Source organism: Coloeus monedula (genome assembly GCF_965178545.1).
Source record: "Coloeus monedula genome assembly, chromosome: Z".
Lineage (NCBI taxonomy): Eukaryota > Metazoa > Chordata > Aves > Passeriformes > Corvidae > Coloeus > Coloeus monedula.
In genome coordinates, this window is record NC_138822.1 from 61,968,396 (window position 1) to 62,112,574 (window position 144,179).

The 144,179-nt window shown below is 38.5% G+C and overlaps 2 protein-coding genes across 2 annotated transcripts in view; one reads left to right on the forward strand and one right to left on the reverse strand.

Moving 5' to 3' along the window:
* Nucleotides 1-19,756: 19,756 nt before the first annotated feature.
* JMY (junction mediating and regulatory protein, p53 cofactor) lies at nt 19,757-87,320 on the forward strand. Its single transcript, XM_082301025.1, has 11 exons — nt 19,757-20,680; nt 40,715-40,888; nt 55,258-55,408; nt 57,248-57,417; nt 62,735-62,900; nt 66,190-66,377; nt 73,558-73,644; nt 76,169-76,264; nt 77,525-78,077; nt 79,664-79,974; nt 83,198-87,320. The coding sequence occupies exons 1-10, from the start codon at nt 19,841-19,843 to the stop codon at nt 79,969-79,971; spliced, it is 2,733 nt and encodes a 910-aa protein (XP_082157151.1). The 5' UTR covers nt 19,757-19,840; the 3' UTR covers nt 79,972-79,974; nt 83,198-87,320.
* Nucleotides 87,321-99,894: 12,574 nt separating this feature from the next.
* Nucleotides 99,895-144,179, reverse strand: part of HOMER1 (homer scaffold protein 1) — a gene marked incomplete at both ends in the record, with an annotated part of 81,595 nt that continues 37,310 nt past the window's right edge. The window contains 4 exons of the mRNA XM_082301689.1: nt 99,895-100,083; nt 105,619-105,699; nt 107,345-107,455; nt 120,544-120,700. Of these exons, the coding sequence (XP_082157815.1) occupies nt 99,895-100,083; nt 105,619-105,699; nt 107,345-107,455; nt 120,544-120,700 (538 nt within the window). The remainder of the gene's footprint in view (nt 100,084-105,618; nt 105,700-107,344; nt 107,456-120,543; nt 120,701-144,179) is intronic.

The window sequence follows — 144,179 nt, forward strand, 5'->3', positions numbered from 1 at the left end:
CAATGCTTGACAGCCCTGTCAATGAAGAAACTTCTTCTTAATATCCATCTAAATTTCGTATCATCATGTTGTCACATCAACAATGACAACACAGAACTGTGACACAGGGCATAAAATAAATCCCTCACTGCCTCAGAGGTTTCTGGCTTTGATAAAAATAAACAAAACTCTAGAATACATTTTTCAGTGGCACTCAAAGACAGAACCTAGAAAGAAACAAGATAAAAGAATATATATTACCTAGGAATATCTGACCTAAAATTTAAAAACTGCCTGCTCACTACCTTGCAGAAAGCTAAAACATAAATTCTAAAAAAAAAATAGTGAATAAATATATAAAATAAAAGGTCCTTACCCATGGTAGATAATATCATTACATGGAAAGTATAACTTTGCCTGTTCCATGGTAAGTAACATCACAAGCGAACAGATTATTTTACTGGTATGGCTTAAATGGAGCTCATCAACAAAAAGAAGACTTGCTCCAAGGATTAGTAAGCATTTTATATTTACTGCTAAATCTCTGGAAATAAAATAGTTAAATGACTGCTTGTCTAAGCAGTTTCAAGCTAGCTTATAAGATGCAGTGACAAAAATACTTCTTCATATGAGAGCCAGAGGAAAACATAAATCCAGCCATAAGGAGTGTTCTGTGCTAAGGAGGGAAACCTCCCTATACACAATTCAAATGTGTGTCATAAATAAAGGCTGGCAGGTAAGAGATCCAGACGAGAAGAACCTACAAAACAGCCTTTTAAAATTTAAAATTCCAGCAGAAAACAAAATTGAAAAACAAACAAAGTAGATTTTGACTATCGAAACCTTAAACAATGGGGAGAGTTTACCAAAGGAGAACCACCTGCAGCAAACTTCAAGGTAATCCTGCACTTTGTGTCAACACACTGTAACCATCTATATATCTCTGTAAACTAGTAGCACACTGGCAGTCTGGGTCCTAATTCTATCCCTAAGCATTATCTGCCTGTAGTTCAATAAAACTTCAGAATTAAATAATGAAAATAATTATCAAATGCACTAGACACCTAATGGGAAAAATTAGAAAAGGTGACCTGAAATTTCTACTATAAAACATCATTCAAATATGTAGCATTTATTTAGACAATCCAGTGCTCACTGAAGAGCAATACTAGCAGTAGAATTAAACCCCTGTGTTTTACTTGATTTCCTAACATAGGAAAGAACATTCTGTAGTTCTCCATCATCTAAGCTGCCAATGAATGAGACTTTGGTCTGTGGGCAATTGCAGCATTTTGATGAAGTTGCTGGCACAACAATTATATTCCATCCAGCCTATTTCAAGAAACAATTTGGAGGGACCCTGTCATTCAGCAATGACTAAAATAGCAGCAAATCTGTCACACAAGGACTAAGCCACCAAGGGTGGGGCAACTGCTGAACTGTAGGGTCCCATGAGATCTCCCCAAGTGTGGGAAATGGATGAGATGTATGGGATTGATTTGAATGCAGAACAGTGTATATGAGTGTGTGTAGGCATTCACACACAAGTGCACGAACATGTTTTTAATAAACATAGCAGTGAAGGGAATCTCTGCAGACGCAGACAAACAAGTCAGCAAAAAAAAAAGCAAGGCACAGCCAGCAGAAGAGTGGCAGGAACAGGACCATGAACAAAATCAAAGCAGATTTTGGGCTGTCTGTGCTGCAAAAGGCTTGGAACTGAGAAAAGAGAAATTTGCTTCTGTTACTTGAGTTCAAATATACCCGCAGAAATATGCTCAGCCTCTCTAAAGTCCCTGAACTGCATCATAAAATACCTTGCTACATCTTCATTTTCTTCTATTAGTGGAAATACCCTGAAATACTTTCCAAACTGATGAAATACTCATGCCAAAATGGTGAAACAATATTTAGGCAGAAAATTTGGGAAGCTGTACAGGAAGTGGAACTAAAATCAGAAGATTAACTGGAATGTATCAGCAACTAGTTTAATTTCTGGGGTTTGGGTGTATGGTTTTGAAATTGAAATAAGGAATGTTTTCAACTACTTGATTTATGAAAGTCGCACAATGCTGTCTGTAGTTTATGTTTATATAAAACCATTGAATAAAAATTAGGTTGTAATTCAGTTTTGATTCAAACAGATCTTGCTGCCCGCTGTAGCAGCCAAATTGCTACCTCCAGCATGACGTTTTAGTCTCGCTTGCTCCTCCCTCACCTTGCCTACCAGAAAGCAAACTGAATCCTGACAGTGTTAATGAGAACAGTAGAAGGTGTTGCTGGCTGAAATAACTATATTGGAAAAGAAACAATACCACATATATACTACAAATGAATTGCAAAATTTTCTTTATTTCCTTTAAAAGGAAAGAAACAAACCAATCAAACCAACCAAACCAACCACAATTTAAAAAGAAGAAAGTAATTCAGTGATTTAACAGATGTATTACACTGTATTTCAGAGTATCTGTGCTGCTCCAAACACCACTTTGATGGAGTCCCAAAGTTACGTACATGCTGAATACTGGAATATACGCAAAATACTACTCTCCTCCCTGACGTAATTACAGGAGTATTGGGGTAGCTCAGCCCACTCTTGGGCCGGGGCCATGGAATGCCACTCAAACCAAGACCATCCACTCGGCAGATTTCCCCGCCCAAGACAGTGGGTCGGAGGGCGGATCAAGGGATGGCACTGAAGTCTAGGCCACCTCCCCCTGGGTGGTTCCTGGGCTCAAGTTACCGCCCTCGTTCTATAAAGTTCTTCGCTGTTTGGTTGTTCATTGGTTCCCTGTTGTGACTCCCACCTCCCTGTTCTCTCCATTGGTTCTGGTCAAATTGTATCCTCCCCTTTGACTGTACCGCATTGGTTGCTTCCCTTTTCCCCGCCTTGTTCCATCCCCCCTCCCAAAGGCTGTGCATAACTGCCCTCAGGGCTCTTCTGGTCCCTGGACCCTCCTGCTAATAGACTCGCTGGAACCCGTACCAGAGGCTCTTCTCGCCTTCTTTGCTTCCGGGCTGATGCAAGCCAATCCAACGGCCACCTGACGTGCTTCCTCCGAAGAGGAGCCAGCACGCGCGTCCACCTTGTGCCCTTTCCCGCTCTGAAGTTGTCCAGCAAGGACGCTGTGGAAGTTTACGCTGCATCCCCTCCGTCCGAGGGCTTGCCGAGGCTCGTGTCAACGAGCCCCAGGTTGCATTACAAGAGCTTAGAGAAGTCTTAAAACGATGCCCCTTTCACAGAGATGACTTCACATTGGCATCAAAATGTCTCATGGGAACTGAGAATTGTAACTAGAAATCAAAAACAACCCCTGTAATGAGCGGTGCCAGTTGCAAAGTGGAAGAAAATGGAAGTAAAAAGCATGCAGAAAAGAGCTGATGAAAGATGAAGATACACAACTATTGCTTTGATTTAAACAGTGATTTTTGAAGGAAGAAGATGAGAAAATAAAACACTTTCACCTATATGATGTATATACTCAGAAGCAAGTGGGAAGACAACTTGGAACTATTAATACATGATTGGGTCAACATTTCAATTCAATTTTGTCATACACCAAAAACATTTTAAGACAGATTACACTGCCTAAGGAAAATGTAGTAGGGAAAATCATTTTTTTTTAATCCGAAAGTGTAGTTAGATTTTAATTGGGGCACAAAGGAGGCCAAATGGCAAATGATGGAGATAGACTGCAAAGAAGAAAACAGTAACCAAATTAGGAAGAGAAGAAAAGCAGGGAAATAAGAACAGGAGGAAGGAGCGAAACAAATGATTTACCTCTTGCTCTAGCCTTTGAAAGCTTTTGTGTTCCATGTCTCTTTCACATTTACTGTGACCTCCCCAAGGATCTCTTATGTTTCACAACTGTAGAGATGAAGCATCATGAAAACATATATGCACCACAGAGTATTCATTTTTCAACCTTCATTTTTCTTAACTTGCTTCACACCTCCATCATTGACTACAGTCTGCTAAAATTATTTAGAGTGCTTTTCTGAGCCACCAATCTGTCTCCAACAAACCCATCATCACTCCCACCCAGCAGTCTCCTGCTCCTCTACAACTTCACCTTCCATTTCCTTCCAGGCTGCAGCTGCTCTTGTTGGTAGAGTTCAGAGGTGGTAAAATGTATTCAGGTGTCTGAATTGGAGAAACTGCTTCTTTCATGGCAGTGGAAAATCTAATTACAAAACAGTCCCTAGCTCACGCACCAATTAATTCCTCTTGGGCACCAAAACCCTTTTGTCTACTACATCAAAGGCATAATAGCTCCCATTGTTTCTTTACACTTTACAAGTCATAGTATTCCAGCAAAGTAAGTTTGAAGCTGCTCAGTATTTTACAAATAACATGTTTATATTATTTAAAAGATTCCAAAATTTTCATTTTCAAAATGAAATAAAAATATTTTCCTCTGACCTCTGAGAAAGAAAAGAAAAACAAAAATACAAAACCTGTTTTCATTGCATTTCTATGTAATGTCACTGAAACATCTTCTATTTCCAGCAGAAAGAAAAAAATTTAACAAAATTGAAAAAAGTCTTTGGGGTTTTTTTCAAATATTTTTATACCAAATCATCTGGCTTTTCCTACAAACCCAGTGGAGTGAAGAGGCTGGGCCTCCCACCAAGGCCCTGGCCTCAGGAGCAGATAAATGTCTCAAGCTGTTCAAAGTACAAAAGTCCAGCTCAGCTGGTATGAAGAAGATATGCAATCAATTTGATGGGAACTACTTAGTAGACTGTAGGATTGGAAATGAAATATAATTAAATGTAGGTGAAGAGCACATTTGCTACTGGCTTAAGAGAAACACAGGGATTGGTATCCTGTGTAGAAGTCCAGCCAGTGCTACTGTTTTGAACAGTGGGGGGAAAAAGGAAGGTAGAGATGTCATTTGTTCCTAAAAAGATACAGCAAAAGAAAACTGAATAAACTTTTATGATTTTCCTTTTTTTTTTTTTCCCCACAGCCAGATTAGTGAGGCACTGGAACAGGTTTCCCAGAGAAGATGTAGATTCCCCATCCCTTTAAATGTTTAAGCCAAGGTTGGACAGGACTTCAAGCAACCTGGTCTAGACGAAGGTGTCCTTGTCCACAGCAGAGGGAGGTTGGAACTAGATGGTCTTGAAGGTCCCTTCCAACACAAACCATTCTACAGTTGTGTTATAAACTAATGTTTCCTCCCAAGGTAAGGAAGACAATGGTTAATAAGGACTAGTTGATGTTTACCCTGTATCCATTCCAGCTCAAATAAAAGTGTAATGGTTCTTTAAAGAAAAAACAGTCAGTGGCATGGCAAATCATGGTATTCAAATAGTTATGAGTGGCTCTCAAACTGTAATAGGAATAGTAGCTCAGATTATCTGATTATCTGATATTCAAAGGCATTTACTCTGAGAGAAGCTCAGACAGGGAAATAATAGCCAGGAAACATCAGTGTTCAGCAAACTGTCAAACAGTGTTATCTACACAACTCAGAGAAGATTAAAGCTAGAAAGATCTCCAGATACCTGTCCAAGCACCATGAAAAGACTGTGTGGCAAAAAGGTACATCCACTGTGACCTTTCTGGGTCTTCTTTACTCAGTCCTAAGAAACACCCTGACTAGAACAGTGTCTGGTGTGTGCATGATACTGACTCTTCCTCCAGCTTCAGCAAATGCAGCTGCTGGAAGACAACTTGCATTCCTGCCATCACATCTTTTCACTGGTGCCTCTTTTTTTCCCCAATATCTTTTTCATTCTGGTCTTCTATCTATTCCTTCAGTTTATGTCTTAGTTGGCTAGATCACTCTTTTGGCAGCACTGATGCAAGTCTAAAACAGGCAGAGTAAAACAATGCTTTTGAACAGCTCAGTGCTTGTAAAAGCCAAATCTTGAAGTCACTGTGTCTGCTCTAATAACAATGCTGTAAATGAAAGTCAAAGCAGAAACAGAAGACGTATTTTTTAAGTTGGCTTTTTTGCCCCTTTTCCTCTTCGTGTGTGCATCTCCTAACTTATCATTGAAGAGGCAGATGCAGGCTTTTACTACAAAAGTAATAACATCAACTCCAGCTACTTCTTCATAAAAAGAACAGTTACTACCATCTTTAATACCACCTAAAAGGCTCCCAAATACAACAGTTTCCATTATTATAAAATAATTAAAAAAATAAAAAAAATTAACAGCCACTACTGCAGCTATGGAGAAGGGAAGTTAGAAATGTGGTTAAAATCTCCCTCAACTGCTTTCCCTGCTTTTTTTCTTTTCTGTGTGGCTAATGAAGTTTAAATTTCTGGTTAGGGGTTTTTTGTTGTTGTTGTTTGTGTTGGTTTTTTTAACATGTGGGTGCTCCTTGACAGATGTTTGGATGTCTCTGAATGGCCAGACTTTAATTACTTAGTGTGTGCAGTGGGTCATATAAGTAACTACCTTTGACCCTCCTGACTCATTTGTTCCAGTAAAACATGCTTAAAGATTCTAATTAATACAGGATGCCAGTATCATGTCTCCATCCCTCAGAGAGAACTCTATAAACACTGTGCCATTGTTTCTTCATTAATTTATTCATCCTAGCACTCTTCCTCTCACAGCTTAGCTGCCATTCCCCAGGTTACACCCCTGTTGTTACTGCTTTAGGAGCCTCAACCATCTCTGTTCTCCCTAGGCAAGAAGCTGCTCCAATCCTGACATCCATTGCTGAAGTGAAAAGCAGTCCTTTATGATAAAACTCAGTGTCTTTACTTTGGTTTATATAAACCTGAGACAACACAAAATGAGGCCTGAGGGCCTTTTCACAGCTCAAGTTGATCATATTCTTGCCTTCAAGATCCTGGTTTACAGCTAAGGTATATAATTTGTTACACTGCAGCTCTACCCCTCCCTTTTGGCCTCAGCAGCCACTGCAGCATCTCCAATCCTTTTCACAGCACCCGTCTACATTGTCTTTTGAGTAGACACTTTCCTTGGAAAGACTCTCTATACATGCCAGGCTCCCAGGCATCCATTCTCTCAATTTACTATTCCCTATCACAGATTCCAGCCAAATATAAAGTCAAAGCACTTCGCCCAGTATTGAAATGGCAGAAGATAAATAAGTCAGACACAAGGAAATATCTTCCCATCACAAAGAAAACTTGGTGGTGTAGTAGTTTACCTAACAAGACTGAGAAATCTCTGTTTTGGACACATCAGGAAAGAGATGGCAGGGCCTTCTGGAGAGTTATCTGGCAAGGAGCAAGTTATCCACAGTGGATTATGTTCTGGGAGAATGGTTGTTCTGCCTGATCTGTTGAGGCCCTTTCCAGACATAGTTCCTGATCCTGCAATAAAAATAATACTATCCCAGTTCTGTTCAAGCAGCCACTTAAAAGCTGTGATCAAACTGCACTAGAGCTAAGCTCTTGGGATTTGTTTAACAAAAGAAGTATGTTGCCACCACCTATGGTCCTGTTGCAAGCTGCCTTTTCAATGCCACCCTTTTCCCAGATCCCTTCCCCTGCTTTGTAGTGCCTGCTATGACTGCGAACGTGCCAAGAGAAATAGCAGGAATATTTGCCATACCACTTGGAATGGATGATATTCCTTTCACATCAGTGAGTCAATTCAGAGTAGTAAAGGTAAGCATGTAATTTCTGTAAAATATTTGTGTAATAACAATGAAGATTTGAGAGACTGTGGAAAGTCACACTTAAATAGACGTAATAAGGAATTACAAATCAGCTACATTGAAGATAAATTTCAGTGAGGGAAATGGCATTGAAGTTTCTGAAGTTGCACAAATTAAAAACAGGTTCCTTCTGTAAAAATAATTTTCATTGCCATATAAAATAGATTTGGTAGTATTCAGATTACTCAGGAAAATTCCAAATGCAATTTGCGACATTAAAATGAAGGGTGCTAAACAAAAGCACCAAATGGGGAGTCTCCTGTTACTGATGAGATCTCTAGGGAAACATTAGTTCCCAGAAAGAAATTATCAGTGTCTCACTAGAGCAAAGGTAAACAAAAGACGAGGTGATAGGAATTCTAGATTCAAGATGTTAAACTCCTGACTCATCCAATAAAATAAGAATACAATGTATCTGACTTGAATTAGAACTGTTGAAGTTCTTCAGTTGTTCCATTTCTGCCAGCAGATGGATTCAAAACTTTGACTGAAAACTTTCAAAATACAGAATACGTTAAAGTCCATCAAGTCTTATAGAAAACAGGAAGCCACTACAAAAAATACAGTTGTTAATTACAGAGGAACCAGTGATATTTTAAATAAGCAGAAACAGAGTGATTAATGCAATGCATAAATGAGTTTTCTGTGTTGTAAACAAACAAGGAATTACCAAGCAAAATAAACAGGGCCATCTTTCAGTATTCAACAAATAGAAAATTACATAATCATAAAAAACCCAAGTCTATACTGCTAAATAGGATCCTGTAGACAGTGTAAAGGGAAGGTAACAGAATTTAACAGCTACTGATAGTATCAGTCAACAATATTTTTAAAAACCATGTTTTTCTCCAACTGTATTTGTCCAATAAAAGACATACCTCACTCATTTTAACCATTGTTAGTCTAATTTATTATAGCTATGGTTATAACAATTTGAATATCTCCAAAAGGAATAAACATACAGAATACAGCTTTGAGACAATTAAACATAAAAGATTTGCCATGGTATGATAACAAGAAGTTACCAACAGGAACTTGAATAACAACTCTGAATTCTTTAGATCTTGCATCAACAGCAAAGGATGCTAAGCGGTGTTTGGCATATGATGTAATTCTAGAAACAATGACTGGCTGGAAAAGGTGTCAGCTGGTAATTAGTGACAAGCACATGACAAATGTTTAATAAAAGCTATTCCTATGGATGACCAGTTTCCCTGCAAAAGGAAACAAGACCACAGTCATAAAGCAAACATACAATATCATAATAAAAATTGGGGTTTTATATAATTCTTTTATGTATGCTGTATCATGTTAAAATACATATGCTATATTATATTAAAAGCAAACTGGTGACTGTTAGAATGTATAATAGCTTATAGAGTCATTAGGTTTCATTTCAGTAATGTCAGGTACGGAGCAAATTTACCGAGCAAATGCTGAAAGTAAGGCTTGGTAATACGAGATGCAGAACCTGAGCTAGCAACACTGAAATGCCAGTATTACGCCCCCCTGCTGGGTGTCTGAGAAAACAAGGCTTACACAATCACCAGCCATTACTCTGTGTCCCTGCCACTCCACACCTAATAATATTTGAATGTGCTGGCCAATTCTTTCACTTGAATTGCAAAATAATTCATATTGGATGAGTCTAAGTGCTAAAGAATCCAAAGGTAAATTAATTTTAACAATTTGAGTTACAAAATTATTTGGATTGGGTTAGACCTCAAGAGGTCATCTGGTTCAACTGATGAAGTGTCAATGGGTAAATGCATTTTTTCTGAGTTTCAAAAAAAAAATTCCATTACCATACATATTTATAAGTACAGCTTATGCTGTGTATCAGCTGACTGACCAACTAAGACACACATACCTGTATTAACATAGCTCTAGGTGAGTCATAGCACATACTTATGCTTACCCAGATGGGATGGCACCCTGGGGAGTGCTGTGTGAGTTAGGACATTGAATTGAGGATACAGAACATAAATCTGTAAGAAAATAGCTTTGAACATTTTATTGCTCACAGAACTAAATTGTTTGCCCAAGGCACAAATGTAAGAACTGAAAATAGTAAGACTTATTAAATGGGCTAGAGAACAGTAGCATAACATCTGATATAGGTACCCTTCTAATTTCAGTTTAAATGGGCGTGTTTCATTTACTTTATAAAGCAATGATATGGGCATTGTTTCTATTCTGAAGGGCCCACAACCAGAAGGTGAATTATTGTGCAGAGTTTGAGATACTGTTTGAGGGGAAAAATATTTATTTCTAAAAATAAAAGCTTCTTCTTCTTCTTTGCAAGGTTGATTTTCTTTCTGACCATGTATTAACCAGCAATTATATGAAAGTAATAGAGTCAAAGAAACAACCACTCTCTACAAATGCTGAACATTATTTACTGTTGATCAAGACTCCTCTCCCCCCTTCACCACTTGCATTTAAATCAAAATTATAGCTCTGTATGATCTCTCTCAGACTTTACGACTCTTCAAAATCTGACCATCCAAATTTAAGGAGGGATTTTATCCATCTCTTGGGAAGCATGGAGGCTCCTCAGCAGAAGATCTGTACTTCTTTTTAGCAGGGCTATTCTGCTTTCCTCTGTGCAGGCAGTGGGATCACATGGCAATTCATCTGAAGATGGAACCAGATGAAGATACCATCTGTTTCTCCTGTACTGTGTAATTGGATCAGACTCAAGTATGTAGCATCTGCGGGTGTAGCTATCTCTATAGACAGCAGCTGATGCTATCCAGTACTTGCCCACAAAAGTTTAATCAGGATGAGAACTTCTTTTGTAAGTCAAATGTCAGGCCTTCTAGTGCTGCATAGAGGAGAACACCTTAGATAGGTGTTCTAGATGTAGGTGTCTCATCTTGACATGCTTTGATATGAACCCTCGGGAGGAAGTCTTGCCTGCACCATCGGCAGCATTACTGTGACCTTTCCCTCTGTGCTGTTGTGTGGAGCGTTCCCACAGTAGTCTGGAGAATTTTGTTGCAAGAGTTTCTCACTCATGCTATTTCTTTACCCAGCAGGTTATCCTCTGTCTTGAACTGTCTCTAATCTCACTAGATCCCAAAATGCTGGAACACATATCTGCCAAACTATTATGGCTAACAGCAGCTATTTCTGCTCAAAATCTGGTAAGGTTTAAACTTTACTCTAACCTGCTGACTTGTGCTTTACAAGGAAACAAAATTTCCAGATGCCTAGGAAAATATCTGTGTTTAGTAAATATCATAGAAGTCTAGTATTTTTTATGTTCCAAAGTCTGTCAGTATTTGTGTTTACTTTCTGTTTTAGCTTCTGTCCCAACTCTGCCTCTATTTCAGCATACTCTGTCGCTCTTGCAGTAACCAAATCCAAATTTTCTAAGATGTTCCTCCTCAAAGGCTTTAAGTGTGTCTATACTGCAGTCAGAGCTGTGACTGATCCCTGTACAAATATACAAAAGGCAGCTTTAACAGAAGTATGTTAGATACTTAGAAGAGTAAAGCTGAAAGAGCAGGGACATTACATACAGTCGGGAGATACTCTAGTTTCTGTGGTGAGGCTAGAAAGTGACTTAAAAGGCATTGGACATCCTTGAGAGGGTGAACAAATAATAAAGAAGATCACTAATTATTCATGGTCTTCCCTGACCTGTATGAAAGCTGGGAAGAACGATACACATCATAATGTCTTGGTGAAAAAAAAATAGTGTTCTTGTAAATATAAATCACATTTTATAATTGATACTGCTTAGAATTTTAAGCAAAATAAAGAAAGCAATAAAGATTAATGGAACAGGAAAAGACAAATTCCCTGTCATTTCCTGAAGGTATTGCCTTGATTGATATCAAATTCCTTGTCTGGTAAGACAGCTTTGAAGTCACAAATATTGCAAACAAATCCTGATGTTTTCTTGGATCAATGCAGATTTTTCTCACCTTAGTACATTAAATTTACCAGGTTTGAGCTAAGACCTCTTGAGTATTGGCTAGAAATGTCACACTTAACCCCTTAATCATATAATTGAGCAATTTAGGTCCATTGCTCAATATATTCTTGACCCTTTAGAGAAAAGTATCTAGAAATTTTACAATCCAAACTGTGACCCAAGGACGGCATTGGCTGTGCTTACAATAGCCTGTCAGGCTCATCTCAGCCAACATACAGTGCAATGGCATAAACCGTGAAGAATCTTGCATAGGTCAGATGGCCTGGGAATGTACTGCAAGTACGAGTGACTCATCAGTGCTCAATTTTCCTCCCTCACACCAAAGAAAAAGCAGCTGAAATATTTATGGGATATGCCAGGGATTACACATGAGGAAGGTAAGAGGTTGCAGTGGGTTGATCTTGGCTGCCAGGTGGCCACCAAAGCTGCTCTTACACTCCCCCTCCTTACCTTGATGGAAGGGAAGAAAATATGATGGAAGACTTGTGGGGCAAGGTACAGACAGGCAGAGATCACTCACCCATTACCATCATGGATAAAACAGACTCAGCTTGGGGAGATTAATTTAATTTATTGCCAATCAGATGACAGCAGGATAGTAAGAAATAAGAACAAAACTAAAGACTCCTTCCCCTCACCCCTCCCTAATTACTGGGCTCAACTTCACTCTGATTTTTTCCACCTCTTTCCGTTCAGCAGCACAGGGGAACACAGAATCTGTCTGCAGTCAGTTCAACACATATTGCTTTGCCACTTCTTCCTCCTCACACTCTTCCCCTGCTCCAGTGTGGCGGTCCCTCCCACGGGAGACAGTCTTTCACAAACTTCTCTAACAGGAATCATTCCCAAAGGCCACAGGTCTTGAACTGCCCCAGTGTAGTTCCCTCCCACTGAGTGAAGTACTTCAGGAATCACTGGGTTCTCCATGGCTCCAGCCTGGGTTCTCTATGGGGTCACAAGTCCTGCCAGGAAACCTGCTCCAGTGTGGTCTCCTCTGTTCATGGATCCATAGGTTTGGCCAGCACTTGCTCCATTGCGGGGCATCCCATGAGGATTACAGCCTCTTTCAGGCATCCACCTGTTCCAACATGGGATCCTTCACAGGCGGCAGGTGGATCTCTGATCCACAATGGACCACCATGGGATGCAGGGGGACAGCCTGTCTGACCATGGTTTTTACCACAGGATGTAGGGGAATCTCTGCTCCAATGCCTGAAGCACCTCCTGTCCCTTCTTCTTCACTGGCCTTGGTGTCTGCAGAGCTTTTTCTCTCATGTCTTCTCACTCCTCTCTTGGGCTGCTGTTGCTATTGCATAGTTTTATTCCCCTTCTTGAATACATTATCTCAGAGGTGCTGCCACCATCTCTGATAGGCTCAGCCTCGGCCGTGGGCAGGTCCATCTCAGAGCCACCTGGCACTTGCTCCATCAGACAAAGGAGCAGCTTCTCACCGAGGCCAACCCCTGCAGCGCTCCCACTACCAAACCCCACATAAAACCAATACAGAGGCCAAAAGCTAAGTGGTCTTGAATGCACTCTTTTAATCCAAAAGATAATCCAGAATTCTTCAGATAAATCTTTTTCCATACATTCAAATTATTTTAGCACAGGCCTGGTATGGTCTTGCAGATGGAGAGATTGATCTCTCTATCAGTGTATCAGGGATAGAGATGACACATTGAAAACATCTGAACTGTTCTCTTGTCATATGTTCCACTGATTAATCAAAAAGCGGACTGTATTAACTGCCATAGGAGCTATAATTTCCTTTTTTAAGATTTGTGTAGGTATTTTATCTGTTGTAACTTGATGGTTGTTCTGTGGTTTGTGGCTACCCTTCCTAGTTCCAAATGTTCTCAACTGAGTTGAATTGCCGATGTGGCGAAACATATTGCTTCCTCTTTCCTTGAGTAATCTCTTTCAAGCCTTCACTACAGTCTTGAGACTGCTGCAGAGATCAATACACTGTATTCAGAGCCAAGAAGGCATCTTCTTTATAGAGAAATATTTTGACATTCCTCAGGAGTGATATATGACCGGAGTTTTTCACTCTTGTCCTCAAAGAAAAAAAGACTTTTGGAAATCTTTTTAAAACAATGAGATACTAAGCATGACAAAAACTATTTTTTAAAGCCAGAAATATTTTTTGCATTTTTACACTTATGACAAAGGAAAATTTTTCGAAGAAAATTTTGTATTTAAAGCTCCAAATTGTTCTTTCTGTCATCAGGATAATTTTCTGTATCACCATGTACTTGCATAGACCATGTAAGAACAATGTTTCTGTTAAACAAACAAGTTGACAAATAGCTTTGTAAACCACTAAAAGAGCTGCAAGAACCACCACTCCCAAATCATCCAGCTTCCAAGAAAGGAGTGTGCCAATTGTCTCTCTTGTTGAAAAATGTTTTCTATCTACCACAAAGACTACTAATATCTTTAATGCAATTTAGTAAAATTCTTATTACTAAGAGTAAAAATTAGTTAAATGGCGCGTTTAAGTTGGTAACTTTGGGTTTTGCATCGTCTGATCTTACAAAGAGGGGTTCTTGAGTATTATCAACATTATATTAAGTTAATTCTGCCTTTTATTTGAACGGACAAACTGACCTTGCCAGTCTACTTATATATTTGACTAGAAGGGAGAAGATTAACTTTTATGAACCATTCTTTTAAAGGAAAGGAATTTATTTATACTTAAACTACTATGCCCTCTCAGCAGTAAGCAAGAGATTACATTACATATTCAGTTTATCACACATTTGTAAAACTTACCATACAGTAGTAACGCCACATGTTCTATGCCTGCAATAATGCTTAACTGCAGAAGGTTCTTCAGTTTAGAGCCAGCACTGTATACCCAAAGTATACAGCTCTCCTCCATAAAATGCATGGGTGATTTCATGCACTGTAGCTATACTGATTCTACTGTACAATGCAATTCCTTGTCCTTGGAAACTACCTGAAATCTCTTCTATCAAAGCAGTTAAGGATGGGAACTTCCAGAGTTTCAAGTGCAGATAGAACTATTACTAGAGAGTAAGCTTTTGGGTGGGTGTTTAATTGCTAATAAGACATCACAAAGCCAACAGTGCTTGTATGCAGCCAGCTCCTTGTCTGACTTCACGTAAACAGAATCACAGAAACACTATCAAAACCTTTGCCAAATAAAAAAAGGGCTCCAACTAACAACAAGTAGATATTGCTATTTGGCTTGCCCACACTAAAATTTGAATCATACCATCAATAGAAAACTATTAAAAATGTTAGTCCAGCATAGCATCACATTGTTAAGCACAATACTTAACAGCCATTTCAGGACAGCTAAACCTAGTCCTGATGCTACAGTACTTTGAAGCACACTGTTGAATTACCTCCCCCTTTCATCTCAATTGCCCAAAGAAATTCTGTTAACTGAGTTAACTGGTTAACTGAGACTCTACAGTCTTGTATTTGGGCGGAAATGACTCTGCCACAGGAGGTGTTTGGAATTGATCAAACCTTAAACCAGGCTTCCCAGATGAGGCCTGGTTTCTCATGAACATTTTGTGCTAAAGCTACTTTATCTGAGGTGTTCAAGGGTTCAGATCCAGATGGGTATAATTTCAGTTCAGCCTGCAGCATGCTGCAGGAATCACAGACTAGGTGATGGAATACTTGTATAAACACTTAGAGGAATATTTCTTTTCGTGTTCACAACATCAGCATGCAAAAAACAATTTAGGCAGCATCAGGTGAGATCACTCTGCAATGGTTCAGGTTATTCAAACCTTTTACACCCGGCAATTACTAATCTATCTCACACATGTGCAAGTAAATGTTTATGTGCAGTTCCATAGGATTTCATCCCATCGCCAGCTCAGTTCTGCATATATTGTGTGTGGATCTGCCTAGGCAGGTCACCTTTTCTGCCAGATTTGGATTCTACAGTTTCCCTGTTCTCTCAACACCGGCCTGAACTGAGATCGCACTGATAGAACCAGCAAATAGAGGCTCAGGGAGATAATACTGCTAGGCAGAAAAAGCAGAAAACTCCTGGAAATTTGCAAACCTACTCTTTGCTGGATTACTAGTTCAAGATCTTATTAAGTATCACTGCTTGGAGACTGAGCAGGGATAGCAATGACTCAAAGTACTTCCTGTCTTAAAAGTTCTGGCACTTGATCCACTTCTTACAAAGAAATAGGAAATCAGTTGAATTCCTAACCTTACATTTCAGATCACTAGTGACAGCACTCTTGTGGCTCTCAAAAGCTTTGGCTCCATAAACATAATAATCCAGCTTGTTGCTACTTCCAACGGTCCTCTTGGTAAGGTAACCAGGCCTCTCAGGCATGCAATTTCCATGATAGTGGCAGGATCCCCATGTGCTGAAGTGTCATGCCCTCAGCAGCAGCATGGCAGCAATTCCCTTCTCTCCAGAAAGCTCTGAGGTTTTTTTTCAGAGACTCCCCAGTAGTTCTTTCAGTTGCTGCAAACTTGTCACCTTTTTAAGGCATGTGAATCAATAACTCAGGTGGATTGAGTGCTACATAACCCACTTCTTTATAGTGATGAAGGGTCCAGTACAGCCCACCACAAACAGAAGGCAATCTAGGTCTTTTAAAATGCAGTTTTAATTTTTTGCTGGTTTACTCAGGAACAACCTGTGATGTATTTCCTTTAACCACCGTTAAAACAATTCACTAACATCTGAAAAGACTACTCTGTATTTTTATGAATGAAGAGTTACGGATGTCCCCCAATACAGAACCTACTATGAAGGCTACTCAGTACTTATTGATAATGTAATTTTAAAAAGTAGTTATTTCCTTGCAGATTTTTCTGTAAGGGTACAATTTTAGCGAAGTATGACAGCTATTGAGACTGATGGTATGGCTTTCCTGTGCCTCAAAAGAGGCCTATCAGAAACTTGATTGTAGCCAAGTTATTTCAGACTAGTTTTCAGCCAGCTTCTAAATGCTACATTTACCTAATTCTGGCTTTAAATCATACCAGTTTGCTCCTCTGCAGTCTGAGAACAGCCAGAATACCTCAGCCTCTGCACTAATGCACCTGAAATACCAGGACTCTCATCCTTTGCCTGAGGAAAAATATTTGATCCATGTTAAATTTTCTTAAGCCTGGAGATATATGGAGAGATATATATTGCTGCATCTTCATTGTATTTTCTTTCACGCATTAAAAAGCAGCATGGCCTGCTGCTTACATTCATCTACAAAAAATTTGTTTAAGAGAATAACATAATCACAGAATAGTTAGGGTTGGAAGGGACTTCTGGAGATCATCTAGGCCAACCCTCCTGCCAAGGCAGGGTCACCTACAGCAGGTGACAAGCAACACATCCGGGTGGGTTTTGAATGTCTCCACAGAAGGAGATTCTGCAAACGCCCTGTATACTTCACAGAAAGATACTGCACTTCCTCCACCAATGTATTCTTTGCTTGCTTGCTTCACCACTTCTGCATGGGGTATAATCAAATCTTTTTCACATAATTTCACAGGTGCTTTGATCTGATGCCTCCATTTACAGTAATAGGAAAGAATGCTGCAATGCAAGATGTACAGAAAAAGTCACCTTAAGAACAGAGAGATGGTACATCTTTGGGATGCTGAGCCATAATTCCTTCTTTTTTTCTAACAGCTAGGACTTTTAGATGTAACCTCCATTCTCCTGCACACATGAGGTTGCTTGGTTAATGTCCAGAGAATGTTTGGACTGCCAGAGGCCCATCTCAATTACCTCAGCCTCCAAAGACAGGATGCTAGTCAATACAGTAGCTTTAGAAAAAGGCTGTGACTCACTCTGGCTTTCCTGGAAAATGCTAATGAAAATTTTTTATTTCCTTGGTGCTTCCTCTAATTTGGAGCAAGACAACAATATCACCGATAGGCTGTACTTGGTCCAGCTGAGAAGTTAATTTTCCTTACAGCAGCCCTCACAGTGCTGTGCTTTGCACTGGTGGCTACAGGGAGGTTGATAACACACCACCGTGTGGCTACTGCTGGACACCACTGGCACAGCACCAGCGCTGTCTCCCCAACATTCTGCCCCCCCATCAGTAGGCTGGGGATGAGCAAGATCTTGGGAGGGGACACAAATAGGCCAGCTGATCCAAACAGACCAAAGGGGTGTTCCATGGAATACCATCAAAGATGTAAAAGCTAGGAAAAGGAGGAAGAAGGAGGAGGCATTTGTTATTTACATTTGTCTTAGAGAGCAATGGCTACTTGTGCTGAAGTCCTCCTTCCCAGGAAGTGGCCTGACATCGTGTGCTGATGTGATGTAGGGAATAAAACCTTTGTCTTTTTCCTTGGCTTGTGTACATGCAATCTTTTGCTTTTGCTTTAGTAAAATGCTCTCAACCCACAAGTTGTCTTCCGTTTTATTCTCTGTCTCCTGACCAGCTGAGGAGGGGGAGTGATAAGTGGCTTAGTGGGCACCTGGCATCCAGCCAAGGTCAAGCCACCAGAGTTCTTTTTTGCTCCCAATATTGGGTGAGACAATGACAGTTTTATATCATGCATGCTATCATTATTGTGGTTATTAAGTAGCAAGCTCCCCTGCAGGATACTAAGTTTGTCAGCTGCTTATCTTTTTATTTTGCCAAGTTTGGGAACACATTAATTCAAACAATGACTCTTTTGCCCTTACCTTGATGGCTTTGCCATGCTGGGGGAGCTATCTTGTGGAGATGATGAGGGACTACATCCCCCTTTCTCTGCCCAGGATTGATGCGGATGGATTTATTATGCAGGCTCCTGCAGTCCTTGTTCATCCCTACAGTGAGCTGTTTAATACTAATAATTAATACTGCTAGCAAGTTATGGCATTTGTGTCATCTGGTGTTGTCTTGATGTAAGAGAAAACAGAAGACAACAGTTATATGTGTTGAAGCCCTGCTTCCCAGGAAATGGCCAGACATCAGTTGCTGCTGGTAAGTAGATAACAAAATCTTTGTCTTTTTCCTTTAGCTTGTATGCAACCTTTTGCTTTTGTTTCAGTAAACTACCTTATCTCAATCTACTGGTTGTTTTCCATTTACTTTTTCTCCCTTTTCAGGGGAGAGAAAAGCTGAAAAGGGGGACTGATAAAGGGGCATCCAGACAAGGTCAGCCCACCATATGGGCCAATGTATATTGTCCACCAATCTTATTTTCGATGCAAGTATTTTGGGTTTGTTCTACTAAGAAATATTTTTGTTCATTTGTACATGAGGACAAATGGGATATCCCAAAGGGCAGCAGGAAAGAGCTTCCCTTGAGGGAATCATAGGGGATTGATCATTCCTTTCAGACAAGCTTGTGAGAGTTGTCTGTCCAACCTCACTGAAACCTACGTGCTCTGCAGTAAAATTGGCAACCTGGGAAAATACTGCAGGCACTGAAAATTCCCAAGAAGGACTGGCCAATGCGAGCACAAAAGGCCAGGTCTCAGTGCAGTGTCCTTCAGTTTTAAAGTACGCAACTGCCTCGGATAGCTATTTGAGAACATGCCCTTGTCGATAGGACTCGTCACAGAAGCTGCACTGTTTTGCAGGCTAACCACGGCGTGCCGCTAGGTGCTCCTGACAACTAATCTTTTAAGTATTTCGCTTCAATCCCCAGTCAGAATTAAGAGGCACAACAACCACTGAACCATTCCCACCCCACACCACCTCCCTCTCACCGCCCCCTCTGAACCGTCCCCACACAACCCGCTGCGCACCGCCCCCTAGCGGCCCCTCGGCACCACGCAGCGCGGGGGCGCCCGAACGGCCCCGTTGGAGTTCCGAGGGAAGGGGCGGGGCGCCGTCCTGTCCCGCCCACCGAGGGACCGAGAGCGTGGCGGCTCCGCGGCGAAGGGGCGTGGCCGGGGCGCGAGGCTCCGCCCACCGCCCTCCGCCAATGGGAGACGGCCCCGCGGGGGGCGGGGCTGCCGCAGGCCCGCGGGGGGCGGGGCCGGCGCGGAGTTGCCGCAGCGCCGCCGCTTGTAAACAGATCCCGCCCCACGTGACGCGTGCGGTGCTTGCGCGGGGGCGCCGCTCATTGTCCGCGTTCGTGACCGGCGGGTCCCGCGCAGGGAGCGGGAGGAGGCGATTCCCGTCCGCCCTTTCTCCCTCGTCACTCCGGTGGGGAAGCAGCGCACCCTCCCCCTCATACCCCGGCCGCTAAGATGGCTGGTGGTGGGCGGTAAGGCGGCGCGGGGCTGCGGAGCAGCTGACGGGACGGGAGCGCGGAGGGCGGGTGGCGTGTGCCCGTGTGCGGAGCCGCGCAGCGCCATGTCCGCCTTCGCCCTGGAGGAGACGCTGGAGGCCGACTGGGTGGCCGTCAGGCCGCACGCCTTCCAGGAGCGGGAGAAGCACAAGTTCGCCTTCATCGTGGCCTGGAACGAGATCGAGGGCAAGTTCGCCATCACCTGCCACAACCGCACGGCTCAGCGCCAGCGCAGCGGATCCCGCGAACTGCGCCGCGGCGGCCCCGAGGCCGGAGCCACCTCCAAGGCCGGCGGCCCCGCGGTGCGCAAGGACCCGGGGCCGCCCCGGGGCTGCGCCCATCCCCGGGCCGAGGCGCTGCCCAAGAGCCCGCTGCGCGCCAAGGGCAGCCCGGCCCGGAGGCCGCAGCGCGGCCCGGAGGCGGCAGGTGCCGCCGAGGAGATCGAGGTGCTGGAGCTGGGGAAGGAGGACGTGGCCGCCGCGCTGTCGCTGCCGCCCTCGCCGCCGCGGGCGGGCGAGCTGGGCGCTCCCGACGCGGAGCCCGCGGGGGAGGAGTGCAGCTGGGCCGGCCTCTTCTCTTTCCAAGACTTGCGGGCCGTGCACCAGCAGCTGTGCTCGGTGAACTCGGAGCTGGAGCCCTACCTGCCTGCCTTCCCCGAGGAGCCCTCGGGCATGTGGACGGTGCTCTTCGGAGCGCCGGAACTGTCCGAGCAGGAGATGGACGCTCTGTGCTACAAGCTGCAAGTTTACTTGGTTCACAGCTTGGATACCTGTGGCTGGAAGATCCTTTCACAGGTGCTCTTCACCGAGACCGACGACCCCGAAGAGTATTACGAGAGCCTGAGTGAGCTGCGACAGAAGGGGTACGAGGAGGTGCTCCAGAGGGCCCGCCGGCGCATCCAGGAGGTGAGGCTACTGCCTGGTCCAGATGCCCCCACTTTAGTGTGGCATTTAGTTTAATCTGTGACATCTTTTTTAGTCGTGCTTTTCCTTGTTTTCGTTGTCCTGTTCCGTAGTGAAAAGATGAGGCTTAACCTTTCCAAGGTCTCTGGGGCCAGGATTTAAGGAGGTGCAGATTTCCCTACTCATCTGAGTGTGGCTCAGTACCTTTTTCTGTGCAATCAAATGAGGGTGTTTTGTAAATAAATACCGATGGATTTGGCAAGGTCTTGCTCCCATATATTTGTTCTTGCATTGCCTTCCACCAGGATGTGTTGGGGTCTGAATTTTTTCTGTTAAATGAGAGCAGCAACGTGTGGTGTTTATTTTGACAGTACAGTTTAGGCATTTGAGACCAAAAAATTCGAGGTTTATACGGGCTCTGGGTGCTGAATCTAGTATTTATATAGCGAGATTATGTTTTCCAGTGGAGTTGGAATAAGTACAACTTTTGTTTACCTGAGAAGTTATTAGAGTTGGGATTTTTAAAAAGAGCTAGCTGTCTGGTCCTAGTGGGTATTTGCTCTGTTGTTCTTGATATTGTCTGTCAAGACTTGGATATTGCAGGACACTTCATGTCTTTCTTACATACACTGTGTACTGTTTTAGACAGAGTAGTTGAGGATGTCCGTTGAACTAACTTCTAGCATCAGTATGTGAGAATTTTTACACCTTCTCGGTCTTCATGGACTGAGTTGTATGAGGACCCAGATTTCCCCAGTATAAAATGAGAATCCTGCACTTGTTTTTGTGCATCAGTGGCCTTCGTCCAGAATGTACCCGGACCTATCAAGGTGTGGCTATGAGTATGAATCCGGTTACACTATTCTTTATTTTTGCAAACATCATCTTAATTCTGTTGTGGATATAGGTCAAGTTTGGCTGCTTCAGCTACCACGTATAGCCTGCCAATATTCTTTTAAAAAATGTGTGGTGGTGATCGTTTTTTTGCTTGATGGGGTGTGAGCATATCTTCTTGCTCTCTGATGGCATAGTTTTGAGTCTGTAGAGTTCAGGCCAAGGTTTTCCTTGGTGACTGGAGTTACTGAGTATGAGAAAATTGTAGTATCAATGATGTAATCATGGTAAGAACATCCAAGTATAGCATTGCCAGGTAAAAGTGTGTTTCCGAACTATTGCGTTAGGGTATGTAATTTTGATTTTTTTTTTAATGTCTATTTAAAGGACTTAATTAAATCTTGCTGTGTAGTGTACAATTGGAAATTAGTCTGATAAGATTCAACAGTAGTTTTAGTCTACAGAATATGAAAACATACCATCTTTCATAGTTTTTTTGACTGTATGAATGCTTGAGAGTGTCTGCTTAGATTAGACTTAGCCTTCAATTCAGCCGTTTTTACAAGGAGCTGTGCAGGATAAAAGAAGCTCCTGTTAAACATGTGGCATTTAGGAACTGGATATCTAACTCGAGGGATGTGGTGTTTTTGAGGAAACACTAGTTAGGAATTACTGAGAAAGAACTATTTGTTTCTTGGAGAATCTCAGTTTCTGTTTTGTTAGTACCAGTACTATTGGCAAAAAAATAAATTGGTTCTCTAAGCTACATCATTTTATTCTCTGTTAATGTTCTGAACTTGGTGCAGATAAAATGGCAGAGCCTATGTATGTATTTGACTACAGTACAACCTTCCTTTCCCGTGGTAACCAGTCTGGTAGTGTACCTCAAGTCAGTACAGCTGTACTTCTGTCAGTTGTGTAAGTCGATCCTTCTTTAATTAAAGGTAGTTCATGTTTAAGAAAAGAAACCATTGGAATGACCTGTTCTTTGCCTCTTGGCTCTCAGGTTTCTCTTTTCCTTACCTGTTATGGGTTTACTTAGTCTACAGGAAGTGTCTTTCTTTTAAGCAAGTACTGATACTCTTTGTCATTGCAATTCTAAGCAAATGAAGCAGTGGATGATGGGCACTGCTTGGTATTTCTGAAGTAAAGGTTTTTGTAGTTTGAAGAAAACCTACTGAGTCCATGTAGTATCTCACACTTAATTTCCTTTTCCATCTGTGCTGGAATTCTGTCAGCTGATAGCAGGAATGTTGGAGCCAAGCAATTTTAAACAATTTTGTCTCTTACAAGAATTTCTTGGGAAAAGAGGAAGTGTCTGAGAAGCACTGGTAACCAGAATGGTATCTAGGAGGGAATGTGAAGGGTCTTCATTACTGTAAAATTGTCCAGCTCCGAAGACCTTGATTTAGTGTCTTAAAATGTGCCTCTGGTTTATGGTTATTTCATGTATCTCTTCTATTTCCCCGGACAAATTCCCCTGTGCAGTTATGCTATTACTTGAGAAATGCTTGCAATTTCTCTTGATTTGTATTCTTTGGGGTGGAAAAGCGAAGTGAGCAACCAAACCTCATGTTCATTGTTTTAGGCATCCCCTGCTTGGACATTGCTTGCTTTTCGTAAGTTACACACAAGCCAGTTTATTTTCACAGCAGTTAGTAATTGTTGCTTTTTGTAACAGTAATTTTTATCTCAGTCTGAATTTTAGTCCTTTAATAAACCATAAGAATGTTGCAAGTAGAAACAGATCCAAGATGAGTAAGTAAAATAGTTGTAGAGGAACTGTGTGACCTGGGATTCCTTTCTTCTGCCTGATTTGCAGTTTTGAAATAGCACTTCTTTTATTTTTTTCAAATAAAACTATTAATTTTGGAGTAGTTGAGTAATTTAAAGTAAAAACTTGTTCATTAAGTTTATATCTGTTGAAAAAAATCCTCAGGTACTCAGTTAAAAGATAAAAAGATGTTATTGCAACAGAGAGTATATAATTGAATCCTTATTTGGGATTGCAGCTTCCTGAGCAGTATTTCCAAAACACTAAACTTTGTGTCAAGAAGGCAGAAAAAGTTTGCCTCTGTATTCTTTGTCTTGCCAGTTTCTCCTCTGTGTTATTCCTACATATAGAAGAGTTGCTCTAGGCTAAGTGTACATGTTTGTAAATTTCTGTGAGTTTAGTAATATCAAAAATGGTGCTGTATCTCTTGTCCATTCTGTGTTCTCAAAAGGCTGAAGGAATATTTTCCTGAATAAAAAGTGGTGTTAGTTTAAATTGTGATCAGGAGGGATGGGTGGCTTAGTCATGCCCCAGCCACACATATTCCTTATGTGCTCTTGCATAGAGAGTTGAGGGTTTGGGAAGCGGATCTGTACTTTACATGTCTACTTCAGCATCTTTGAATTATCAGCCCTGTTGCTGTTCTGTACAGCTCTTAGTTGCCCTGGTAGACTGAAATTTTGTGGATGACAGTCTATAGGATCTTGAGTGCCAGGTATAATACTAGTCAGAAGCTTTCTTTGGTTTTCTTTTTCCTTTATAAAAGCTATGAATTCTAGTGTTTGCAGGTAAACAAATACCATTTTGTATCCCTGCTCTATGTGTCTTCTTTTAAGTATTTTTATTTAATATGAAAGTTCAAAACACTTTTAAGTGCCTGATTAAATGTTGAAGTAATTCTGGAAGTATCTTATCTTCAGTGGCTGACTTAAGACTGCCTTGAAAGTGAAGACCTACTGCTCTTTTTAATCTCCATCTCCTGTATAGTGATGTATTTGATAAGTATGAGAATAGTCCTGAAAACCTTTATCTTGTGTTGCTTGACTTAATTTTCTTTTGATTCAAAGAGCTAGAAAGGCTAAGGAAAAACAAATCTATTTTGTTACAGTAATAACTTGTATGAGAAGAAAATGTAGGGTTTTGGAAAGCTATTTGGTCACTTTATTTCCTTCATTAATCAGGTAATTTTTTTTTCTAAATTACTTTTTCATGTTTAGTAGGCAAGTTTATTTTTGTTTCAAATGAATTACATATGCTTGTCAAATTAGAGGAAGTGGCAAAGAATTGGTTCAGTTATATGTCATGGAGTTTCACATTTGTTACTTTCCAGCGTGTATTTCTTAAATATTGTCACTCACTTCTCTTTATATCAAAAAAGGTAAATAATATCCAGTAATATTTTGTTTTGTTGAAGCTGTTCTAATATATTAGTAATAAATAATATTCAGGATTGTCTCAGTAACTAGGAGAATTTTATTTCATTGTTTTTGGCCATATGCATAGAGTTCTAAAGTAAATGTTTATATGGTAGGTAGTGGGGCACTGTAACAAAAGTGGAAGGTTTCCAAAAGTGTTGTGACTGGTTGCTGTTCAGTGATCTGCATCTAGGCACAATGAGATTTAAGGAGAGCTTCAACATCAGACTCAAAAATAATGCTAAAGTAAATATAAAACATTACAAAAAGTATTCAGTGTTCCAGTAACAGAGAAAAAAATGTTAGCAGCAGTAGTGTTCCCATCAAAACCAACGTAACATCCTTAAATACAAGAAGAAGGAATGACTGAATATTGTATATGAACTGCAGTAATTAGGTTTAGAAAATACATACGGTGTTTCATGAGGGAACAGAACACTTTGAGTTAAATGTTGGGAGCACAGAGGATTAAAATAAAATACTGTGCAGGTTTTTTTTCCTATTAACATGAGGAGAGTAGAGTTAAGACTAATGCTGAGCATTTGGGAAATCCAAGCTACTTTTGTTGGAATGCTTTTTTTTCTACTTATTATTTGTAGATAACACTGATTTTTAAATCCTTTGTAAATAAGCTGTTTAAGTGCTGAACTAGTACTGTAAGTTAGTACTAACCAAAATAAAATGTGTCAGCAGCTGTAGGGTATGCTCTGTAGAACAGGCAGGTAGCCTCCAAGCTCTTGAGAGACACCTACATGGTATTGATACTCTGGCTAGTACTGAGCTACTACTACTAGAGCAAGCTGACAATGACTACTGCAGCTGTATCCAAAAGTCAGAGTACTTAAAACAATGTACATTTTTTCAAAACATGGGCAACTTACATGTACACAAAGAAAATGGCATTGACTTGAAAAATTGGATCTTTCTTGACAGAACTTAAATCTTAGATGAAAAGTAAAAGCACGTTCTGTAGAATATAGCAGTATTAGTTAGACGGCCTGGACTTAATGTTTAGAAACTGAAGACAGCAGCTTGCCAGCCTCATAATTAATTTCCTTATCCAAATACCTGGGAGAGGGAAAAAAAAAAAAGAAAATGCAATATATGGTCTTTTTAACTGCCTAAAGTGAGATTGGGGAACCATTTATGTCTTTTACTTGGGAGAGTATTCTGATGCTGAGATAATTTTACTTGATACTCACCTTGTTTCCGTAGATGTAGTGATGAATTTTCCTGGTTTTTGTTTTAAATTTTTGGTACCCATTTACAGCATTTTCGTATGACAGAATATTTTGAAGAGATGTGAACAACCCATGTAATACATGTTCTATAATCCATCGTGCTACTCAGGATTCACAGCTTTCTTAATATTTTAGCTTTTTGAGATGATATTGGGTTGTACTTTCTTCATGTTTACCTTTGTCTTGCATATTTTTTCTCATTTTTTTTCACCATTATCTTTTCTGTTCAATTGAATGTCCTCCCTTCAAGTAAATGCTGTTTGAAACTGCTTTCTTAAGCCAGTAACGTTTTTTTCCTCTCCTTTTCTGGCTGACATAGTGTTATTACCCAGGCAGGTTTGGAATTTAGAATCAGATTCACTCTAATAATTTAATCTTTTTACGTTTCCTTCCGTAACCTGACAAGACACTCTACAAATATCAGGGAGGATTGTGTGCTTTACATATGTAAATATTGCTACCACAAAGCTGAAGAAGGCATTGAGAAGCAGAGATTTCTGGAAATGACTACATTTTTTGTTTTTGAGGATGTGCTTTTAACATTTACTTTTTAGTATTACTAGAAACATAGCATTGCAATGCACCAGGATACTGCTGTTACTGGAGAAAAATTCAGTTGAAGTTAGGGCTCAGTCCAACAAAAGATGTATCTGCCAAACTTCACTTTTGGAAGAGATGAAAACCTAGACGTCAGAAATACGGTGCAGAGAGAAGGAAGATAGGACAGGAGGAGAGGGAAAATGGTATTTTAAGGATACAGTGCATCACCGAGTTAGTCAATGTGTATGTATCTGTTTTGATGAGAAGACAGCTTCCCTGGCAAGCCGGACTTTGGAAATGTAGATAAAAATAGAACACCGGTGATATATCGGCATGACTCCCCTCACCAGTCACAAAAGCTTTCAGTTCTAAGAAAGTTGCTTTCATTGGTAAGACCCTGTCTCTGGGTTTCCTTTCTATTTATTTCTGGGTGTAATATTTTTGTAGTAATATCAAATGTATGGCTGTGAGTTTTTTGGATTACTAATGGCAAACATTACCCATTCAGACAAATCTGAACACTTGGTGGACTTCTTTGTTTAGGATTTGCTTCTGGAAGGGTGTTAAAAAACACTTCCAGTCATTCAGCAAATCTTTAAATTTTGTTTTAAAGGAAGTTGAGTACTTCTGATTTCTTAAATGCATAAAACAACCCAAAATGTTTATTATCTACTGTTACAATACTTTTCAAAATGCATTTGTAGGCAAGTGGTTCTGACCTTCTTTTGGAAAAATGCTGTGATATTGGTGTGATGGAACTGGATGGCTTTGGTTGGTTTTTTTTTTTATCTGAAAAATGTAATTTAAATAAACAGTTAGCATTTGTTTGTGGTGACTTGCAGACAATTTGTGTGGGTCATCTAAAATTGATAGTAGCACAACTTTTCACGCAACAGTATTGCATCATGACTTGTTTTGAGCTACTTTAGGGAGAGAGTGTTGTAAAAGATTTTCAAAAACTTAGAATCATAGATTATTATGTTAGAAGGGACCTTACTGTGTTTTCTAGTTGAACCCCATGCTTAAAATAGAACTAGTTTTGATTAGGGCTTTCTTTTTTTTAAAAGAAAGCCTGAACTTTAAAAAACATTGCATGTTTTATATCTGTTGTAAAGAAATTTAAAAAATGAAGAAGAAGAAGAAATGAAAAGAAAAATAAATTAATGTATTAATTAAGTTGTGAAACTTTCGAGGGGAAAAATCTGTAGATCAGGTCCAGAAGTTTCTAAAAGTTTGTAATTTTTCTATGGTGTAAATAGTCTTGTGGCTTCAGAGCCTAAAATCTTTAGTCTTCAGTAATGTATTAGTTGTTCATGATCATCAGATGTCCAAATATTAAATTGTATCATTTTGTCACTTCAGAGTAGTATAATTCAGAAAATACTCACATATGGGAGGAGGTTAAAAAAAATCCCAAACTACTTGCAATATTGGAGGTGTTCTGGAAGAGTTGAATAAATAGGTAAATGGTACGTATAATTTCAAATGTGTTTTATCATGCATGGTTTTTATTTCACTATAACTTTTAAATTGAGTATCCTTTTCCATTCATTTCTCCCTAAGAACAGGAATAAAACCAATCCAAACAATTAGCACCACTGAATGCAAGTCTGTGTTCCCCTGGTGCTCATATAAATTGCTTTTCCCTGATACACTGTTCTGTTATGAAAGTGATTTAATAGCTTGTAATTTACTGTATTTGCTGTTAAGGTAGGAGGAAAAGTGTGCATGATACAGGATCTAAGGATTGTCTTGATATCTTATTTAGCCTTTCGTTATTAATAGTGGACTGTAAATATGTTCTCTCTACTGGGCTTTTTTTTGGACATTTTCAGCTTTTAAATAAAATTCCCGTTATTTGAGCTTGGAAACTTTAAAAATTGCATTTAGGGATGTGAAATGCTGTTTCTTTATGCCTGTCTGTCCATGATTTCACTGTTGGATGAGGTGCTGTAGAGGCTGAACTCTACCAGCATTGAAAGAATACACAGAGAACCGTTTTGAGTTACCTCTCAGCTGTCACCCACCTTAAATTAAGGAGGTTCATCAGCTGTGTTGTTGAAGGGAGTTGAAGAACTGCACCATCAGCTTGCTAGTGTTGATGGGGGGGGATGCTATCACTTTCTGTCCTCCCCCCATCAGCTTTGTGTTCCTTCCTGTTCTGCTTCTCTGTTCTTGTGGTATGCTGATTCAACTCAATAAATCTCAGTAAATTACTCCAAGAGAGACTACAGAGTAGTTTTCTGCCAGGTGCTGAGTTAGTTTGTTGAAGGATCTGAGAAGTACTAAAGCCAGTGAAGTAGAGGAGAGGGCACCTGAGACCAGAAGGAACATGGAATCAAAGTAGACTGTGAAGAAGAGAGGCAAGTGGGGGATGGGAAGTAGAATCTTCTTTTGATAGGAGCAAGCTATTGGGTCAGCTTTAAAAAGCAAATTCACCTGCACAAGTACTTAGAATCTGGTGTTATCGTAATGCTTTACCTGCTTTGAATTGGATTTTTAAAAGTCTGACAGTAGACTTATCAGACATTTGAGAATTATTTGTTACCATGCCAAATGCATTGTAAAACTGCTAAAAGTACTAATTCAGTGCTGCTGATCTAATTCCCATGAGCTGACTTCACAGTGAAATTGATTGAACATCTTGAATTTTTTTCTCTTCCCATCAAATGTTGTTCTTTGTTTTCATAAAAGAACGTTTACTCTTTACTGTAGATGGGTGTTTGGTTAGGCCTGTGTCCTGACATTGCAAATCTTACATGAAAGATTTTAAGACTAGCACTGTAATATGTGGTAACTAAATGTGTTTGTTGTATGCAAATCTTAGTTTGTTTAGATAGTTGTCAGTTTTGAGTATCTTGAGTATATTTTCCTGACTAACAGCATGGTTCAGAAGCACAGAAGAAGATAATCTGTGGACCAGAAGTTATAGTATTTTATGGCACAGCCTGAGCACGTATGTAATGTATGTTCTCAGTCTTCTGACTTGCAGAAAAAAAAATTACTTAGAACTCATTAGGATACCTGTAAAATAAGTTCTTTGCCAAGCCTTCAGGGTGGGGTTTTGCCTAAAGTCTTTTTGTTCAGAGTTACTATGTTCCTACCTACCACTGATTCATTAGTGACTTTATCTTTTAGTTATTTTGCCCCTTTTCAAAGGAAAGGAGTACCAAAATGCTGTAATAAGTCTGAAATACAGATCTAAACAGATCTATTTTATTAGTCGAAGTATGTTACAATGTAAATACCTATTTCTGTGTTACTGACGGGAAAAGGAAAACCTAGCACTCCTGTATAATGAGTGCTCCGATGCAGTTAGCCCTTGTTTGCTATGACTTATATGCTAAAGTAATACACTAAATTCAAACGAATACCTGGTATTTATAAACACTCATTTGACATGACAGTCTAACTCAGGAGTTGCACAGCCACATCACACAGCAAGGTATGGTGACCAGACAAGTACCAGCTAAAAAAAACCCCACATGGCGTTACATGTTTGTCTTGTTTACAGGGAAGGAGATGCATAGTGTGTAATTGTTGATGTCTCCCTCCCAAGCTTTCAGAAGAGATCTAGTGTTCCATATGTTGTTGTCAGAGCTGACAGCTTTATGCCTGAGCCTTGTGATTTTCCAACAAGTTACGTATGTACATACAGTTCTGCTGAGATTTCTGTTTAGGATTTTGTGTGGGAGAAATTGCATTGTTCAGTAATGATGCATACATGGAAGTAATGTTTTGGCTCACTTGGCTGCATTAAAATACTACTTCAGTTTTTGTCAGTCAGTTCAGTTCTCTTCCTTTTCTGTGGAGTTACATTATTGGTAGTATGTTGCAATGAGATGTGTTTTGCTAGGCTGTGTAAATGATCTGGACAAAAGCAGTTGTTACTGTCCAGGAGCTGTTAACCTGAGTATAAGTGAAGATAACTGATAGGAGTGAAAAGAAGCCTAGCAGTCTGCTGGTCATACGCTTCTGGGTTGCACTCTTGTGGTGGGTAGATTTTGTCCACCAGGTGCCCACCAGGGCTGCTCTGTGACTCCCCTCCTCAGCTGGATAGGGTGAGAAAATGATAGGGTCAAGATAAGGACAAGAAGAGATCACTCACCACTTACTGTCACAGGTGAAAGAGAATCATCTGGGGAAATCAATTTAATCTATTGCCAGTAAATCAGAGTTTGATAATGAAAAGTAAAACCAAATCATAAAACATCGTTACACCACCCTTCCCTTCATCTTGGGCTCAACCTCCCTACGGATTTTTCTACGTTTTCTCCCTGGATGGCTGTATTGGGTTGACCCTGAGTTGATGGACAGTTTTTAAGACCAATTACGCTTCTCACAATTTACATATTTAAACCGCACAGAAAGGCGGGACTTCCCCCTTTGGTCGGAGCTCGCCTGCTGGGAGGTGGGGGCTCCGGAGCCTCCCGGCCCCGCCGGGCCGGGCCGGGGCCACTGCCCCTTTCCCCCTTTCCCAACGCTGCAGCACGGACCCTGGGTGGCTGGGGGGGGACTGCCTCAGAGCCACAGGCAGCTAAAACCAGCCATGGACTGCTCACAGCTAAACCCATCCAGCACGGCTTCTGGGGACCGGCGGGTCCCTCTCCTCTCCACGCGGGGCCGGCGGAGTCAACGGGAGCCGGCAGAGCCTCCTGTCTGCAGCCAGCACACTTCGTGCTGAACTGAAGAAGACACCACGCAGCCAGCAGCACAAAGGGAGCGAGGCTTTCCCCACCGTAAAGCCCGAACAAAAACACCCTTCAGCATGGCGGCGTCAGAGTCAGAGAGAAAGAGAAGTGAGCCATGTGGGACGGAGCTGGAAATAGCGACGGGAGAAAAGAGGGCGGTGCCACGATTCTGGCGCGCAGCTTAAAAGAAACCTTCTTGCATGCCGTGGTAAGAAATTGTAATACCACAAACTGTTTGTCTCTTTAATCCATTTGAAGAACATGGGGGGATGGAGTATCTTCGTGTGCCTGTGAAGATTGTGAAGAATGCCGATGTCAGGCTTTATAGTAGTAAGAGGCTGTTAGAGACTTGTGGCAAAGAAGAGCCTTTGTGTGCAGGCCAAAAGAACTTATCCTTAAAAAGATGAATAACCCCATGTGATGGCCCATGTTTTGCAGTGTGAAGGAACTGTGAGATTTTTCATGGGAGAGATGTTCTACACACAGCAGATTGTTTGTTTCCGGGCGGATCTGCTGTTGGTGGCAGTTTGGGAACCACGTGCAACTGAAGGAAAAACCCTTTTTTTCCCTTAAGCATAAGAGAGAGACTTTTCAAGAACTGGAACACTGACTAACATCCCATGTTTTGTTATCCCTTGTGTGAGCTAGGTAAAAGGAGAGAAGTGCTGGCTGGAGGGGGGGGGGGGGGGGCATTTGCTTTAATTTTGTTTTGTTATTGTCTCTTTACTTTTAATTCTATTAGTAATAAAGCTCTTTCATTGTACTGCAACTGTTTAAGGTTTGTGCCTGCTTTGCTTTTCTCCTAATTCTTATCTCACAGAAGGAAAACAAGTAAGTAATGAATATTTTGAACCAAAACCACTACATTTAATTGGTGTTTCTGCCCGGTTTCGAACTCAACCCGCTACATTAAATGGTGGAGAATGCGGGCAATTAATGGGCACTGTGAGATGAAGATTAATTAGGAGAAAATAATAAGCAGAGCAAGTATAAAGTTATAAAATTAAGAAGAATAATAGAAGAAATTTACTTTGTAGAAGTGGTAAATATTCTAGGGGTGGAGGTTTATGTAATTTGTTTTCTTTTATCTCTGGTTTTGCTATTTTAAGCAATTTTTGGATATGTAAATTTTAAGAAGCGAGGGGTGGAATGTATTGGGTTGACCCTGAGTTGATGGACAGTTTTTAAGACCAATTACGCTTCTCACAATTTACATATTTAAACCGCACAGAAAGGCGGGACTTCCCCCTTTGGTCGGAGCTCGCCTGCTGGGAGGTGGGGGCTCCGGAGCCTCCCGGCCCCGCCGGGCCGGGCCGGGGCCACTGCCCCTTTCCCCCTTTCCCAACGCTGCAGCACGGACCCTGGGTGGCTGGGGGGGGACTGCCTCAGAGCCACAGGCAGCTAAAACCAGCCATGGACTGCTCACAGCTAAACCCATCCAGCACGGCTTCTGGGGACCGGCGGGTCCCTCTCCTCTCCACGCGGGGCCGGCGGAGTCAACGGGAGCCGGCAGAGCCTCCTGTCTGCAGCCAGCACACTTCGTGCTGAACTGAAGAAGACACCACGCAGCCAGCAGCACAAAGGGAGCGAGGCTTTCCCCACCGTAAAGCCCGAACAAAAACACCCTTCAGCATGGCGGCGTCAGAGTCAGAGAGAAAGAGAAGTGAGCCATGTGGGACGGAGCTGGAAATAGCGACGGGAGAAAAGAGGGCGGTGCCACGATTCTGGCGCGCAGCTTAAAAGAAACCTTCTTGCATGCCGTGGTAAGAAATTGTAATACCACAAACTGTTTGTCTCTTTAATCCATTTGAAGAACATGGGGGGATGGAGTATCTTCGTGTGCCTGTGAAGATTGTGAAGAATGCCGATGTCAGGCTTTATAGTAGTAAGAGGCTGTTAGAGACTTGTGGCAAAGAAGAGCCTTTGTGTGCAGGCCAAAAGAACTTATCCTTAAAAAGATGAATAACCCCATGTGATGGCCCATGTTTTGCAGTGTGAAGGAACTGTGAGATTTTTCATGGGAGAGATGTTCTACACACAGCAGATTGTTTGTTTCCGGGCGGATCTGCTGTTGGTGGCAGTTTGGGAACCACGTGCAACTGAAGGAAAAACCCTTTTTTTCCCTTAAGCATAAGAGAGAGACTTTTCAAGAACTGGAACACTGACTAACATCCCATGTTTTGTTATCCCTTGTGTGAGCTAGGTAAAAGGAGAGAAGTGCTGGCTGGAGGGGGGGGGGGGGGGGGCATTTGCTTTAATTTTGTTTTGTTATTGTCTCTTTACTTTTAATTCTATTAGTAATAAAGCTCTTTCATTGTACTGCAACTGTTTAAGGTTTGTGCCTGCTTTGCTTTTCTCCTAATTCTTATCTCACAGAAGGAAAACAAGTAAGTAATGAATATTTTGAACCAAAACCACTACAATGGCATAGGAAGAAAAGGGAAGCTGGGTTGTGGTCAGTTCATCATCTGTTTTCTTTACCACACCTTCCTCTTTGTGCTCTTCCCCTGCTCTAGCATGGTGACCCACCTACAGGAGACAGACCTTCATGGACTTCTGGCAGTACAAGTCCATCTCATGGGGTGCAGTCCTTGGGGACCAGACTGCTCCAGTGTCTGTCCTCCATGAGATCATAGCTCTTGTCAGAAAACTTCTCCAGCACGGAGTCCCTTGTTCATGGGGCCACAGGTTGCCAAGAACCTGCTCCAGCATGGGCTCTCTATGAAATGTTTTACTTCAGGGCCCATCCATCTGCTCCAGTATGGCATCTTCCACAGCTTGCAAGGGAATCTCTACACTGGTGTTTGTAGAACCTCCTCCAGCTTCTTCTTTACTGACCTTGGTGTGTGCAGAGTTGTTCCTCTCACCTGTTCTTGCTCCTTTCTTGGGCTTCAGTTGTTGTGCCAGCAGTCTTTCCCCATCTTGAATGCATTATCCCAGAGATGCTATGTGGTTGCTGATGGATTTGGCCTTGGCCAGTGGCGGGTCCATCTTGGAGCTCACTGGCTTTAGCTCTGTTGGACATGGGGGACACTTCTGGCATCTTCTCACAGATGCCACTTCTGTAGCCCCCCTGGTACAAAATCCTTGCCACCCACCCATAACATCTCTGCACACGTGTGCTGAGGTACATAGGCTCGCTGTGTGCAGGTGAAGGACTGTTTTAAGTAGTGTTTAAAGGGGAGTAACATAGTTCATTTTATGTTAGCAGCTCTTCAGAGAAGCCTAGATAACACATCTTATGGACATGTTGTTTCTTACTTTTTTGTGTTTTAAACACCCCATGTTTTGCTTTCCAGTATCTCTGTTGGGTTCTCTTCTGTTTGCTGTTCATTTTTTTGAATACATGTGAACTTGGATCTTGTTTGTTATGTACATTTTATGTGTGCTTTTGGTTTAATTAGTTGAATTAGCTCAGCTCTTCTTTAAACAACCATTTAAAAAACCTTCTCCAAATCCAGACAATAAACTTGGCAGTGCACTTCAAGTCCCTGTCTTCAGAAGCATCTTTGAAAAAAAACTGGACACTTTTTGTGCACTCAGTAGGTGGTCAATTGCTGTGTTGTTTCCAAATAAGTTAGTATGGAATTCACTTGTTTTTTATCTTTTGTAAATCTGAAGAGGTTAGACAGATGTGGTGCTGGATCCAGCACTTCCCATGCTAGTCAGTATTATCTAATTTATTTATGACATCCTCCCTCCATATCTAGATTTTGCGTTCTCTTAGATGATTTCTGCCCTAGCAGTAAAATGTACTTCAGATCGGTGTGGGAGAGTCAGGCTTTGGTCTGTTACTGCTACAGTAATGCAGCTGATATTTTTTTACTACAAAGGTAAGGATTATTGATGGCAATGCAATCATGCAAACAGCTGGATGTCCTGGCGAGTCTTAAGCTTTTAACTATAATGTGTGATGTTTAAGTACAGGATCACATGTTTGTGAGAGTGAGAAAAGCAGTTTGCCTGTAGTGAAGATTTAATGTAATTGAGACTCCTGCTTATTGTCAGGACATGTGGGAGTGTGTTTGCTTTTAACAATGATTTTGTTTGTTTAAAGAGAAACAGTTCTAAGCACATTCTGATGCAAAAAAAGGGTTGCCTTCTAAGTTCAGTTGCTAAAATTTTGTATACAGGTTTTATGTACTCTGTAGCTTTACTTCTTTATAACTCATTGTCTGAGGCTCATTGTGGAGTATTTCCAGTGCATCATCAGGAGAGTTGAGAATTTTGCTCTTAGGACTGCTGTTCTCAGGACAAAGAATGGAGTATCTAAAAACTTCTCTGCAGTACTCCTCTCCAACAACAGCTATCCATAGTTTTACCTGTGAAACTGAATATGCTTCAATTTAAATCTTCAGAACTCTTCTTGGAAATGGCACGTAATACTGTCAGGCATCTCACAATCTAAATTCATAGTAAAATAGGGTATTCTGTAGTTATTTTAGAACTATGAAGGAGTTTAGGAAGATAGTGAAAAATATTTTTATGAATGATTTTATCTAAAAATGGTTATGTGTCATATCACAATGTTTTTACAAAATGCACCAAAAAATAGGAGCAGCAGGGAAAGTTTTGGGAGTATTAGTGAAGGAAATGTAAGACTTGACTCTTCTGTGATTAAATCAAGCTTTGGATTATGCCTCCAGCTGAGGTCAACCTGCTCATAATTACACTGTCTTCTGTAATGCTTTTAAAGCTTTTTGAACAAAATTTTAAAAATACAGAAGACAGAAATAATCTCTATTATATAGTTCAAATATATGTGCTGTTAAATTGAAAAACAAAAGTGTTTCCTGCTGGCTAGAGTGTATCTGCATAATAGTTGCCTAAAATATATGGATTCGTTTAGTTGTGAACAATGTAACATCTGTGAAACATGATTCTTAAAATAAATGCAGCATTCAATGGGTATAGAGCTAGTCAAGCCTGTACAGGATGTTACTCTGCTCTCCTCCGCCCACTTCTTTAAATAATATAATTTAAAAAATTGTGAAAGTCAAAAATTCATACTGAGACTGTTGAAGTAAATGAGCAGTAACACTGAATGTCTGTGCTGAGAACGTCTTCACTGGGGCATAAAACATGCCACAAAAATGGTTCGTGTATTTTATGCCAGCACCTTGAAAACTGCCTGGCTTTAATGTTGCAGGTTGGTCTAGACACTTGGCTAGGTACTGATTTAGGTACTGCCTAAATGTGTGTGTGAAAATGGGAGTATACAGAATGAAACTACCTGTGAGTCTGTGGAAGGCGTGGTTTCCATTATGACATTAATTCTGTGCTAGTCCCAGCATCCCAGGTATCTAGTAGTCTGAATACTATCTGGATGGCAGCCAGCAAAAAAATGCTTCAGCTAACTTTGATCTGGAACAGGAAAGCTCCATCAGACTGCATTATAATGGGAGGTGCTCTGTGCAGCCAGTTTTTCACCATCTATTTCCCGTGTCAGTGCCCCTTACAGGCTGGTGGCAATAAAGCACCTGGACTCTTAATCCGGTTAACAAGGCTCTGTCTAGAAGTAGAATCAAAGCTACTGTGGTCTTCTGTTCATACCACACTGGGTTGTTAAAGACTTGGTGATTGGTACTCACTCCAGTTCCAAAATGTGAGAGAGAACAGTTCTGTATTCCTTTAAACCATTTATACAGAATCGTTTAGGTCAGAGAGGACCTTTAAGATCACCAAGTCCATCCATTAATGTAGCACTGCCAAACCCACGGCTAAACCAAGTCCCTAAGTGCTACATCTGCACATCTTTTAAATACCCCCAGGGCTGATGACTGAGCCTCTTTGCTGGACAGCCTGTCTCAGTGCTTGACAATCCTTTTTGTGAAGAAATTCTTCCTGCTATCCAATCTAAACCTGGCACAATTTGAGGTTATTTCCTCTTGTTCTGTGACTTGTTTGGGAGAAGAGACCAATCCTCACATGGCTACAACCTTCAGTTAAAAAACAAACTGTACATTTAGTGAAGGAGTAAGACTCCATTAGGATTAACCGCAGCAACCTCCAGCCTGTATTAGGCAAGATTAGGGAAAAGGTTTGGCAGTTGGGAAGGTATTTCCAAGTGCTGTATTAGCTATACCATCTTACTACCTTTTGTTTAGTAAACTTAGAGTTGATTTTTATAGTTAGTTCATATAGTTCAGGTGAACTTTCCTAGAAGCTAATCTACTCAGCTTGGGAAGACTGGATATTTGCTGAAAGGAAAATACACCTTTTTGAGTGGGGTTTTAAGTTAGGTATTGTACCGTTTTGAGAAGTGCTGTGTCTAGAAATCCCATTTCATTTTTTGTAGGTCTTTCCCTCCATCTTTCTTCTCTTGGGGAAAGAAAAGTAGGCAGCACATTGCATATGGAACACTATAGTTTTTCTGCTTCCTGCTTTCTTGGTAGCTGCTAGGGCGAGCAGCAGTTTTTAACCAGAAGGAGTCAGATATTTTGATTTATTTAGGCTAATCTTAAAAAACTTGTTCTCTAGACAATTCACCACTTTCATGAAAGGCATCTTGATGCCTTTCTTGTAGTGAGGGTCCCAAAGCTGAACACAGTATTCAAGCTTTATGTCCAAGGTAAGTGTTTTTCCATGAAAATGGGGTCTGAATAGATGGATGGGTGTAATGAGGCTGTATGTTAGAAGTACTCTCAGGCTGGTTGCTTTCCTACCTGTTTTGAAGAGTAGAAGAATTACTGAATAGCTCATTGATCTTTGCATTAAACCAAATAAGATGATAGCCTTTGGTTTCTAAGTCATTTTCATGTTTCGTTACATCTTTTTTTTTGCAACTGCAGATTAAATGAAATTTTGTCATGGTTTTCATTCAGAAAGCCCTCATTAGTCACAAGTAATTGATTCTGCGTGCATCGTTGCCTTAGGAACAGAGAATGGAAGCTTACCTTGTGTTAATAGTTAAAGAATATATATCTCTAGTTCTTTATTAATCGGTTATGAATAACGTGCCGTCACTTCGGTGTTTGTTTTTTATTGAAGGTTTGGTATTTTTGAAGGAGTTGAGAATTAGGATTTGATTTGATTTAGGTTTTGGGTAAACCCAGCAGCAGACTACATAGGACTGGACACAGACAAGACCATGAAGTTATACCCATTTACTTACCTTTTGTCTGCACAGGAATGTATTGATAATTCATTATTTTATCCCTACTGATTTCAGGGAAGGACATGATTTTTTTTCTGAACAGCCAAGTAGTTGTATGTAGCTACTAGTTTTTAGTGTCCTTAAGATGTCTTTATACTGTACTGATAGTCATAAAATTGAAATGGTCCTTCATTTCTTGGCGCTTTCACTCCAGCTTGTGCAAAGTTGTGCCTGCCTACCAAAATACCAGAACTTTTAAATAGGCTTTAAGAATGGTGTGTGAATAAAAAGAAAAAAGCCCCTGCATTGTATTGTTCTGTCCCTGGAATAAATTTACCTAGGATTCCCCTTTTAATGATATTTAAATTATTAAATTTTCTCATATTGTCATTTTTTGTTGCCCTCTAGAGTTTGTATCCTAGTGGAGTAGTAGGGTTTCATTATGAAACAAAGGTGTAAATTTATTTAATAGTAAGATACTAATAGCCTAAGCAACTAAAAGGACATTGTCATGTACTGGTAGAGCTGCTCTACCCTCTTGCAATGGGTGGCTTGACAAGAAAGATTTAGTAGCTTGATGGAGAGATAATTACAGCTTAGGGACTGCAGAACGATTTCTGATTGTGCTTGGGGAAGGTAGGTATATATAAGGGTGGTATATGGCAACTTTGCTTTTAGGCTCTAGTCACATGGAAGTGGAGCTGAGGAAGATGGTGTCTTCTTAGACTAGACGGTTAAAACAAATAGTGAGTTGGAATAATGTGTGAGATTCATGGGGGCTTAGGTCACGAGTCTAAGAGTATCTGGGTTGCTATAGTTTTAGGTTATGTTATGTGTGTCTAACACTAAAAGTTAATAAAATGCTAGTTTTAGAGACTGTATGCCCAGTGGTGGTGTTCTCAGTGAGAACTCAAATGCTAAAAGATACTGTGTGCTACTGGAACAATAGAAGAGCTTAGCAAATGACTTTGCGATAGGAACAATTCTCTGTGTGAAATTGTTCAGGTAACAAAACTGTTTGCCTTGTGCTGCTGAGGAGTTTCACATCTGTTCTACATGGTCTCTCCCAGACCTTTCTTCTCTGCTAAGCCTTAATAAGGGAAAGCTCTTCCTGTCTTTTCATGGAATCTGACTGTTATTTTGATGCTGAATGTGTAAATGAAGCCACTATGAACATCTCTGTGTTCTGCTCTGCATCCTCTCTCTAGCCTTCTTTAGTGCTTCAAAGTTAGAGTTACAAACCTTAAATAAACTTTCCGTTATGAAGAAAAAAGCTTTTCTTACCCATTCTGGTAACTGAAACACAGTTCACTATACAGAGAGTATTTCACAGATGGCTTAGCATCCAACTTGAATGAACAAATAGAAGATAGGATGTATTTATTCCACAGTGTTCCTAATCTTCGTTAAGTTTAAATAAACTTGGACTGTGAATATATGCTTTTGAGATGATAAGGACAAGAGACTGACTTAGAAAATTACGTAAGAGGGGAATTAATCTCAGGTAGTCTTGTCTTTGTAAATGCATCAAGTATTCCACATGTCTGTATGAGATTAGCTTTTATTAAACAACTGAATATTTTTTATTAGAAATGGTGAAGGGTTTCCAGCACCATGTAAAGTCTGCTCAGGCAAATGCCGAAAATAGATGCAAAGGGAGCATATACAATAAAAAAATCATACATTGTATCTAGTTTGTACAAACGTGAATTTTCTGCTTCATAGGCACTAAAAGACAGAACAGACAGACATTGATGTTGTATTTTCTTATATGAATTAAGGTAGTTTTATACTAACATCTAAGTATTTTTTAAAGATTATAACGCTTAGGTAATTCCCCTTGTAAAGTTAAAATTAATGAAAACTTCATACATTTGAAGTTTTGTGATTAAACTTTCTAGGAAGTTTTGTTTTGTATAGATTCCTTTCTGTGTCTGAAGCCACACTGATGTGGTGGGGGCTGTGTGGGTCTAAATAATAGACTGACAAAAAAACCACAAAACCAAAAATTCTCAAAAATGTAGGAAGTTCAAAATGCAACTCCTCTTCTTGTCTCCTTTTCTATCACTCTTTTTCTCCCTGCTCTGATACTCAAAAATGGGAAGTGTCTGAAGTAGCATACCGGATTGCTACATTAAATTGTTGTTCTACGTTGGTTTTTTCTGCTGTCTTTGTGCTCATATTCATTACCTTCCAATAATTTTTGGAAATGAAAAGATCCATCTGAGTGCTGGTCAGTTAAGGTTGTCAGAGATGTGCTTATACTTAACTGGTTAAGTTGAAGATTTGTGTCCGGGACTATGATTGTTTTGTTTTGTTTGTCTGGTGATTTTGTGGGAAGGAGAAGATGATGCATGAGGATAGGCTAAAAAATGTTTTTTAAATTACTTTCACTTTCAGCAGGAATGTTCCAATATTTTCATTAAAACTCGTACTTTTTCTTCAGCTTCTGGAAAAACATAAGAATACAGAAAGTATGGTAGAGCTGCTTGAACTGTACCAAATGGAAGATGAGGCCTACAGTAGTCTTGCAGAAGCAACCACGGAGCTCTACCAGTACTTACTGCAACCATTCCGAGATATGAGGGAACTTGCGATGCTTAGAAGACAGCAGATAAAGGTAGGGCAAAGGCAACTGAGATTCTTATTAATTGGGACGTTCTTCCTATTTACTAGTTCTGTTATGTGGTATATGAAGTGTTATTTTTCCACTAGATGATGACCCTATTTTTCTGGGCTCTTCACTCAGATGCGTGCTTTTGAAGAGTGAGGACGTCTGACATACGTAGCTAAACACCGTCTGTTTATCTTACTATCTTACCCTTCAAATGCATGGCTGAATTAAAGAGGTCAAACTTAAAATGTTGTGGTTACTGGGAATATTGAGTAATATATAAAATACAAAGAGATGTGCAGTATTTATATTATTGTTAATTCTAGAAGATTACATAGGAAGTTACTTTTCATTTTAGTTTCCTGAGATTATCTGGTGAATTGAGGGAAGTCAGTAGCTTTTTATGTGATGTTGCAAAAGACTTAAACACATGGAACCATATTAAAATATATAATTTGTTGTAACACTTGAGCAGTATATTTTCCTAAGAGCTAAAAAAGCCATCTGAAGAATACCACTTTTTGGTAAAATTGTTCTAGAATGAGTGTTTGTTATATTTGAAAGTAATTCTAATCCTGAATGCTTAGCCACAATTAACCAATGTTGTCTTTATTGCATTGTAGAAGTACTTTGGATAAAATTATTAGTTCCTATGCAGATTATTAAGACTGCAGCCTTCTGATTCTAAGCTAAAATTTTGTTTCGTTTAACTTTTATTGTAAATGTAATTTTCTCTCAGCTTGACACCTAGTTCAATTAGCCAACATTATTTTTACTGTTTTCAACTTAAAAACAGTGTTTCTCTCTGATTTTGAGAAGAATGAGGGAGGGAGGCAAAAGGATTTACGGTGTACTAGTTTTATTTTGATTGTGTGCCTAAAGTAATTTTTCAGGAATCTCAGCAATCTTAAATGAACTTGGTTTTATACTGTGGTGATGTTTTAGCTATAAGTGCTTTTTTTTTCTCCTGAATGATAAATGTTGCTGCACAGAGAATTGTCACGAATATTTTTTTCAGATGTATTACACAGTTGAAGACTATAAACACGACATTTATTAAAAAGCATTCTTCAAAGCATGATGAAATAATTCCCATTTTATTTGAATTAATAGTAGAGAAAAAGATTGTTCTTTTGTAAAATAAGAGAAGGTAAATATTACAGTGAGTAGAAATACATATTAAGAGTTGTGTTTTGCTATGTTTCGTTTTTTTTAAACCTCAGTACTCTCTTGAATTCCAGTTTTAAAATGCATCATTTCATATTCTTCCTGAAGGAGTAATATTGGTAAACTTCAGAGGTGTGTTCTGTGGTTGACTGTTTTAGTTGTATGTAATTTCTTCTAATGTACATTATGTTTTCTTCCTAATTTGGCAATTTTTGAGTTAAAAAACTTGGTCATCTGTATAATGCAGTAGAGAAAGATGCCATCTCTTGTTTTTCCTTTCATCGTTTGAGAGAAAGCAGTGCTTGTATCTATGATGACAAAACATATACTATAATGGGTAGCTAGGGTTGAAGAAATGCTTTATAAATAGAACTTGTGCATGAAATGGTTTGTATTAACTTGTTGCATATGTTTTTCTGGCAGGCTTTAATGTTTTAGACGTTTTGTGTAGTAGGTATCTGTTTCTGATTTGTGGGGAAGTTGTTTTTGTTTGGTTTTGGGTCTTGGGGGTTTTTTTTAAGAATTTGGGAGATTTTAAGTATTTTAATCAGATTAATTTTGTCAGTTTTCACAGTGAGTTTAGAAGGAAGTTAATACATCACCTGTAATCTTTGGGAAGAGTGTTTTCTCCTTTTGGAGCAAGACATAAAAATTGGAATATATGTCATCTGGTGTTAAATTTCTGCTGTTCTGTGAAATTTTAAGGAAGATACAAGCCTACAGGAGGCAAGGGAGAAACAAGTTCTGTCTAATCAGTGGAAGCTTTTTAGAGAAGGACATCTCTATTGTATCCAGATTCCTTCTTTGGAAAAGAACCCCACCAAACAACAAACCAAAAATGAAACAACCCAGAATGAAAATTCATAACAAAGTTAAAAAACGTGTGGAAGCTTGGAAATGCAGATTACTGTTGCCCATGATAGAATCTTGGTTTTTTATATATTTTAATTTGATTGTACACTAATTTGTCAGTTGTATTTGCTTCATTTAGTGTAAAGGATGGAACATTTAGGTGTGTGAGGAGTCAAAGCTGTTTTGTGAAGCACTTAAATATTTCTAGATTTGAAAAACAGAGTGAAAAAAGTATAAAATCATGAAAGGAGAAAAGGGTAGGTTGTTATGAAATGAAATGTCACTGTGGAAACGTAACTTCTGATGACATTTCTGCTTAATTATGGACTAGTCATCTGACCCTAGAACAATGTGTTCAGTAAGCGATGTGCTTCTCTTTTTTGGGCTTCCAGCATCAGAAACCTGGTTTTGTTTATATAAATGCTCTCTATTTGTAAGCGTTGCTCAAATCCATAGGGACTTCCCTCCAAGCATGTCAAGATGCTTACCAGATACCATGCATTCTTGAAAGAGCTGAGCACTGCAAGCACAGCTGTGTTTTGGACTTAAATCTTTATATGTATGAAATGGGAACAACCCTTGCTTGCCTCAAGGCCTTTGAGTGACACAGAAATAAAAGCCAATTTGTAATGAATGGTATTATCAAATTGAGAAATGCCTATCAAAGAAGCAAGTCTGTACTCATTTCAAGATTAAAATATAAGATACACTTAGTAGACAAACTTTGTGTTTAGTATGACTATATTTTGTAAGGTGAATGTGAAAAGTTGTATTGATAAGGCAGCCAAACAGTCCCTATGTTCACTGAATGCTGGAGAGGGCATAATAAAGGAATTGAAGGTAGTGTTATAATTTATATATACATAAAAGCTGGGCTGAATTTGTGTAGACATTTTCAGATTTAGTTACAGACTGTTGCTGGTTTAGTTGTAATAGTATGTAAAGACATTCAACCGATGAGTTTTAGCATGTTACTTTTATTATATGGGTTACTGGACCTTTTCTTCCGATTTCGGACTCTCTCATTATATAGGCACCAGGCAAGTGAAGCTTGAAATGCAAATGATGTGTTACATGTTTTGGGCTCTCTGTATATTCTTCCAAGAACTGGGAAGACGGCTGTGAACATAAAACCACAGGACAAACAATGTTCATAGATTATTTTATCTAGCATTAGTGTTGAATTCTAAATGGAATTTAAGATACTCTTTTTTTTTAAGAATTAGACTACTTGGGAGCTAAGAAAAAGTGTTATATTTTTGATTCTAAAAAATCACATTTATGCCCACAATTTTTTCCTTAAAATAAATAATTTCCCTGTGAAAATTTTGCTTATTTTTTTGTATGTGCAGAAAACACATTGCCATAGCAGGAAAGTGGGAGTTAGTAGGCATCAGTAGCTGGAAATACAAAGGCTAACTGCTTCTGAAATTTGGAAAAATCAGAGCAGATATCTCTGCTCTGGTGCCCTTGATTTCAGAAAGTAAATCTAAACTTTGTGAGATCCTCTCTATGCAATGCTGAGTTCTTCAGAAAGTATGGAGGGGCGCGACCAGTTAGTGGTTGATACTTGGCTACAGAACTACTGACAGTTACTGTGATCAAGCTTTAAGTCCTTTAAGACTAAGATATGAAGTATTCTTTGATACAACCAAATCTGCTTATTTAGAAAAGAAAAAAAACGTATTTCAAAAAATAGCTTCATGGGCAAAACCCCCAAAGCCTTTTGTTTCTGTACAGCTGTGTTCAACAGTTTTCATACGGACAAAGAAACTACCTTGCTACTTAGAATTTTAATGGCCGTGGAGTTGTGGACAGTACTTCACAGTCATGATGAATAGGCACCGGGTTTGATCGAATGCCAAGTGAAATCAGTGGGAGGCCTTCTTTTTTCAGGCTTGAGGGGTTTTTTTGATGTCCTGGTATTGGACTAAAGATAAAATGTAACAAATTGCTTCACAACCTACATGTAGATGCCAGCAAAACTTGAAAACACGCATTCTTGAAGGTCTGAGTTGAACTGGTTTTGCTTAACTGGGAACTGATAATATCGCATTACGGGTGAAAGCCTAGAGCCACCATTACCTCCCAGCTCATCTCCAGGAAATAAGAACATTGAAAACTTACCATATGTTAAATACATTAAACACACTCTTAGCTTCGTTGCGTACATGTTAATTATTCTTACATGTTAGTTCACGTAAATGTGGGGAGATTTTGGACTTTAAATACATTAATATTGAGGTCTAGCACTGGAAGCTAGAGATTAGAGCAGCATATATGTTGTTAATTCATAACACCCTGCTTTTAAAAATTTTGGAATCTTTTATTAGTCTGCTTTGCTTCATTTTCAGGCTCGCTTATGCAGATTCTGGTATATTAAAATACAGCTCTGGCTCAACTGTATGTGGATTTGTTTATTTAATACATGGTGGTGAATTGCAGTAGTGAACTTTATAACAAATTTAGCTTTGTTTTATGCAAAATTAAATTCTTAGAAATAAATTACATTTCATTGAATATGTAAAATTTTGGTTAAAAATTAGTTTCATGAAGTATGAAACAAGTCCAAGGGAGAAGAAATTTAGTGATGAGAATAGCTAGCAAAACTGAGAAAGTTATTTTAAAAAGTACTTACAGAATATCCTTTTTAAAAAGTCTCACAATCACCTGAAGATGTTTTGGAGAAGGGAATGGGTTATCAGTACTTCACACTCCTGATTTGTTCCTCCCATACATCAAACAGATAAATTCTGTGTTACTAAATCCACATTTTTTTTATTGGCTCCTGAATAACTGATGTCTTGGTGAGCTGGTTTTTGAACTGTGCATTTTTTCTTAAGCCTCATATAATATTTTGTAGTACATCGTGGACTTCAAGTGAAGAACGTGAAAGCAAAGCTACAGAAGGCATAATGAAAGCCACTAAAGCAACACTGGTTAAAATGTATAGATTATTTGCATGGCATTCAGCTCACTTTCAGTCCTGTACTTTTGTGAACCAGAGCCTCCATGGTTAAGATTAGTGACTTGCTGACAACATGTTGGTGAAAAATGTCTGGTAAAAAACTCTAATGATAGTACTTAGTGGAGAAACTGTAAAACTTCAAAGGATTTTTAACTTTTTTTTTTAATAGACTTGTAGCTGAAGGTGTGTCCTCACATCATCAGGAATAGTACTTAAATAAACTTAACTTTTGAAAAACCTGTAGACTAAGGAAGAAATACAAGTTTATGCAAAATGGTTAGAAACTTCATGGAAAACGTTGCTTGCTCATTTGAGAATCTGATGCAAAATGGTGAATTACGCTGATTGTCTTTATAGTCTGATTCAAAAGGGTTGTATGTCAGTCTCTGTTTACAATCTGAGCTATAAATCCTCTGGACTATTTTATGGACTCAGAACATTTTGCAAACTTAAACTCAGAAGTTTACGGACTTTCTCAAAAAAAAAATGTTCCAAAGAGGTGATCTGATAGAGAGCAGGCTGGTACTCTAAATCATTTAATGAAACTTAGTTCCTGGTGAGAGGTAGCTGACTGCAAAACTGTGGTGTGTATCTGATTGCTTAAATCTGCTTAAATCTGCCTGTCTGCAAAGTGACTAGAGTGCAAGATTGTTTTGGGTGTTCAGCTATAAAACTGATAAGTAAGACTTGTAGAAAAATTTGATTATTTTTGAATTCTGAAAGGTGGTTTTTTTTTTTTTAAAAGTTGCCATAACAAAAGCTGGATAATAAAATAGTAGGTGAAATTTCAATAAATAAAAAGTAGTGCATGTGCAGAAGGTTGATGACAACCTCCAAAAGCATACGTACATATTCATATGCACCTAATTAACTAACTGCTATTCTCAAGGAAAAATGTATAAGAGTTATCTTGACTTTGCTGAAAACAGCTTGCTATTCAGCATTTTGAAAGAGGAAGGAAAAAGGTTTTGAATTACTAGGGTGATAAAAAAACAAGCGCAAAATAGAAAACATCACACTTTGATATACATCAGTGGTATACTTACATCCTGAGGGTCACAGTTTTAGTTTCTTCCTCTCAAAAATGTACCACAGTGTCAGAGTAGTTACAGTATGGAAAGTAAGGGTGTTTCCCAGTTAAACATCCTCAGTGCAAGACCAGAGTAAAAGAATTGGAAAAAGAAGGCAATCCAAAAGAATTGGATTGCCTTGTTTGGAAAGCATGTAATTCCTCTAAGATAAGAAAGATCTATAAATCATGAATGTTAAGGGGTAGAAATTATAGAAAATAGGGGTATTATATCACCTCGATGAACCTGTGGTGTTTTAAAACAACCTACAAATAAAGCAAAACCAAACTCTTAGTACACCTTACATGCTCTGTGGCAGTAATTTCCACAGTTTAACTGTGGACGCCAAATATGTATGTGTTCAGAAGGAGACAGAGTCATCAGTGGCTGTTAATGATTCAGATTAACTATAAGCTCAGGAAGCCTGTAACAGAAGTTGAGAGTTATCCGTGTATCCATACCTTGTCTTAATTTTTTTTTTTCTCAAGTGCTAGTAATGGAGGAAATAGTGCAGAAAAATGTGAAATCAGTGTATCCATTCAAAAAGGCATCTTGATGAAACTTTGAAAGGCTGGTAAACATGCACAAAATTCTAAATTATGTGTCCCTGAGGATTAGAGACAAGGAGGGTGAAACCTAGAAATGTATGTTTTTTTCTTTCCTTTGCAGTGTTGGAGATAAGGAAAGAGAAAAAAGGAGGAGACTTCAATGCAATGTTATTCAGACTGTGGAGGTCAAGGAAAGGGACTGAAGGCCTTCAGAGGTTGAAAAACTTGCTGAGAGGCTAAATTTTGCCAAAAGATTTTTTACCTAAATCTCTAAATAGTTTGAAATCTAATACTTCTTAGTACTTCTTTTTTTCAATAATGCTCTGAAAAAAACCTTTTGTAAGCTTTCATCATATTTGCTAACTTCATACTGAAACTTACAAGGCTTTATTTGCTAGTTGTTACAGTTGTTTTCAGTATCCATGTTCATGGCTATTTATGCCTTTAATCTGATTTCTTCTGGCTAATACTTGTGTCCTTATTTTTCTTTTTTCAGTATATCTGTACATAAAAATTGTCAACCTTATTTTGATGAACTCTTGATAGATATACTTAACATTTTGTCTGTTGTATAAATTACAGATTTTTTAACTGATACTTTAAAAAGCCATCCAATCACTTTCATGCACAAACAGAATCTAGAATGTCTGGAAACACTCAAGCCCACTTGCCTTAGCCTTTGAGTTTACTTGGCTTAAACAACATTTTCAAATACCTGGTAGAATATGTCTTCTTAAAAATACAATTTTTAAAACATAAAAACTTCCTTTTTGAAGGTGAATTCTCTTTTAGTCTAGGATTCAGTCAATGAAGCTGAAATGTATATAAAGGTTTTATGATATACAGATGAATAAATAAGGAAGGCGTAGTGCAGGGTACACTGTTTAGCCTTAATTCTGTCGATTGCTAATATAAAATACTGTAACTTAGTGTTTCTAACACTCTTTACATAAATTCTTACGTGTCTGGTGAAAAACACCAGTTAAATAAACCCAGTCTCCTCTTATGCTTGCCATAACCTATATCTTCTATGATTTTTCTCTTCTGACTACTTCTTAGTTTTTCAGCATTCTCCATAGTTCTGGAAAAAACATTCACCACTGCACTTCTCAGTACAATGACATTATTATTCAGTCTTCTTTCTGTATGTCCTAACATCTTGTTTCCTTTCAGTTTGTTGCTTCCTTTACGGTCTTGACTGAATTGTGTATGTTGTTCTCCGATGTTTGAAGATAATCAAAACTCCTGTATTTTTAGTCCCACATGTCAGGTATTTTGAGGAATCTAGACCATGCAAACTAAATGAGTTTTTATGTATTGAAGTCTGTGTCTGTATTCCTTAGGATAAAAATAGGAAAACTGTATTGCCCTTTTTAAAGCTGAGTGCTTTCACTTAATATATTTAGGGGTGTATGTATAGAATTATAACATATTTGGGGAAATAGTGCTGGGTTTGTGTTAATAGCTGGGAGCACAGTTAAATTAAAAACAACAACAAAAATGTAGGACTAATTTGGAGAAGTCTCTGACCAGATGAAGCTGGAATGCATGCTTTCTAGCTACTATGTCTAGCAGGCTGCGGTTGGAATTGCTTGTTTGACCTCCTGGAGAATGAAGATAGCTGAGCCTTTGATCTGAAACATGTTTTTACATATATTCTATTTTGTGTTTTTCCGCTGTCATCTGCAGTGATGCCATGAAGATTTTTTGCCTTTTCTTTTATACCCCTGTTATACCTTTTTTACAACTTCTGTATTCTTAGTGCTTTTTGCCTACATTCTTGGACTTGTTTGTCAAGCTAAGAGACTAAACATTTTAGAAGCTTCGTAGCTAGGGATCAGTGTGCCCCAAACCCCAAGGTCCTCTCCAGAACACATTCTGTAAACTAAGCTAGAACCATCCAGGGGAGGGCTCCTTAGGGAGGGGGTCTCACTCGAGCCTCTTATTGGGGAATCTTTGATAGATATGCTAATTAGTAAGACCTATAGTGTTATACCTGATCTTTTGGGGGGGAGGCATTTTTTTTTGTGGGGTACGTATTGATGCATATGACCTGGAGGTGTGCACCTGAGGATCCTTAAAATAAATACCAAGGTACAATCCCTTTTCCCCTTCTAACCATGCATGACTCTTGATTTTAAGACCCAGAAAAGGCATCTGCACTAGTCACTCAACTTACTCTTTTTTTTGTTCTTACAGTTAACTGACCTGCTGTTACAGCTCACATTTTTCTCCTTTTCTGCCTATTACAAGTCCATCTAAGAGAAGGATAACAAAGGGAGCTGGGGAGATGTGACACATCCCTGCCTAAGTTATTACATGGCCTGGGCCAAGTCATTTTTTCTGTCAGTCTTGTCCATTCTCCAGAAAAGAACGTGGAAAGTTCTTTTTAGACCTTCACTTAGTAGATGTATAATATATGTGTATCTCATAGTTTCAGGCCTATTTCTCGTATTTTCTTACAATAAGCTTACTTTACTCTCTTCAAAACTCTAGAATTTGCAAACTGTTCCAGAGAAGGATGTTTCCAGTATAGCGTTGCCTCTGTTGATCCATTCTCATTTGTTTACGGGCTAGTTTAGGAACCTCCTTTTAGTTTGTTTTCTCTGAAGAATTCATTTGTTCTCCTTCAGAAACATATCAATACAGTATTGAAATGTGTTCTTTTGTGTTCCATTAGTCTGAAGCAATAGCTGATGAAAATAGGTGTTTGTGTGATGTGTTAAAGTTAATGGCTTCTGCACTTTCTATCCTTTCTTGTGTATTTTGCGACAACCACTTTTGTGAAAGCTGTCATAATTTTCTTAGCTTCAAAGCATCATTTGAAGTAAAACTTGTAAAACATGAAAGTCTACAAAAGCAAGTTGCATCAGCGGGGGAAAAAAATCACAGTGAATTTTACTGTGAAGCTTAGATTCCTCTCAAGGAGAATATAGGGCTTTTAAAGGAAGAATAGCTGGAATGTTTTAATGAGAAAGTGATGAGTAGAAGAGAAACTGTAGATTTGGCTTCTGATCTAGTTGTGAGATGTTTTTCTGTTAGACCAGGCTTTCTCCAGAACTTTTGAGTCCAAATGTGCAATTCCAGACCAAAAGCTCACTTTGTAAAATGTTAGGTAATTGAAAAGCCTTTTAGGTTGGGAAGAAACTTCAACTACATTACAGTTACTTAATTTTTAACTAAAATTTTTATTAAATCAAAAGCAGATACACAGGTTTACAAGAAATGTCATTAGATGACAGCACTTTTTGGTTATTCCTTGCTCACTCTGTCCATTTCAATTCTTTGTTGCCTTCTTTTAGTCATATCTAGCATGGACAATAGTAATTAAAAATTATTTGCTTAGTCTCTAAAATGACATCTCCTCTTCTGTGAGCTATAAAAACTGAAGATGCTTGCATCATAAAGGTGAGCAAAATAAAGCATAAGCAGGTTATGCGTGTATTGCAAACAGTAATGGAACGCAGAAGCACATAAGAGCTTCCATTAATTCCATAATGAGAGTTATTGCCTCACATCAAGGTGATTAATTACTGAAGAGAATATAGTAAACAAAGTCTTCAAAACTCATGAGCCTGTTCATGTTGATATTTAATGGTCCATGTGTTGCTCCCTTTTCCTTTCTAAATTCTTAGGTAGGATAAATTGAGGGAGTGGTCACTTCTGTCATGAAGGTGTTTGTAGGTGAGGAGGAAACCTGCCTTTTCATAAGCTGCAAGCTCCAGAGGCATGTTCTTTATCTTTACTCCCCAGCTTTTCCTCTTATTACAGCTGTGGTCTTCACTTAAACTGCCTTTTTTTTCCCCATGGGCTTGCTTTGTAGTTCCTGTGATAACATATACTGTAAATAATTTCTATCTTCTATATAAATGTACCCCAATTATATAATTTAAATTGAATATTAGGATTTAATATATTTGTATAGATTTGCTCTGCTGGCACTTTATTGGACTGGAATATAATTCCCAGACAGCCATTTGGCAAGGGGGACCATATATATTTTACCCCTGTGTCTCAGTTGTTAATCTCTCTTTTTCTCTGGGGATTGTCTGTCCTGCCCTGAAAGGATGACAAGCATACATTTAATTAATGACCAGTAGGTTGTAATAATTCTCTAGGTAGGTTGCACTTGAAAACTGGTAATTCTTCTCTTAAGTGGTTGGTGCTGGTCTGTATTTGCACTCACAATGTGGCTATCTCCTTTTAATAAGTTTTCCCAAAGTGTGCCATGTCCATCGCCAGAAGTGGCTTTTTGTATGCCCTCTATCTTCCAGTTTGTCATAGTTATTCAGTTTTGTTTATAAAGAATGACTGTAATTACCTTTGGAAAGGTTGCAATCAGTATTTTCATTTACGCTATGGTTTTTTGTGGGTTTTTTTAAAATAACTATTTTTCATTTTTACTTTCTTGATGGAGAAATTGGATCAGGTGGAATGAACTGGCTGGATGGGAAGAGACTGGTTTTATCCACAGGGAGCACTGGAGCACCTTCAGGTGACTGGAGTGGCTCTCAGAGACCGCAGGGCGTGTATGTCAGGTGAACCCAGCAAAGCAAGCTTGGGCAGGAACATCACAAGCCTGCAGTGGGAAGCAGGGAGCAGAAGACAGCAGAAGACAGCCAGACCTGAGGCACCACTCTTAAAGTTTGCTGCCACTCCAAAAGTCATTGACCTAACAGAAACACAGGTGGGAGCTGTCTTCAAGGAGGCAGTGCAGACTCTATTCATTGAATACCATTCTGGAGTCTCCTTCTGAGAAGTCTGCTTTTCCCAAAATTACGTCCTGCCTGTCGTGTATCCAAAGAGTATCAAAGATCTCTGTGGCTGAGGGTTCTTACTCTAGCCTGGAAGCTTGGCTCTTCTGAGCGTTTGCAGCTCTCGCTTGTTCTTGAGCTTTCTCATTCTGAATTTGTCACCTTGAACCTCAGTTCTCAGGCTAGCATAGCTGTGGAGAGGTTGTGGCTGTGGTACTCTGGTCCAACAGCTTCAGAAGTGAAGGGAACAAGCTTTTCAGTTTAAGGTTCATCTTTAGATTATAGCTATCCAACTTTATTTAGAAAGCATGTAGGATTTTTCACCTGTCAGAGACTGTTCCCCACTGGCACTTAGATTGTGTCTTCACCTGTAGATTGGATGCTCCCTTTGTAACAGTGAGAGCCTCATTTCTTGTCACAGTTTACAGTGACCATCATCTAAGCCCCACATGGCTGCGTGCTTGCTCCAGCTCAGTGGAGTGGGGGCGAGGAAAATCAGAAGGGTAAAACTGAGAAAATTGATGAGTTGAGATAACAGCAGTTTAATAGGCAAAGAAAAAGCTGTGCACGTGAAGCAAAGCAAAACAGGGAATTCATTCACTGACTCCCATGCGCAGCCATCTCCAATAGAGCAGGGTAACAGTGACTTTGAAAGACAAACACCTGTCACTCTAAACATTCCCCGCTTCCCCCAGCTTTATTGCTGAGCACAGTGCTCTATGGTATGGAATGTCTCTGTTGGTCAGTTGGGGTCAGCTTTCTCAGCTGTGTCTCCTTCCACCTTCTTGTGACACCCCCAGTCTCCTCACTAGTGGAGTGGGGTGAGAAGCAGAAAAAGGTTTGGCTCTGTGTCAGCCCTGTTAGCAATAGCTAAAATATCTTTGTATTGCTAAGACTGTTTGCAGCACAATTCCAAAACAGAGCCCATACCAGCTAATATGAAGAATATTAATCCAGCCAAAACCAGAACATCCATCCTCCATTATTTCATGGCTTCAGAGCCAGAAAGTTAACGTTGTATGTGTGTGTCCCTTAGGCAAGCTGCAGAATGCAAAGTCCGAACATGAACATTAGCAGTATCTTTGGTTTTTTGATTGCACTTCACAACACTTAAGAACCACGCATAGAGTTTGACTATCTGGCTAGATGTGTAGGTGTGGGCTGCGCATGAGGGTAGGTCAAGCAGCATTAGGGAAATGCTTCTATCCATTTTATTTTTCTGGGGCTGCTTTCACACTTCTGTTAAGCATGCCACTGTCCCTGCAGCCTTAAGGCAAGTTGTTGATCTGTTCTTGTTCATGCAATTGCTAAAGCCAAGGCTTCATGGATTTACTGTGTGTTATTATATTAGTACCTTTAGTGTGAATGATGGTGTATGGATGATATACTTAGGGTTGTGGATAATAAAAAGCTGCTTCCCTTTTTTGTTACTTGTAAGTACTTGACCTAGGGAACAAAGATACAATTGTATTATGCAATCATAAAACTCTTTAGCTTGCGCCATGTGTAAATAATGTTTTGGCAGATAAAACTTTGTGAAAAAATGGTACTTTGAGGCTTACTCTCCTTGAACTCAGGCCTAAATAAGAATGTTACTCACATTACTCAGTGATCCTGTGTCAATTCAGTGTCAAGTTACCTCATCTCTACCAAGGAGCAGAAGAGGAAGACTTTTAACTGTGTTGAATTTGCTGCTTCAGAGTTCTGTGTAAATGGAAAGCATTAATTTAACTGGTGTGTGTGTATGTATGTATATATATATATATATATCTCTACAGTTCAGTATTTATTTAGAAACCAATCTGTCCACTCATGCCTATGGGAAACATGGTACATACATGTTCCACAGAATGACATGTTACAGTCTGTCTAGTGAAAGTGTTACTCACTTACCCCTTGTCCACATTATACTTCATCTGTTGCCTTTCTAAGAGTTTTGGAAATACATAAGGAGTAGATTCAAATATCTCATTAATGTACTCTAAATGTTTTTCAAGAAATGCACGAGTATTTAGAAGGCATCTATTTGTTTTTACTTGTAAAAATCATCCCTTTAAGAGATGGGACAAGTGGATATGCAGAAGTAGGTCCTGAACAGTCACTTAAAAATCTTTCATTTGCAATCGAACTGTAGAGTAGAGTGGCTCTTTTAGACCAAATTGGAGCTTTGTGAAATCAATATTAATACTTGAGGCATTAGAACTTCAGGCTGAAATATTTGAGGCCGTAAAAGGGTAAAAGGTTATGAGCACTTCTGGTTTTGGAAAGTTTTGTCTATAATAGTAAGGTGTCTTCTTGACTGATAGATAGGAAAAATATTCAAAATTAATGCTTTGGTATTGCATGACAGGCTTAAATTTTTAATGAAGATATAAAATATGTAGTTTGTTGTTGTAGTGTGACGTGTGTAAAAATTCTTTGCTTTGGGAGAGAAAGCTATGTTTTTATTAATTTTAAAACAAACTCCAGGTCTTTTACTGTCTTCAGACTGTTGTCACCTCAGAAAAAAATTGCCTTGATCTTGACAATGACAGGATGTTTGAGCTCCTAGGCACGAGGAAAACATATTTTTTTAAAGTCATCTATAACAAAGAAAAAACTTGTAAAATACTGATGATCACTTACCACTACCCCAAACACAACTCTGGTTTCCAGCTTCATTCTGACTGAAGAGCATTTATTTACTTCAGAATGAAATAGTCCAGGCTGGAATAAAGCCTGGATGAAGCATGCTTGTTATCTGCAGGTAATAAGATACATAATGAAAAGATGCTGACAAATCAAACTTACATATGTGGGTTTTATGCTTCCAGTAAGAAGAATAGTTATGAAAGGTGGATGTACTTTTTCAAGAGGAGGGAGTGCTTCTGAAAAGTTTTTTGCTGTTGAATAGAAACTGTGGTGGTAGTTTTATCTCCTTTTTCTTTAACTTTCTTTGTTATCCCTGAAACTGTTTGCTGTTGGCAGAATAGCTGCAACTAATTATGTTTTTAATTATGGGCTGATTTATTTTCAGATCTCAATAGAGAATGACTACCTAGGCCCCAGAAGAATTGAGAGTCTGCAAAAAGAAGATGCTGATTGGCAGAAAAAAGCCCACATGGCTGTGCTTTCTATTCAAGATCTTACAGTTAAATATTTTGAAATAACAGCTAAAACACAAAAAGGTAGTTATTTTCTGCCATCCTATCCATCACATAAAAAATTAAATTATTTAATGTTTACCATGTTCTGCATTGTACTATTTTTACAATAGTTATTTTTTTCATCAATCCTTCATGAGAAAAATGCAGTTGTCATTCCTGTTTGCTTTTTCTTCTGTGTCTATTTGAGTCTTTCACCTATAAACCTTTTCAGAACATCATCAGAGGTGAACAGAATAGAAATTTTAAGCAGAAGTTTTATAGTCACTTTCTCACCCTAATTGTGTTAGCGGTACTATGTATTTGCAAAGGATTTAGGAAGCATAGAGTCCCTGGTGGATTCTGTTTTCTGTATTAGATATGGCAGACCCCCATAGTAAGTTTTAATTGTCTTTCAGTTGATTTCCTTTTCTAGTCTCCTTTGCCTTTCAGTAATTTTTTTCCTAGCTCTAAATATTAAGCAACTGCTCAGTTTAACTACTCAGTGAAAGCTGCTATGTTGTTCAGAAGCCTTCATGGATATAACGCTGGCTTTTCTGTGTTTGAAAAATGTGATGGTTTTACTAAGAAGTTGGTGCAGTAAAGAGAGGCCAAATAACTTGGCATGTACATCTGTGCTCCCATCCTTGTACCATTTTAACTTAAATAACCAGTTTAATAGGGCAAACAGGCCTTTTTTAGTTCACTGAAAAAGTTTGTACTGCTGTCCTCCCCTGCCTGACTGTAGGTCCCTGTTTCTTTTTTTGCCTTGGTGACTGATTGTGCAAACAGATAAATGAGATGTAGAAGAAACCTTTTTTGACTAGTAGATTTCCTGTTATCTCTGTACATGACTGCTACATCTGACTCTAGAGAAGCAGGCACTGCAAATTTACTCTTTTCAGTGACAACCCAAGTTAAAAAGAACATGAAATTTCACCTTGTTCTGAAAGGGTGACTTGATAGGTTAAAGCATGTTGGAATAAATTTAATTCGAGCAAATTCTAAATGCACTAATCAGCTTCCCTCCTTTTCTAGTATGAGAAAGGCATCTGATAAGATACACTACTAGTTGATAATGCATATTCATAGATACTCACTTGTTTTTGTTCACATGCTTTTTTATGTACAGCAGTCAGGATTTGGGGGAAGAGCAGTGGAAAGTGACATGCCAGAAGGCTGATTACAGCCACAGACCTTTAATATACAGGTTATTTGCCTGGTTTCTGTGTTTGGGGTTTTTCTTGGCCTCCTGCTGATAGCAGGGTAGGCTTACATACCCAGATACTAACAGATGGCAGAGGAAAAACACATGAGAACATAAAGGTATTTCTTATTACCTAAGAACAGCATGTGATAGCATGTGGTGACTGAATGCCACCCCTTTGATTCCATTACTTTTGTAGCATTTGCTTTGCAAAGCTAAGTACAGTATCGTGTGATCTATGTATTAACAATGGTGAAAATCTTGTGTGGGTCAGCCTAGATGTTATCTGGGACCCAAGAATAGTAAATATGAATCAGGCAAGGGACTCCTGGGTTTTGAGGTAATAGGTAGATGTTATTTTAATTTAATGCAGTGTTTTTACAGAATTCCACTTGAAGTTAAGCTGAAATTTTTGTTTTAAATTGTAATTTTTTTCACTCTTCAGATTTATTTAAATTTATGACTGTACTATAAATGTTATTAAGGTAAGCTGTAGACTTTAGTATCTGATAATTGGTGCTTACAGAAGTGGGGAAAATTTGGGATGCAGTTTAAGACCAAATGCTTGCATTAATGAGATTTTTATTAAGTACAAATGTGTGCATTTTCTTTGCAGTAGGATCACTAGTTGTCTAAAGAGTAGACTAGTAAGATGCCTGCCTTTTTTTCCTTTGCAGCGGTGTATGATCGAATGCGAGCAGACCAGAAAAAATTTGGTAAGGCAGCATGGGCAGCAGCAGTGGAACGTATGGAAAAGCTTCAGTATGCAGTTTCTAAGGAGACTTTGCAGTTGATGCGTGCTAAAGAAATCTGTTTGGAGCAGAAAAAACATGCGCTGAAAGAGGAGGTAAGTTTTCATGCCAGTAAGTAGAAAATTAAAGTATGCATAAAGAAGCAGTGCTAGACAAATGATGTTGCAATGTAGGTGTGGTGAGTTTTGTGCCACTTATGTATGTTTTCTGTTCACCTTTTCCTGGTTAGTCAACCAGAAAGGCAGTTTTTACTGTTGATGTTTACAGCTGTCCAGTGGGATGAGTAAAATGAAGAGAAGGGATAGACAGAAATCTGCTGCTGCATAAGCTCTGCAGTTTAGCTCTCAGAGGCATGACCACCTTTTCAGAATAGCTCTGACATTCCAGATGGAAGGTGTCTGACCCTTACTAAATACATGGGTAGCTGGAGGGTTGTGTTGCACTCTCTTTCTCTGCTTACCTTAGTTACTAAGGCAGTCTTCCAGAGGGGGCTGTGCTAGCTACAGTTTTCCTGAGGAGAGAGTTCATGCATGAAACTACGTTTAAATGCCTTAGTAGGAAAAAGTCCACATCTATTGAGTTTTATGACACCTCCTCAAAAGCAACAATGCTACAAATTCTCTTTTAAACTTTGCTATCATATGGACATTTGGTGCAAAGAACTTCCTGTCATACTAATGTTAACGTGTGTTCTAGCAATTAGATGATTGTTTTAAGGGAACTTTCTAACGTTTCAGCAAAATTTGACTAAACTGATGGCACTGTTATTAAAAGGTTATCCAGAGAATTCACGACTTTAGCACTGCACAGGCTGGTAGGTTTGTAAGGCTGACAGACTATGTGTCTATTTTAGGAGCCTCTGTAGAAGACAGCTTGGTCTTTGGGGGAGAGAAGAGTACATGCAAGACCCAGAGCACAAAAATAGGTTTACTGCATTTCAGTGCTCTTCAGATTTAGGAAACGAAGAGTTGTCTGAAAACCTGAGTTTGTCAGGCTGTTGTCATCCTTAGCCAAGAGCTGATGAGACAATCCAGTAGTACTAATTGGAAATATATTGAATATGTTCACTTACTTAGAGTAACTGTATGTCGTCTTCTTGTAGCACGTCTTATTTTTCTCCCTGAGGGGACCTGTGAATTTTTGTTGAATGAGATCTCAGTCTGGTAGATGAGTGAGTGTTCGTTCTGATATGCTGAAGTATTAGGAACTGCGCAGGAAAAGGAAAAGTTTGTTGTAATATACATTGGGATGAAAGTGCTGAGCTGTGAATTTGGGGCTTTTGGGGACAGAGAAGTAAGGAACAGCTAATGGGCATGCTTCTTTGGAGTGATGTATTACAAGGTATTGAGAGCTCTGTGTCTCAATACAGTGATAGGGAGATATGACGACCAACCAGCTTCTGCTCTGAAACACATCTTGTGTTCTGAAAATGTAAAAGCCTTAAGTTGAATGTGAGAAATGTGACTGAGAATCCTGTCTTGGCGAAGAGTGGTGGCAGTCTAATAAAGAAAATACTTGTAGAACTGAAATACCTCCTCTGGCAAACCATTTAGCAACTGTATTCTAGAAGATAAAAACAGGATATTCATTTGAAAAGACTAAAATGCTCAAGAAATTAATGTATCTGGATTTTAGCTGAAAAAAAAAGACAATTCAGAGCAAAACCACCATATGATTTTTTATAAGGACGCTGGTGGTGTTCAGCAGGTTGCCTATGGATTTTTGAACATCAGTCTTCAAGAAGAAATTTTTTGCAAGGGCATATTATGGTAGGACGAGGGGGGAATGGCTTTAAACTGAAAGTGGATGGGTTTAAATTATGTGTTAGGAAGAAATTCATTACTTTGAGGGAGCAACACTGGAACAGGTTTCCCAGAGAAGGTGTGGATCAACATCCCAAGGAGTGTTCAAGGTCAGCTTGGATGGAGCTCTGAGCAACCTGGTCTAACGAAATGTGTCCCTGCCCATGGTGTGGGGGTTGGAACTAGATGAACTTTCAAGTCCCTTCCAACCCAAACCACTCTATGATTCAGTGAATGCATCCATTCTCTGATTGGTATGAATGCAACAACAAAGACTGTAGAGATTAAATTATTTGCTTTAGTTAATGCAGGAAGTTGTGGCATTATAGGAAATTGAACTTGGCTCTCCTCTGTTTGAGTTTTTTGTTCCACCGCTGTGGTGTTTTAACCCCAGCCAGCAACCAAGACCCATGTAGCTGCTCACTTGCTCCCTCACAAGTGGAATCAGGGAAGGGTTCAAAGCCAGAACACTCATGGGTGGGTGAGATAAAGCCAGTTTAGTAGGGAAAGTAAAAGCCACACACATGAGCAAAGCAAACAAGGAATTAATTTGTGGCTTCCCCTGGGCAGACAGGTGTTCAGCCATCTCCAGGAGTGCAGGGCCCCATCACAGGTAACTGTGACTGGGGAAGACAAAACTCCAGCATTCCAAATGTCCCTCCCTTCCTCTCTCTTCCCCCCACTTTATATACTGGGCATGATGTCACATAGTCTGGAATATCCCTTTGGTCAGTCGGGGTCACCTGTCCTGGCTGTGTCTCTTCTCAGCCTCCCATGCACTCCCATCTTCCCTGCCAGAGTGGCCGTAGGAAAAGTGGAAAAGGCCTTGGCTCAGTGTAAGCCCTGCTCAGCAATAACAAAAAATCTCTGTATTATCAGCCCCTGTGTTCAGCACAAATCCAAAACTAACACAACTGCAGAATGTTTCCCATACCATTCTCATGTTAAATTTCTTCGTGTTTCTTTCACTGTGTTAATCAGCCTGAGAGCTACTAAGGATGCAGCAAATTAGTGGTACAGATCAGGTAAAAACGCATAAGAATTACTCTCAATTAAGAAGAGAAATTTTTAACAGAATGTGCTGAAATATGCCCAAAAGTGATGATACTGTTTTGAATTATTAGTATCTTACATGAAGTTTTAACATAAATAGTTGAAATTCAGGGTCTTCATTTTACTTTTTCATGAGGTGCTATTATGTATCTAGGATATCTGCCCATGATGCTAATTTCCAACTTCTGTTGCACCTGAAAGCTGAATATAGTGGTGGTGTACCCCTAAAACAGAACAGATAACTAACAGCATCTGTATTCTGTATGTAGGGCTAAGGTACAGTTGCCAAGTCCTTTATCAGGCAGACACCAGTGCAAGTGAATAAAATACTCAGCTGCTATAACTTGGTGAGCTGGTACTTCTGAAGATGATCTCTGTGTGTCTTTATGTCTTAATATTTAAGTTTTTATATAGACTGTGGATTTAAATTTGGGAACATCTGTTTTTAAGAAAAAGATTGCAAAGGTTTGGGTCAATTCCACAGTTTACGGAAAAAGGGAAGTTCTTAGGTGTGGTCAAGTTTGAATGACATTACCTTAATTTAAAAAGCAAACAAACATTTCCCACACTCACTTCCCTCACCCCCAAACCCACTAAATTTTGCTGCATTTTTACAGTGAGGAAATCCTTGAAAAATGCCAAACCCCTTGAAAAATGCCAATATCCTGCCTGAACAATGACCATTATCCCTCTTATATGGAAAAAATGAAGAATTCTAGAGAACTTTTGTCTTGAAAAGTAGCCTCTAATTCACTCCAAATATACCATCATTATGTCATTTACTGTTCTGGTCAAATTAGTAACTTAATATGGATGCAGAGTAATAAAGCTACGTAACAAGACATTTTTGTGTAACACTGGACTGTAAAATATACATGATACATTAATGATTTTAAGGTTTATGGTGTTCCCTTAAGGACTTACTGAGCTTTTCAGACTAATAGTTGATACACAAAAGATGCATACAGGAAGTACAAAATATAGCAGAAGAAACTTAAAATAGAGGTTACGAGAATTGATTCACAGGTCTTCTGTCTAGCAGTCTTACATGGAAATAAGTATAGTATACAGAACTACTTGTGTTTAACTGAGCTGTGAAATCCCTGTCAATAGATAATGATGCAGGTGCTGAAAGCATACATGCTTTAAAAAAAAAAGGATAGGACAAATTTATTAATTAAGTCCAGTAAGTCTGTTTTGTATAAAAGGCAGCGCTGTGGTTTAAGTTGTACTGCAAGTTGTGCTGGAGGCTTGTGAAGCGTTTGGGGAAGGTATTGCTGCACTGCCTGCTGTGTTTCATCTACCTGGATTTTTGCAGTTAACATTTTCCAGAAACAGGGTATTGAGTAAAATGGATTGGTTTAATTCAGTACAGCTACTTTTCTAGTTTAGTATAGTCGTATTTAACTACGTGTGACAAGTAAAACTCAAGGAACCTATTTGTAGCTCTTCATTACAGACTCAGATTTGCAACTTGAAGATAACACCATAATGTAGAGGACATACTAGCAAATACTTTTTAAATGTATAGTTGACTAGGTCCTGTATTTTTGCTTGATAGACATCCTTTTTTAGTGATTGACTGACTGTAATATGAAACTGGAGGTTTCTTCTGAATAGTAAGGTAGACAGATCACAAATCTCCATTAAAATTTACCAGTACTTTCATCCATTATCTGAGAGAAACTATCAGATACACATACTTTGAGCAGTTAGAGAATTTGGATGTAGCCATACTTTGAGCAGTTAGAGAATTTGGATGTAGCCCTAACTCTTCTGCATGTAGTTTGTGGAGGTGCATGAATTCCCTCCAAACTGAGAGCATACATAAGATCCCCTTACCTATTTCTATTTCTTAAATATAGTCTGAATGGCTGACTGTATTGAGCAGATAAATCTTGTTTGACTGAATGAAAGAGAATGGTTGCACTTCGCTTCGGTTGTTTGTCACTCTTCTATTCAAACATATAATACAAATGAGTACTGAAATACATGTAAGTATTTTAATCTGTGTATTTATTCTCCTGTGAAGGACTCCAGAAAGAACAGAACAACTAAGTTGTCATTACAAGAGGATAAGTGCATGTATTTATCCCTGTTTTCACATCCTTTCACATTTTTTCCTCAGTTCCACTGTAATAAGTTTTAACTGCAGCTTTCTAGATGCCTACTTTTAGACTTCTGGGATTGAAGATAGGAGAATTCTAATTTCATTATGTACCTTGAGAGAATAAAGTAATAGAATAAAAGAGTGTGAGAGATGTTTCACATTATGCACGGTATGACTTGACACTTGACAGTCGTGAAGTGTAATTCAATGCCATGGATTTGTTTCATTGCCATGTAGAAAAAAATGTCAGATACTAAAGGCATCTTAAAGTGTGTGGCTGATCAGAACCTATCTTATGGGCTTGATGTGTTCAATTGTAACATGTTACATTTACTGTACCAGACAGTATCTTAACTGTAATCATAAAATCTGTGGTTTTGTGCTCATCATTATCATGGAGTTGTATGGTGTTTGTTTGTTTGTTTGTTGTTTTCTCTTTTTATTTAGATGCAGAGCCTGAAAGGTGGTACAGAAGCCTTAGCCCATTTGGACCACTTAGAAGCTGATTACTATGACCTACAGCTTCAGTTATATGAAGTGCAGTTCGAGATCTTGAAATGTGAAGAGCTGCTGCTGACAGCACAGCTTGAAAGCATCAGAAGATTGATGTCAGGTGCTTTCTTTATTTCAATTAATACATAATCTGTGAAAGATAATTTTCTTCCCAAGAGTCCAGTGAAGCCTGTGGGAATGAAATGAGAACAAATTCTTTGCCGTGTGAAGAGCTGCAAAATTACAGTTAAATTAGAATTTACACCTGTTCATAAGGCATATACATACACTTACAGAAGTTCGGTTATGGTTCTTATTGCCTGTATTTGGAAGTTTGCATGTAAGATACTCAAACTATGTAAGTTTTGAAGGGCTAAGATTGGAGAGGAGGAAATGTCTTAATTGCGGGACTTGTCTGACTAAAAATATGTGTTGATATTACTCTTTTCTTGAAAGTGATTGGTTTTCAAAAGCTATCTGCAAATTGGATTCCTTCTGCTAAACTTTGAAGCTTGTATTGTTATTTCAGATTTAGAGCAGCAATGCAAACCTTATGCTTCCAGAACCGACTATCCTACTATACCTCATGTACTTAGAAACTGTGGAAACGGTACACATAAATCATACAGCATTTTTTAATCCAATTCTATCCTTTACCCTTCTATCTTTAATGTTTGTATTTACGCAAGCTTTGTTTTACTGTTTCAGTGTGTAGGCCTTGCATAACAAATTTTGCATAACAAATGGATAGAAAATTCTCCTAAGGGAGATTTGAAGCTACATTGTATTTTGAGTTGCCTCTGGAAAAGGAGAAAACATAGGTATCACAGATTCGTCTCACTGTAACATGAATCTTCGCCTTTATGGCTTGGTGATGGAAACAACTGTACTAGTATGTATGGAACATAAAGATTTGGAACTTTGTAAATGACTGACAGAAATGCAGCAGCTTTGACTGGGTGCTTCTGTGGAGAAGTAGTTGGTGATTTTGAGGTAGATCAATTTTGTGCTTGGGAAATCACACATGTAGTTTTGGTACTGAAGACATGGTATGGTCTGCTTAGCTACAAACTGAAAGAAATCACCTGAATGGGAGACCAAGAAGAAATGTATATCAAAATCCTTTGGTGTAGTGATAATAAAACCTCTGGGCTGTCAGAGACTAAGGTGTAAAAACGTCATAGGTCATTATGACTTGTCATTAATGTTTTCTCCAGAAATCTCAAAAAACATCAACGCACAACCTAATCCAAAATAAAACCCTCCAGTCAGCTAAACCATCACCCCATTCTTCCCTCATGGCAACAAAACAGTTCATTGTTCTGGCTTCCTTTGCTATTTTAAACTTGTAAGATGTTGTTTAATAATAAATCCAAAACTATCCCATAGGACAGAAAATGAAAAATATAGTTCCTAAATGTGAGGGACTTGTTCAAAGCATGAAACTACCTTCTCAGGCTTTACTTAGGTGGATAGAACAATTAATGTGAAAAATAATGCGATGCGGAAGTGACTACATATGTTCCAGACTATTCAGCACCAAATCTGAATTCAAGCATCTAAAACATTTAGTGATCTTTTAATATGTGTTGTTTCATATGATGTCAGAAGAAAAGCATGGTCTGTTACACTTTCTTTTTAAAGTGTACTGGTAGTTACGTAACAGACTTTTGATTTTGCACGTCTTTATGATTTGAGATTTGTGTATGTAAGCCTAGTAGGTACTGTTGCTTTTCTTTCTTTAGTCTTTGACTGTCTTGGTTCTGCAGAGGTAGCTCAGAGAGTTCTCAACGCATGATCTGAGTTGCCTGCACTGGGTTGTGACCTAGAAGAACATCTTCGCAAATTCAGCAAAGGATCTGAAAAGGACCAAGTGATAATAGATTGCCATATTATGAGCAACACTAGTGTTTTTTCACTGTCATTAAGCAAATACCTGCATTGAAGTTCCCAGAACATAATTTTATTAGGTTAGAATTTACAAGGGTTTTATCTTATTCATAAAAAGTACTAGTACATTCTTGTTAAAATGGTTTTGTGGTGGATGAACTCGTAGATTTCTGTCTTCAACTTTGCATGAAAGTCTTCTAAAGCAAAATTCACGTGTAAATTCTCCCATTTTATAACTCTGTGGTAAAATATAATTGTTAGCCATGAGTCTTCTCTTCTTTTTACTCAGTGATATCTCAAAGGGAGTTCTAGTGCCTTGGCAGTTTTTACATATTGATGAAGCTTTACAATGTTTTTATTTTTTAAACCGAGCACTGAAGTAAAGAAACTGTGGTTTTTATTAGCTTTTATTTTGAGGTGAATGTCTTGCTGTGCTTTCTTGTCTGGTTCTGCCATGACTTCTACTGAGCTAAAATTAGCATGGCAATCAGAATTTTGGTTGCAGCAGAGACTGTACACACATATAACATGAAGTGACAACAGCTTTTAAAATGGACTGTGTACTGAGGAAAACCCTGTGCTTGTCCCCAAATAATCAAGCAGCTGAAGTAGGAGCAATTACAGTCTTTCTGAAAGTAGTTGATAAAATTGAAGAAAGTTTGGTGGAATAGATACTTGATAGACATGCCAGTTGCATCTGCCTGTTTCAGACAGCAGTAATGCATTTCCCTCTTGGTGTATTACAAATTTATCCTACTGTCTATGCCAGTGGAATAAAGAACAAGAGGTCTTCGCTGCTTCTTCATCCCAACATTCTTCAAGGATTTATAATCACCACTCTTTCCTTCTTGGCAAGAGATGAGAAGGCAGCATTCAAAGATGAGCTCAGTGTTATTCCAAATGCTTCACTCAGGAAGCTAAAAATCATGAGTGTTGATAAAACTATTAGTAATTACCTCCTTTTCAGGCCTGTAATGCTTTGAAGGATTGCCTTGAAGTTTCCCTCCCTCCCTCCCTCCCAGGAGCAGTGACTGGGACATCAAAAACCTATGAGAAGGTTTTTGGTGTCCTGTTGCCTGATTCCCCTTACATGAAATTACCAGCTGGTTGTAACAGAAGAATCCCATGCCAAAGACTTCAGATAGTCTTGTCTATCCTGAACTTCATGCTGAAGACCGGAAAAAATTGGTACACACTGTGGGTCCCTTGTGAGACCCAAAGACGTGCATGGGCATTGTGTTAAAATTACACTACACATAATACATTTAGAATTGCATTTGTGTTTTAATACTCTGAGCTTTCCTGAATAGCAGGCTGAGCTTCATTGGAATTAATTTCTGTTCCTCATACAGACTTCAAAGCCTTACTGTTTAATGGTTTTCCTCTGACCTTTTGATTTTTGGTAGTCCTCTGAAAGGGCTGTGGCATTAAATCTTGCAACTCAGTGGGAGGAAAACAAAATGTTAATCAAATACGAACTAATGATTCGATTTTTTTCATTGCTGACATCTTTAAAACAGAGAAGAGAGATGAAGTGGTGTATTATGACACTTATGAAAGTATGGAAGCCATGCTTGAAAAAGAGGATATGGCAACATCTGTACACTTGCAAAAAGAGGAGCTGCAAAAGTTACAACAGAAAATCCGCCAGCTGGAAGCAAGGCGTGGACGTATTTCAGCCAAGAAAGCCTACCTCAGAAATAAGAAGGTACTGTTTAGTTGCCTTTCTTTTGGACATAATTAGCAAATTTAATAAAACTTCAGAAGGTTTCCTTTCAGATACTAGTTTCCCAGAATTTTTGTGGGTTATATTTAATGTTTGCTAAAAGTTGTTTTGCAGAATACTAAATACAATAGCATGTATCATTAAATTGATACATTTAAGAATCTGTTCGCCTTTCTTCTAGCTTTAAAGGAACCTTTAATTACTTTGAAGTCAACAAACAAACTTATTTCTATTAACTAATCAGAATACTTTAATGTGGGAAGTACATGCTAGAATGAATGTTTTTACAGAGAGTAGTTCTGTGTATATTTGCAGAAGAGAATTTTCAAGCGTGTTTTCTCACTAGTGAGTTCTATTTTCATTCTCTTACCCCATCCTTTTAAACTTATGTCACATGTTGTTGATACTCTGTATTTGGCAGATCTGTATGAAATCTAGTCTGTATTCTTAATTTGTAATTCCAAGTGTGCTATTTAGGTATTTGAGAGACCATTGTAATACTTGTTAGAAAATAGGTTCCACACCACACTATGTACTATATGGCTGTGCAGAAATGTCAGTTGAGGCCTCATTCTGGGTTAGGATCAGTGGTCGATTTGGTTGTATGTTCCCAGTCATGTCCCTTTATGTGAAAGATGACCGTTTCACGTAGGGAGTTCTGGCAGATTCACGGTAAACCCTTCAGGTCTTGCCTCCACTTCATAATTAATATATATGTTTCTGTACCTAAATCTGAAGTGTAACAGAGCAAATGGAAAGCTGTTGATACATTTTATATATTGGATTTTTTATATTTTGTCAGCCACTGCCTGGTCTCTGGTTAACCCAATATGGAGAAGGCTGCAAACGAAGTGTTAGAAGAAAGGTGTCCTGTTAGCCAGTTATGTGAAGTAGCTTGCTTAGCCATTGTGTTTGTTTTATATGAATTCATAAAGAGAAGAAGTATCAGGAACCTGGACCTGTTAGTGTTTTAAGTAAGAGAACCTATCTGTCATGTTTTGCTGATTTACACAGGCTACATTATAATAGGATATTTTCTCCTGAATATTAAAAGAAACTGCTGGCACCTTACAAAGTAGACAAACCTGTTTGAAAGTGACATCCTGGTTGCTGTTCTTTGCTTAACTTACTGGAGTTAACAGGTCAAGAAGAAACCCTGAAGCAGGAGTAGAGATTTTTTAGCATGTCTATTTATCTGTTTAATGAGTTAGTCATCTTCAGTGGCTCATTTGTTTCAAGGTTATGCTATGATAGGATACCTTGTTTAAGCTGAAGGAGTTGGTTTTGGCTGTAGCAGGAGTAGCAGCATGCCTGGTTGTGCACTGTGACAAGGCACAGAGCTGGGTATGGTAGCACTGCTTGTCTGTGTCTGCATGCAGGAGTGATGTAGTTACATCTTCTCAACATTGTGCTGGGACAGCTGTGGCTATACTGTTTTCATGACCTGAGATAGTGTGTCCACGTGGAACTTGGATATCACATCACTCTCAGAACCAGTTCCAGCTGTCTTACTTCTTTGCTAAGCATAGCATTCTCTGCAGTTGGGTGCTGCAGGGAGATATTTAGCTTTCAGCTTCTAGAAAAATCAGAGTAGAACAATGTGTGTTTAAACCTGCAGGGGAAAATCAATGATCTTTACTTAAACAAAAATAAAGGGCAGAATCTGTTGTTGTGTGCTGTTGTGTGGCACTTACTGGGCAGAAAAGAATATGGCCGTTTTGTAGCTTCTCTTCTTACTGCTGGGTATCATAGGTCCTACTAAGCTGACTGGCAATTACCTTAAAATCAAAACTCATATCTTTGTCTTATCTTAAGCAACCTTTGTATTTTCAATGACTCTTCTGGTGATACTGCAAAGCATTGTTAGTGAACACTATTTAAGGTGCCTGATGTGAGTAGTTGTATTAGTGGGAGAAAAAAAAGAATTCTTGGTCCAAAGTATTTGCAGGTTAAGTCAAGCATGCAGAACTAAGATACAGATGGGGTACAAAAGACTCTAGATGGTGAGAATGAGGGCAGTGATGAAGGAATGCTTTGTGAAGAAAAGTGGCTTTTTGAGGGTGAATATGGAAAGTACATACTGTGTGGTAAATCTGTGTCTGTGTCAATTAAGAAACATTTGTTGTTGAACAGAGATGAGAGTGTACTTAATGCGTTTCAGATTGTGTTCCTGACCTTGCATGTTTCTTAAAACAGCCTTTTAAACAGGTGTTCTGTTTTGGATTGGGTTGATGAGATTTTGGTGGTGGATTGATGGGTTTTTTCTTCTTTTTTGTTGGTGGTTTTTTTGTTTTGTTTTTTTTTTTTTTTACCTTGTCAGTTCTGTAGTTGGAAACAAAAAGCAAGATATGGATTAAGTGGTGTATAGCACAGTCTTGAGATATATTCAGAAATTTGAGTCCTTGTTCATTAGCAAGTTTTTGGCAACTGAGGATGCCCTCAGGGAGTGTCTCCTTTCTAGCAGCAGATATCAGGATTAAGGAAACAACAGGAAATTTTCTCTATCATCAGTTTTATTTTTTGAAAGAAGGTAATTTCATCATCCAGGTATCTGAAAATCTTTTCTGTTGAGGAGATATTATAAATTACTCTTTATAGAGTAACACAATTTGTTATTTAAACATAAACTTCAGTGACTATAGTTTTTCAGAAATTCCTTCCCTAATTTTGCAGATGATGCATCAGTTTTTCAGCGATGTTGTCAAATAATTGTACCGAGCCTTTATTTAGAAACTTTTGCTAAAGGTGTGTTAGAAACATAACTCGGCTGTGACTTAGAATAATTGAACTGGCATTTTAAAAACTCATGGTTTTACAGGGCTTGGTATCTCTTCACTGTACTACCATGAGTATAAATGCTTTATTCCCCTTTTTTTATTGCAAATAGGTTTAATGCAAATAGATGCAAATTTGCATTTATTAAGCAATCATTTCCTGATGTTCCTTTGTGTTGATGACAGTGAGATATTAAAAAATAAATTTTTAATATTAGTTTCACTTTTTTTTTCTTATTTCTATAGAGCTAGTTATACATTTTTCATGCAGGAAATTGCTGTTGTTATGCCAGTCTACCCCCTGCTGGCTGCACATTAGTAATAATTAGAATGTCATATGGAGCAAGCAGCTGATTTATTAGAGAGCTAGATTTAATAGCAAAGAGTCAAGGTGAAAAAAATGGAGAGAAGGTGTCTAGAAAAATATATTTGAAAAAACAGAGTTGTGATGAGATCGAATTATTTTGCACCTAAGAGGAGTATTCCTTATCACGAACAGACTGGGAGAAGCAACTGGTTGGTGAAGCTGTTTGGAGTATGTTCATAATGTGTGCTTTCATCTAGGAAACTACCTCACATGCTTTTGTGTTCATTTAATAGGGCACCTTTAGAATTTTGCAAGTCCACATTTTAAAGCACGGCCCGTGCCAAAATAGGTGTTAACGTTGATACAGTGACAGCTGGCATAGGATTATTGGTATTGTATTATTATTATTATTATTATTATTATTAATATTATTATTACAACAACAGCAGCATAAAAGCATAACTGAACTGAATGCTTACAGTAAAATATGGTTTCTGCATTTGAAAAGCTAACCTTTTAACTGAGATGTTTTTTAAGCTGAACACAAGACTCACTAGAACTAGTTAGATACAATACTAATGCACATCTCTTTTACATACATTACATGTTACTAGTCTTAAGTATTTTAGTTTATCCAGTGACTAAGGTTGAAGTGGTTCCTCAGCTCTCCCTTTGTGTCCCTTTGTGTACAATTTGATAGTGTGAAATCAGTCAAGTGATTAAAAGAAGAATGGACATTACTTCCTGTTGCTTCCTCAGTTCCATACAGTTGATCAATGTATTTCTTGATGTGTGGCTCTCACTGGACATAATTTCACAGGGAGGTGGTAAAGTCATCATCCCTGGAGGTGTTTGAGGGGTGTCTGGATCTGGTACTGGGTGATGGTCTAATGGTTACAATGGTAGTGCTGGGTGGACAGTTGGACTGAATGATCTTAAAGGTCTCTTCCAACCTTGGTGATTTTATGATAATGCTCCTGCTTCTCAGTGCTGAGAAGGAAGGACTACTTTGCATATGCGATAGGCTGTATCATACACCCAATTATTGTGTTTGGTTTTGTTGTTTTTTGGGTTTTTTTGCCAGAGTTCACTGGTTTATATTCAACTTGTAGTTTGCCGTAGTCATCCATATAATTTCTTTAATGCTGCCGTCTGGGTGTTTTTTATTACATTGTTTGTTTGAAGTCACTTAATCTTGTCTACAAGCAGAACCCTGCATTTGTCCCTATGAAATTGCAACCTTTCCTTTTTTTCTTAGACCATTTCTGTAATTAGTTAAGATGATTCAGATTTCTAATCCTGTCCTGCAACATTTCAGCCCCTCCTAGTAGCTTTTATTATTTCATGTCAAAGAGGTCTAATTACATTGAAGTAGGTTGTTTATTAATGCAAAGTCAGCACCAAATACATTTTGGTCAGGTTTGTCCTCTTTACATACTTAAAATATCTTTCATTATTTGTATTTAACCAGAAAGGTTTGAATATTGATGCTAAAGTTAAAACATTACATAAAATTGTGCCCCCTGAGTATTTGAGACATGTCAAAAAACCCCAAACCACACTTAACTTACATTTTCTCATTATTTTATAATATTTAAAACCTAAATAGAGAGTAAACCATAAACTAGTAGTAGTATTACAGAAAGTTGTTCAGGTTCTCTATTGGTATTATGTAGCTTGCTGTGTCTTTGAAACGCAGAGATGAAGTATTTTGTACTTTTGCAGCTACAAATTAAATTGATTGACCGTTCAGGATTAACTCTTATCACCAGGGGAAAAAAAACCTCCAGAAACAAACACAAAACCCAGTAGAGTTTGGCTATATATATATGTTTACCTGTTAGAGCAAGTCCAGAGTAGATCCATGAAGATGATCAGAGGGTTGGAGCACCTCTCCTATGAGGATGGGCTGGGGTTGTTCAGCCTGGAGAAGAGAAGGCTCTGGGGAGACCTCACTGCAGCCTTTCAGAACATAAAGGGAGGTTATAAAAAAGATGGAGAGTGCCTTTTGACATTGTCCTGATTTGAGACAAATTGGAGGAAAATACCCTCTGATAGAAGGCAGGTTTCAGCTGCCCCTCCCCCACCAGATTCGGGAAGAAATTCCTTGGAGGAAAGTGAAAAAAGAAAAAACTATTTATTTAACAAGTAAAGTGCACGCAAGCACAGGAAAAGAATAATGCTGAATAATAAAACCTCTCGCTGTGGAGAGAACCTGGTATATTTTCAGAGTCTACTAGTCTTTCAGATTTTCTGTGGGTGTGGTCTCTCTCTTCAAAGCTGGCTGTTTGGCGTGGGCCTCTCTGGGCCAACTGGTGTAGGGTCTCCCAGTGTTCTGGTATTCTTGAACAGTCCAGAAGAGAAGAAGAAGAAACTGAAGTCCCAGGGAAGCAAAGGAGTGTAACTCTCTGTCTCTCTCTTCCAAGAAAAGGAGCCAAGAGCCAGGAAAAGCAGGAAAGTGCTTGCCTCTGCTCTGCTGCAGCAGCTGTCTCTGTGTCCTTGAACGGAAAACCGCTTTGGAAAGTTCACCTGACTTCTTTTCCTCCTTTCTCTCGGACCCAGTTTTAAAGGCACAGAAAGGCACAGGATTCATGTCTGGGCATAGAGCAGGTGATAGGGATACACATCATAAAGTCACCCCAAGACAGATATGGACAGATATTTTACATGGACAAGGCAAACAGTTTTAAACCAGGAGAGATTTAAATAGCTTTAAAAAGAAGTTCTTTAGTCCAGGGGTGGTGAGCTGCTGGCACAGGTTGCCCCAAGAAGTTGAGGATGCCCCATCCCTGGAAATGTTCAAGACCAGGTTGGATGGGGTCCTGAGCAACCTGGTTTAGTGGAAGGTTCCCTGTCTGTGGCAGGAAGGTTGGCACTAGATGAGCTTTAAGATCTCTTCCCATCTGAGCCATTCTGTGATATACCTCTGATGAAGGGACAGTATTTGCACAGAAGTCTTTGCTTTTGTCAGTTACTTGTATACAGCAGCAACATTGATGGTTTTATTGTCCTGTACAGGAACACTGGCTACTTCTTTATATGATCAAAGCATGTCCATAGACAGTTTGTAGAAGAACAGCTCTTTCTGCATTTTTAAGCTTCCAAAATAATGAGGGTTTTTTTATCCCTTCCGTCCTTATTTTTCACTTTACTCCATCAGCTCCCTCAAGCAATGCTTTCAGTGGCAAAGCTCTTTTCTGGATCTGTCCAGAAAGTCATACTAAATGGTATCTGGGAGCCCCATCAGCTCCATGCTCTGTCTGCACTACACTCGATACTGCTAACGCTGCACCTTTGGCACAACTGTGAGATTTGTTTATGAATGTACGTCTGACTTTGTTCTAGTTCTGCGTGGTGCTTGTACCAGGTCTAATTCCATTGCTCATGCTCTCCAGTTCCTGGCCCTCAGTATTGTCCAATGAGGTTGTCTATCTACCTGAAGTGTGACTGTCATCCTCTTCTTTGTCAGCTGTTGTAACGTGGCTTGGTTTTTTGTTTTGTCCTAGTTTTCATTTGCTTGGGTTTTTTTTCTTTTAGCCTACTCTTATTTGCAGACAATGTAATACATTTTTGTCCTTAAACCAGATGTTAGAGATGTGAACTTAGTGTAATAAACGAACATGATGAATTGTAACAACTTAATTCCTGTCTATGCTTGCAGATTGTACATGGAAAAGATGAACTGACACCTGTAAACGGGAAGCTGTCTATTTGCATAAACAGAAATATGTGGTGCATTTGAAGAGTTAGTTCTTTTCCATGTGTGCAAACAGATGGGGTTAAACAAGGGCTTTATGAGGTGTTGACAGATTGGTGTTTTTTGCCACTCTTGTACTAGTACTGTAGAACAGACATTCCAGTCAGCTGTCATTTGGATCTATTCTTTTGGTAGTTCAAAGTCATAGATTTGGGGTTGTCTGGCTTGGTTTTTTTTCAGTTACAGTTCATTGTAAGTTAAATGAGCTTGTCTGAAATAGGCTTTGCAGTTTCTATTTTTCTGGGTGCCATTTGCTGAATATGACATTATGTAAATCTGTATTGAAATTACATGCCTTATAGGTTACATTTTATGTCCCTGCAGGAAATCTGTATTGCAAAGCATAATGAGAAGATCCAGCAGCGTCACCAGAGTGAGGAGGAGTACAAAATGCACCATACTGTTCAGCTAGTAAGTTTGAGTTTTCTGTTCTTGAGCTTAGCCTGTCATTAATAGCGTGGTAACCCACTCATTATACATTAATTAGGGGAGCATTTAGAGCGATAGCTCTTTCAAAAAGATGGTGGTTATCCCTGACCTTTGTACCATGGATTTCTGTGTCATAGTATGCTGGTAAGGGGAGTATATAGTTGTGTTAGGATGACATTGGAAACAAGTAAGTAGAACTGTTCTTTATGCTTGGCTGACAGTCTGAGTGGTTGCTGTTACCATGTGCGTGTAGATGATTCTGAACATCTCCGAGTACTGTGTCCGGTATGCTGATAGGAGTAAGGAAACCACACACATTTATTCTTGAATCTTAGTAAGCTTGGTTGCTGCTTTGCTTCTTTCTACTAAAGCAATTACTTGAATTATGTTGTATAAACTTGTAGTTCCAAATGTATGCTCCATGATTTTTTTTCACAGCGTCATTGCAGAGAATAGGCCAACTGGTCTAACTCTTACGCTGTACCTAACAGACTTATCTTAAAGAATATTCAAATTTTGGGATAGGTCTTGGGAGCTGATAAAGTATCAATATTGAATAAAGATCACTGACAAAGATGCGTTGAAATCCAAGTCTCTTTAATTCAGGCTTCAATTAGATTAGTGAAAGTGATTCTATTTCATCCTTATAAATTTTTAACATTGATACATTTGTCCAGGAAGTCGGCTGCATAATTTATTTTATGGAAAGGCTACTTGTCAGAGGCAGTATGTATTGGAATACTTTCTCAGGAATTTAAAAAAAAAATTTTTTTTTCATCAGTTCTTAGAATAAGGCATAGGAAGTTACTGTGTGGACTGTAGCCCATTTATCACTCTTACAAATAAAACTTCACAAAGCCAGAGGACTTCCTTGTCTCTCAAGTACTGCAGAACTTTATATTATGGAGTTGCCTGATTGAATTATATAAAGAACCTTATGCTAATTTTTTGGGTTTGTGTGGGGTTTTTCTGGTAAAAATATGACTGAAAAATTCTAGTATTATGGTAGAATAGGTTTTAAGTTACTGGTTTTCATTAAGAATTTGGAAAAGATAACTCTCTTAGAAAGCTTTCAAAAAGGGGAGTCCAAATTTGAAACCAAGTAAGAATTGCTATTTTACTATTTTACTTAAAAGTGAAACAAATCCAAATAAACAAATCCCCCAAAACAAACAAAAAAACCCCTTTAGTTTGAGACTGCTTCAGGAAAAGTTTGATCTGAATGCTTATGTAACATTCAGGTACGGTGATAGAACTACTTTTCTTCTTTTCTTTATGCTTCTGTTCTAACTTCTTTGCCCATTGCTCTCTTATTTTCTTTTACCACATGCTTCTTCTCTCCACCTTTTTCTGTTTTCTGTCCTTGCTATTTTTCAGACATGTTCTCCTCTTTCTCTCCCTAATGCATCTATACTTCCTTCCAAATCACAGGAGTTGGCTTTTTATGAAGGACACCAGGCCACTAGCTGACTTGTGAAAATGGCAGGCAGACACTGCTTTTGTGGTGACTGAATGAGAGTAAAAGCTTGACAAAAGTGAAAAGAATTTTTGATTATGAAGATGTGCTTTCAAAAGTAATATTAAATGCTGAGAGTCATCTTAAGAATGAAAGCTGCTGTTTCTGCTCAGGGTTTTTGCTTTGTGGTCAGCTGTTGCATCACTTTTCCTGATAGCTTCTGAACTTGCATGGAGTGAATTTCAGCTTCTGGTAATTAGCTTCCATTTCCAGTAAATTTGACTGAGGATTTAGTGTTTGTTTCAAAGGTGTAGTAACTTTGCTGAAGTTCTGTGAGAAAGGATGGTTAGTTAAAGTAGATGTATGTATCCAAAGGTGTGTTTTCCATAAGGTAAAATTGCTGTACAATAAAAACCACAACTGTCCTAGGTGCAAGGAAGAGCTTCAGACATTTACTTAAGTACAATGACATAAAATCAGGCTGGATTAAGTAACAAAAGGCTCGAGTAAATACAAACCTTAAATTTACTGTTGTAAATTTAAGTGTGAAAACATTTACTTAATTTGCTCGCTGTTGGGTTTAAAACTTTGTGTTGCTGAATTCTGTGGGCTCTTGTACTTTGGAAATACTAATGTGACTTGTTTAAATGGGCAGCCTTGCAATTTGGACTGACATTTTGTTCTTTGAATGAGGGGAAGATGGATCCTGGTTTGCCTTCTGGCTAATTTATGCAATTTTAATTCAAGGGGGCTTCTTTCAGTGTAGTGTTTTGTCACTTGTTATTTTTCGACTCTCAAAGTAACAAGTCTTCCAAGTGTTCTGTTTGAGATTGAAATATATTTTACTGAGCTTTGTGTTTCTTTGAGAAAACAAACTAGGAATTGTCTACTATTTTTTTAAGGGAAAGCCAAAGTCCAAGTTTTGAAGTTATGCTTATTTGAGAAGTATCTTTTAAAGTAACTCTTCACATTTAGGAGAAGAGTTTTTTCTAATGAAGCCAAATAGAGCACTGGATGTAATATTAACATGTTTTTCATGTATTTTCTCAGAAACGAGATCAACTGCAAGATGAAGAGGAGAGAAAGAGCTCCTGGGTTAGTCAGGAACGACAGAAAACCCTGGACAGACTTCGTACATTTAAGCAGGTAACAGAAGAACAGTTGGTTTTGTCTGGCAGTTTCCTTTTCCAAAGAAACTTTCCTTCATTCCAGGACTACACTATGTGGTTAGTGATTCTCTTTCATTGTATAGTTAACTGGTCTTTGGAAAATTCACAACAAAACGTAGCATCGGTGCTTACAGATTCCTCTGGCTATTGCATTCCCAATACCATATTCAGTTTCTATTCACCCTTACAACCTATTCCTTGTGACAAGACACTTTGCGAATGTTCCTAAAAGAAGTATAACCTAAACCATACTTCTCACCAAGAGCGTTGTCACCTGACGTGCCCCCCCTACCACTGATTGCTAGAATGCCTGCCAATACCTGCCCCTCCTCATTACAATGGAGCCATCAGAAAATGCATAGAAGGTAGAATGAAGGGGAGAGAATAAGGAAAGGGCTGAAAGTGCAAGAAAACAGACTCTAATTATTGGTGAAGAATTTTTGTTGGAATACATTAAAAAAACAAAGGTATGAGAAGTTTCTTTGCTGGAAAGTTGTCTTCTTCAGCAGTACACTCTTCATGACCTTACTGTTTGCAAGGCTCTTGAATTCCATAACTTCTGTAAAATGAAGCAAATTTACTTATTTTAACCAGCAAGTCTTCATGAGCTGACTTTTTCTATTAACTTACTAATGTTGTTACATGTTATTGCTTTAGGCCTACCACAATTGTGCAAAATGTATTAGACCTGTCTTTCAGAAGCAGGTTAATTTTTTGCTTTAAAAAGGCTGTGGATGAAACTAATGTGAAAAGATTGACAATAAGGCAGCAAATTTAAGAAGTGAATTAAGTCTGAAAACCTTTGATGTTCTCAAGATACACCTTTTCAAACAGTATGATTCACATACAAGGCCAGTGTATTAAGTCAGAGAGCCTCCGACTGGTCTGCACTTGCAGAGGGAGCCATTGACCAGTTTTAGAAGAGGAAAGCAAGAGGGAATTTTGAATTTTAGTTTCCAGAAAAAAACCAGTTTTGAATGTGCAGTCTGATTCTTAGTGAAATCCTAATTCTAACCCATGTATATCACTGACTAGACTAATCATACTGAAACTGTGGCTTAAATAAGAATAAAAACTAAGAATATGAATAACTTTTTCATAAAGGTGGGAATATCTTTGTTTTGGTTTTACATACAGAGCAAAAATGAAAGTTGTCTGTCAGAAATGACAGGTATGTGAAATCTAAAATAGTTCATTGCACGTGTTTACCTAATTGTCAATACCTTATTCACTTTAGCGGTACCCTGGGCAAGTAATTCTTAAATCAACCAGACTACGGCTGGCTCATGCAAGAAGAAAATGTGCAGCCAGCTCAGTGCCCTGTGTTGAGCAGCCTCAATCTTTGCCAGCAACCATACAAATCCAAGAGAAGGGTGAAGAGGTGGAATTGGAAAAAGCAGTTCAGCCCTTGCAAGTGCAGGAATCCACAAGCCTGAAACAACTTCAGGATGTCTCCTTGCCTCCTAATGGTGTTACCTCTGAGCTGCCCCATGTTAGCACTTCTCCACTCACCAGTGACGAGCTTCAGCCAGAGACTGCTACTGGAGTGCAGCTTCCACCCACTTTGCCTCCACCACCTCCACCTCCGCCTCCACCTTTGCCCTCCAAGGAAGATGCCACCAAACCCTTACAGAAAAGTGACAGCTTTGTTAAACGTCAGAGTGTGGAGAAGGGAGTCCAGCACTCTTCTGGTGTCCCACCAGCACATCTGTTTGATAGCAGTCAGCTAGTCAGTGCCAAGAAGAAGCTTAAGAAGACTGGTGATCTAGAGGGTTTACAGAGGAGGAGAGGTAATGTTTTAATTTCTGCATATTTAATTTAAAATTTATTGCCATTAATCTAAAAATGGTAATGCGCATCAATTGTCTTTAGAATTGTTCTGTAGGAAAGTGTATGCTGTGCTTAATTTATTATTAATGGAAAAGTTGTTAAATCTGTTTAGCTGACAGATGCTGACAACTTGAAGACTAGGGCTTTTACGACAGTGTGTGGCATACTTGTTCAGTGGGAAACCACTTGTGAAACTGACTCTACACTGTACCATGTTAGACTAGACAGAAAATGGATCTAAATGCTGTTTAAAAGAATATTTACATTTGCCAGCCCTGCAAATATTCAATGCTTCACCTGAGGATGTAGTGTTTCATTTAATAACAGAACAACAATAATTTTTATGTGGTCCTATTGTTTATTTTACTGACTCACTTTTTATCTTGCAATTTTTTATGAAACACCTATTGTCTGTGCAGTTTTATATACAACATTATATGGCAAATAGAAATTCAGATTAATCATCTCTCTTAAGAATATTGTTAATGTCTGCAGCAGCACTCTGCCTGCTGTTTCACATCCCCTGAGATGTTCCAAGGTTCTAAGTGGCTTCAGAAATTTGTTTCTGTATGACAGACAGGTGCTTTATAGTCCTTCCTTCCTCCTTCAAATGTGCAATCCTGTATTCTTTTGTATCTCTCTTTTCCTTGGGTCTGTTCTGTCTGGGCTCTTAGTGGGATGCACAAAGCCTGTTCATGAATGCAAAAAAGGTTTTGAGAAACATATTCTACAATGTACAAAAAAGAACTGGAGATGGATATGTATTGAATGACAAGTGCTGAGCAAATTATGTGCCATTGTATGCGAGGTGTTTAAACCATTGTACTTTATTATAATGCGTTCTCTGGGATGATAATCTGGCCCACTCGTGGCTCTTCAAAGAGCCAAAGCCTGGTTTTTGTTTCTACAGAAAAACTAGTTTCAAAATTTGTGATAAAGGAAGGATTTTCCATAAAGAACTATCCCTGACTTCTTTGTTTTCATTAATTGTAATGGAAGAGAATTTTTATAACTGTGCTGGGACTAGATGCTAGGAAATACATGAACCCAGAGAAACATGCTCTTGCAATTGCCTGTATTGCTACTTCCCTCACTGGCATGTAGAAATAGTCATGCAGTAGGTAAAATTAGCCATAAAATACAAGTGGTAAGAATGGATTGCACTGTCCAGTACCTAAGATATGTACTCATTACCTGAGTTTTAAAGTAAAAAGATAATGCAATAAACATTTCCATTATGTTGCATTCCTTGCAGCTTATTTGATTTTCCTGACTGCAAACAGAAAGGCCATATTGCTCAAAAACTTTTACTTCAAACAGGAAGTTAAGTTGTTACAAAAATTACAATTGTCTGTATAAATCAGTTTTGACCTGGCAATAAGGAAGATTATTTAGAGGCTAAAACAGTATTGGAGCTACCATTATACTTATGGTATGGGACTATCACACTAAAAGTATGCAGGTATTTTTTCGTCTGTAGGAAATAAAAATTAAGACTGGTAAAATTTAGTGAAAATAATACTGAAGGTCTTTTGATTTACTGCAGTGAGTTCCCCGATGGATGAAGTGCTGGCTTCCTTGAAACGTGGCAGCTTTCACTTAAGAAAAGTTGAGCAGAGAAGTCTCCCTCCTTTTCCTGATGAAGATGATAGCAATAACATCTTGGCGCAGATCAGGAAAGGGGTGAAACTGAAGAAAGTGCAGAAAGGTGTATTGAGAGAATCCTTTACAATTCTGCCTGATACTGACCCTCTGACAAGGAGCATCCATGAAGCACTGCGAAGGATTAAGGAAGCATCACCTGAGTCAGAGGATGAAGAGGAGAGTTTGCCTTGCACAGACTGGGAAAACTAACCTGTAATTAAGCTACATTTAAAGAAAATATTTCTGCAACAGTTTTTTTATAATGGTAGCAGCTAAGTCTCAGGTTGTGCATTGTAGGAGACTTAGTAAAGAATTTAAGGTTTATAATAAGGAGAACTTTTTTAGACAGTATGTTAGCCTTTTACTCTTCCAGTATTTCTGCTGACTATTGACAGGACTGCTTCTGAGAAAAGCTCTTTTTTATTGAGTAAATTTGAAGGGACAGTTCCCAGTTTACCAAAAAACTTTTAAAAGAACCACAATCACTCTTGGACGAACCGTATACTTACTTTCTAATTATTTCTAGCCTTTTAAAAATTGGGCATGTCTATCATTTCAAAGTGAATAACTTTTAAGTGAAGGACAGTTAGGTTTGAATACTGAACACGTAGAAATCTCATGGATTACCCTGTGTGGCTGACTTTGTAACAGCTTAATTTCAGTCTCTAAAATCTCTGACTTAATTGAATTTCCAGGCTATAAACAGTAAATATACAAATACAATTTATGCTTCTGCTATTCATATGAATTCCATGAACTTGGCTTAATACTAAGCCACAGTGCCTGAAAGTGCAGACATCAGACTTCAGCAGATGAAGTTAATGATTTCAAAACGAACCAAAAATTGGCAAGAGACCAGTTTTCAAAACAATTGCTGCATGAGTAACACAAAGATTTGTTACTGCAGCAGCAGCATAGAGCACTTCTTTGTGGTGGTTCTCTTCTGTTACTGGCATGTGAATGAACTTGAGTATCAATGAAGGTTCCCACTAAATCTAAAATTTGAGAAACCAGAAGTATGACAATCTGTAAAGAAATTATTCATCTGGTTAGAAGGGCTGTTTCAACAGAATGGGAGACAAATATTTGTAATCCTTGCAACACAGTTAGGGGTAGAAAGAAGATAACCTTTTTGAATGTTCACAATCCAGCATTTCCACTGGTTAGTTGTTACCATAGCTGGAGAGTGACTGTTGGTAAAGTGCTACAGCTGTTTAAAAACTGGTTCTGACTTAGCACATCATCTGCTGAATATTCTTGTGATTATGAAATACTGTCTCAAGCTGTTCCATTGGTATGGTATTTTCAAATGATAATATTTAAAATTTTTGAAAAGGAAAATAAGTGTTGGCATTATTTCCTCATGAACTAGCCATTGGCCACCCTAATGATTTCACACTGTTTAATTATGGCTTCTTCTATTCCATACCAAATGTACTGCTAGTTTTGGAGTTGAAACTCCAGGAGTGGAGATGTGCTTAACTCCTGCTGAAGCTCCAAGTGAAAATAATTTTGCTTTCATGTAGCTTCTTTCTATCCTTGCATACTGAAAACTCCCACTACCACAGCTCTTCAGAAATCAAGTGACAGCTATAAGAAAAGACGTGTCTTGGAGCTAACTTGACTTTCTTAGTGCAATTATTCTAATTTCCTAGATAACAGATCAAATTTAAACTATGTGATTTGACTTTGACTTTACTAAATCTATTTGACTGTTCAGGATTTTGTTTGCATTTTTTTGGCAAGATTAAAAGGAATTTTCCGAGACTGACTTAATTTTTTTTTTTTTTTTTTTTAATGAATTGGTTGACCTAAGCATTTTACATTGGAAGTGCATCTTAGAAATCTTCTGGGTCATTGCCACACAATATAAATATATGTTTTCCTCTGCTATTTGAAGCCCCATAAAAGCAGCTCAGAATGCAGGCTGAAAATCACTGCCACACAGTTCCTGGTTGTTGTCTCCTTTTTACCAGTCTACCTCCTGCTGAAGTCCTGTGAAATTTCTTGGACCTAAAAGCGGGATTCAGTGTCAAGAGTTCAGTGTCAGGAGTATGTGCTTGTTGTTCTTCATGTATCTGGGACCTGCTTTCTCTTACCAGTGTTGTACTTTATTGTGAAAACAACCCTGTTTTCATTAGTTGAGGTTATTTAATAGATAATAGTTTAGATGGAAGAATGGTTGTACAGAATAGCTCAGAAATAGCTGTACTAACAGCTCAGAGAAAAAGCGCAGGCCCTTGCTATCCAAGCACATGAAATAATTTGGGAGAACAGAGATTGAGACAAAGCCCTTGAAAAATTGAGCTGAATGAATATTTTCCATATAGATGAGCATACTTGCTTGAAGATACAGACTGGTTTACCAGCATTCATCGTACAAGAATAAAATAATGAAAATCTGTTGTAGAAATAGGAGGGTAGTATTTTTTGCTATAAGGTTATCTACTTAATTTCGTGCTTCAAGATCAGCCTACTGGTTTTTAACTTGTAAGCTCTACACATGCCAAAACCACTAGCATAGAGATTTAGATTGAGAACACGTACACAAAAGTGTATTGGCACACATTTTATATGAATGCTTAATTATATGTACATCTGTATATGGTAAATGTAATGCAGTTATTTGCCTTACAAAATGAAGGCTAGATCTGATACAGTGGTGTATATTTTATCAAGTGCACACTTTAAAAAGTGTATTGATATATGTGAAGGGAGTATTAGCAGTGCTCAGTGAAGTGGTTTCATTAATTACTGAAGTTTGAAGACAAGCTAATAGTAACTAATTCCTGCAGGAGATCTAGTCTTCTCTTGTATTGCTTGCTTGGTGAGTTAACTTCTACATAAAGTTATGACTAACCTTTTTAAGACCAGTTCTTTCCAGACAGACACTCTGAATGAACCATGTAAAAAGATATGGAGGCATTCTGTATATTGAAGTAGCTGAACAAGTAGTATAAATATGTAATAGTTTCTGTATGAAAAATCCAAGAGATTACTGGTTATCAAAAGTATCCTGAGAATATCTGCCTATGTGTACATAATAGTGCACATCAATAGTACACTAAGAGTACTGTAGTACACTAAGAGTACTGTAAGTAGTGCAGAACCTGAGTTCCTGTCAGTGGTGGACAAACTAACAGATAACAAGGGAACTTTTGTTCTCCCTAGTCTCCTAATCCAATATTTTGGGCCTCTTCAAACTTTTATCTGTGTTAACTTCCAGTAATACCAGAAGGCAAAAAAAAAAAGACCTGGTCATATGTGTGTTCTGACTCCAGAGTTAGTGTGTCATTACCCTGGGAGCAAAGAGAATCTTTGCTCAGTACACACTGCTCAGTATATTGCATGTTAGAATTGCACAATATGTTGATCAGAGAATATTGGTACAGCTGTTTAGCTTTTCAGATTTTCCTTTTTATTTCTTTCCAAACAGGTGCTTGACAGCCACCAACGTGAGAAAAGAAACCCCGGTTGAAGATTACTTTTCTTCTGCATTTCTGAGAATTCAGAGCCAGCAGTTATGACCATCAATTCCACAGGAGGCTTTCTTTGGCAAAGAAATAGTCTTTCTTTGGCAAATAACTGAAGACATGGGAAAAAATGACCTGAAATGTTAATTTCAGGTCACTTTTTTCTTTATTTGTTCAAACAAATTCTGGTTTGGGCAGAAAGCTAAGTTGTTTAGATGTGCATTTTATACTATCAAGAATGCCCGATTCTTAAGCACTTTTTATATTTGCGTTAGTAATGTACGGCCAGTCAAGTGAGGAGGGCATTTTGAGCTGGGAGACTATTTGCTGTTAGAGTAACTTTGGGGTTCCAACCCAGCTATAAAATGTCCCCTTCACTGCACTGAATATCTCATGTGCTTGAAAATTCAACTAAATGGCTCCCTGCAGAGAAGCTTGCTGTGTAGCAGTCTGATATTCCAGAAAGAGGAGAATTCCTAGTTGCACTACAGTAGCTGAAATTCAGTAACATGCAACTAAGACTTTTTTTCTTCTTAGCTTGAAGAACCATATGTCAGTAGGAAAAGCAACAAGTGACCACAGCAAAATGAGAATTAGGAGTTGAATTCAGTATACATATTCAAGAATGTGTTTGTTTCCATCATGATACATTTAGCAAGACATACTGCAGCACCTTTTTAGAAGGTCATTTGTAGTCTGACATCTTTTTAAAGTAGACATTTTCATGCTTTTTTAAAGTAATATTTAGCTATGCTGAACCAAGTTAGTTATACTTTTATCATTTGTTATAAGAAGCAATATTTTGTAATTTCATACTTAAAAATATTTTTCTCTTTTGGTTTAAAATGGCTTTTGATTAAGTCTAAGCAGCCTTCTTTAAAAAAGATCAAAGCACTTAAGCATACTGATAATTCAGTTGTGAAAATCATGCTATTCTTGCTGGTTTTCATTATTCCCTTTAGTGGCTGCGAAAATGTTTGTATTTCATACCCAAAAGCCTACTGGCTGAAAAAAGTTTCTTTTGATTCTGTTTTGTTTTTAAAGGAGAGTTACAACTTCCTCTGCAGTGAATATTTAGGAGTAGTCCTAAACCTCATGACTAATGGCTGCAGGCAGCTACTCTTAAAATACCACAGTACCAAGAGGTATGTCAATACAGAGATACAAGTAGCCTTGTACCACCTAAAAACCTCATGTGGTATTAAAAATCAGCCCATTACACTTACAGGAAAGATGAATTTTCACTAGCATTTTGTTTTTACTAGCGTGACATACACTGTGTTTGAGAAATACACAGTCCCTGTCCTTTGTGTTGTGTGGTCCATTCACTGTTCCTCTTTTGACAGATAAACTACTATATGGGGATCTGGGTTCTTTTAAGTGGAGTTACTCATTGCTGCTGTCGTGTAATGGAACACGTACTGTGTTAACATTTATAACAGGGGATTTCACGTCTTGCCGTTTACTTACAGAGAGAGAAGCAGGAGACCTTACCTTAGCAATAGGCTGTGTAATCTAAAGGAACCTCAGCTCTGGGACCCTTCAGTCTATTGAAGATGTTTTGCTGTGGCTGTCCGAAAATTAAAGCTCTGTCAAACATCTTGAAAGGATTTTCTTAACCATGTTGCCTTACTTACAAAGTTAGTGAACATTGATTTTCAAAGCACCTGCGAGCAGTGTTACTGTAGTTGTATCGATTTTGCTGTGTTAGTTGCCAGGTCTCTATTTTTCAGCTGTGTGAAAACACCTGATACTGGCTTTCCACAGGCCTAAAACTACATGATGCTTTTTTCTTAAACTTATTCTCTGAATTCTGAGTTACATGGTATGGTTGCAAGCTGTCTGATGCTGTGTTCATGTAGCAATAGCAGCAGTTTCAAGGTTCATCATAATCATTCAACACTGCCTATACTACAAGCTGTTTTCCTCTACATTTATTTGTACTTTCAGTCACGCCACACATTAAAATCAAGATAATCAAATAAATTTTTGGCTGTAGCACAAAGCAGAACTATGATGTAGAATGGTAATTCACATTATACATTTCATCTGAAACTTAGTGCTAAATTAACAGTGGTGAACAAGCAACTTTTATGTCCATTATTTCCTGTTTTTCAGCCTGCAGTTTTATTCCTTGGAGCATACAGAACACTAGTAAAATTTCAAGCTGAGGAAAAATAGTGTCATTTTAAAGTATTTGTGCAGTGGTTCCCTTGCACAACATGTTTGTCTGCAGTTTACCACTGTGTTGTTATCTAAATAGCTCCATGCTCTACTGTACTACAGTTTTCAGATGTGTTTGCCATGTGATCTGTCATCTTTGTCTTGAAAAATGTGTGCATGATTGATAAAAATTACTCTTAATCTGTTTCATATTTAGCTGAAATCTTAGATTTCTGTAGTAGCGTAGTCTGAATAGAAATGGAGTTTTCATATGAGCATGTATTTTATGGGCACACAAAAAGTAGTTGTTACATTGAGCATAGCAGTATATTTCAGTTCAAAACTGCCATCTTCTCTGTGGAAAGTGAATGGGGTATTTTTTCCACATCCTGCTCAAAAAAAAAAAAAAATCCTGAATTTAAATATCTATGAGTCACTAGATGTCACAATTTCACATAATTTTCACTTTGATATAAAAATTGTGCATATGTAGTGTACACAGGCTAACGCATACAACATACCATCCTCTGTCATGTGAAATTTTCCAGTCGGATGGCTACAGCAGAAAATGAGGAAAGTTTAGTATATTTACAAGAAACTTACGGAAATTATGACAGTCCTGCATTGAGGTCAGTTCCTCCACAGCTGAGAAAAGCTGTAATAATTGTGTTGGTCCTTGAGAAATCTTGGCAAGCATCACTGAGGAAAAACACGTAAACATGCGCAAGGAAAGAGAGCCTCCATAAAAAGACCTGCCTATTGATATTTTTCATTTTATTGTTGTGGCTGCTTTGTTCTGTTGCTAGTTATTTATCTTAAGTAGTTAGCCAACTTTTGGGCTTTTTCCATTTTTAGAAACTTCTTTCTTTTTTCAGATTAAAAATTTTACTATGGTGTAACTGATCCAGTGAGGTAAAGATTTGGAATGCGTAACATTTATTGTACAAATGCTTATGTAAGGACTGAAAAATCTTTTATGAGTGGGAACAAGAAACTAAATACTCAGTTTCTACTAAAATAACCAAAATGTAAGGTAAACAGCAATAGTCTTTCGTTCAGAAATGGAATTTGTATCAACATGAATTTCATGTTCTCACTCACAGAGGTTCCAGATCCTTTACAAATGACCAATAATCTTACTCACGTTACTGTATTTTCATGTTAGTTATCTGTCTAGGGTAGATGAAGGCTTTTTTATTTTTCTTAAACATCACTTCTAAGTTTTGCCTGTTTTGTTGTTTGTTTTTTTTTTAATCTGACAGTCTGCATTCTACACCAGACACTTGTAAAATAAATTAGTATGATTATATATTATGTTCTTTTGTGACTGAATTGGGGATAGAACTCGACATACTTCACTACATTATTTGTAAAGAATCATTGTGAGTATAAGCACTATATTCTGTACTGTTTAATAATAAAGTAATGATAGATGCATTATTGAAGATGCAGCTTATTGAGGAGACAGAAACACTATTGGTTAATGTTACCCTTACTCCATTTGTTGCACTGAATTTCAAGAGTGTAATTTGTAAATCAAGTTTGCTCATGCTTGTAATCAGAGGTTATTTTCATTGTTATGCTTATGTAATTAAATTACCTGGATGTCTTTCTGGTAATGATTCCATAAGCATGGACAACATGTTGTTGATGTTTCGCACTATAGAATTAATGCTAAGAACAAGCAAAGCTTCTTGCATAGAAAAGGAGTAACAGAAGCACCTTACTGGGAGAGCATGTTGCATAATTTCTGTGCTCTTGGAGCTGACAGACAGTAGGTCATCCTAAACTTGACTGCAAATTGCTCTTTGGTGTAATAAGCACATCAACATACTGCTATCAATGCTGTCAACACAATGGCTATTTTTAACCTATAAATATACTGTAATTTAAGTTTTCCTACAAAGTGAATTTATATTTAATTGCTGCCTAATACCTAAATACTTAGAATTTTTAGGAGGGTAAGGGAAGGGAGGGTGGGCATGCCGTATATTTGTGGGAGGGGCTGTTGCATATATGGGTCTTTGTACTTCCCATTCAGTTTGACTGTTAATCCAAAACTCACAGCTCTGGCTGTGGTGAATCTGCAACCTGACATTTATGTATTTTTATTGTGATTCAGGTCTTCTATATTCTGTGGCTCAGAGCTTCAGAATTTGACAGAAAAGGTCATATTTCCATTCTCAAGTATGAATGCTCTGTACCTCTAATATGGAAAATGACCAAGCAATGAATTTTATTCTGCTGAGTTTTTAATATTAATGTGTAGAGCATTATCTGAAGCTCATTAACCAGTAATGTGTCCATTGGAAACAAGTAGAAAGGATGAAGACTCTTCTGGTGCGTATTGTCCAAACTCTGCAGAGATTTTATTTCAGAGACTGTCACCTATCCAGGAATTAGTTTGCCATAAAGTGGCTTGATTTTCAGAGTATAAGTGTAGTTTTGACTTCTGAATTGGTAAATAGGTGTTGGGCACTGGGGATATTGACTAACATCTTCCAGCGTGTTGTTGCTATATGTTTTGAACTTCATTTTAAGTGTATACAAATGCATCATCATCGTAAAAGGAAAGCTTAAGAAATACAGATGGCTGCAAGTTGTCTTACATGAGTGAAGCCAGTGAAGCTTAATGAAACTAACTTCTTTGTTAAGCCTGTTGAATAAATAAGAAATAATGAAAGCAATTTTTCCATTCACTAGCTTTGTGCAATATTATCATTAGACTCAGACACTACTAGCACATTGTGCTTGGCTTTAAGAAAGTTCTTTAACTCCATTATATTCAAAAGGACATATTAAATGCATATTTTATTGTAAACAACTCTGCAAATTTACTATGCCTGAAAATGCTCAAAGTTATAAAGTATTAAGCACAAGTATGTTAAAAAAAAAAAAAGGTTAAGAACTAAACAAACATTTCTAGCAATACCTAGAAACTAAAAAAAAAAAAATAATTGTCTGCTTCTTGGTCTTTTTTCTTTAGTGCAGCTTTTCTGCAATGCAAGTTTATTGCTGTGTATTTCATGGGGTTTTATTATCATCAATCAGAAATTTAAACCTGTACTCAAAGTACTGCATTCACCTTATTGTACATGCGATGTAACATCATACTCACAGTTTTGGTGCTTTAAAATTATTCCTCTTTTCTTTATTAAAGGATATTTATTTGACCACTGTCTCTGTTTTAACTTTATGTACTAGCATTAAGAAAAAAAAAATTGTACAGTTTGGTTCCCAGAAAAAAAATTCCAGATTGAAGTCATTTCAGTTCCCATTGTTGCTCTTACAACTCCTGAAATTTCCTGTCACGGTTTAATGGTAGATGGTTGCATCTAAGCTGTGTTGCAGCATGGAATACTTGTATTTAGGTAACATCTTTGTAAATGAAGCCACATGAACAATTAAGGTATTATAGAAGAACCTTGCTCTTAAATGATGCTGGGTAGTTGTGCTTATTTACAAATCAAACCCACTTTTCATGTCTTAATCCAAAGATAGAAACACTCTATGAAAAAGGGTGAAAGTTTAAGTACAGAAATGTTAAGAGCACCCTTATTACACTTACCGTGTCCCTAGCTAGAGTTCCTAGATGTCTGTGGGTAAGTTTTTCCTTTTATTCCTCAGCCATTTTGTGTTATTATTTATGTAGATACAAATCTTGTGAAAGAGGTATGTTTATATTGTATCTCTTTCCTCTTCTGTGTTTTTGGTGCAGTGCTGGTAGGGTCTCTTTCTAGCTGGTTCCTTAACATGAGGAAACCAAAAACTGGTGTATTTCAGGAACACAAACTATTCAGTGCTATTACGATCCTGAGAAAAAAAGGACATTTCTAAGGGCTGCAGGAAACAAAGTTTGTATTTGCAGTGCAAATCTACATTGCAACATGTATTCCACAAAATTCAAGGCCTGTCTGGCTTTGGTTTCCTAGTGATGTTTTTTCGTGCCAGGTAATAATGACTGTTAATTTTGGGTTATGGCAGAACATGTTGAACAAGTAGGAAATGTGTTTTGAGATTAGCAGTTCTTTGATCGTTGCTGACTTAAGAGAGTTGCATTTGTGTCTGAGGTCTGCTCCTAAAGCTCTAGCAGTGTCTGACCTTGAGGTGAGTGCCTGCACAGGTTCTGCTCTGCAGGACAGACCGATGCACGATCAGCTGATTCTGCTTTGGCTTTGGCTTCAGTAGATAAGTAGATGCTTTTTTATAACTCTCCACAGTATCCATACAGGTTGGAAGTGAATTTAATGTATGCATCAGGATTGCAGATGAGTGAATATATCCATAGGCAGACTTGCAGTGGTATGCCATGCAGAATAAGGCCTCTTGTTTGTACGATGCAGAAGATGAAAGATCTGTAGAACTATCTTTTTTTTTTTCGTGCTTGTTACATTTCAGATGTAAATCAAAGGTACATTGTAAATATTCACTGGGCCACAGTGCGTCTGAAATAAAACACCTCTTTCTCAGGAGAATTACTGATACATGCAGGGTTTGTTTCTTTTCCACCACTTCATACTAAACAAGAGGCAATAGGTACAAGCGAAAGAAGCTAAAATGGAAGGTGTGTTTGGCAGATGTTGTTTTCCAAAACCTATGAACTGTTCCTTTTCTCAGCAGTTCTTACTGCTGCTTCCCATCATAGGGAGAAGCCCGTTTTGTCGGCTTCATTCTTCCTACCATAGGATGGAGCTTACAGGAATCCTGGACTGCCACAGTATCTCTTGACTCTTGGGATCAGCAAGCCATCAGTGTGTCACTGCCACCACCACAGCCAGAGCTTTATGCTCACGTCACAGATGACTGTTGAAGTCTACTGTTATGGAGTTGTGCCACTGTGTTTTTACCTTTTGCGAAGGAAGGTTATATATATACATATAATGGTGTCTATAAACCTTAGATGTATCGTGTCAGCCATTTAACTGTTAGAGGCATCACTTTGATTACACAAACTGCCCTTCAGCAGAAAACCATCCCAGAGGTGTTACCAGCAAGCTACAGCATCATCGCCGTATAACCTACCTTGCTCACAGAAATGCTGCAAGTTTCTGTCCAGCTCTCCATCCTGCAGAATTGATCCCACGGAGATGCCTTTCTGCCCTTTCCCCCTTTGCACTAAGATTCGCAGTCTCTATTACTTTCTCTAAACTTTATGCAATCTTCACCGCAGTCATGCTCACTGTCCTCATATTCATCAGTTCAAGGACAGCACCTCTTCCTTGAAATGTTGCCTCTACAGGAGGGGCTTGTCGATAAAAACAGGCAGAGATTACTCTCTGTGCTCTTAAAGCTGCTGCCTGTCTGTGTTGTTGCTGGGGTTCACTCATAATTAATCAACCAAAACTCTGGGAAAAAAAGAACCTAAACCAAAACAAAAGTTATATTCAGATTCACACTGTATCTGCTGTCTTCCCCCTTTATTCCTACTGTAGTTGTGTGCTGTCTGTGAGATGTTTGTTGGAGATACTTGTGCCACAGGCAAATCATCTATATTGCTTTCTTGTCACTCTTTCCTCACCACAGAATTCAGCAGACTTCTTGACTTCTCTGAGATGTCTCACTACACCCCATATTGCTTACACAAGACTAAGCAGATTCACAGTCTTTAAAACAAAAGTCGCCATTTACTTCTTTCTTTCATCTTAACAACTTTTCTAATTAGCATCATATTCCCTCTTACATTACTGTTTAAAAGTCACAGGAATAAGGAAGATTGAAGAATCATGCGGTTCATACAAAGCACTTAAATATTAGCTATACTTTTTCTTCCTCAGTACTTTATTTTAATTGCATTCAATTTCAGTAAGACTGTAACTGAGTTCTTAGCATACAAAATCATCAGTGCATGCTCAAACTGCCATGCATGTTAAAAGCACAATTTAAACACCATAACAGACGTTTATGAATCAACTTCTTTTGAAGCGTCATAAGGGGATGGCCTTTTCCCCCACACATGCACTTGCTGTGAATAAAATGACTGTTGGAGTGGATAGAGTCCTGTGAAAACAATTTGACAGAGAAACCACTGCACACTGCTCTTGGTTTCTAATGACATTTTTAAAAATAAAGAATTGGCATAAAATAAAATCGATAGTATTAAAAAAAAAAAAATTACATCTCCTATACTTCTGTTGATGGCGTACATATATCTTTGTCATTCCTGTAATCATTTCCTAAAGATTTCTGCTGCTGAAAAGGCTTCTCTTAATAGCAAAGTTGAAACCTAAGGTTATTACTTCTCCTCCTGACCAGCACCACTGTATGAGCAAATTTATTTCCCCCACTTCACAGGAGTGTTTTATGTGTCCCCTGATGCACCCATGCCTTGCTCTGTTACTCAGCTCTAAGTCAAACTGTGCTCAGTGGGTCAGGCTGTTGGCTTTTGCAAGGTCTAGCCATTTATGGGCCATTCCACCAGGGCCTGTGGCCAGCAGACAGGGTCAAAAAAACCTGAGTGATACATGAAGGGTGCCTACTCTCATTAAGCCATTCTGGGAAAAGATTGGAGGAGTGCAGAAATTGTCCTCAGTCAAAGGTTGCAGGAGTTAGAGCAGATCTCTGTTCAGGAGATCAGGTTTGTCACTCTTAAAAAAAAAAGAAAGGTGTCTACTTGGGCTGTGTTTTCAGGGAGAACATGAGCCACACATTGCCTACCAGGGCATGCTTTGCTTAGTTTTGTGTACAAAATAACATGTATTATATTTAAATACTCAAAAGTAGTTACATTTCCAAATCAGTGCTATGTCCCATTTTGCAGAAAACCCCAACCCTTCAAGTAGTCAGCTTTTAATCTCTATTTGCAGTAAGAAACTTTGAACAGAAACTCTGTGTCCCAGACAGCATTTGTTGAGGCTGCACTGTAAGCCATCTGGGATGAATCTGGGTTCTGCTCCCAGCCATCAGCTGCCTGAGGTAACTAAGACTCCCTGCCTTTTGAGGCCCAGATGAATGAATTTGCTGCAGTCCTTGGTGGATGCTCAAGGTTGCAGGGATTCTTCTGAATAAGGAAGTGCTTGGTACTGTTAGTAGTACCGGCTTGGCTAAGTGATTGAATGCAAACTTTAGCTTCTGCTCCCTTCCCAGTGGAAGGAGCCTAGCTGTTCCCGAAGAGGACACTATGATGTCTTCTGTTAACCCATCAACATGTCATTGCAATAGCAAGCTGTGAAGTTTCAGTAAAAAACCCCTTACCCTGAAATACTGTAAATTACGATTTCTTCACCTAAATCTGTCAAGATTTAAGGCTGATGAAGGCCTGATCCCTTGACATGCCACTGTCACCAGCTAACCACTTTCCAAGTAGCTGCATGCCAGCATTTATGCCATGCAAGACCCAGCACTGTGCTTGTGGGGGCCTCTAGTAGTGGCCCCCTCTTCTGGTGCAGCCCCTCAAAAGAGAGACTTGAAATATTACGGCAAATTCCACAGCCACCTACCTGCTGAGCTGCAAAACCAGCTTCAAAGGCTGGTGAATCTGTTCTTATCCTATAAGTGAACCATCCTCATTGCCAAGTTTAGAGAGGTGTCTGTGTTTGGACAAACCAGCAGTTCCTGGTGCAGTTGCTTGAGCAGTCACAGAGCTAACCAATGCTGTGAGGCTTTATTCTCTTCTGCACTTTAGATACCTACATCCTTGTCACAGCTTCAACACTGCAATTTGGCCCAAGTGTCAAAATTTCCTCTGAAACAACAGCACTGTTTGCCACCTGCCCAACCTGCCAGTCCAGACTAAGTCCCGTAGCTGGATTTCCCAGCCTGACTCAGGCACACTGCAGCTGTTGCACAGAGAACTGCTCTCATCTTTGTACTGGTTCTCTCATGGATGTTCCCAATGTAGCTATTAATTCCTTTGCAAAAGACCTGTTACCTATCTTAGCTGATAACAGAAATCCTCCAGCTTGATGGGAACTTTTGCTACCAATCCTAGCACATCTTTGCATTTTGACTTGAGGAGTTACATGTGCCTTCTATTTGTGCAATACAGTCATCATCATCATCAGTGAAGAACATGAAAACTCATGCCTTCTGAAAATACCTGCACTGCTGTCTTTTAGACAGCTCTGATTCAAACTACTTCCTCGTGGCATGCCTCAGTAATGCTTGTTTAGAAGATCCCCAATGCTTCCTCACTGAGGCGGAGATTTCATGCACAAAAGTCAGCACCTCATACCCACAGGTATTGTTTATGTGGGTGAGTTTGGGGGTTTTTTGGGTTGCCTGCTGGGTGAGCTTGACACTGAATATTTATGTTTCTCACTCCGTAAGCAGCTTAGGACCTATATTGACTATAAACATATTTGGTTGTTCCATGTTATGCAAGAGAAAAGAACACAGGAAAAAAAGGAAAAATACAAGAAATAAAGGATAATGAAAGTTCTGGCTCATAGGTTCAAATGGTAACACCTCAAATAAAGCTTTCGTAATTTCTTTTCAAAGAGGTGAGGGAAAGCAGCTTATATCAAATCTATGCATCGCTCTGCTTATTTAAGATATGCAGAAGGAAATTTCCCCTTTTCTCCCCCTGCAAGCAAAACTCTGAATGTGCAAAATGCTCTGGAGCAAAAGGGCTCCAGACTAGTAATGACAGGGCTACAGTTTTGAAGCAGCAGCTTCTGAACCAAGGACAGCAAGCCCTCCTGGGTTGCTTCTGGGACAGACAACAAGTGCAGCTGGCAGGGTGTAGCAATGAGGCTGTGCAGCAGGGACTAGATGTAGGATGGTCACACAAAATACTACTCGAGTCACTCAGCTACATACTTCTACCCTGGCTCCTCTCACTAATGAAAGTCGAAGAGAGCTGTGCCTTACACTGATAGATTTCTGGTTCCCATTGCTGTGGACTCCTGAGAAACAAAACTGCTGGAATTATAAAAATAACCATATATTCAGATGTGGAGAAAGTAGATTTAGTTTTTAAATTTCCATCCACAGGTAAGGGCTATGATGTTTCTCCTGCAGGAAAGTACAAGGTCATTTTGCTTCACATTTCTTTTGTTTTATTTAGAGACAAATCCACTGATCATTTAGCAAAATACAAGCCAGACTCAGATAATTTCAAAGGTCTTGTTCCCTCTCTGTAAGTATCTGCATGACCATATTTACTTCAACAGGAGGAAATCCATACACACAGATTATATTTACACATACCTTGTCAGTGTAGCTCTTCCTCTCCCCTTAGCACCTGGTTGTATGGTATTGTTTGTGAAGGTCCTTAGTTCTGCCTCCTTCTTGATCTACTGGGAAAAAATCCTTCTTCTTCAAGAATTACCACAGTCACAGAAATGCAAGTTCTCCTCCAAGAAAATGTCTATGTTGCTATTCTCAATCTAATGGAAGCAAAAGGAGCTGAAACACTGCTGGACCCATGCAGTGAGATGAGGCTTGGATGAGAGCAGATGAGAATCCCCAAAGCAGGGAACAAGGTTGGAAACTACCTCCAAGTTAAAAGAAAGAAAAAACCCCAAACCCAGCTCAAAATTCCTTTACACAAATATCACAGGAACTGATGGCAGGAGAGAACAGGGAGCACCAATGGCTAATACTGGTACCAAACCTCTGGAGTTGTGAAGGTAAAAGACTGAAAGGACATGGGGTTTGCAGACTGTCAGGACTTCAGCTGTGTCCATGAAACACACCAAAAATGCTGCCCTTGAGAAGCCTATAGCAATTGAGAGTGGAGTTTTGGGGCAAGCCAGGTGTGCTCAATGTCAGCATGATGTGAGCACCTAAGGAAAGTGAGACCCTATCAGGTGGTTTGTCATTCCCTATAGAAACCATTCTCGCCTACTTTACAGCTACACAAGGGTCCCACACGAGGGAATCTTTTTGAAATCTGTGTTTCTCCCACCCACCCCGAATTTAGAACACCTTTTGATAATTACTCTCCCAATACCTTTATCTGAAAATTGTAAGGATTGCCAGATACATTGTTGCATCTGAGCTCTGCTTATGCAAGACCGAGCAATGAGGGAGAAAGCAGGTATATTGTGTTTCTTTGGTCCTAGGATGAGCTACCAGCAGTGCAGAAGCAGTACTGGCCACTACAGGTCCCTGAGAGGTTGTGGCGGGCAAGCTATGAGACCCTGCATGGTGTGAAAACCCATTTCTGTCTATAGTATCTAGGGGTATTGTGACATTTAGATTCACACCTGCTTTCTGGCTAGGCGTGGCCAGAAGAGTGGACATGAGCTGAACTGACTGATCTAACACAAAACTCTGCTTATTGTTCCAAAACGTTTAACATAATGGGGAAAATTCATCCACCTTGCCTGAAGCAAGTGGATTAAAACGAGGAACTAAGGCTGCTAAGCAAAACAAGAGATTTCAAATAATGTGTGTTATTCATGATGTGGTCTCTGCTTAGCACTGTTCAGAGGTAGTGCACAAATGCAGCATTACTAAGAAAATGTAAACAAGATAATTTGAACATTGCTTAGCAGAGTCAGGTCCATTTTCTGAAAAAGAATCCCCAGTGTATAGGTGTGCACTTAACTGGCATGTCCAGTTACTGAGACTGAACTATGCACATTAGGATAGAGCCTCTTGATGGTATCTTTTAATTGTCTTCTGACACCCAGAACTAATCTCTAATTAGATCTATCTTTGGCCTCAAGATTTTTGCAATTAACGAAGTTAAGTGCTTTTACTGATATCCACAGCTCTGCAGAGAATCAAGGTCTGCAAGAGTTTTCCATTCCTCTCTCTATGTGGTATTTCTGAAAAATGGCTTCGAGTTTGACTTTTGAATGCAGTGTTCACAGAGTGCTGTTCAGCAGCCACTTCAGTACAGAATATATAAGATGATAGAATGAAATGAGGTTTAGCCTCTTATTGAAGGCAAACCTGAAGTTAATCCCCAACTGGTATAAAAATGAGCAGAAACCAGAAACCTTTCACAACTGACAACTGAAAAGACACATCCCAAAATATTAATTTTTAATTGATGCATTGCTCATTCTAGGGTTTTTTTCTTAAAGGAATTCTCCTGGGAATGCCACCGATAGCGTTAAATGATACTTATTTGTGTAACAACTGGTTTAGCCCTTTATTTATTTATTTATTTATATTTTACCTGAAAATGTATTTTCTTAGAGACCTTATAACAGCATTTCTGCATTATCAGTTCATTTTGTTCTCCTCTTTCCTGGATATATTGGCCAGGAAAAGGAACTCCCAGTCTATAACGGACAGTTTAATTCACATGTTTTACTTTGTTCACATAGAAAAACGCAATTTCTGGATCATTGAGGCATATGGATTATGAACAATACACTCCAAAAACTATCTATCCAGACGGGGATATACTTACAAAAATCTTTTATGTCAAAGTCAGGATTTCACAACATAACACGCTAATGCAAAATCCAGTAGCACCTGAAAGATTAAGGTAGCTGCTGCTATCACTTGCACATACTCGAAAAAGATTTAAGGGGGAAAAAAAAAAAGAGTAGTACATTCTCCAGAGAATCACAAGTGTATTTCAAAATAAAAAACTGTGGGTTTGATTTATTTTTTCTCTCTCTTTTTTTTTTTTTTTTTTTTCTATTTCTGTATTTCTGTGAGGCTTATGGTAATTCTTTTGTTGTTTTTCTGGCTTTTTTTTTCAAGACTGTAGTTGCCATGTAACATATTATACACAGTGACTGCTCTCCCCTCCAGTGCAAGTTCACGGTCATGTTTTCAGGCTACAGTACTGAACACTGTTTTCTTGCATACATATTCCCATAGTTTCATTAAAGATAGATACAATGTACAGTACTTGTCTCTGGGACAGTAATGTTTCAAATGGGAAAACCTTTACCTTAAAACAGAAGTGAAGAGGCTACAGTAGGTATAGCCACCTAAGAACTTTAGATCACAATTTCTAAACACTTGCCTACTGTACATAAGCATTAAAAATAGTCTTAGACATAGGATTTTATTTATATGTGCACTTATGTCCACCTCATCCCACATTTATGTTTGGCAAGTATTTGGGAATTCAAAGGTGCAGCCCTCAGTATTTGTATTATTAAAAAAAAAAAAAGAAATGAAGCTTATCTATTCTATGAGAAAAAGAAATTCTCAAATATCAATTTCCAATTTTAAATTTAATTTCAATAGGAAAATATTAAAAATGTGCACATCTAAATTTTTTCCATGTTCTGTATATACATATGTGTGTGTACTTATACATAGAAATGCTCATGTACCACACATATTCACAAAATTTAAGTGGAAATATTTCTGTCCACTATTTTTTCCCACACATATGACATCATATCTTTAAAAATGTCAATAATAGTATCATTAAAAATAATATTACATTTATTCCATCATTTACTTTATGTTTTTTTATTCTTTCTTCATCCTTATTATGTCCACTGAGCATTAACAGGCCAAATTCTCCTTGCACTTCCACAGATGTTATGCCAACAGAATGTTGCTGACATCACATCAAGGACACATCTGGTTTACAGCAGCACAAGTGACAGGAGAATCAGGCCCAAATATCCCCAGGAAAATTAAAAACTGGCTGTATCTGCTCACATGGACCTGATGAAGATATACACACCACTGTCTAAAATCCCCTGAATGATAAACATGTAGCTCACCACAAAGTTTTCAACCAGTAGCACAATGAAACAAGCTCCCCCCACCCCTTTAATAAATGTGAGAAAATACCCTAAAAAATATGGAGAAAGCGTAAACATTGTGTATATCACATACCATATAATACATGACAGTTTAGCATTTAACCTAAGCCACTTCCCTGACTAGTCAGGGGAGACCTGATAAATCATCAGTTAAGGGAAAATAAAAAGGTATTTTAGAAATAAAGCATGTCTTTCCAATATAAATGACAACCCGTGTGTATTATATGGTATATACACACAGTACATACATGAAAACAAACTTATATTTTCTAGTTTTGAGTATCAGTCTCTAAGTGAAGAAAACTGTGTTGTACAAATTTAATAAGCAGCTAGATTTCATGTTTAACATTCAAATTAATTTGGGGAGCAAACAAAGGTTCGTGCATCTCTCAACTCTGAGGTCTGACACTCATTCACACATTTTAAAAAAGCCCTCTTCAGCATTACAAGCAATTTATGGCAAGAATGCACTGTGATGCAAGACACATGACAATTGGCTTACCTTTCAAAGAGTTGGTTTTTTAAAATAAATCTATTATATAAAGAAATGTGTGTTTGCCAAAAGTCTGCTAAAATTACTTCAAAACAACTTTAAAACCTGCTCACTGAGGATAATTAAATTCAATTTCCTGTTTTTAAACACTTAGTTAACAGTTCAGAATATTGCCTGGTGTAGTTTTGATAAAGACGTGATATGAAGACCCATAAAAGAGGAAACACGTCTTCAGTTCAATTTGCTATGACAACAGAACTTCAAGAAACAGCCTTTTTGGCTAGACACGCTCAGTGTACGAACAACTCCTTGCAGTAGCTCTATGCCCTTAATGCAATCTTATAACAAAACAGTGCTCCCCAGAAGCCATTATTCACAGAACCTCTATTTCATGTGACATTCTGAAAAAGTCTCCTGCAGAACAGGTTAACAGCAAATTGAACATTCAATGTAAGTATCAAGGCCAGAAAACAAACAACTGGCCATTCCTTGTTATCTGTGCAGGTTAAATTTAAAATTTTAAATTTACATTTAAAATTCTCAGGGGAGGTTGGGCTTTTTTTTTTTTCTTGTAGGACTCACCTTCCATCACTGGTTGGCTTCAAAATTTAGTTACGTGGAAGATACTGTCTCACTGTAATTACATGGAATTCATTTGAAAAACCAAACCTTACATTGGACAATATTGTAGAACACCAGAGTAAGCTCCATAAAGCAATACCGTATCTTCCAGTATATACGCATAGCTATTAAAAAATCAAAAAACCAACCAGTCAACCAACCCCAAAAAAACAAAAAAGGAAGAAGTTTATACAAGCAGTTGTAGTAAATTTGTTTCAATTAAAGATGCAACTCTCTCTCGTTCCTTGCAAGAATAAATTGGTTCTGGCACTGCTTCTCCACAGTGCAACATATCCTGAGAAATTATTAAGAACAACAAAATACAGGGCTGTCATCACTGAGTTCTTGCACAAAACACAGCATTTAAATATCTTAAATAAAACAGCCAATAACCTATATTGTATCTGTCACAAATGGGGTGTGTCCTGGGACACTGCTAAGTCTTCCATCACTGATAATTAGAAAAGGATTGCATTCAATTATTGTTAGCATCTTTCAAGTTATTTGTGGCCAATAATATAAAAGGAGGTAATTTGCAATTCAAGTGGTTTTTTTGTTTGTTATTTTTTTCTTCAACTGGCTACAAGCTGAGTTCTAAATTTTACATTGAATTACAAATCAAATTTAAAACAATCCCTCTCAGAGGAGCATTTTCTAATTTTGCGCAACTTTGATGCAGAGCCCAACACAGTCCTATGAAGAGAGACAGTGCATCTTTAAGCTGATTGGCACTGAAATCCCATTTTCTTTAACTGCACTCTATTAGCTTGGCCAAGTTATCTCGTAATTCTGTGAGTTCAAATATTTTTCCATCAAGAATTTCTAAAAGTGTCTTCAAGTTATTGCGAAAAGCTTCTTGCTCATTCTGACTTTTCTCCAGACGTTGCTCTAGATCAGACAGCTGGCCTTCCAGGTCTTTGTTTCGAATTTCTACTTCCTTCAGAGAAAATACATAACATGTTAATGTGTTGTCTGCAAACAGAAAGCAGTCTAATGTCCTGTTGGTACTCAAGTGCTATTTTTGTCAACTGCTCTTTAAAATAATATGTGACCCTTTACAGTTTTCATTAAGTCAAAACCAGAACCTGAACTTTTACTACAATTGCACATGTACTGCCACTTTACCTATTTTTCCATAATTATCTGAAGGACAGAAACTTTCAGAGAAGGACAAACTTTAGTCAGCAAACAGATGATACACTTATTCAGGTATGTTATTGCTTCTATAATTCAGAAATGTACTGCCTCAAGAAAACATCTCAGAGTTTACTTATGTTCAAGTATGCCCTGATTTAGACTACATGAATTGCTCAAGGACACGGTTCACCATCAAAAGTTCTTATGGAAAAACCCATCCAGAGCACTGCTTTGAGACAGAGGAGCACCACCGTATTCCTGTCCACATTACAGGCTTTGCACTCCAAAACTTAACACAGGGACATAACCGACCAAGCTGGATGTCAAGGTGACTTTAACATATGCAAACCCGGAGGTGCAAGCTGCACATCGTGGCTTGCTGCACAGCATCCACCTGTGGGAGCGGGGACAATGGGAGAGCCACCACTGCTGTACAGACATGCCATTCCCACGCAGTGGGGGAAGATGAACAGCCAGCATGCTGGACACAGCCCAGCGGATCTGACCCTAAGCAGGCTCAGTTTTCACTCACAAGGAGAAGCCCTTGGCATCAGCTTCTGGGACTCCTCCCAGCTTCAGCTTGTACCTGATGGGGGACAGTGCCAACTGCTTTGCCCTGTGCAAACCAGGGGCCCTCTCTTCAATCAAATCACAAACGGGACAGACACGTGGGTCTGGAATAGCATATTGTTCTTTGTTCCATTCATTGCACACCTCATAAATTCATGCTAAATTTTGTGATTCCAGTTACAAAAACCACTTTGAAAGGCAGCACAGGGACAGCATGTTTAGTACACCATACATGCTGTACAGCCATCTCTGGAAAAGTGCATAGTGAATTCATATTTATGTAAGGTAACATGTTTTTCAACACTTCCTTCCTTAACAGTGGCTTTAACAGGCCTGCTCTGAGATTTTACAACAATTAGTTTTACAAATAGGAAGGGAGACTTAGCAGCAGCCAATCATCCCAGCATGAGCAGCTCCACTTTCAGCCCTCCAACTCTCTCACTGTTTTTGGTGTGATTGTTCTGTCACCCTCAAAGCTAAGAATTGTTTACATTGGAGAGATCTCAGCTAACCACAGAAAACAACCTGACCTACAGAGAAAATATATTTGGTCATTCAAGAGTAACAGATGTGTAATGGCAGCCCTGTGTCAAAGTCCATGGCCTGAGAAAGGTATCAACTTGTGAGGGATCTGATGGCAGCATCAGTTACGTGCTCCATCCCTGGCCAGAGGCGGGATGGGGTGATGTGGCCAGTTCTCAGTTTCAGCTCTCAGCCTTTGCAGCGGGGGGCAGCTCTGGGACCCCCAGCAGTGGTGCAGGTGGAGAAGACAGAACATCAGGGCATTCACTGCCTCACAGTTGTGGCTGCTTGTGGAGCCAAGGGTTACATCCCAGCCAAATGGAATGCCTCCCTCACTTCTTGTTTGCAAATGAGCAAGCAAAAAACTATGGAGTTTTGGGCACTGGTCTTAAGCAGCACACCTGCGAGCAGGAATTACCCCTTGCTGCCAGGATCAAGAGAAGAATTAATTTTAGCACTGAATAATTTAGTTGCCAAAGCACTAAAAGAAGCTAACTGAATAGGGCACTTGTAGAAATGATATAAATAAAATACATACATGCTTATGTAGTGAATAGCTACTCCACTGCTGCTACAAATGATGAAGACAACTGGTTATAACCCAGTCATACCATACAAAGGCTCTCCTTCATTGAGTCTACTCCTGTCTTCCAAGCCAAGTACTTACAAGTATTACCTCGTGTAGCAACTGACCCTCTGAGGGCCAAATGATTACAGTATAGGACATAAAAATTAAATCCAAGGTCCTCTCAGCTTTGCCAAAAAGACAGTCACCAAATTTGTGTGCTCTAGGAAGATTCCTTGCCACTGCTCTCACCCCAGAGATAATCAATTTCCATAAGCAGGCAAGCCAGTGATGAAATGGACCATGTTGGAACAAATCTACAGATACTTACATGGCTTTACATTGTCATATCTGGGCCTGAAGAGAGCATTCTGTTGGCCTGTATCTAGCACTGAAGAACACCTTTCAGGTTCTTTTCAGACATTCTTAATGAAATATGCCAGGAGCTGTTGCTTTTAATTTCTCAAAAAAAGCTTCTTCTTAAATTTACATTTGATCCCTCAGTATATTTACCCTAAATTAGTATTTCTGCAATGTTATTGCATTGTAAGCTCATGTCTAGCTAATGTGAAGTTTCCTATTTCAAATCAGTCAAAACTTGCCCCTTGATTGGAAGAGGTGGAGAGGTCCATGCAATATAATCTATTTCCCCAGCTGTGCCATTTCCCTTTACTGGCAGCTGATCTCATCCAACAATAAATTGACTCTTTGATAGGTTCAGGCCCTTTTCAGAATGTACTTTGCACTTCCTTTTTTTACCTTTGGTTTTTTAAGCTCTTCTTTCAACAGATGCAATAATTTCTCATATAGTTTTCTCTTACAGAGGAAATAAATTATTATTAATTATATTTGCTGTTTGCACTGTAATAATCTTCTGCAGAATTCAGTGCAAGGATTGGAATAAAATATTCAAACCATACACAACAGCTATATTTAGGAATCAGCCATATTAATACAGATATCCTGATATCTCCTACTGTGAGAGTCACACTGATCATGACTCATTGATATGACTTCTCTGTGTTACTAATGAAATCATTAAAAAGGACCCTGATACTTAAGCTTCACAGTGATAACATATTGTTCTTCACTAGAGTTTGCCAATTATTGATATCTAATTAATCCTTGATATGCATGTATCAGAAATGCAATACATCTTGAAATACTAATTTCTTTGTATAGCATTTTTCATAGAGGATTTTTACCAAAATATTTTAAAGTTACATAATCCACTTGCAAAGCACAGGAAGGAAAAATAAAGCACAAGAACAGAGAGTGGGAGAAACAGATACAAGTCCTGCAGAGAATCACTCTGAAAATAAATGATGAGTCAGGTAACTGAACAGATATGAGACAGTGTGAAGCTACAGTAGACTGATGTGACTGATGCAGGGTGAAGTGGCTCAGAGAAGGCCAGTATAATCAAAGCAGGACAATTACAGCAAAGCACAGACTCAAGATCTTTTTCCTGGGTAGCATCAGGGCAGTAATTAAGTTTAAGCTTAATAAAGGCACCTTTTAACTGAGATCCTAAATGATCCTTAAATTTATTTTAATAGAACTATATAGGACCATTTCCAGAAACTGATCACTTACAATGTGACATATGGACATATATACAAAATATATCCATTTGGTGATTAAAATGGATTAGGTTGGAAGGGACCTTAAAACTCTAGTTTCAACCCTCTGTCATGGGCAGGAACCCTTTCCACTAGATCAGGTTGCTCAAAGCCCCATCCAACCTAGCCTTGGACATTTCCAAGGATGGGGCATCCATAGCTTTTTCAGGTAACCTGAAGCAGGGCCTCACCATCCTCACAGTAAAGAATTTCATCCTAGCATCTAATCTGAACCTACATTCTTTCAGTTTGAAGCCATTAGACCTCGTCCTATCACTGCAGCTCCTGGTGAAGGGTCCCTCTCTGGCTTCCCTGTAGGCCACTTTCAGATACTGGTAGGCTGTTGTGAGGTCTCCATGCAACCTTCTCTTCTCCAGACTGAACAGTTCCAACTTTCTCAGCCTTTCCTCATAGGGGATGTGCTCCAGTAGTCTTATCAACTTCATGGCCTCCTCTGGACTCGCTCCAACATCTCCATGTCCTTCCCGTGCTGGGACCCCAGAGCTGGATGCAGCACTGCAGGTGGGGTCTCAGCAGAGCAGAGCAGAGGGGCAGAATCCCCTCCCTGGCCCTGCTGGCCGCGCTGCTTTGGATGCAGCCCAGGACACGTTTGGCTCTCTGGGCTCTGAGTGCCCATGGCTGGGTCACGTCCAGCCTCTCACCCACCAGCACCCCCAAGTCCTTCTGGGCAGGGCTGCTCTCAATCATTTATACATAAATATACCAAAATGGAACTACCGACTTCATAAAGTAGAATTTTAATAAAACCTTAACATTTTCTAATCTTTCATCTCTTACTAGTCTCATAATTCTGCTTGCTAAGGACAGCTAATTCCTGGCTCAGTATTACTTTTCATATGATCTTACAATGAAATTACTGCATTTGCTACTGCTAGAACAATTTTCAACTCTCATTATAATGTCTCTTTTTAGTCTCTCACATAAATGCCTTTTCAGATGAAAACTTGTATTTTTAGCCTAAAGTCAGCAACAATTTTTGGAACAGGCAAGGTCAGGTGTACTCAAAACACACTTTAAACACTGTTCAAAGTAATAACATACTTTGTACAAACAAGTTGATGAAAGAATGGGGAAAAATGAATAAACTCATTTTGATCTTTAGTGGTTTATTCTGCAGGTTAAAATTTGATTCATGGGAGCTCCAATTCATGTCATGCATTTCAAAGAATACCTGCTTAATGATTTTTAAGCTGTGGCTGTGTTTTGATGGGGCTTGCTTTCAGCATGCTAAGCCACAGAACAGAGAGAGTCCCTTTCAGCACTTTAGGGTTGGAGCTATTTAATGCCTGAGTTTTCAGTTCTTTCAAAATTCTGAAGTCCGAACCCAGAGTTTAATCCACCTAAGCTTCTTGTCAGCCTCATTGCAGAGGCAGGTGTGACAAGGAATGTGGCTTTGTGCTTCCTTTCTTAGGTCATTGCAGCGACAGACAGGCAAGAGCTCAGGTGGCACACGGGAGGATATAATGAGAGCACACCAATTCCAGCAGCCTCAGGTATCTGGCATTACACACAGTAAGAAACAACTCCTAAAAAACAGTAAAAGCACAATGCTTCTAAATAATTCCAAGAAAATGCAGAAGGTGTGTTTTTAAAGCCTGTACCACACAAGAGCACTTTAACCCTTACTTTCTCAGGGTATTTTTAAAAGTTGAGCACAAACCCCTCCCAGCCTGATGATACATAGACAGACAGTTTCAGTGGCATGCAAAAACTATGGGAAGACACTGCTGTGAAAATGAGACCAGAACTGTCCCGGATATATATCAGTGAAGGGAGTCTGCTAACCTGTGAGTACTCTCTGGGCTTGTAAAAGAAATGTGGATCTGTTTCCTCAGATAAAAAAAGCAATTTACAGGAGGTAGAAATTTTGATACAAATTCCTAAGGGTCGTCGCAACCCAGCACCTTCAGGGCAGTCTAACTTACACATTCATCTGGCACCTTCAGTGAATATAGCACAAGTTGCATATGTGAACTGCTCACTTGATGATAATTTTTCCTTTTTTTCTAAGTTAAGATGATGCACTATAGCTCACCTGTAACTTCTGGGTCAGAGAATCCCTCTGTGCCTGGAGCTCTCTGGCATTTTCGATTTCTTGCTTCAATCCTTCTATTTCCTGAGGGAGAAGAAACAACCTTGCTAGCAATGTGTTACCTGGCTTGGCCTCGGTGCTGGTAATCTTGCTGCTGCTTCTTCTTCTGAGCAAGTCATTGCAACAATACCAAAACAGGCAGTTGGCTATCGCCCATCACAGAACATGAAGTGTAAGCCCTGTTCCTAATACTTCTGAATTGCTGTCCCAAAACAGCAATTCCATTGTGAATGAACAACAATACAGATAAGCATTTTCTTTCATAAAAGTCCAAGTTTTCTTTTCCTCCACAGAGATATGAAATAATTTTTGCCCAGAAAATTAAGGTCCCTTTTAATTAGAAAAACAAATTTATACTTTAAATTCTATTAAAATCTATCCTTCTCCATTTTTTCAAGAAGAACAAATGCAATTTTCAAATGTGAACTGCTTATTATGTCACCAGCAGCAGGGCTGAACATAAAAAATTGCCTGTTTTGACCATTGATTTCTATAAAAAGAGAGTCTAAAAGAAATGGTATCTTTAATTTAGAAATAAGAAAGTAAAAAGGTATAAAAATAAGAAATATAGATGAAAAAAATGAACAGAAGAGAAACCTGTTCTTAGCTTACTTTCAGGAGACAAGAATAGAAACAATTAATGAAACTAAAAGGTATCAAACTTAAAACTATTACGTACTCTTGCCCAGACCTGCATATTCACCTCTCAGAATTCCCTTTGGCAAGGTTTTTTTTGCAGCCAACAGCTCAGCATAATTCACAAGTGAATGGGCAACAAAAGGGGAAATATTACTAAGCTGAGCCTAATCTATTAAGTATGAAGGAGTTTGGAAAAGGTTTTGTTCCATTTTGAGAGGATATTCTGTAATGACTGTGCCTCTCCTGCATCCTCCTTGGCAACATCTCACAGCACCGAGGGAAGGCCTGGCAAGACACACTGTCCCTCCAAGCATACACACCAGTGCCCACGGTATATTACACGGGGCAAATAATCCTTCCTATGCAACTGCATCCACCTTCTTTTTCCATCCATAAAGGGGTGATTCTTGATCCTTCCATGGCACAGATAAGCTTTCTTCTAGGACCTATGCCAGTGCAAGTGTTACTCCAATTCCTTTTATTTTCTTGCTGCTGGTCCAGGCAAAGGCACATGGCACAATACACCAAGTTCCAGGCTGGGGGCTTGGCATGTGTTTAAGGAAAATGCTGATCTTATGGACCATAAAGGTCAGCTCTATTAACAGATTGTGAAAAATAGACTGGCTGGACAAAGGCATTGATCTACTACTTGTTTCAAACCCTATTCTCCAGAAAAAAAAGAAAGCATGCTTACATCACCTTCCTTGCTTAGGGAATCTGGACTGCATCAGTATGATGATTGGCCTGTGGAAACCACTTATGACTTACTTTTGCAAGTAAGTTTGCTTTCGGTAAAAGCAAACAGAAAAATATTATATTTTTTTTGTTGTTATGCAGATACCCAGCTCTATATTGGACTGATGTAATTATATAAATGAAAAATACTAACAATTTAAAAGAAGATGAAAAAAAATTCACTTTGTAACATTTCTAGTAAATAATTCAGTATCTAGCAGACATAACAAGCGTAATACTGAAAGACTTTAGAAACGATGTAATAGAAAAGCCAAAAATAAATGTTAGCAGATACCTCTTCTTTTTTCTTCAGTGTAGACTCTAACTCCTGTATTGTCTGGTTTAATTCTGTTTTATGTGTGTGGACTGCATTGGCTTGACTGCTCACACACTCTAGCTCAGTCACCTGTTGAAATAAGTAGAAGAAACACACATAGAATAAAATCCAACATATTCAAGGTACTATTACTTCTTTGCAACAATAGCTGCCTTTCAAATACACCCTAACTTCTGGATGACTTATGTTAATTAAAATGGTGAAGGTATTCTTACAAAGTTAGCATAACATTCCAAAATAAATTGTTATGTAAGTGGTTGCTATGAATTCCTGGAAATAAAAAAAATTATTTGTTACAGGCTGAAAAAAACATTAATTAAGACTTACACTAATTATTGAAAGTTTTAAGAAAGTTCTGAATTACCATTTCAAACAGTAATGGCTTGATGACTAAACACAGATGTCTGTCTAACTAACCTCTCCGCCTAACACTTTTTAATGTTCTATCACCTTACTAAGCCACAATGTTCACACATTTCCTAGAAAGCCAATTAACATTTCACAGCATCACTTTCTGACTCTGCATCAACAGTGTAATAGCAGACACTCAGCCACCAAAGCACAGCTGCCAACTTCTAACTTTCCCTAGTAATGGAGCTCATCTCTCAGTCACAAAGACAACAGCTAGTGTCACAATTTGGATTTGCTCAGTTCCCCTTTTATTAGCAGACAGCAAGCATGTTCCATCTGCCCTTGGATAAGTTAAGATACCTGGAAGTGGTATGCACTTTTGTTTTATTTTCCGTGACTGGTGGTCATCAGGTCAAGGCTTTCTGCTCAAAATACAGCCTATTTTGAGGTCACATTTGCTTGCTTAGGGTCTTGCCCAGTCAAGAACCCTTCGCTGTCAAGCAAAGATGTGACAGTTCTGACATCGAGGGTTGATTAACAGTTCTAGCTCCTTCCTAGTTTTGCTGTAACTGTCAAACTCATTCACCCCTTTCACCTTCAGCCCTTCCAATGTTTAACTTAAACATTTCCAAGCTTTCCTGTTAAGATGTTGAATGGTAACTTCCAAGAAGACAATCTCTCTTTTAAAGCTGTTGCACTCAGCAAGACCCTCTGGCCCTTACCAAGCACCAGCACAGAATGCTCAATTGCAAAGCCTCAACTGGAGAGACAAACGCAAGCCCAGTCCCCAAAGTACCTCTGTGCTAGAACCTCATGCCTTGAAGCAAGCCTGCAGAGGTCTGTCATCCTGTAACTAAGGAAGCACTTGGACTCCCACTGTTCTCTATGTGGTTTCCTCTTGGCTGGTACACGCAGAGGGGATGTATGTATTGGTGCAAGCTTGGAATCCAAGGGGCTGATGAATTGAACTGTTGGATGAAATGTTACTGTTCTAGGTTGCATCTATTATTGTTGGTTAAAAACACCTCCTGCAGCAGCCCTGCCAGGTGCACAGCTCACATGAATACTCCCAAGTACACTCTGGTCCACATTAACTCAACACACTTACTGAAATTGCTTAAGCAAACACAGATGATTATTCTTAAGCAGAACAGGCCGTGCTCCCCCACAAACATTCTTGCCAACAGAGGCAACTGTTCTCAGAAGGACAATTAATTACCAGCACTAAAAGGGCTATGGTGCCTTACTCTAGTCCAGTTTTTCTCTGGGCAAACATCCATCTCTTACTGCTTGTGCAAGAAATTAATGTTCAACTGTTTTGTTTACTGTTGATTGAAAAAATCAGTAAGTTGGGAAGAAAAAGAACAAACTCAATTAAAAAACTGGGTTACTTTAATCAGTCTTATTCAAATGCCCATTCCTACAGAGATCTAAAAAGATGTTAAATATCTTCATGTTTTTATCTTCTTGAATGCACCTATAAAGAAGAAAAGCATATTGTGACCCTTTCAAAAAGATCTGTAGAGTAAGACAGGCTGGAAAACGATGTGTTATAAAGAATATGCAATTGAAAACAGAAGTAACAAAAGATAAAGCTCTAGGCAAAAATCTGGATAGCATTTACTTTTTCTGTTTCTTGTTTCAAATTGCATTTAATTTTCTCATGACCAGTGGTCCAAAAATCATTACAAGCAACTGTTTATGCATTACAAACAGAAGGGGGCATAAAAGGAAGTTAAAGTGCTTTAGCCTGACCCTCCCACGAGCTATTTGCAGGCACACCTCCTCACTCAGTGTTTCAGGTTTAAAAGCAAGGCTCAATCAATCCTTCAAACCCTTGCACAGCAGTATTGAGCAATGTACCTGTGATTACACCTCATTTTGAGTACAGAATTCAGACTGAAAGAACAGTCTTTGAACAGTAACTGGCTAAACAAAGTTCTACTATTGTGCTATCCTAAGACTGCACCAACTTGCATATCTGAAAATATTGATAACTGTGGCTTCATATTTGAGACTAAAAAAGAAAAAAGGTACTGTTCTTAGCCTCTGTTTCTTTATTTTGCATTTATCATCCAGGTAAGGATTGCATGTAAGGAAAATATTCGGAAAGGGCTTTTTAGTGACTATTTAGTGTGCAAACTCTTCTAGCACATGGACGGCACTATGCTTAACTGCTTACTTCAGTGTGAAATGCATCAGCTGAAGTAGGACAGCAAGGCAACTTCTTCTGGTAGAGCCTAGATCCTCCTAGCACAGGCCATTCTAGAGTTTTCTGAAAATTTTAGTCCAGGGCCAGCAACCTATAAATGCAGGAGGATTCCAGGCAGAGGTTTTCATGGCAGCAGAGAGCTAATACACTGGGCTGCTGGGAAGAGGGGGGGGAGTGAAGCTTCAAGCCACATAACACAACACGGAGTAACAGCCTTGGTGTGAGCTTAAGACAGTGACTGCCCAAAGCTTCAGAAAACTGAAAAGACTCTGAAGAAAATCCTGACCACAGAAAACTACTTCACAAGTGGAGACTTCAGGTAGAGAGAGGCAAAGAAGTGGGAGTGACACAAATACTTCAAGTAGTGACCTGCCCCCATACTGACTGAATGATTCTGTGCTGTGTTTGCTCCAGCTGGATTCAAACCACTTTCTTGAGATGAATTGTACAATTCAGTACCAACAGATCGTGAAATTACTTTTAAACTACATACAGAAATTATTTCAGCTTCTACAGAAAGGCAAAGCAAGACAAATTAGAACACAGAGTGCATCACACAAGTGTAGAATAATTTGGGTTGAAGAAGACCCTTAAGATCAGAGTCTAACAGTTAACCCAGCACTGCCAACTCCACCACTAAGCCACGTCTCCAAGTACCACATCTACATGTCTCTCAAATACCTCCAAGGACAGTGAATATACCACTTCCCTGGACGGCCTGTTCCAATGTTTGACAACCCTTTCTGTGAAGAAATTTTTCCTACAAACTAAAGTAAAACTGCCACAACTCAAGGCCATTTCCTCTGGTCCAGTAGCTTGTTACTCAGGAGAAGAGATGAACCCCCAACTCCCTACAGCCACCTTTCAGGCAGTTGTAGAGAGTGATAAGGTCCCCTCTGAGTCTCCTCCAGGCTAAACATCCCCCAGCTCCCTCAGCTGCTTCTCACAGGACTTATACTCCAGACCCTTCACCAGTTCTGTTGCTCTTCTCTGAACACACTCCAGCATCAAAATGACCTTTCTGAACTCAGGGGCCAAAAACTGAACGCAGGATTTGAGGTGTGGCTTCACCACTGCCAAGTACAGGGGGACAATCCCTGCCCTGGTCCTGCTGGCCACACTGTTGCTGATCCAGGCCAGGATGCCATTTGCCCTCTTGGCCACCTGGGCACACCCTGGCTCACGTTCAGTCGCTGTCACCAGCACTCCCAGGTCCTTTTCCTGTGGGCAGCTTTGCAGCCACTCTGCCCCAGCCTGTGGCACTGCCTGGGGTTGTTGTGACCCAAGAGCAGGACCTGCCACTGGGCCTTGTTGAACCTCACACCATCGGCCTCAGCCCATGATCCAGCCTGTCCAGATCCCTCTGCAGAGCCTTCCTGCCCTCCAGCAGATCAGCACTCCCACCCAGTTTGGTGTCATCTGCAAACTGGTTGAGGGTGCACTCCATGAGATCATCAGTTAAGATTCCAAACAGAACTGGCCCCAATACTGAGCCCTGGGGAACAGCACCTGTGACCAAACACCAGCTGGATGTATCTCCACTCACCACCACTCTCTGGGCTTGGCCATCCAGACAATTTTTTACCCATATTAGCAACATATATTCAGTGTGGCCATAGCCTGTTTTCAATACCTGATACTACTAATTTGTTATTTCTATAATGCATTTTTCTCCCTTTTATTTACTGCAAAATGCAATATTCAAGGTTTACTAGCCAAAGCCAAAGTGCAGAATGCTCACATGCAAGACTGAATTTAAGTATTAATTATGTATTTTTAACCGATTAAGTTACATCCCTAAACAGATCGTAACTATGACTGTGACAGAATTATCCCATCAAAAATTGAAGATGAACCTCCCATGAAGAAAAAAGAGCCCTTTCCTTTCCATGAGGAGAAGAGAAAAGCTATTTCATGGGTCAGCAAAACTGTGAATAACTGCATAAAGTTTCACATAATTTATGCAGAGAAAACTTCTCAGTTCTTAATGGTAGACAGTAAGAAGTCCAACAGCATGCTACAAGCTAATCATAAAACATATTCCATTGTAGCCTTCAAGAATAAAAATATCTGGAATGATTTTTGGTGTTAAGAAATGTGAAAATGCAGAAAACAAGGAAAACTGCTTTTCAAGGCTCATGCTGAAAGAACAAAAAGCACACAATGGTATTATTCATATAAATCACTTCTGACAGGAAATTAATTATTGTAGTTTTCCAGGATTTACCCATAGATAAAATCATAACATGGGGGTGAGTGTTGTGCACTACCAGCAATTTATTACTTTTTTCAACAGAGAAAACAGTTAGAAGATTTTGCTGAAAAGGACACATTTTTCTCTGTGGGCAGTGATGCCTTAAGCCATGGAAATACCAAAATGTTTTCCACAGTTACTCATTTCTATACAGATGAAAGAGGAATAACCTATCATCTGCTTGATTTTTGTGAAGAAAGTAATGGAACTGCAGTAGGAGTCTTTGAAAATAAATCAAGTTTACCAGAACTGATGATTTCAGTTTCCGGCATGCAGTATTATTTGCAGTTGATAAGGTAATACTAAATTCAGAGCACATCCCCTTCCCTACAATCTAATTAGCAAATACTTTTTCCAGTCACCTGGCCAGTTCATGAAACATATGCAATGGCAAACACTGTACAGGTATCATGCTTCAATCCTGAGGATCTAAATCCAGTAATTTTCTAATTCTCCTGCAGGGTTTTGGTATTATAGGATGTATTTCATTCTGCAAGCTTTAACTATGTAAACATCTTGTCACATGCCTCCACCAAGCCTGTGTTTTAGAGCTTGCAGATAAATGTATCTTAACACTTTTCTTAGGATTTTCTAGAAATAAGAAGATGGGGGATGAAAGAGCACTTCTGTGAAAACTTTTTTTTTTATTAGCCAGTCACTTAGTTGGTGGTTTGTTGGGTGTTTTTTTCCAATTTATTATCTTGTATATGACACATTCAGTGAAAGTGAATTCCTAGAAAAAAAACCCCTAACAAAACAGTTAGTGTTTGTGCAAATGCAAATCTTCTCTAAAAATAAATTAAGGCAAACTGAAAGAGACCAAAAAGATTTCAATTCACCATGGATTTAGGCAAATTCACATTTTGATTCAAGGAATATAACCTGATACAGCTGCTCTGACTGAAAAGAAACCATCTTTTTAGTAAAGTGTAATTATCAACCAAGGGTTGAATCTCTGTAAATGCTAGGTGGATTATCTGTATTAGGTAGGAATCATGCACACAAAAGGAGATTAAACTATGTGCTGGATTTCAGAATTCTTCTCCTAAGAAATGCTCTGATAATCTGAAGACTGACAACACATATCATTTCAAAAATAATACAGCACTTATGATAGCTGAAATGGATATTCTGGAGGCAAAAATGTGAGGAAAAACCCAACATATCGTCTGAGATAAAATGCTTGTATTTTTTTCCTCTCATATCCCCTAATGCCATGCAAAGAAGGTGGTCATCTATTTTCATTGTAAACAGGAAGTACAAACCTGCTATCTAACCACATTGCTAATTACTTCTTAATTCTTAAGAAGAAGAGGATACTTGGTTAGCTTTTTTCTTTAATCAATCAAACCTAATTTATTCAAAAATTATTCAAAGCTAAATTTGAATTGTTTAATAGGAGGGACACAGCCTTAAAGAGAGAATGACAAGAGATAGACATCACATAAAAAAAGGTGCACTACCAATAATTTTTTGGATCAGCATCCATTCATAAATTTCTTGTTATCATGCTTTCTGTCTTCTTCCTTCATATTTTTGCTCTTAGATAATGTTCTTCCTTGGGCATATAAAACCAAACAGGTCTCTATAGTAGTCACAGGGCTGCTAATAAGACTTCTCAGCAAGTATGAAGTCCATGATATGGGCTCAAATTCAGCAGGCAACTTCATCACATCACATTTGCATGTCCAAAATTTAGTTTTGGCTATTCAAGTATTAATGCAGCTGATGGAAATGTGGAGGTGACTTCTAAAGGGTCTGCAAAGATTTTCTATAGATAATCTAAACAGATGGTATATACAACATTCCGTACCTCATGTGAACTTTAACAAGTGCTTTTACAGACTGTCATTTTCTTTAAGTGACACAGAAACCATCCAATAAAATGAACATGGTTTTATTTCGGTATGCTCATGCAATTTTTTAATACCCATTTTAAAATTCTTTTAACAGTAGTAAAATCATGGGCCATTATTTGTCAGGTGGTTTTAATAACTATGTAAGATATCTTACACTTATTTCATTCAATGAATGAAAGAGACAGAACACAATAGCCTAATTTTATCTTATTTTCTGGGAAATTCTGGTAAAATAACAAGCTAGAATTCAAGAGTTTACTTCTCTGTTCTTTCATGAATGCCCAGGAGCTTGATCACTTCCCTTCATCAATTTTATCTTAGGTTTCTTTTCCTGAAGATGAGTGATCTTCAAGGACTGCAACTCTTATTATTATGCACTGATGTTATTACTTTGTGCTAATGCCCAGTGTCACAGGATGATTTACTTTAGCAGATAGCATGCATGAAAAAAAGTAATCATTTTCTTTTTTAACATGACAAAGACAGAACTTTGGGTTACTTTCCATAATTTATATCATCATTCAATCCTTTCCTCTTTGTGGTATCAGGATTAATGTTAGGGCCAATGCTATTCTATTTGTCTGAAGTAGCTTACTTCACAGTTTTTCTTTCTGTTACTGAGCTGTTCTAAACTCATGAATCCCTTTTGATGTCAAAAAGCTATGCAAGGTGTGTAGGAGTGCTCACCAGCCCCATTTAAGGGAAATTTTTTGTTTTTTCTGAGCCGATTAGAGAAGGTGGAGAACTCCAAGTTAAGCTCGTGACCGGGCACCATATTTTCCTAGAATTATGTCTTTGTATTTGAGAGGGAAAAACCCATACCCCATTTAGCAAACTTCTGAAAAATAAACTGTCTGACAAATATCAAAGTATGGTATTTCTGAATTAAGCTTAGAATATATCAGGAGAAAGCACAAAACTTTCATTTGCTTAGTATGTTTCACTCAGCCACACTGAATGTGTATTCTGTTTTATCTCAGCTCTAGACATTATTAAGGCAGAGAACAAATGGAAGAAAGAAGATAAAGGCCTCAAATAAAGCAAACAAATGTAGGTTAACATGAAAAACTGAACTGATAGATGAGTAAACCTTGTACTTATTCAGCAATGGCAAAAAATAAGTGAAATTAATTTCAAAAATGCAATCAAAATCAAAGAAAGGGGCATTTTAGCTTTGCTTCTGTATTTTGAAGTAGCAAACTGTGATACACAGAAAAAATCTCTTCTCCTCAAATTTGAAAACAATTACAGAGTAAAAAGTGTTGGTTTAAATTAACTTAAAAGTACTTCAAAATCAAAGATTACAACAAATACTGCACCAGACAAAAGACCCTGTTTACCACAGTGAACGAAAAAAATAGAAGATAAATAATGAGATATAATGTAAAATAAAAGGATGGTTATAAATAAAACATGATGAATTTCATACTGTAGAAAAAGTATTATAAGACGTCAACTAGTAAGACAGTATTCACAATAATTCTTTTTAATATAAAGCAGAAAGCATTTATGTAAATAACACTAATTATATGGCAATTTTTAGAAAGAAGAAACTAAAAATAGAAACAGTAATGCAAAGAGTGCTAATCAATATCCGTTACATTCCCACATACCCCTAATTTGATAGAGGATAGAGTTTGCTGTACCTTGCAGACAGATGACTAGGGCACCAAAACTTGTACATAAACATAAAGCATGTAAGTAGTGAATACCACAATTACATGTATAAACCACCACATTATCATAAATTATTAAATTGAGCTAAATATATCAGCTGATATTGGCAGTATCAGTCTTGATTTTGGAGGCTGGTCTATGTTATACAAGATCTTGTAAGTGAGCATAGCCCCCCTCCAATGCATATAATATTTACACATTGTCCAGTGGGCAAGATGTCATGACAGTCAATTCTTTATGAAACAACTACATTACAACTAAGCATGAAAACTAATTTCCAAATTTTTATTTCTCCTTTAAATCACCTATTGTATTCATTTTTCTAAAAATAGGGTCCCATTTTATTTTTGAACTGGCAACATATACAAGTTGCAGCATGGCAAATTTCAATCATATATTAGGAAAAATAATTTGGCAAAGGTGGTCTGTTGGTGGTCAATGGTGTCATTTGGAATGGGCTGCCCAGACTGGCTGTGGGAACTTCATGTTTTGAGACATGATTCACAGCTTCAAAGCTGGCCCTAATTTCAGTGGAGGATTGATCAGATAACCTCCAAAATTTCTTTTCATGCTAAATTATTCTGTGATTCTATGAAATAGGGATGAAGTTCATTTCCTCTGACTAGAAATATGCGTATAGGACTGTCTATATGTCTACCCTACACATAAAGACAACCACTTAGACAAGTAACCTTAGACAGTTTTCTTCAGAGTGGGACACTTACTCTGCACGCTTTTGTCTATACAAGAACTACTAGAAAAAGAGTTGACTATCTTAGACTGTGAGAGACTGAAACTGTTAGTGGGTAAACATTGCTAAAATCATTGGAGGGCTTTTGCACACTATAGCAAACTGCAAAGAAGCAGCTGTTCATCTGTGATCACTGAAGCCCACCTCTTCCCAAATACATCTACTAACTGGAGTTTGGACTGTGATTGGAATTTGAGGTCAGATAAAGGGGTGCTGTTGTCCAATCATCCCAGATCTGGGGAGAAGAATATATCCACAAGTAATACTGGAATGCTAAAGTCTCAGACATTCAGGGGGTACTTTGCGATGTGCAAATTCCCACCCAGGTGCAGAGGGCTGCTGGGGAAGTATCAGGGACATTCACATGTGCCTGAAGAGGCTCATCTTCGCCGGTGGGCCATAATGGGTCATACTGAACTAAACTGCAGTGGCATAATAGGCAGCTGTAACACTCAGACCATCAAAGACTCCTGAAGTATCTAGTGACTCACACTACTGCATCATCCAGTGTAAACCTCTCCACCCCAGGGGAGGTACTGGGCATTCTCACCTGAATCTGAGCATCTAAAACTCATGAAATCTTTGAGTTCTGTGGGCTTTCCCCATCCTTGATGGACCAACATCTTCACTGCGAGTAACAGATACCAAAATTGTACCAAGTCTCCTTTCTGGATCCAACAGGGGGGGTAAATTGACTATAAATCTTTCTACGTTTGCCCTTTTTTTCTTTTTCCTTACGCATTTTTAAAGTGCTATTTTTATACTTTGATATTGCTATGTTACTACAGATAATAACAACTAAAATGGCTACATAGCTGTTTTCCTTCCCAACCAAATGGTTATTAAACAAACTATATATATATATATTTACAGACACTGACTATTCAGTGTCGTTTCAGTCTAATCTGCCCCAAGGGATTTATTAGCAAGAACCTGGGCTACCCTTGCCTTCTAAGGCAGGACGTAATATAGACTTGATATGTAACTTACACATAATCTCAGGTGAGATGAATTCCAGTTTGGGGAGCATTTTTTGAATCAACTGCAGCTACTGGTTTATACTGAACAGATAAACTGCACAGAAAGATAGCACAAGACAGGGACTGAACACTGCTTGCTACCACATGTACTGTAACCAACAGTCTCCATATCTGCCATTTCAACAGCACATTTTTATCTGTGTAAGAAAGAAGCAGCATCTGACTTGCAGTTTCTTTTTGAAGTGAGGCACTAATTTAATTTGAAAGATCAGCCAGGTTAGAAAAGTTCTTTTATTGCACTGCACTGTATGGTAACAGATTGAGATTGAAATTTTTTTTAATGCTACATGCATTTTTTTGCCTAGACATTTCAATTTATTGGGTTAGCCAAGTTTACATTTTTCTAAAAGCAATTCCAACAGAGGGCAGTACTCCCAATGAACTACCCTGTTGTAATTTACTGGCATTCCCAGAGAGAGGTAGGCACGGCACATTCCTATATTCTTTGTGAGATATCAAGCAACCCTGAGGTCACGGATTACAGAATCATTTAATAAAGACATGTAAACAGTGATCAAGAGAGTACAGTGTAGATGATACCCTGCTATAGATTTTGTGTTTTCTCAGAAATACAAAATAATTGCAGGAAATTTGCTGAGAAAAAGTTATGAAAATCATCAGCTGTTAATGAATGTAGCCTCAAAGACTTGATTACTACTCTTAAATGTAGTATCATATAAAAGCAAAATGTCATGGTAAAAACTTCTATATTCATTAATTTTATTTTCATTGATTTTATTTTCCAATAACAGGTTTTAAATAAGATTTGACCAAGAGGGGAGTAACATCCAAAAAAAAAAAAGAAAAATGGGGGGGACCTTTGCCTGTCTTGTCTGGTTGAGTCTCCCAGGGCAAACACAGCTGCTGTTGTTGTACGTTACTTTTCTTTCTTAGGTAAGGATTGTATTGTGTCAGCTTTGCAACACAAGCTGTTAGTACATTTTACTAGGAAGAATGCTACCTTATTATGTCCATATTTTACAAATGAGTTCTTCACATTAAAGCCTATCTAGTGTTCAAATTCCCCTGAACATTTGTACTGTAGTAATTTTAATACAAGGCTGTAATTTAAATAATTTTATCAACAGTGGCTGTTATCATATATTCACAAGCCTGGAGCACAGGCTACAACTCCCACTTTTCCAAATGAGAAGCTTAAATGAGATGACAGAAAAAGTGACAGTCTCCCTCTGTACAAACACACATGACAAGCTTCTGCTAGACTGGAACATTTCTAAAGCAAAGTTTTGTCAGCAACTGCCAATTTCTTGAACTGAAAGTACTTTGCAAAAAGCACCAGTCTTAATTACATTTCACGTGCTTTGTCCAGTCATCTATGGCACACACAGTCACAGTCCATTGGAAATTGTTGTTTTTTCCTATCAAATCCTTTGCCTGGGACTTGAGGAGTGTTGTCTGCAAGTCAGTCTAGGTATAGGACATCCTCAACAACTTGCCATTTCCCTAGGTTTCTTAAGCTTCAAGGTATTCTTGTTTCTCTTCCACATATCCTGGTCAGGCGTAGCCAACTGAATTTCTCACACCTCAGATGAGGTGTGAGAAATTCAGTTGGCCCGTATTACTCAGATGAGTAATACAGTATTATTCTTGGGACTACCTAAACACCCTCCAGTTAGACAAGTCCAGCAAAGGTCTGAAAGATGGATTTGGCAGGATTTGGCTAGCTGTAATTGCCATACCTTATTTTCTATAGGTCGGTACAGCATATAAAACCAAATTGATAGGTCTGCAATATTAACCCTTCTTTTTCAACATATTCATGAAGCCTGTTTACATGCATAAAATTGCAGTGGTTTATTTTGGGGTTTTTGCATTTTTTTCTTAAATGAGTATCACAAAATCATAGAGATGGCCTTGGTTGGAACAGACCTTAAAGATCATCTTGTTCCAACCTCCCCTGCCATGGGCAGGGCCACCTTCCACTAGACCAGGTTGTTCAAAGCCCCATCCAACCTGGCCTTGGACACTTCCAGGGATGGGGCATCCACAGCTTCTCAGGGCAACCTGTTCCTGTGCCTCATCATCCTCACAGCAAAGAATTTCCTCCTAACATGTAATCCGAATCTACCACCTTTCAGTTTGAAGCCACTCCCCTTGTTCTATCACTACATGCCCTTGTAAATAGTACCACTCCAGTGTTAAGTACATCTCCTTGATATTTTTCTAAGCTAATTTTTATTAACAAAAGTGATAAAGCTTCATCAAAGACATCTTTCCTTCACACATTACTCATGCCTTCACTTTGCAGAGAAATGTGCCCTAAGCTATGACAAATTCACATGGATAAAGGTTGATAGATTATACAATATAGAGAGTTATGTGTGCAAAGAGAAGAGAAATTAGATATTGAATACTTGTTTTCATAACTTAGTCTTCAACATTGCTTGTTTTGTTCCTTTCCTCAAACATTGTCCTTCCTTCCCCCACTGTGAACTAACTTCTGGTTTGCCAAACAACCTCTGCAAAATTTGCTATGAAGGGAACAGGACCCAGTCCCTTCAGTACAGTAATAGTTGCAGATCTCAACTTGCATATAGTGTCCTTGGCTTTCAGTTGTGTTTGTGTTGCTCAGGGTCCTTCGTGTTCAAGGAAGAGAGTAAGCTGTTTATCTTTGTTATACAAGGACACTACAATGAGGTTTCTTGAACTTACAGATTTGATGTCAAGTTTCTGAGGGCTTAAATGCAAAAGGGACTAGGCTTCAAAGCTATGGAGAATGTCATGAAACAGATGTGGGGGCATCAAATGAAGAGTGAAAGCTGCCAAACATGTCATAATGTTTGATAACTTCTTGCAAAAATAACCTTTGCAGAAAAAGAACTCCTACAAAGCAAATAATTTCCAACTGGAGGAAATGCTTTAAAGAAATCATTAATTTCTGTCTCAAAGATTAACCTAAAGCTGCAACAGTAAACCTGCTTTACTTGAAAATGAGAGAATACAGTCACCAGAACTTTCACCTCACGGATCCTGGCCATTTGCCTTGACTTACCCGCTTATGAAGACGTTCTGCTTCCTCCTGATATGCAGCAAGTTGCTGTTTCCATTGTTTCACATTGGCAGTGGATTCCAGCAGGGCTGCTGTGAGCTTGGCGTTATTACCCTTGAGCGTGGCCAGTTCTGCCTCCCAATGCTTGCTGATTGTCGAACTACACAGACAGAATGAGAATGGTCAGAACCCCCAAATCTCTTCTTTTATACTTCTTAAAAGTCTTATAAAATTATTTCATACCCAGCAAAAAGAGAATTACTCAGAAAAAAATTACATGACTGAATAACCAAATGAGAGAGTCCAAATGCTCAAATCATCAAAACTATAAATTAAGAAAATATAGGTATAGCATTATTGGAAAACAACATCTACTTTCGCAGTTCAACAGGGTACATTTATAAATAAAATAATAAAGTTTATGAAATCTATGTCAGCTTCCCAAAAGCAACAGCATGCAATTCGAGAATATGTATACAATTAGTCACTCTTTTGAAATATGCATATTGAATGAAAGTGCTTTCTTAATCTACTACTTTGTTAAATATATTGTAGGAAAATATTTGTCATTGGCTTGATTAATGAGAGCAAATCAAGTGCTTTGGAAGTACAGCCTTGTTGTCTTAATGTAAGTCTTCCATCCCTGAAATATACTTTCTTTATTAAATACCATATTTAACTTGTAATTGCAAATGCAAAGATCTTGAATTTCATAATACTGTTAATATATTTTTCCTCACAAATACCAGCAAAGAGAGTAGAGATCAAGTAGGATGGATATACTACTGCTTTATTTCAAAGTGGAAGCTGATGTTGAGGTTTACTGAAGTAGCTTATAGAGGAAAATTCCTGCTTACAATTTAGTTGTTCTCTTAGCAAACACAGGGCTTTAATTTTCACAGGTAATTAGCTTGCTATAATCTACATACCATATCTTTACACTCAGTATGCAAGGAAAAAGTATGTCAGATGCATCAGGTGAATGCATTGTATGCAAACAGCTCATTAATGTGTACTCATATAATGCCAACAGCATGTGAGGTGTATACCTACATGGACAATACATACAGAAAAGAATTCATTTTGTCTAATTAGCTCACTATTAAAGGCATAATTGAAAACCAAAGATCTATAACTCTGACCAAAATGATATTGTATGAAGAATTATTATAATATGATTATATATTTTAAATATATATGTTATTATTATTAAATTAATCATAATTCATTATTATTTTGCATGTAAGTTTATAGATTTATCTGAACTTTGTACACCTGTATATTGAAATATTCTGCCATCATTTTGTCCACTTAGTTTCTTTCTTCCACTTCCTGCATATGCAAAGTCCATCCCATCAAAGCATATTTTAAAATCATTATGATTCCTATAAATGCTCCTTAGGTGTTCAAAATAAACCAGACACAAGCGAACATTCATTACGTATTCACACCATGTATACTGTGTCACTAAAATATTGTATCTGATTCTTCTGTGCTCCACCATTTCCTTCCAAATGGTACTTTGTCCCCTTGAACAGGAATACACGTTCCTCCAGAAGAGGAATATGCTCTAGAACTCAGTGATAAAGCTAATTAGAAGTTCACTACTGGAAACTTCAGATCTTAAAGGACTAAACTAAAATAATGATGATCCTACTTCACTAGGGAACACAGACTCACATATCCAAGAAGATAAGCATAAATTTCTGTAACCATGTGTACTCTTCTGTTCCTCTAATCAGATTTAAGTTTCACTTACAGTAGCCCAGGAGATCAACAAATTGTATTAAAAGAATGCTCAAAATATCTAGTTCTAGTTATTATATTCATACTTCCTTCACAATGAATGTTCTGATCTGACAAAAAAATATCCAATCCAGTAGTTTGATGCAAGTGTGTTCCATTTAGCAGTCCTGCAGGACTACTGGCAACTACTAGCTACTAGCAAATAGTTTATATGTGACACTGATACTTGCTTACAAAATGTGCCTTACTACTCATCTTTGCCCTCAGAAGATACATGCACACAAACTGATGTAACACAGCTGTATCTGAGACAGTCAAGGGCTGAGAACTCTTTGATCATTTATTATCCTAAAGAAGTGAAAGGATTTTTCTTTAATCTAATAATGCGTATATCCACAATGATACCCTTCTAATCCACAAAGAACCCAGAAGTCAGACCCTCAGGTAGTGATGAGTAATAATGTGAGGGTGATTTGTGGTGTGTATCACTTTCACCTTTGCCTGGTGCCCCTACTACAGTGCGTCCCAAGAAAATAGCCAGGAGCTTTTAGGTTATTCCTTGTATAATGGAATGTCAGTATGAAATATGAAGCATGTATTTTCTATTACTGCTATGGTTACCCTAGTTCAAAAGCTGTAAGGTTTCTTTGGATCTGGTTATTTTTCAATTGGTTATTCTCAACAGGAATGCATCAGTTTTATTTCTCAACTGTATTCTTTTTCCCTAAGCGATCTACATTGTGGGTAGGAACGTTCCTGTTGTAATGCAGGTGCGACTTGTTCGTAGCATATCCTGGGGTTTTTTCTATGAATAATTCTTACTGTATCTTCCACAGATTCTACTACAGTTCCATAAAATGGAAACATATTACTTAAACTAGTCTAGTTCTCTATCTGGTAATATACAATGACTTCCTAACTATTTAGACTTACCCTTTTTCCTCTTAATGGATATCATACTGGGAAACACAGTCTCAAAGGTGTGGATTTTTTTGTTTCATAAAATCAAAATTTGATTAAAATAGCCCATAACCAGTCCTGACTGTTCTGACTTTCTTTTCTCAAATACTTTCTGGAGATTTAAAAAAAAGAAAACGAAAGTAAAAACAGCAAAGAATATAATTAAATTATGTTCTGTGGATTAGTTTGGTTAAAACTGGATTTAAATTAATTATGTTAGAACCAGATAAAAGCACACTTACAGCAGGCTGTTCTTAGGTTAGACTGAGAGCATCTACATTGAAGCCTGTATGTGTAGAGCTACACTGGTTCAAATTTACCAACCCTTCCTTACCTGTTGAGGAAACACTGGGAAACAAATGATTCAGATACAATGAAATTCTCCCTTGGAGGAGGAGATGCTGTGGCTAACCCCTGTGAAAGGGAACACACAGATCCAGAAGATGGACACATGGAAAGTCCAAAGGGGTCCCAAAAACTGCTAAAGCACGTGACCAGAATTTTGATGGTGGAATAGGTGCACTACAGTCCTTTGGGAGAGGTACAGGAGACCTGCACATCCTCTTTCTCTCTAAAACCTTTTACTTAATTCCTGTCTGAAAGGAATTGATTTTGCCCTCACTGCATTAGATTCTGTCACAGAAAATACATACACAGCCCTGACAGGTTGTCTTAACAGTTGTAAATATCTAAACCTAATCTGAATCATCCCTCATGTGTTCTGAGACGATGTGCTCTACAAAGCACTTGAAATATGAACACTTACTCAGCGATCACACTGATCCAAACAGTGTAATTTCTACCGGAGCACTCTTCCAGCTCTGCACTGTGGTGCAAAGCTGTATATAGACACTGGGGGACACACAGTCATACACACTTGCAATCCTGTGGTGCAAGAATTCAACCTGCATTCATGTTTTGTTTTCTTCTGAAAGCCATCCGTCCCTTTGCTGGCAGTGTCATAATTTTAACACTTATTTCTTGAAACCTGTCAGAATTAACATCACTGACTGCCTGACAAATCCAAAGTTTCAAGACAGTCCTTCAAAAAAAGAAACATCCTTAACACTTGGGCTTGTTGCCTGTTTTTCAGCATGAAAAGCTACACTAAAATTTTAAAAATACCCTAATAGAGAATAAAGCCTGGTCATTTCCCTTGTGAAACTTCAGAATGTCTGAAAACACAACGAAAAGTTGTTCTGCAGAAATCCCATTGGTGCCAAATACAAGAGAAAAGGATCCTCTAAAGGATAATAGCAAAATATGAGTTTTATTTGCTCAACTATCATGCTAATACCAAAAAAACAAAAAAGCTTTCCTAGTAGAGGTTAGGGCAATGACAAGTCTTCATGGGAGCTCAAGCACCTTTTAGTGAGCAAAAGGTCAAAACTCTCCTGAATCTCTGATCCTTGGTTTTCACCACGGTGTCTAGTATATGCATAACATCAGATGTGTCCACAGTCAGAACACCACATGGTGGCCCACTGTCAAGGCAAAGGATTCAAAATCAAATATTTAACATCTGTGACATCCAGTAATTCAGTCACTTTCAGAAAACACTTATAGAAAAACTGCTGGCTGGTACCACACAGCCTAACTGTGATACCCTCTGAAAATTGAAGTAGGAGTCAATGATCTTCCTTCCATACATTTAGGCATTCTGACTAATTAACATCAGGCCAATCTCCTTTCTCACTGGGGATTAGTTACAAGCCTAGTAAGTCACTGAGGAATAGCTTTGGTATCTGTCCATCTGTGACCTGAATAGTGTGCCAGAGGCTATAAATGCATGATTATCTTTCTCTGCAAAGTAGGTCACTTAAGGAAAATTAATCCGAAAAGCTCCAGTCACCACATTTAGGCAGTTGGAGAAGGCTTGCGAAGGGAAGGAGGGATAAGCACACATTGATGAATTGCATTCAGAATGAAGTTATTTTGAGAAATGCCTTCATGAAACAAAGAAACAAAAGCACTTCAAATTATGTTTCTGCTTTTTGAATCATTATTGCTTATTCACTGTTTGCTTAGTTGAATGCAGTACCAACACTGTGAAACATGGTTTAAGGTTTATTTCAGATTTATAGCAATAAAACGTGCAAAGAATTCTGCTTTATTAATATTTCAGGGGGTTAATATTGCATTCATTGCATAAAATTAGTTAGTTTAAAATTTATTCTATAGCATAGTCATAGTTTCAAGAAACTACTGTTATTCAAGAGCGGGTAAATTATTTTCTTCAGGTGTCACTGCGATCTGCACTGCAGGTGTGTGGTGAGCAGCCCTGTCTTGGGACAAATGTAAAGAGGAATTTATCCAAGGAAGAATGGGGTACTTTCAACATAAAATGTGGATTCTGGTATATTAACTAAATTCATAAGACTTGACAAATATTAAAAGAGCAGAGTCCTGGTAGCAGCTGCCCAGATCATAAATAGTGGCATGTGTTGGAAGCAGCCCAAGAGTCTGGTGGAGTGAGCATTATCAAGCAGAGGGAGTAGTATGTCAACCAGCTGGCAACAATGCATCAGCTGTGCTGGCAGCAAGAAATGACCCCTTCTGACAGCCATGCTGGTGAGCCTTACAGAGCAGCTCTTCATGCTCAACAAAGCACAGGGGCATTGAGAACCATTTGGTTCTGTTGCAGATGTATCTGAGAGATCCAGCAAACACATAGCATCGCTTCTTGTCCTTGGAAGTGTAAGGCAAGTGTTTGGGTTTATGTAAAACTCCCTGGTGCATTTGGAAAGGAATCCTGCAAAAGGTTCTTACGAAATCCTCCATATCAAATAAGCTTCAGTTAACGCTGAAGGCTGGAAGGGTGAGATCTCTGCAACAGGCTATGCTTGCTATTGCCTGCATTGAAATTATGTGTCTGCCTCATTTGATGGAAGTGTTAACTCTGCTGGCACAGTGAGGGATTGCAGCATCCCTCAAGGCATTCCTAAAAGCTCACAAAAAACCTCTTCTCATTCATGCTGAAAATGAGACTCAAGCTCCTCAGCTTATGTCCTGATTTAGAAGAAATTTAAACAAGCAATTTGGGAATTACACCCTTTTTTGGAGATTTAAAAAAACATCTTCTGTGGCCATCTATTAAATGTGTAAAACAACTTCATGACAGAAAAGATTTAAACATGATAGGTTTGGGGAGTTCGTGTTCTTGCTGGTCTAAAGCACCATGAGCCCTCAGTAATGAAATGGAAATCTCTCCCTCTCTCTTGAATATTCAGAGCAATAGGGAACAGAAGGGAGTTTCATGTTCCATTAAATTATAGAGGAGGAGGAGCCCTGTAATAAGCCATAAGTTGAAGGAGCTGTGGAGTAGACCAGGTTCTATCTCACCACTCCAGAGCCAAGAAAGAAAGGGTTTGAGTTGTTCTGCCATTTTTGTCTCCCTACAGAGCTGTCTCCTTGTAGGGGCCCAACTCTGAATTTATGTACATGTGGCACAGAGTCACCCAGTTAAATAATTAAAGAACAGCAAAAGGGAAAGCTACATTAAGAACAAGAGATTTTGCAAGAAGAAAACTTAAGACACAAAACAATTGCCTCTTCACAGCCACTGCTCACTGTCTTGCATGTAGTTGTGATTAACTGGACACATACAAAAGGAAGTCTTACTTAATAAACTGGAATTTATTAAAAAAGAGTAAATCTTCTCAAAATTATAATCCAGAGATAATTACCAGGAAATTGCCTTGAGTTAAATATTTTGAGTGAGGCCAATGAAAAACTAATTAATATTCAAAGAGATCCTTATCCTTAATTAGAGTATTCAAAAGAATTTTTAGCAAAGGAGGATAGGTCCCCTGGGGAGAGAAGGAGGAACATTAACAGAGCATGAAAGATTTGTTCTTCTCTTTGGGATAAGAAATATCTACATGATCTCAGTGGAGTTACATCAGCACAAAACCAGAGAAACATGGTTATGAATCAGCTCATAGCAAAAGAGACGAAGGAGGCCCTTGAAGCACATTGTACTTTAGCTGAGGTATCAAAGGGTATCAAAGCCACCCTGCTGGAAAGCAGGAAAGGCAGCTGAATGGATGAAATGAACAATCAGCAGGTGAGAGCATTATGTGTCTGGGAGTCTATCATTCTGTACAAATATTGAAGGTTTATCCCACTCCAGGATACATTATTTTGTTCTGCACACACCTTTGTTCAACTTGGAGCTACAATATGCTCGAGGTCCCAATTTTTATGTCAATGTAGAAGGCAAATGCAGAAGATTTTTCTGCAAATTTGTGCAGCTACAATATAAGGAGATATAACAGATTTCTTCCTCGAGGTGTTTGACATGTGAGCTTTCACTTCCATTTAGCCTTTCAGCTTGACCAACCTCTTGACTGGATTCTCAATCACCCAGGGTACCCATGCAGCCCATGGACAGGAGAAGACTCGCCTTTCCAGTTCTGTTACAGGCAGTACTGCTCTTAGGCAGCTCTTGTACTGTGCCTTATCAGCTCACCGGGAAAGAATCAACATCTTTGTGGACTTAATGGATGAAAATGACTAAAGAAGCTGAGTAATGATACAGACTCCTTCCACTATAGAGCAGACAACTATGAAAATGGGTGGCCATACCATAGTTAGATCTACCACTTAAAGCCATGCTCAGTATGTTGTAATACAGCCTTTATTCATCACGGGGCTGTAGAAACCACCATAACACAGTCTGGTTTCAATATGGGAATCTATCACTGAGGAATAGACTGGATAGGAAATTCTTTTTAAGAATGGGATTTTCGCGTAAATACTACCTCTAGTAACCCAGCATGGTATGCCTGCAAAAGGCAACAGAACCAGAGTTAAAAATGGCTAAGTATGTGTTCACTGCTTATTGAAACACTAAGAGTCAGCAGATCAGAGGAACTCTTGAAAGACACTTCATGGGGTGTAGAATATTGGGTATTAACAAAAAATTAATACTTCAGCAATGATCTATATCCCTGCAGGACTTAGGTCCCAGTCCTGACCCAAGTTAAAGCCAGGGACAAAGGGAAGAGTCACTCTTCTTCACATGAAATAATGACATTACTAAGTTTCTCATATTGCATGCTAATGTACTCTGGATGTGTTTACAGGTAACGTTTAAACCCTGTTTCTTATTTAAATTACGCTGTTCAGCACAGTTTTAAGCGTGATTTTGTACACTGTATCACAAAGCAAAAAACCTGTATTTAACCTGAGCAGAACCCCTGTTCTCTCTGAAGAGGCTCAACTTTTAATTTTATACTTCTAAAAAGGATCTCATTTTTATCATAGTCATTAAATTTTATAAAGTAAACAGAATTTGTTCTCTTCATGAAGGCACAGAGCATAAACAAAGGACAGTAACTCTTTCTTATAACTTTTAGCCCTCTGAAAGCACAAGCATGGCTAATTAATTTCTAGCTTTTTTGCAGTAATCATTAAAACCTTATTGACCTAACAATTATCACATATTCTGAAAAAGTAAAAAAAAAGAAATTGTCCTTGTTCCCTTATTGAAATAGCATATTGTTATAGTTGGAAGTAGTTTACTCTCAGATCTGTGGTGTACAACAGATACCCAATACATTTTTTTTAGTGCACTGAACATTAGGCATAATTCCTTGCTGTTGCTATGGTGCTGAATACTTCAAATATTCCAACAAAATTACATTTTTAAAAGCAACCAAAATTATTTAGGAACTTACATCCTATTTTCTGAAAGGACTAGGTATTTGGCCACAAAGAAAGTAAAATTGACTCTGGCATTTATGGCACTTAATCACTTTAAGAAATCAATTAGATGATGTGGCTATCGGCAAGTCAGATACTAGGACATGGTAACCCTGACACTAAAATGATTTGAATTATGGACACTTTCATTGTGGAACTCATCTGTACACACAAGAATTTAAAGCATTTAACTGCAAATTCACACTCTGAATTAGTATGGATTAATTCTGCTAGGCCCCTGGCTAGGCAAAACATCAAGTTTCTTTCAAAAATCGTACTAATAATAACAATTCGGGTGTGCATTGATTCAATTTGCACTCTGTCAGCAATGTAACAGAGTATTCGACTTCCCTACACATCTCTTACCTGGGTTGTCTTTTATTGAGTGCTATTCAGATTTTAACAGTTTCACTGAACTGTGCTCTCAATTACACCTCAGTGAGTTTGAAAAACTTCCCTAGCTTTGCCACAAAAATGCTGTGGTAATAAGGAAAAGGAACAACTTCTTTCACCATGACCACCTCCTCCACTTAGTAAAACAGGGCCAAAAGCCCTGAGCTCCCAAAGGCTGTATGGACTGGGGAGTTTGCACTCTCTGCAAACTGCCCTGCTCAGTGATACCTGGCGGAGGAGATTCTAAGCACAGTTTGCCCATAGTCAGGTTTAGCACCCTTCCATCTTCAGAGTCTTCTGAGGCCTTATGGGATCTGTAACCCTTCCATTTCCATCTGAAACACTCCTGGGCATGAAAGTGTTGATCTGTGTTTTTGTGCAAGGAGAATACCACTCAAGTGGGTGGCAATTAAGCCCTCAGTTCACTGCAAGTATGTTGGACTGGAAAAAGATGCCATACAAAACACAGTAACTTGCATTCTTACACCTGCAAGGACACTGAATGGGCACAGAAGAGGGAACATGAGGAAACTGTTCAGCCCACAGACCTCAGTGCCAAGGCACATTTTATTTAGCTGTGTAGATGTGGCTCAAGAGGCTGTGGCAGCTACAGGTCAATTCTATGGGGCTCAGCATAGATTTTCAGCTCTGCAACAACAGAGTGAAGAAAGTAAGAGCTACTTGTTGGGCAACAGCAGCCACATGCAGAGCAGTGACCTGGCTAAAGAGACTTCTTCCAACCCTGTAAGTTGGACATAAACCTCACAAAAGTAGTGGAGATCCTCAGCACAGCCTTTGCCTGCATTTATAGGTGCTGTCACAGCTGTAACTGGAGTGTGTTGTGCCTCTGCTGAACTTGGAGAAGCTGTTACAAGTGGTTCAATGTGAAAGATTTACAAATGCCTATTTTAGTTCTTAGCTGAACCTTCTCTTATTGATACAATGGGACAGCTCAGCCTCTAAGACCCCTTAGTGCTGGTTACCATCTTACTTCCATAGCAATCACTGACTTCAGCAGAAGACTCAATACAGCTGCAGGGCCTCACAACTCCACTACTAGCAACAGAAAGGCATTTTTATAGAATGACCTACAGAAATAGCTCTATGTCACTGGGCAATTGCATAAAGATTCTGAATTATGACTACTGGGCCTCCACCAGATAGTACATTAGGTTATCTTACCACATCAAATAATAACTACTGGTGCGATTCATTTTTGCATTACAATTGCCAGTTTGCTTATCCCAGTAAATACAAGGACATGCATTAACTGCACAGGTAGTGCTGGAAATGAACTGTCAGTTTACATGCTGACAACAAAATAAGCTTATTCCATTAAGGGAACTGAAGCTACATGGAAGCATAGAAAATTTAATTAAGCTTCATTTATCTCCTGTGGTAGCCATGCAATTACTTAAGAGTCAATAACATATATATAAAGTCCAAACTACACCATCTATGGAACTCTCACAAGTACTCTGAAGAACAAGCAGTAAGTCACATGATATGATCACAGTAAAATATTTATTGACTGTATATGTTCGAATAAAACAATTCACAAGTGAGTTGTAACACATGCGGATACTGCAAGTCATATTTTTTTCCATTCCAGTTCTTGAAGAGAATGGACGTATTACACTTTCCTTGTTTAAACCAAATCTGAATCCAAGAAGAGACTATATTGCTTGCACTATGTTGACCCTAGAGCCAAATTTACTAAAACCAAATTAAATTGATGAAATAAAAGATTCAATTTAATACATGGGAAGTTGCTGATGCAAATACTTTTCTCATTAACTACAGGTTAACACTCAGAGGAAGCAGTCCCTATGTAAGTTTCTCTCCCTAATTGTAAAAAATCCCATTTTAAAAGAAAATACGAATATTGCACCTTCTTTAACTAACTGGTACTTAATAGTTCTTATTTACTCAGTCTAGACTAAGTGGTTTTAGATTTCCTTCATATTCTTTTTGGAATAATGCAGACAATTTCCTTAAGAATTCAGCTGGAAGTTAAAATATGATAATTTATGGATCTGTTCTTTCCAATTCAATACTTAATTGATGTAATGGTTCCAAAGAAGAATACAAAGCTTGGTTCCCCTCTTCTTTCCTCGTGCCATCTTACTTAACTCATCCCAACCCAACAGGGAAAGAATGAAGTTGCACATGAGTTTTGCTAGTTGTGAATTCACAGACAGCAGAGCAGAGATTGAATTTTCATCATTTCAGCACGTTTGTTTTCTAGTATTGCAAGCTCTATTTCACTTTCCCTGGTAAGGCCTCTGACTAGGGAAAGAGTAGGGCAAACAAAAAGATGTTCAAAAGATAGCTTTCTTCAGTTTCCCACTATGCTGATCATAAGCCCAGCACAAATGATTCCTAAAGTGCGAAAGAGTAATTAAACCAGAATACTAAAACCTCTGGAGAGTATAGGAGGTAGGTGCTACACAACTGGTGTTGTCATGTAATTACATTAGTTTTACAATTCAAAGTATTTCCTAAATAAAGTGAACAGGTAACTTGCAGTCACACACAGTGATCAGTCAGATCACACTTCATGAACATAGGAAACTATTTTGGCTATTTTCTTAAAATTCAGGTGAAATTAATCTGAATGTACTGACTACATGCTTTTGGCTCCAGACAAAAAAAACCCTGTTTTTTTCTATCTACTTGCGTTATAGTGAAGGGAAAAAAACTTCTATTTTTCTTCCTTTGGCAAACTACTGGAGTTAGATAACTTAGCAGAATTCCGTCAATTCACTTTCAAGGTTTTGGTTTGGTTTGGGTTTTTTTGTCTGAACCATGTTATTTGAAGAAAATTGCTTCTTAATTAGCTGTGGGATTGCAGTCTCCCAGAAGAATGGTTTCCACTACTCTAATTTAGAAACAAAACCCTCTGCATTTCGTATCAGAAAGACAGAACATCATTACATCACAACACCACGGAGTAAAATCTGCAAGGGCAACAACTGTACAATCAAAGCTAATCACAAGATGTGGACCACTCATAATGCTTTATTATTGTGTACTTGAGAAACCAGAGTTCTGGACATTCCAGACATTTTATTTCAGCACCCTCACACAGCTCTAGCTTCATTTGCGAAATGGCTTAAGAGCTGATTAAAAAACTCTCTTATATTCTAGTTCATTGCTGATTTGTGCCAACTCAATTCATTACAGACAAAACTTGATAGCTCTTTGGTGCCAATGTGAAATACTCTTAACCTCAAAAAGAGAATACATTAAATACATCTTTTGACACACAAAATAGTTGTGTTTATGTGTGCCCGCCCCTAACCTCTACCCATGTCTGCCAGAACAATGCTGACACCATAGAAGTCCCACTCCAAGGGGTCTGCCTACTACAGTGTGACAGAAAATCAACTTGACTCAATTACGCTCAATCAAACAACTTGTTCAGGTGCAGACTGAATGCTGTTTGCACATTTAGAGACATCCTGAAACGGCTTAGAAGAAAGCTGCTTTGGATGTTTACTTGATCAATGAGCTTTTACTCTAGTCTTCTTGGGGCTTACACTGTCTAGACACCTGAAGAGTAGGGAGTAATTGAAACAGTCCGTCAGGGAGCCATGGTAGGGTGACCGCAATCCAGGGAACATGACACTGTGTTGCCTCCGCAGAAAACAGAAAGCAAAACTGTGGATTGCAGCACTGCCAGGAGGTACAAATAAAGGCTGTACCTGGGAAAGAGGGTTTAGTGGATGAGACCTATCTTCAGCTGGTTTGGATGTTTAAAAGCTAAGAAAGGTTAAGTATCCCAATATGGCACTTCATCCACCAGTCAGGAGCCTATCTAGGAGGAAAGGCATCAGGCACTACGGAAGCCCCTCAGGTGTTATTTTGTGACCTCATTGTCACATGGATGTGGCAGAATTTGCTGGTTCTCCACCGGAGAAACCAGGCCTCAACATCCTCCAAGGGAATTATTACCTTAACCTATCACTAAATAAGGGAAAAATCTTTAGCAATCTTAATTCATCTGACAAATCCAAGACACTTACAGAGTATCATACAAGTAAAACAGCATGAATCTTTTGTCTTGGACTTGAAACTAAGCTTTTAACTTCATGTAAGAATTAAGATCTTCTGGTCCTCAGTCCATTGGTCATGCAGGGATGCAAAATGATCCCTCAAAGAATATATACATCTTCTATTCATACATACATATATATACACACACACACACATATATAAACATTTTATGAATTCCAGATAAATTCTAGAAAAAAGAACTTTGATGAAAGCAATTTTTTGTATAAGTGATTCATTTAAATATGAGATATTCCTTTTTAAAGATACACTATGTTAGTACTCTTTTAATAAAAAGAGTTTTCTAAACTGCTTTTCTCTGCTTTGTTAAACTTTAGCTTTTATATATGCATTCTTTCAAGAAGTGAGCAGAGGTAATCCATTTGACCGAATCCTATCAATAAATACCTAAAACCAACAAGTGGCTTCATCAACACAATTTCTTTGCACCACACAGACAACTGCATGTTGGCTCTGAACTGGTAAAGTCAGCAGGCACAACAAAGTTAGCTCCTAAGATACATGTGCCTGTGAACGAAAAATGTTTCAGGGGACAGAAGTGTTCATGCAGCTCTATCCAATCCTCCATTCTGTGTGACTGCTGGAGGAGCCTGTACCGGCTCAAGGTACAGTTGTCAATTCTGAAGATTTACTCTGGCATCAGAAAGGTAGCAAAGGAACAGGAGCTGCAGCCATCTCCTGAACTCACACACCGTTTCTGCCTCCTCTTATCTCAAGCAGAATTTGGTATAGCAGCACTTCTACCTCATACATTCGACAAGAAAATACTAATAACATAAACAACTCTTGCCAGCTCTCATTGCTTTTGACTTTTCATGTTAATCCCCTAGCATTAAGGTATCTAATTGACTAAAATTAGCTCATTTGAAGTCCATATGGGCCTCATTAACACCATCTAGGCACTTTATAAATGGCAAAGCCCATGGATGAAAGAATCCATGTAGTATGTTTCAGGGGAATCCACAGTTAACATTTCACTGAGACTCAAACTGGAAATGTTTCATGACTTAAGATGCTTGGCATCTTGTAACTCAGGACAGATGTAATGTAAATTGCCCATTCACATATCTAACAGTATTCTCATAAATGACATCAGGAAAAAAATTAAAGACTGGCTCTTAAGCTTAAATAATTGCAGAGGATGGTGCTAGCCATCCCCTTTCTGTTTTCAGAGTGTATCTCTTCTTCAAGGAGAGAGGGCAGACAGGAAGGGAGTAATACAACAAATTCTAAAAGGAATGTAAAAATCCATGGACTAAATTGATCCTTTAACATCCATGAGCTGTTAAAGGATGAAGTTCCATTTATTCTCTGCTTGGAAGTTTGAGAAAAATGAGTTCTACACTGTTTCAAGAATAGTAATTAATTAGTCTTTCTCTAATATTGTTATTATAGTTGTTTGTTTATCATCAGATCTACCAAATGGCAATGAAACCATAATCACACAGTATACATAAGACTTCAGAAGCCGATATCTATCTATATGTGCAGGTTCTCATCTGAGAAGTCCACGTATCTCATGATCCACCACCATACCTCAAATAACACAGGAGGCAGAGTAACTTGCTGGTATCAGTAAAAAAGATCGAAACTGCTATATGCATCCAATGGAGCTCCACTTTTGCTAAAATGTACTCAGCTACAGACTTTTTCTTATCCGCTGCCTCCTAAAAATTACTTCCTTCAAGTATTCTACAGGGTTTGGCCCCACTGCCTAAAAAAAGATAACATACATCCTTTCTCTTAGAATAAATCGGGCAGATGAGGAACAGCAACACAGGGAAGTTTCAGAAGAGCATGGGAGCAGGGAAAACAGACACAACACCTGGTGCAGGGTAGAGGGGCCAAGCGACTTGGAAACATAAAGACCCTACATTTGAAAAGAGCCACTAACTGAAAGATCCAGGCTTGTTTTATTTATCATAGAATCACAGAATGGATTGGGTTGGAGGGGACGTTAACAATCACCTAGCTCCAACCTGCCTGCCACAGGCAGGGAGGACGCCTTCCACTAGACCAGGTTGCTCAGAGCCTTATCCAACCTGTCCTTGAACACTTCCAGGGATGGGGCATCCACAATTTCTCTGGGCAACCTGTTCTGGTGCCTCACCACTCTCATTATAAAACATCTGAGCGAAGACACTCAAGTTGAGCAACTGAACAACTGGAGATGTTTCCCCATTAAAAACATACACTTCACAAATATTCAAGAAAGTAGGGCTTGGGGAAGCAGGTTTGTGTAGACTTTAAAGGAGTAAGGGTGTATTTTGAGACTATATTGTTGCTATGAGTTGTAACATATTTTAACATAAAACTGACAAAAAGCCAAGTTTTCTCTTGCTGAAGTTTTTTTAAAGATGTTTTGAGCTTGTGGACTTTGAACTCAGAACTCTTTACCAGCACTTGAATTGCCTTTACTAAGGCATATGACAGAGGCATTCTTCCCTGACTACTGACTGTAAGTTGTGGAAGTCCATCCAATTTTACTAAATAAACTAAATTTACCATGAAGTGAACCTTGGGATGAGTAAAATACACAAGAATTGAAGTATGATAGTGATGGAGATTGTTCTGCACAAATCTTCAATTCTCCTTAATTTTTTTCTCTAAAACTGTATAGCCTTTTCAATAAATTCTATGTGGATGGGAATATGTACCCTGTAAACCAAGACCAGACTATTCTTGCGTTTCACAGAAATGCATCATAATGACAGTCAATTTAGAGACAGAAAACAGTAAATGAACAAGTCTGGAAAAGTTTCTTTAGTATTTGCCTACCCATATAGATGGTTACACAAGTGTTGTATTTTGTGTTTGCAAAGGTAAGAGGACTAAGTCTTGCACTTGAAACGAAACAGCTACACACCAGCTACTAGAAGTCTTTATTTTCTAAGATACACTTCTGAATAGCTGCTGGGGCATAGGATGGGGCACTGAAGAGGTCTCTTGGGCAAGGCAAAGCATGTGTGTGTGCAGACGGGTGCAAAATGCAAATTCTTACCTGCAGAACAGACTGCCATAAAAAAGTCTCATTAGAAGTAGTCCAAATTTCAGGTTCTGAAGAAAGCCCCCAGCTTTCTCATCAGGAATTAATCCTAGGCTGAATTTACAGACACGCATGGTTCATATTTCCTTGGTCTTGAAATACCTTCATGTATTCCTTTCCTAGCCACTGAGGAGGAGACTGTGATGTTTGAGTGATCAGACTTGGTGAAAAATATGTTTGTCCTGCAAAATATCCCCTCTGTCTTTCTTTTTAAAAGAGGCTTCTCTTCTCAAGGTCAAGACTGTTGGAAAATCCATCGAGACTCAGGAGATCAATAGCTCTGTGGTTGTTTTGGGCTTTTTCTTCCCTGGCAAGTTCAGGTATTACTGGCTTTCTGGTTTTGTTTCTTTAATGGGAGGCTGAAAAATGGTAAGTGTGCAGTGAAGTTTCCAATGCAAAGAAAGCATGACATGTAGTTTCAAAGAGCTAAGTCTTTCTACAGAAGACTTTAAAATGAAAAGCAATTCTACAGAGTGACTATTTCCCCTTGAAGTTTTTTGGGGTTTTTCTTTCCTGGAGAACAGTGTGTTGAGACCAGCAGCATTTCTTTGGTCTATCTGTTCTCTTTGATATTAACACTACTTTTCAGTTTAAAAAACAATTTTTAAAAGACACCCCAAAGAGATCTCTGATATGTCATGGACAGGACCTTGAACTACTTCATGGTGCCTCAGGGAAGTTCAGTTTGCAGTGTATAGAACAATAAAATCACAGAATGCTAAGAGTTGGAGGGAACCATAGAGATCATCTAGTCTCAACCCCCCATGCCATTGGCAGGGACACATCCCATTAGACCAGGTTGCTTAAGGCCTTGTCCAACCTGCCTTTGAACACAGCCCAGGTTGGGACATCAACCTCCCTGGGCAACCTGATCTCCAGTATCTCACCAGACTCACAGGAAATAATTTTTCTAATATCTAACCTCATTTCCTGTCTTTCAGTTTGTACCCATTACTCCTTGCCCTATCACTGCAGCTCCTGATGTACAGTCCCTCTCTGGCTTCCCTGTAGGCCCCTTTAGATGCTGGAAGGTTGCTGTGAGGTCCCCACCCAACCTTCTCTTCTCCAAGTTCAACAGCCACAACTTTCCCAGTCTGTCTTCATAGAGAAGGTGCTCCAGTACCCTTAATCCTAATCCTTATAACTAATCCCTTCTTATTGGTTGTAAGGTTTCCTACAATGACACTAAACAATATCACTGATGGAAGTATGAGTAAAGAAGATATGGGCTATCAACTGTCTACATAAGATCTTCTAGAACTATTGTTTTAATAATTCTTTTTGAAAAGATGATTGGACGTTTAAGCTTACAACTAAAAAACCATCAGATTTTATATAATATATGTACAAATCATATCATATACAAACCTCACAAACACTGCTCACAAAGTTAAATAACTATTCACATTGGTATCAAAATGGACAATAGAAAAAAACTTTTTATTCAAGTAAATTACTTGGGAAATCTAAAAGAGAGTAGCTCCTCCACTACTGCCAAAAAATGACAAAACCAGGTGACTTCATGCTTAGACTAGACTCCAAAAATGAATTAATGCAGTTCAAAAATTGTATTATTGAGAATATTAACAAAAGTAATGATTGTTAAATAATGGATGCAACCAAAAAATCCAACCTGAGCCACTCACCCTACAGAATCAGATTTAATGTTAAGTATCGCATATTCCAATTCACAAAGCCAATGTTTACAGTTGCTGAAGTACTAACAATCTTTAATGTCATCCATACTTTGAATAGGTTGGACCCAAAGGATTTACTTGAAAAAATAGAATTTCATTCCTTAAGCAAGATCACTTTCCTTTGGTTTTAACTGAGCTTTTTTTTTCTTAGGTATGTGGTTAAAGGGCAGAAAATTACATAGTAGAAGTAGTATGGTTTTGCCTTGTTTTGTTGTTTTCGTTTCTTTTAAATATAAATTGCATAAGGATTATACTCCTCTTCTAAGAATGTACTTGACAGGTATGTTTCAAGTGCACTTTCCTGTCCCTGAGGACAGTAGTTATATCATCTAATTTCAGACACCCAGCTCACATAATTTACATCATTCTCTTGCAGTTCTCACTAAATAAACCTCAGGAAGTAGGCAATTCACACACCCTAAATAAGAACATGCCTAGGTGCACAAGGGAGATGGTGAAATTACTCTGTTAAGCATTAGATTATTTTTAGTGTTTTGCTTTCAACCATTTGCCCAGCTATTAAAATTAGCTCTATTAGTTCCAGAGTTTCTTAATTTTGAAGAGTTAAGCAACACATACAACATGGGCATTCTTCCTCTCTACCTTTCCTTCCATTATCAGAGACATCTTATGAAAATGGTTTACTGTGTATTTTAATGATATCTTAAAGAATCATCAGAAATTGCCAAAATCAGGGAAGTCAGACATAAAAAGAATAATTACACAAATGCAATGTAAGATCTTCCTTTCAAATTACTAATTTTCTAGCAAGAACTTTTATTTTGAAGGAGACCCTACTTGAGCTAGATTCCAGCAGCTTAGGCAAAAGTGCAGGAGTTTGGGAAGCAGCAGGAATTGGGTCAGAGAAGGAGGGGAAAGCACCAGGCTCATTCCAGGGGAGCACAAGAGGCCAGCAGAACAGTACAGCTGGCCTTCACCGGCCATCACAACATCAAAAAAGGTTGGTTGAGGGCAAGTCAGATCTAGGTCTAAGTTTCTATATTAATCCGTTCTTTGCTTACAGTGACAGCAGGAACATATCACTTCTGAATTTCTTCTCTGAATGTGACAGAAGAAATAATAATATTGTTCAACAGAGCAATTGAATTTACCAGAATTCCTCTAGTGTGCCCTAAAATGTCACAGTTCACTATAGTACTGTGCAATGTGAAGAAGTTGCTGTCTTCTACATTATACAGAAACCTTTCAAAAAATGCCTAACTATCCGTTTCCACTCCAGAAAGCTTTCAAAACCCAAGTGGATAAAGTTTAGAGCATCTTGATCTCATTTCATAGCTGTTCTTTGAGCAGGAGCTTTGATTAGAGAGCCTGTGAGCTTCCTCACAACAAAAAGTTATCCTCTGAGCAGATTAAATAACATTCAAACCCAGTAATTTCAAGAAAAGGAATATGCACCCCTTACTTGATAAGGAAGCATAACTCTATAATAAACATCCAAATACTAAGATTTGAGTTTAAATTAAAATATGAAACACCCCAATAATTATTAACTTGAAGATTTTCCTCAAAGCCAAGTTAACAGTTCTGCCTGATTCACAAAGTACCTCTACTATAACACAACTACAATACTTAAGCTTGTAGAAGTGAGTAGTTTTAATACACACAGTGAAAAAATCTACTGAAGAGATTTCTATATACAACTTTTAATGAAAACTCAGAGAAAGAGCATGACCTAGCAGCGAGACCTTTTGGTTTTTCTTTGTTGTACAGCATTGGATTTACATGCAGCATTATTAAATAGTAGCCTATCTAGACAATAACATATCTAAGATATAAGCATCATTCCAATTAAGTCCATTTTCACTAAGGCAATGAGTCGAAATTCCCTATTAAAAACTTGCTTGAATACAAAAATAGGAGTTTTAACTAACAAGCAACAAACACACACATATATGTTGTCTGATCAAAACATTATGCAATAGAAATTCCAAGTTTACGTATTACAAGAAAAAATGAGGTAACAGGTACAAGTCATGGTTAACAGGAAATTGAAGACTTTCAAAGTTTGTCCCAGAAGAATCCTCTTATATTTTCTTTCTGAAAATGTGTTTTATCAGCTTCTTAAGGTACCAAAAATGGAATAAAGCTTGTTATAAGCAAACATATTCTCTTCAGAGTGAAAGAGCAAGTTCAACAGTTATCAAAAAGCAGCACTTGCAAAGTTCACCAGATGCACTATTCAGCCTTAGACTATAATTCAAATACTAAAACTGAATAGTTTTTATTAAAAATTTTAATCCTCATGATGCATAACAGACAATTCCTGGTCATGTGAAAACTTTAAAACTCAGTCACATCTGAAGTAGTTAAAAATTTTTAGCAACTTTTTTTCTTTCCAAACCCTACTTTATGATCAATAGTTTTCAGTTGGAGAAAAACTGAAAAAAAAAAAAATCACAACTTGAAGAATGTGGAAAATATTTTTTAAACAGGAAATATATCTGAGGAAACTAAATTTTACTTAAGAACAGAAATATGTAGATAGAACAAAAATATATACTTTTTAGTCGTAATTATTTTAAGCATTAGATTTGATTACCTCGATTCTGCTAGAAAAATATCTTCTTGGACTAGCTGTTGTTCAGAAAAGGACTGATCAGTGTCTCAGACAAGACTCCAAAGAATTCTAATACCATGTTTAAGCTACATTTTACTTCCATTTGTCCTGGCAACATTTACTCATGACAGCAGTACTCAGTCTATAGTATATTGTACGATGTGGGAGTTCACAATAATATTACATAGTTGTTCAACATTAACATAGCTGAAAAAAAGGCAAGATATTGAATTACGAGAGTTTATCTTCAGTGCAAGACTTGTAACTGTTTAGTACACTTATCTCTCAAGCAGTTGATCTGAGTTACACTGCTTTTGAAGAGCATTAGGATTTTCCAGATGAGAATTAAACTGAAGCAACTAGACTTCAGCAGTGTTATGCTCAAGGGATATCAATGGAATTTTAGACATATTTTGGAGAATGTTAATTTCAATTCTCACAACTATTTACTGAAATAATAAGACACTTGAGTTCTAGTAAAACTCTGGTGACTCAAGTAATGCTGATTTTTGGGGTCAGAAAATAACTATAAATACAAAAGTAGTCTACACTTAGGCTGCTGAAATAACAGACCTCAGCTGTTTACGCTACAACATAAAGGGCAGAAGAAAACATGTCTGGCCAGCAAAGACATGTTATAACAAAATCCAACTGAACATTTTTCAGGTGTGCAGGTTAAAAATGACAAGCAATAGGATATAAATTAAAGCATGACCTTCACACCTGTGATTTCTGACCTTTTCCACTCCCGTCAGGCTCTTCCAGTTCATACAAGGACATGAAACCCCTTACCTCAATCACTGTTTTGACAGTAGCCCCCTTCAAACCTTTAGCCCTCCCTCTCCTCTGCCACAGAGGCACCTGCCTCTGCTGTGCTCAACAATCCTCTTGGCAGCAACAGCTCTCACCTGGCCAGCCACCCCTGACACACAGTACTGCTCACCTCATCCTGCACACGAAGATACAACACTTGCCCCATGACTGCACAGGCTCCTTCTGTGCCACCCCACACCTGCTTCCATGTGCTCCAACCCACACTGAACATCATGCCTTTTCATCCTTCACACAATAAGTATCTAGTGTTAATGTCAGAGCAGAACGGAGCTTCCACATTTATTGAATAAATGAACTTGCTATGGTAGTGTTATTTCAGTGCAGTGTAAACCAGCCTGGGTGACTCTCACATGCCCTGCAGCTAAACTCACTGTAGGGAAATCCACAATACCTTTTCTTCTGAAAAGCACCTAGAGATTGACCAGCAGCTTCTGGACTAACGGCAAATAAGTGAAAAGAAATGCCACAAAGAAGACAACACTCAAATGCCCTTGCAGCAGTACCGTCCTCACCCAGAAGCGCTGACCGAACTTTACCTTTGCTGAAATGTAGGATGCAGAAGGAAAAGGCTCAGGATCAGCAGAAGTTACCAGGGTGCACAAGGAAAGGGCTCAGTTTAGCAGCTCTTCTCCATCACACATGGAGTGCCACAAACACACCACATCATCAGAAAGGCAGGGAGCAAGGGGAAGCACAGTACTTTTCTGTACTCCTGACACATGAGAAGTCCAGGGAGTCTCCAATAATCAGGGTGTAAGATTTTAATATTTTTCTTTTTAAGTCAGGGCAAGCAGACTGCCTGCAGAGAGCACCCTTTCAGACAGCACAAGCAGCTAGATGTGTCTACCTAGTTGCCAATTTATTATTAGGAAAAGCCTCTATGAAAACATGCCCATTTAACCAGGATTAACACAGTCCTGGAGGCTTCACTTTCCATCTCCTTTGTGCATATGTTCATGCATCTTTATTTATAATAAATAAATAATACTTATTTATTTATAATAAAATCCTTACCTATTCCAAAAATTACTTTATTTCAAAGAGGTTTATAAACTTGGGGTTTCTTCAGTAATAGCTCCCTAACAAACTTGAAGGTATCCTTAGCAAGACAAAACACTGGTGTTTTGAGAATGAACAAGAAGTAAACCTCAAAATGCAGAGTTATTGTTGGAAATTAATTCTAGCTAGTGATATCTAATAGGACAAGAACCTAAAACTAGGCACTTACACTGCGTACATTAAGTAGATAGAAAAATGCAATTAATGTAAAAGTTTTGTAAACTCTATTCTACATTGTTAAAAATGACAACTGGGTAGTTTCAAAAGTGTCTTCATTCACGCTCAATGGAGAGCAAACTTAGTTACTACACTGGCATACCAGAAAACATATTTGCATATGCAGAACCAGATGGGAAATCTTCAAATTATCATTTTTCGATAAGAGCAAACCACACTATTCATGTGTGGACTTTATCACAACTCCTTTTCACAAAAATATTGATAGAAAATGTCAATATTCAAACAGTTTAAATGAACTTGTTACAGAACACAGATAGATCTGCAGCATTTGTAGTACTCTTTCAACATGCACATAGCATTGTCACAATGCACCATTTCTTCTGAAACATATAATACATGCACTGGTGACAGTATAAAAATAAACAGAATCACTCTGTTAAAAAAAATAGTGTAAGAGGGTTTTTCTCATTTGAAAAATGAATTTTTTTTTCCCAGATGCTTAACAGTATTATTCTCTTACAAAAACTGAGATGTTCCGCACTATTTTAGTTTCACTGTGCTCACTTTGAATTGCATTACATATCTGAAGTGTTAATATTCCCCAAACTTTGATGAAGAGCTCTTAAACTCTATTTAGGCTGAATTACACAATGCTTAAAAAAAACCAAACCCTAGTATTTCTAGCTGTGTTCTAACTTTATTAAATATTTCACTTGCTCTCCATGGTCCCAATAAATCATGTGTTTTATTGAGAGTGACTCCTTTACAATTACTTCTAATAGGCAAGATATATCCATTGTAACTTGCTACTTCTATAATAAAATAATAAGTCCTACCTTTCTTAAAGAACAGAGCACAGCATTCCTAGTGCAACAAATTAGAATTCAGTTTGAAGTAGAGCCACATTTCTCTCATATTTTGAAAAAAAGTTGAAAAATTTTACAACTGTCAGAGAACTGTTCAATTACAGCCTGCTTTAAACTTCATAATCCAAAAATGCTGTAAGAGTCCCTTTTCTTCCAAGAACTTGTCCAGTCCCATCAGCCATTTAAAGAATGTGTACAAAAATCATTTAATTGGAATATTCTATGAAGCAGGTAATTTTACTAAGATCTCAGACATTGAAATACTGATTCCTGTTAAAGGGACACCTACACTAACCAGTGTTCAAGGGCTGATTGAACTATAATGTTTCCCCAAATCTCATTTCAAGAGATTTTTCTCTCTCCTTTTTTTCTCTTTTTTTTTTCTTTTTTTTTTGATTAAAAAAATATTACAAATCCAAAAGTGAGTCCATTTTTGGGGTGAGATGCGGGTTTGCTTCGTTTCCCCAAACAACATGGGAGAAAGTCCCTTTAACAAG

Coding starts and splice junctions, on each gene's coding strand:
- JMY (XM_082301025.1), top strand. CDS start 19,841: ATGTCCGCCTTCGCCCTGGAGGAGACGCTGGAGGCCGACTGGGTGGCC. Junction 20,681..40,714: donor CCCGCCGGCGCATCCAGGAG/GTGAGGCTACTG, acceptor CTTTTTCTTCAG/CTTCTGGAAAAACATAAGAA. Junction 76,265..77,524: donor GACTTCGTACATTTAAGCAG/GTAACAGAAGAA, acceptor TATTCACTTTAG/CGGTACCCTGGGCAAGTAAT.